Source organism: Euleptes europaea, chromosome 12, assembly GCF_029931775.1.
Source record: "Euleptes europaea isolate rEulEur1 chromosome 12, rEulEur1.hap1, whole genome shotgun sequence".
Lineage (NCBI taxonomy): Eukaryota > Metazoa > Chordata > Lepidosauria > Squamata > Sphaerodactylidae > Euleptes > Euleptes europaea.
This window is the reverse complement of record NC_079323.1, coordinates 56,521,957-56,666,135: the sequence shown is the minus strand read 5'-3', so window position 1 is coordinate 56,666,135 and position 144,179 is coordinate 56,521,957. Positions and strand designations below refer to the sequence as shown.

The 144,179-nt window shown below is 42.7% G+C and overlaps 1 pseudogene; it reads right to left on the bottom strand.

Moving 5' to 3' along the window:
- Positions 1-89,207: 89,207 nt before the first annotated feature.
- On the bottom strand, positions 89,208-139,814 carry LOC130485093 (UPF0711 protein C18orf21-like; annotated as a pseudogene).
- Positions 139,815-144,179: the final 4,365 nt, after the last annotated feature.

Sequence of the window (144,179 nt, the reverse complement as noted above, 5' to 3'; positions counted from 1 at the left end):
CAGCTTCCCTGTAGTAATGGGTATAAGGTGATGGATTTGGTGATGGATATGAATATGATATCAGATCAATTCAATCTTTATGGTTAGGTTCTAGAATTGTCCTATAGAAAGAATATATATCTGTCTTCACAGTAGGTGTGACGGAAGTGGTTTGGACAGACATTTTCTTTCCTGAAAGCAGATGTCTCGGAAAGCAATAAATGTATGCCCAAACCTCGTCCCATCACATTTGGAATATATCAGTTTCCTACTTAGATGTCAACAACAGAGAAAAATGGTGACCAAATATGGCTGGCTGCTAAAAGAGACTGTAAATAGCTGTGGAATAGATTGTTGATATTGATTGATTAACCAAGCAATATCCAGGATGTCACAGGAAGGTAAAGGGATCAGATAAGAGTGTGTGATAAAAGGGGAACTAGTGAATTAACCGCAGGATGGGAGAATAGGTGCAGGACAAGTTGGAATCCCAACCAAATAGAATCATTACCATCTTAAAGAGTTTTGACATGTTCTTAAAGAAGGCAAATATTGATTTTACGAATGAAGCTTGACGGATTGTACCGCTGATTTTCAGTGTTTGTCTGTAGTCCTCTCTCTTGTGTAGTGCAGAAATTAAAAACACACACACAGTAAATGCTGGCTCATATATTCCAAGGGGGCTTTGTTAGTTTCGGTTACTACTGCATGTCTACAAATACTTTCCAGTTAGCTTCTCCGTGTGAATTTAAAAGGATGGAGATGATCTGAGATCATATATTCTATGGGAAAAGATGTATAATTATTTTTATTTTTATTGTTCCTGTGTTTTAACACAGCAGTTACCTAGAAACAAAAACGCAACAAAACAGAATATTTTCTAGCAGTTACAAAACTGGCATGCGATTATATATATAAATACAGTTCGAGATTTTGTTCTACAAAGGCAGACAATTAACACTGGTATGGCACAGGGGTTTATTTTAATACAGTTGAACAGGAGATCCAACGAAAAACACACATAACCTCCCGTCTTTAATTGGAAAAAAACTATACTTCAGGAACTAAATGTCACCTTTTTAAATCCCTGCCAGTTTACATATACTGGTTTAAATGGATTTTAAAGAGAAAGGTGGAAAAGCTGTAGCTTGTACATGCATGTGCTTGTATGGGGATATGCAGCTGGTTGTTGATAATCAGCCCTATGTAGGGTGGGAAGGATAGAGAGAAGGTGCACTTCTGCCCAACCATCCAGTACATCAGACGTGCCTCTCATGTCCCCAGAAAGACATGTCCAAGTATGATATCAGAATAGGGCCAAAACTTACATACATATGTTCAAATTATGTAGCTGATTCCTGCTTTGCGCTAGTATTGATGAACATTGTTACGTAGCAGAGTGAGCTAGTGAACAGGTCAGGCCAGAGAGAGTGTTTTGCAATTCCTATGAGCTTGAATCCAAAGAACTATTCAACGAGTTCCATTTGTCCAAGAGGACTGAGAGCTGGTATTTCTTGAACATCCGTTCTTCAGTAGGGGCATGCGTTTGGGTGAAACCGAGCTAAAAATATACCTGAAAAACACCTTATTGGTATTTTTGGGTATAGTTGGCCTTCCCAAATATTTCTGGGATTTTTCAAAAAACTAAAAAAATAAAATAAAAAATTATCCCCCGAAATCCTGGAAACATTTGGCATTTTTGGGAAGATCGGGAGCCAGCATTTGCAGGTACCAAAAAAAAAAAGTTTTTTCCTCCCCCCTACCTTGTCTTGCCTTTGTTTTTGAATCTCGGGCGAGCTCAATGGACTGCTTCTGTCTCTCAGCTATACTGCAGATCGTACTATGCCAATAAAGGTATTTGAAATTTGAAATCTGAATCTGGACTGCTTCTGTTAGTTTCAGGTTTCTCTGTCAGTCTCAGGAACCTTTTTTTTCTTTGTAAGCGTTGCTTTGTGTTCCCTTCACTGTATTTACGCTCAGTGCTTGGATTTGTTCTTTTCTGGATGCACATTAGTCCTGTTGAGCTTGCGGTGCCACACTGGCACTGGGGTTCTGCTGAGCATTCTGTACATTGCCATTCCTTCTGCTGAGCTTGCAAAAGTGTGACCCCCACCTTCAGGTTTCACTCCAGAGAATCTGTGGTTTGACACTACTGATGTTGAGCTTGGAAGTTTTTTCTTTCTCCCCCCCCCCATAGAAAATAATGGAGGATGGCTGGGGGTACCCTGTTCAGGGGCCCATAGAATTGGACCACTTGGACCAATCTACATGAAATTTGTGGGTTATTTAAAGGACAGGAATCAGCAGCTCTGCTGCAATTTTGGTGCCTGTATCTCAAAAACAGCTCCCAACACCTGATCAATTTCTCCATAGGAAATAATGAACCCCCCCAAATCGGATTCCTGAAAGAAAAAAAAACCCGAATATGAATATCACATTGGTACTGGAATTCAGGAATACCCGGAACACCAATATTTTTTGGTCCCAATACACCTGAATCCAAAAAGAACCTTTTTGGGGGGCATACCCCTAGATGTTCATACCACATGGCAATATCCTATGGAATTAATTGCATGCTACCTTGTAGCAGGAGGTAATAAATTCAACAATGATCTTCATAGTCAATACCACAAATCATTTACAAACCATCATTATGAAGACTCATTAATGATTAAATCCCTTAACAGTAAAAATAGTGAATGTATCTTTAGTATTTATCCCACAAAATGCTGACTGATCAGACTTGAGGTCATCTAAACATGCCTTTCACATGTCTTTATTTTATATTGCCTTCAGAGGTATTTTCAGTTCTGTTGCTCTGATGTTGCAGTTGGGTCAAGTTTCTCATTCTTGTCACTGAGGGCAGGAATTGTCCAATTGTGAATTTTATTTTTCCTGTCATTAATATTCCCTAAATCCAGTGTTTTTCTTCAGAATATAACTAGGATTTGTTTTGTTAGTGAATATTTATTTTATTTTTATTGTATTAAATTTATATCCCGCCCTCCCCAGCGAAATGAAAGTTTAACAGCCCATTCCTGAGCTGAGGCACACGGGGACGGCGGGGAAGAGGCGCAGTGGCGCCTCTTCCTAAGCCACTCCCTGTACGCCGTTAAGCGGCTTTTTGTTTTGTTTAACCGGGGCCTTTCGCCCCATAGGGAATAGCGATGCTGCGCCTGCTAAAAAGCAGGTGCAGCACCGCCATTCCGGGCGCCGGTGGAAGTTGCCGAAAGTGGCCATGCCATTGCCGGAGCAACCGAGAGACCGGGACCGGCCTCACAGAGTGGGACCGGCCTCACCGGTAAGTGCATGTAAACACGCATGACCTCGCCTCCTCCACAAAACATTCAGCCCAATTCTCAGGAATGGGCTGTTAGATACAGTTAGAAGGGTTGAGCTCAATGAAAAATAAAATAATGCCCAACTCTCAAGAGCCCTTACTGTTTTCTATTGTTTGGAATTAAAATGGCTGCACTGTCTAATTGATAAGTGCTTAAATCTTAGTGCTTAAAGACTCAGCATGAGCACATTATGCAACTTAGAACATGTGATGTGGGTAGAATCTTCGATGGAACACAGAAGGTGTATTGGCATTAGTTTGAGATGAACTCATTCTTTGCTTGTGCTAATGCCAAGAGTGGCTTATGTAGGCCATTGGAAATGTGTGACTTAATAAAACACCTATATCATCCCCATTGTGTACCATGCCTTTGCCACATGTTTTATAGAAAAATAATCACAATATTCTGTAGAATTTTTTTCTTTTCAGTTTTATTGGCAGCTCCTTTTTTTTGTATCCTTCCATTTGCAAAGCCAGATGTCCTAGAACTGTGAATCCTGCCAGTAAACTCTAAATCTGCCTACAGTAATTTTTCTGTAGATAATAATGTCACAGTTTTATGGTCTGATACTTTCTCATAATGTACATGGGCCTGAAATATGTTTCTTATATAAATGCTCATAAGGTTTATGAGGCCACAGGAGCTCAGTAAGTTCTGGTCCAGAGCAAAGCGTGTTTTGTACCATATCTTTAACTAGAATGATTCTGATGAAGTAATACGATTTTGGAGAAAAAGAATTATTTGGAAGGACACAGGGGCTCATTTGAGTGTATGCAAGTGAAGCTGGAATGTGAGGTTCATTCCCAGTGGAAATAGTTAGGTGGGCAGAATGTAGGATTGGAGGTCACAGCTGGCGAATCATACAAATATTATGTGTGTTCAATAGAAACATATTTTTGTCAATTCAATCTTATTTCTACTCTTATGGAAAATAACTAACATCACTTGAAGTCATCAAGAAAGTTTCACAACAGAATTGGAATAATCAGTTGTGGAAGAACAGGTAACAAACAGCTGGGTTTCTTCAGGGTTTCTGCATTCTAACCCAGTAGATATATTGATGGCCATGAATCAGCATGTGTCCTCCTCATTTACTTTGTACTTGCGGGTCACAACTGGAATTTACATGCTCCTGGAAAGTGTTAGAGTTCTCAAAAGAAGTTTGCAGAACTTTGGTGAGGGAAGAGTGAGAGAGGATGTGCTATTTTGTAGAAGAAAAATATAAACTAGGATTTGGGGATTTTTAAAAAGCTTAGATGTTTTAAAACTACTTCTTGACTGCCTATTATTTTGCAGTGGCACACTGCAATATAGTATTATCACCATGTTGGCATCATTACATAGGATAAATATTGTTGCATTATTTATTAAAGCATTACTATTGGAGTTATGATAGACAATATACTAGAGACACTGGATAAACGAGGTATTCAAAGTACCTTGGATAGAAGCCCTGACATGAATAGCTGATGCGAGATCAATCTTGTCATATCTCAGAAGCTAAGAAGGGTTGGACCTGATTAGTATTTGGATGGGAGACCACCAAGGTAATCCAGGGGTGCTACACAGAGGCAGGCAATGGCAAACCACTTCTGAATGTCTCTTGCCTTGAAAACTCTATGAGGTCGCTGTAAGTTATTTGTGACTTGATGGCACTTTCCACCACCATCAGGATAGAATCTTCCAAAACTTTAAGATCTCCAAACATGCAGTTTCATTTCTGGCAGCACATTTCTGAAAGGAATGCCTGCGCAGGGCTTAGGAGGCAAACTAGCAGCGTTGCCTCCTAAAGAGGTTTTGGCACTGCCGAAACCTCTGCCCGGCACCAAAAACCCATGCAACCCTCATAGGGTTGGAATGTTAGCTAAAAGCTGGCGTATCTTAACAAAAATAAAAAGGGGCATTCCCGAGCCGAAAGTGCTCGGGAGGCTGACTAAAGTCGGCCCTGCCCCGCAGCCGGCACCGTTACGCCCCAGGAATGCCTCCTGGCGCACTGGAACACCTCCCGGCTCGCCACTGCAGCCTGTGCCGGCAGCTGGAGGCCGGCAGGAGGTGGCAGCAGTCGGGGAGCGGCGCCCGGCCCTGCAAGCCGGCACTGGTGCCACTCACGCCGGCTTGCGCCTTCTGGGCGCCGGTGGTATAGGCCCTTGTGCCGGAGGAGGCTGTAGTCAGCCTCCTAAGGGCTTTGGGCCCGTTTTTCAGGAATGGGCTGTGAATTCATTTTAATGCAATGCTACTTTCATTTTTAAAAAAGCATCATCTGTCTACCTCATTAACTTTATTGTAAATAAAATTATATCAACACACTATGAAAAATCTTAATGAAAGCTTTTGTTATTTAATCATTGAGCTATGATACCTTGCATAGAAATCTAGTCTTAACAATATTCTTTGACGCATATTACATAAACGTATTAATTTATTTTGCCAGGACAGAATTTTTTCAGATAATTCACACTCATTCTAGTTTAGGAGATAATAAAACACATAATGGCTTAGCTTTTTGTTTACAGCCTGGGCTTCCCACATTTCTTGATACATGTACCAAGAAAGTGAATAGAATAGAATATTAAAGCAGTAGAAAAGAGCAAGAGTCCAGTAGCATCTTAAAGACTAACAAACTATAAAGAGCCATAGCTCACTTCTTCAGTGAAAGCTCATACCCTGCCAGAAAGTTTGTTAGTCTTTAAGGTGCTACTGGACTCTTGCTCTTTTCTACTGCTACAGATAGACTAACACGGCTACCCATCACATCTATCTCCATGGAAGGATAAATACAGAACAAGCATAAAGCTGCCTTATGCTGAATCAGGCCATTGGACTATCAGGGTCAGTACTGCTGCCTGATGGTCAGGATCTTCAGGATCTCAGTTGGCATTCTTTCATATCACCTATTACCTGATCTTTTTAGACAGAGATGCCTAAGATTAAACATGGGACCTTCTGTGCACAGGGCAGATGCTCTACCACTAAGCCATGGCCCCACAACTTCTTGACATCTCTTGCTATGCAGCTGACTGCCAGAAGAGGATTGAACTGCTGAATGTTTTGATCTTTGCTATCAAGACACAATGTTTTATGAAACAGATATTTTATAGCTATTTAAAGTCAGTGAATGCCAGTTCATAGACATTTACCTATGTGTGATTTTACATATTTAGTATGTTTATAGTGCCTTCAAAACAGCATTTTGTAGACTTGCGTGGCCCTTGCACACGTGCAGCATCGGTAAGTCCCTGCTAAACTCCACCCCTCCTTTTGCATGGGTCTCCTAGATCCTTCTGCAACACTAACTACTATTCTGCAACACACGGGCTTCTTGTTCCTCTTTCTTCTTGTTCCTTGATTCTAGGGCTGTCAAAAAAAAAATTGGTACAGTTCGGATTCGGCCGAATTTGACCCTTGTGGGTTCGGTACGTGCCGAAGTCCGAACTCCCCCGCTTCGGATCCCCGGTAATTCGGGGGGATCCGGAGTTCGGGGGAAAATTCGGCCCCAGCGCGCCTTCAGAGGGATTCCCTGAAGGCGCGCGGGGGCCCTTTAAACTGATCTGAGCCTCCCAGCTGGGAGGCGCAGGTCAGTTTAAAGGGCAGCCCGCGCCTCTCCAGCGGAGCCCGCTGAAGGGGAGCGGGCTGCCCTTTAAACTCATCTGCGCCTCCCGGCCGGGAGGCACAGATGAGTTTAAACGACAGCCCGCGCCTCTCCAGCGGAGCCCGCTGAAGGGGGGCGAGCTGCCCTTTAAACTCATCTGAGCCTCCCAGAGGCGCAGATGAGTTTAAAGGGCAGCCCGCCCCCTTCAACGGGCTCCGCTGGAGAGGCTCGGGCTGCCCTTTAAACTGATCTGAGCCTCCCAGCTGGGAGGCGCAGGTCAGTTTAAAGGGCAGCCCGCGCCTCTCCAGCAGAGCCCGCTGAAGGGGGGCGGGCTGCCCTTTAAACTGACCTGCGCCTCCCAGCTGGGAGGCTCAGATCAGTTTAAAGGGCAGCCCGTGCCTTTCAGCGGGCTCCCCTGAAGGGGGGCCGAATTTGCCGAATTTATTCACGAACTCCCGAACTCGCTGAATTCGGCCCCCCCGGTTGCCCACCAGTTTTGAGTTCGGATCCGTCCGAACAGAAAATCACCGAATCAGGGGAAATTCGGTTGATTTTCAGTTCGGACCGAACCGAATTGACAGCCCTACTTGATTCTGCATCACCAACTCCTTCTTGTTCACCCATCTTTTTGTCCCTGTGCTTTTTGTTACCCATACCCTCATTTCTCTCTGCCTACTGGATAGTGAATCAACATATGCTTAATGATGCTGCCTGGAAAAAAAAAACTGTTATTTTTATATTATGTACTGGTGACTTGTTTTACAGCCTCTATTTCAACCTATCTGAGAGCCAGCATGGTATAGTGGTTAAGAGCAGTGGTTTGGAGTGGTGGACTCTGATCTGGAGAACCAGGTTTGATTCCCCACTCCTCCACATGAGCGGCAGAGGCTAATATGGGGAACTGGATTTGTTTCCTCTCTCCTACACCTGTAGCCAGCTGGGTGACCTTGGGCTAGTCACAGCTCTCTCAGCCCCACCTACCTCAAAGGATGTCTGTTATGGGGAGGGGAAGGCAAAGTGATTGTAAGCCTGTTTGATTCTCTCTTACATGGTAGAGAACGTCAGCATAGAAAACCAACTCTTTCTCTTCCTCTTCTTCTTCCAGCAAAACTCAACCTTGTCCCCAGATACCTTGCTCCTATAAAGAGGCAGATCTCCCTCTGTGTGTCCAGCCATGAGCCTGGTGCTTCTCCGTCATTTTCTTCCCTAATTAGGATTGCCAGGTCCCACCTGGCCACTGGCAAGGGGTGGGGTGGGGGGGTAGGGTTGCCAAATCCAGGTTGGGAAACTCCTGGAGATTTGGGGGTGGAGCCTGGAGAGGACAGGGACCTCAGTGGGGTACAATGTCATAAAATCTACCCTCCAAAGCATCCATTTTCTCCAGGGGAACTGATCTCTGTAGATTGGAGATGAGCTGTAATTCCGGGGAATCCCCTGGTCCCACCTGGAGGCTGGCATCCCTAACCCTCATTGCTTACATGCTTGCCTTAGGCCTTTGATTCTCACAAGCCTTGTCACTTCTTCAGTGTTCATCCTCCCACCTGTTGCTTTCTAAACTTCTTAAAAGTTCTACAAATGCATAGGTGATTTGGAATGCAATAGTTGTTTCTCCTTAATATACCAAATGTAAGCTGGGAGTAGGGCACAGAATGAAATAGAAATTGGTCATTAAGTTTTATTGTGACAGTCATGGAGGGATACATTTTCTCTTTCCGGCACAGGATGGCAGTAGACCTCTTTTGTAGTATTTACTGTGAAATGATTTGTGTAAAGGATTTCCAGTGAATCTCACTGCTGTGGAATCTTTCTTAAACTAGCTTTCAAAAGATTAAATTATCACCCACATGAAGACAAAAGGAAAAAGTTCAAAGTTTTTGTATTTCACACCATGCCGTTTTATGTTGTATAGAAAAGAAAGTGTTTAGACAATTCAGACTGTTAATAGATTTGCACAGTTGCAATTTGTTCGTTAGTCACTACTCTACTGACTTTGCTAGGGATTTCAAAACCATGTGGAATGCTTTATGGTCTACATGTTCTTCAATTGGCTATATTTTGGCTATAATCCCCAATGTGCTTCACTTATTCATAGGGTTGCCAGCTCCGGGTTGGGAAATACCTGGAGATTTTGAGGGGTGATGTTTGAGGAGGGTGGGGTTTGGGGAGGGGAGGGAACTTAGTGGGGAACAATGCCATAGAGTCCACCTTGCAAAGTGGCCATTTTCTCCAGGGGAACTGATCTCTGTCGCCTGGAGATCAGTTGTAATAGCAGGAGATCTCCAGCCACCCCCTGGAGGTTGGCAACCCTAAGTATTCAGCACATTTAACTCTCCTATTTCATACAGGAGCATACGTGTATGGGGGGAGATCCATGAAGCCTACCCCCAGGTTCATATCTGAAAAACGTTAGAGGCACAATTCCAGCAACCACTTTCAGACTAACAATGCAATCCTAAAGAGAGTTACTTCAGTCTAAGTCCATTCATTTCAATGGGCTTAGACCTGAATAACTCTGCATAGGATTGCACTGTAATTTCTGAGCAGTAGATGGACTAGATGGCCTGTATGGCCCCTTCCAACTCTGCAATTCTATAATTCTACCCAATAATTCTTGTAAGAATTGTAAACTCAGTTTTGAGGACTGGTTATAAATCCTTATTATCATGTGCATATCATATATCATTCCAAATGATACTGGAGAAAAGCCTTTCGTGACCACATAATTTATTTGAATCCTGAATCAGTTCTCTTAAGGTGTGCATCAAACTGGCTTCCTCAAAGTTTTAACTCATCCATTTAAAAATCCGATAGCATTTAACATTAGATGGCAGTGTTGCCCTTCTCAAATAGTTAATTCAGTTGAAAAAAATGGAGAAAATTGTTATTCAAGTGGTTATATAGGCTCCATATATTAACGCTGTGTGTAGTACCTTGTAATTTAGATTTATGTCAGGTATGGAGCTCATTGTAAAATAGTACGTGAAAGTTGGTGATGAAAATTTCATCTTTAAACGCTTTCTAATGGGGAATTAAAAGACAAAGGCTTTTTATGCAGGGACGTTTCCCCGCGGTTACCCCCCACTGATCGCTTCGGGGCTTCCTTTTGATTATGCGTGCCTTTTCCACCCGTCAGAGGTTGCCTTGCTCTCCCTGCATGTATTGCCTGCATTTTCCAGTTTCTGGCTAAAACACCATCTAGAAAACACGGGCAAAATGCATGGGGAGAGCGAGGCGAACTCTGACGGGGGAAAAAAGGCACGCATAGTCAAAAGGAAGCCCCGAAGCAGTCGGTGGGGGTGATCATGGGAAAACGTCCCTGCATAAAAGGTCAAAAACAAAACCAGCCTGCTGTGGTTCAACACTTTAGAACATGGAAAAGCACATGAGTAACCAGATTTCAGTAAATAACTAAAAATTATACTAATTTGATCAAGAGTTATTAATGAGTACCAAAGGTACATGTTTTCGAAACTGATCTTTCTCTGTGTGTACATATGAAAGTATGTCATGGATAAAGACATGTGTTTTGTTCTTCTAATACCCCAAACTATATATTTTCTCTTCTCAATTTCACACTGTTTGTACTTTACACCTTGCTGTTAATTTTTTTTTTTTTTAACCTGGATTGGCCCAGTTACAGTCACCATCTTTGGACAAAATGGATTTCAGATCCTGACTCTGTGTAGTATGCCATCAGAAACTAAGACTTCTGCTAAGACTGCCAGGATACAGCTCCCATTGATTGTTGTGCATCCCATGACGAACATGTAACTGCAAGTTGCTGTAAACAATGGGAAAGCACCTCTTAATATTGAAAAGAAGCTTTCATTAAGGGAGGCATCTTGTCTAAACTTGTCCAAATGGATTTTTACAAAAGAAGACCCCTCCCACCAGATGACTTTAATGATGTTTGACCCTAATGGATGTTATGAGGGGAGGAGAAGCATGGATTACTGGATGCTTGATCTTATTTTGTGTGATTATTTTAATGGCTTTGAAAAAATGTGTGGATTAAATGAAAGGCTCCCAGAAATTGGTGTGTCAACTGGAGTATTGACTTCACCAACTAAACTAAGCAGCTGCTGAGATGCCATGAGAGGACAGCATTCCCCACATAAGGGGAAACAGAAACACCCCCCCCCCCCCGCACACACACACAAACTGTTTGCATGCACAATCATGCTACACCGGGGAACTTTTTTTTTTAACACTAGCCTGAAACTCATCATTGGAAGTCCCTATATGCAGTGCTGATTGCTGAAAGTGCAAAAAAGCCCCAGAATAGAGGTAAACATCTGCAACTCTGATGAACAAGACCAATCTCATGAGCGATAAGAAGAGCCCTGACCAACATGTTGTTTGGTGATACTGGGAAGATGGTATGTGTATTGGGTTTTGCACTCAGAGGCAAAACCTTACATTTATCTCTATTAAATTGCTCTTCTTCACATCTGCCCATTTTTCCAATGTACCCAAGTCTGATTATATTTTATCTCTATATTCTACCCAACCCAATTTGGTGTCATCTGCAAATTCAACGTGTAGTCCCTTCGCACCCTGATCTAGATTGTTGATAAAAATATTTAAAAGTGTGCTGCAGTGGTGAAAAAGGCAAACTCTATATTAGGGATTATTAGGAAAGGGAAAGAAGAAGAAGAAGAAGACATATTTAGTACCCACTGATGATATTATAATGCCTTTTTGGAATACTGTGTGCAATTCTGGTGACTGTAACTCAAAAAGGACATCATGGAGCTAGTAAAAGTACAAAAGAGGGCACCCAAGATGATTAGGGGGTTGGAGCACGTTCCCTATGAGGAGAGGCTTTTCTGTTAGAAAAGAGACAACTAAGGGGTAACATGATGGAGGTTTATAAAATTACGCATGGAGTGCAGAGAGTTGGCACAGAGAACTTTTTCTCCCTCTCCCAAAACACTAGAACTTGAGGGCATTCAGTGAAGCTGATGGGCCTCACCTTACGTCCTTAAAAGATTCAGCAGATAACGGCATCAAACTATTACTAGCTGATAGGATTTCTGCTGTTTCCGTACATGTGGCGGAGTTCCTGGAGATTGTTATTAAAAACAAAAACAAGAGGGTAAGGAAATAAATAAATAATATAAAAACCAACTGAGGCAATCTACAGACACTGGGAAACAATACATAAAAGGGTGTTGGTGTTAGCTGTGCTGTGCGATAGATCCTGGTTCTCACTTGGTGTCTGGAAGAACGAATTATGGCTAAGATTAGTTATATTGTCATATGTGAGACACTTTTGAGCGAGTATGGAGCTTTATGCACTTTTGTTATTACCACTATCATGCCAATAAAGGTGACTGAAACTGAAACTGATGGGCAGTATATTCAGGACAGACAAAAGGAAATTCTTCTTTACACAGGTAGTGATTAAAATGTGGAATTTGGTGCCAAAGGATATAGTGATGGTCATAGGTGTAGAAAGGGGATTAGACAGATCCATGGAGGATAGGTCTATCAGTGACTACTAGCCATGTTGAATAAAGGGAATCTCCACATTCAGAGGCAGAAAACCTCTGAATACCAGTGCCAGGAGGCAACATCAGGAGAAGGCTTCAGCCTCTGTGCCCTGTTGTTGGACTTCCAGAGGAACTGGTTGGCCACTGTGTGAGACAGGTTGCTGGACTTGACAGACCACAGGTCTGATCCAGCAAGGCTCTTCTTATGTTCTTTATGATCCTTATGCTTTTATAATAATAATCATAATAAACCTTTAATGTCATATAAATTGTTACAATTGATACAAACAATGGTCATAAATCTTAAAACCGATAAGATAAAATCATAACCAGTAACATCAGATATCAGAGGTTGCAAGTTTTTGGACATTTATCACTTCTATTAAAAAATTGGCGACATCCACAATAACCTCTGGAGCTGAATCATTCATTAGAAATTGACATTTAACTTTATTAGACAGGTAAAACTTGGGATGTAACCAGTTTTTTCACCATTTTCTACGAGATGTTTCATATAGAGAACAATCACATAGAATATGTTCGATTGTATCCAAGGAATTTGAATTACAGGGGCAAGTCCGTTCTTGGATTGGGATTTGATGAAACCTTCCATACAGTATCCTAGATGGGAAGGCATTGCCCCTGGAAAGAGAAAAAGCTCTACGGAGAGTAGGGATATCCAAATTATAAAAATAATGAGGAATACTGTCTGTTTTATTCAAGAGGCACAACATTGCTGAGGAGCAAACAGAAGGTTGGGTAGGATGCAACCATTGGAACTCCATATCTAAAAGACGATGTTTGATTATTTTAAAAATGTGCGCCTCTGTAAATGGAACCAAGTCGTCAAGAGAAACTCCGATTGATCTTATTTTAGTATTTTATGCTTTTATTGTTACTTCACTGTCTGCATGGGGATTCTGAATTTGACTGGAGATACAACACTGAATGAGGGGCCCTTTATCCCTTGCTCAGTGTTGTTTTCATCCCACCATAGCTGCTTGTGACCTCATAAGATTTAAAAATACATACATCCCATGCTAAAGTTTCTAGTGACCGCTAGGTAGAAAACCAGTATTGGAGTGGATTACCAATCCTCAGTGCATCCAGGTATTATGACAAGGGTCGTGCAAAAAAATCTTTTGGTTAATTATGGGTTTGGGTTTTTTTGGTCCCAATTTTTTTCCAGTAAACCCAGAATAAGCCAAATACCCATACCAGTAAAGGGGTATTTGGCTATATTTCCAGGTTTACCGAAAAAATGCGGGCCAATTATAGTCTATTGGGATTTCTTTCAAAGCTCCTGAGGGGGCATTTTTGGAGATAGAGTCACCAAATTTGCAGTGTAGCTGCAAGGGACTCTCCTTAGATGGACACTGAAGTTTGGTGAAGATTGGGACAGGGGGTCCAATTTTATGGGCCCACAAAGGGGTTGCCCCATCCTCTAGGTATTTGCGAGCAAAGCTGTCAATTGGTTTTCGGGTTCAGAAGTTCAGTGTTGCCAAGGACTGGAGGAAAGAGCCGACTGGCAGGCTGGTGCCTCAAAGTCTGGGGGCTCTATTCATATCCGGGGTGCATAGCATGATGTCCATGCACATTGGCTTCCAAACTGAGAGAAATGGCTTACATGCAAGAGAAATAAACCATGGAAAACATTTATTTTGGTGGCAAATGACTTCCTGTGAACTGTCCTTTATTATAGTAATCAAAAATATGATTTCAAGAGATGGTCATGGTGAGGGGAAATGAAGCCACTATTCCAGGTGATCTTCAGTTTGAGAGCAGGTTTTCAAGCCGGGGGGGGGGTGATATTGGAGCCAGCTGAAGTCATGACCAAGGTAGCTCTTGAGAAGAAGATTGCTCATCCGTGCGGGTGAGGAGTATTCTTCAGAAGTATGGTAAGCAGCTGTTGAAGCTGGCATTTTTTCGTTGGAGGGTATATCCCTCTGGATGGGACTGAGCGAACCCTCTGCAGACTAGTCTTCTGTTGGGTGATGTACCTGGAAGTTTGGTCAGACCAAGTTGGCTCTGATTACACGACCCCTACCTCAAAAGGGCTCCAACTATGGGGCCCTAACAAAACCAGTCAGAAAAATGGGAGAAAGCACAGAGCCGTGCATCTGAGCAAAGGCGAATAGCCAAAACCTGAAGAGCCGAATATGTATTCAGCTTTTCGGGAATCACCTCTTTGGCTTTGGGTAGATTCCCAGGTTTTGGTATTCGGCCAAAACAAAACTGAATATTGCTGAAACGGCTAATTTTAGGTTTATTTTTGGTTCAGGTTTTTCAATATGCACTACCCTAATTATGACACAAGAAAACCTGCACCTATTGAATGTCTTCCTGCAACAAATCTACCCTATGTGTAAGTATGTTATGTAACCATTTAAAATGAAGTTTTACCAGTCTCAGTGATTATTGATTTCATCTGTAAACATTCACATGGCTTGGGTCCATCATGCCTGAAAGACCACCTGCACCTTTACAAATCTGCCGACCACTATGGTCATCTTTTGAGGCCCTTTTTTGGGTGCCCCCACCGTCTGAGATTAGATGAGTGTCAACCTGGGAGAGGACCTTCTCGGTCATGGCACCAAGACTCTGGAACTCTGTCCCCAAAGACATTTGCCTGGCTCTTCTGTTGCCATTTTCTGCCAGCAGCTGAAGACTTTTTTTTTGTTTTTTCCTGGCATTCCCTCAGCAATAATTGCTTCCTGACCTGTTTTTAATTGTCACTTTTATGAAAATGTGTTTTATTGTGTTGTATGTGCATTTTAACTTGGCTTAATAGTTTGAACAATGTGTTTTTGTTGGTCTGTTTTGTTCTTTAAGACGTGTTTTTATTATTTGTTTTTACTCTGTCAGCATCCTTGGTGGCCCTGACCAGATTCAGACCTGCTTAGTTTCATCTGGTTGCTGTATCCTGTGCTTCTGACCATACTGTTGTAATACACATTGAAAAGTGCCATACACCACTGACATTGCTCAAGATATCCAAAACAGAAAACGGAGATAGGTAATCTGAGTATTTTTGTCTGCAAACAACAATACTTTTTGTTTGCCCCTCAAACTCTTGTTCTCCTTCAAACATTTTTTCCATTTAAGATACAGAGCCTCTCTATCCCCCTCATACAGTTCAGAAGAATGAGCTGCAGGTGACATGTATTTATATACCAGGATCATTGCAGGTAATACGACACTTTTTTTTAAATTCTGGAAAGTCAACAAATGAAGAACTGCTAGTACCATAGGTCATTACTTAAGCCCCTAGAAGCAGCTGTGTAGCTGAGGCTGAACAAACTAAAGCTTGATCCAGAGAAGACAGAGGTGATGATGGCTAGAAAGGCAGAGTGCTTAGCTAAGGTAAATCTACCAGCCTTAGACTGTATTAACTTTTTTCTGGTAGATCAAGTTAAAAGACCAGGGGTGCTCCTGGACTTGGTCTTGCTGATGGATAACAAATTGGTGATATTGCTAGGAGCGCCTTGTTTCAATAATATCTGGCACATATGTGGATCCCTAATTTGGATTCTGAGCCCTGTGGCGCGGAGTGGTAAGTTGCAGTACTGCAGTCCAAGCTCTGCTCATGACCTGAGTTCTATCCCGACGGAAGTTGGTTTCAGGTAGCCAGCTCAAGGTTGACTCAGCCTTCCATCCTTCCGAGGTCAGTAAAATGAGGACCCAGCTTGCTGGGGATAAAGGGAAGATGACTGGGGAAGGCACTGGTGAACCACCCCATAAACAAAGTCTGCCAAGTAAACGTCAGGATGTGACGTCACCCCAAGGGTCAGAAATTACCCAGTGCTTGCACAGGGGACCTTTACCTTTACCTTTTTAAAATTTGGATTTTGCAGACCTAGCCATGCTGGTCCATGCTATTGTAACCACCAGATTGTACTACTATGACACGCTGTATGTGAAGCTGTCTTTGAAAATGTCTTGGAAGCTTCAGTTGGTGCTGAATATGGCAGCATGACTCCTGTCTGGAGTCCGCTGCTTGAAACATATAATGCCAGCACTGTACTAGTTGCACTGGTTGGCTGTTTGTTTCCAGGCCCAATTTAAAGTGCTGGTTATCATTTTTAAAGCCTTTTACAGCTAAGGGATTCTCATACATCTCAAACTGCGTCTCCCAATATACTCTTGTGTGCTACTTGTATTCCTCAGACATCCTTCTCCTGATGGTACTCTCAACAAAAATGAACTATTTGGCAAAAGTCCAGTTATGGTAGGTCTTAGTGGTAGGTCCATTCCTCTAGATAGGGCTGCCAACCTCCAGGTGGTGGCTGGAGATCTGCTATTACAACTGATCTCCAGAAGATAGAGATCAGTTCCCCTGGAGAAAATGGCCACTTTGGCCATTGGACTCTATGGCATTGAAATCCCTCTCCTCCCCAAACCCTGCCCTCCTCAGGCTCCGCCCCAAAAACCTCCTGCCAGTGGTGAAGAGGCACCTGGCAACGCTACCTCTAGAAGGTGCAGCAGCCACCTTCACTTGCTGCATTCAGGAAGGCAAGAGAGTATTTAGTGGAGGGTAAACTGTTTGAGCTGCATTAACTTTGTTCTCATTCTGCATTGCTTTTAACTTCAGCCACCTGTTATGTCAATTTCCTGCAATATCTGCTGCTTTGTTAGCCATCTTGAGTTTGCAGAGATAAGGCAGGGTATAAATATTTTAAACAAACCATCTATCAATCACATATACTCACTTGTTATTGAATTTTCTGTCATCCAACCATTTCTTTTTGCCCATTTCTTGGCAAAATAGCAAAATTAGGAATATTGAGGGGGGAACAAGAAAAACATTGAGGAATGTTCTTTTCTCCAGAGAGATTTAGCAATTAAAGCATCTCAGTGTGACCCGGGTAATCTATTTTGAGTCAGAACAGCATGCTTAAGTTTGAAATGACAAGCTGAAGCTTGCTTTTTTGGAGTATCCCAAAAAGCATTTATAGGATTGTAGTTTAGGATGCATACCTTAACGTGGTGAGGAGGTTTGTGTGTGTCAGGGAAGCTGAGAGCAATACCGTAAGGGGTCTAGACTCTATCAAGAGACTAAACTCCTAGCAGAGTCACTCAAGACGGAATGGTCACAGCTGAGACACCAGACGAAGATGAATCCACCCCCTTAAGGGATCAATGGCCACATCCGCAGCAGAGAACAGGCAGTTCCAATGGGGATGGGGGCAGAGGAATCCCTGAAGGTTAGCTACTGGGCAGCAGCAGTAGTGGAAGGTGACACTGGCGGAGGATCTTTCGTAGACAAAGGCAGTGCCACTACGGCTAACCCTGGTTAGTACTGCGCAGAAGAAGGCACTGGAAAACCACTTCTGACCAACCTTTACCTTGAAAACCCTATGATGAGACAATCCAAAATGAAAAAAAGATATGGTGCTGGAAGATGGGACCCCCAGGTCAGATGGCACTCAATCTGCTACTGGGGTAGAGCAGAGGACAAGTACAAGTAGCGCTGTTCTTAATGATGCGGTTGGACTAAAGCCAAAAGGACGTTCAGTGGTTGACATGAATAGATGCAAAAGGAAAGTCTGAAGCTGTTCAACACATATAATAGGAACATGGAATGTGAGAAGCATGAATCAGGGTAAACTTGAAATTGTTAAACAAGAAATGGAACGTATGGACATTTCAGTCCTGGGAGTAAGTGAATTAAAGTGGACTGGATTAGGACATTTTCAATCAGAAAATTACAAAGTGTTTTATTCAGGGAATGACAAAAAGAGAAGAAACGGAGTTGCTTTAATAGTGAGCCAAGATGTAGCAAAGGCAGTCAGGAGCTATAATGCAAAGTCTGACCGAATAATATCAATCAGACTTCAGGGAAAGCCTATCAACATAAGCATCATTCAAGTTTATGCCCCAACTACAGATGCTGATGAGGAAGAAATTGAAAGTTTTTATGCCAGTGTTCAGGAAGAAATTGATCACACACCTAAACAAGATATGCTGATAATCATAGGTGATTGGAATGCAAAAGTAGGAAACAAAGCAGAATCAAATGTTGTTGGCAGATTTGGGCTAGGAGCACGGAATGAAGCAGGAGAACACCTTGTAGAATTCTGTGAAGACAACAATCTGTTCATTGCAAACACATGTTTCAGGCAACCAAATAGACAATTGTATACATGGACATCACCCGACGGCCAGTATAGAATTCAAATAGATTATATAATTGGAAGCAGAAGATGGAGAAGCTCTATTCTCTCAGCCAAAACAAGACCAGGAGCCGACTGCAATACAGATCATGAATTGTTAATATCGAAAATCAAGTTTAAGCTTAAGAAAAACACCAAAACATTCATAGCACCAAAATACAATCTAAGCAATATTCCGGAAGAGTTTAAAGACCATGTAAGGAACAGATTTGCATTACTGAGTGAATGTAAACCTGAAGAACTATGGGTGGAAACTAGAGATATTATCAAGGAAGAATGTGCAAAGACTATTCCTGTAGCCAAAAGAAAAGAAAAACCTCGATGGATGTCTGAGGAAACTCTTAAAATTGCCAGAGACAGACGAGAAGGAAAGGTAGAAGGTGACAGAAATAGAATCAAAAGTCTTAAGTGCAACGTTCCAGCGACTCGCACGTAGAGACAGAGACCTATTATAATAACCAGTGTAAAGAAATAGAAGAGAACAACAAAAAAGGAAGAACAAGAGATCTGTTCCACAAGATCCAAGAAATCAAAGGGAAATTTAAAGCACGGTTAGGCATGCTAAAAGATCAGCATGGAAATACATTAACTGAACAGGACAAAATAAAGAAAAGGTGGGAACAATACACTGAAGAACTATACAGAAGAGATGAAAGGATAAAAGATTATTTCCAAGAAGAATCTTTTGAAGAAGAACCTACAGTTTTAGAAAGTGAAGTGAAAGCTGCATTGAGAGCAATCGGGAGAAACAAATCACCAGGAGCAGATGGGTTATCAATAGAGCTATTCCAAGCCACAGAAACGGAATCCATCAAAATCTTGACAAGAATATGCCAACACATATAGAAAACAAAACAATGGCCCACAGACTGGAAATGATCCATTTACATTCCAATTCCCAAGAAAGGAGACATCAAAGATTGCAGCAACTATCGGACCATCACATTAATTTCTCATGCAAGTAAAGTGATGCTCAAAATCTTACAGCAAAGGCTGTTACCATATATGGAATGAGAAATGCCTGATGTTCAAGCTGGTTTCAGAAAAGGAAGAGGCACTAGAGATCATATTGCAAATATACGCTGGTTACTGGAGCATACGAGAGAATTTCAGAAGAAAATCAGCTTGTGTTTCATAGATTACAGCAAAGCTTTTGACTGTGTGGATCATGAAAAGCTATGGCTGGTTTTAAAGGAAATGGGCGTGCCACTACATCTGATCGTTTTGATGCACAACCTGTACTCTGGACAAGAGGCCACAGTTAAAACAGAATATGGAGAAACAGAATGGTTTCCAATTGGCAAAGGTGTCAGACAAGGATGTATTTTATCTCCCTATCTCTTCAATCTAAATGTAGAACATATAATTAGGAAAGCTGGATTAGATTTAGATGAAGGTGGAGTGAAAATCAACCAAAAGGGAGACTGCAGCCAAGAAATCAGAAGGAGATTGAGACTGGGAAGGGCAGCCATGAAGGAGCTAGAAAAGATTTTGAAGTGTAAGGATGTGTCACTGGCCACCAAGACTAGATTAATTAATGCCATTGTATTCCCTATTACTATGTATGGGTGTGAAAGCTGGACAGTGACGAAAGCTGATAGGAAGAAAATAGATTCCTTTGAAATGTGGTGTTGGAGGAGAGAGTTACGGAGTCCGTGGACTGCCAAAAAAACAAATCAGTGGGTTATAGATCAAATCAAGCCTGAACTGACCCTAGAAGCTGAAATGACTAAATTGAGGCTATCATATTTTGGTCACATCATGAGACGACAGGAGTCACTGGAAAAGACAGTTATGCTAGGAAAAGTTGAGGGCAGCAGGAAAAGAGGAAGACCCAACAAGAGATGGATTGACTCAATAAAGGAAGCCACAGCCCTCAATTTGCAAGATCTGAGCAAGGCTGTCAAAGATAGGACATTTTGGAGGACTTGGATTCATAGGGTCGCCATGAGTCGGAAGCGACTTGACGGCACTTAACACACACACACAGTTTATTTCTCTTTTCCCCTCCAGTATGACCAGGCTGCATTTATCTTTTGTTGTATTTATATACTTCACTTATTCACTGCTTTTCTCCCCAGTGCGGCCAAACCTTACTTTATAGAGTCAATCCATCTCATGTTGGGTCTTCCTCTTTTCCTGCTGCCTTCAACGTTTCCTAGGATGATTGTCTTTTCCAATGAATCTTCTCTTCCCATAATGTGACCAAAGTATAATAGCCTCAATTTAGTCATTTTTAGGGACAGTTCAGGCTTGATTGGATCTATAACCCACTAATTTGTCTTTTTAGTGGTCTCCGGTATCCTTGAACTCTCCTCCAACACCACTTTGAAAAGGGATATTTTCTTTCTTTCTTCCTGTTCCTATTAGAACTGCACCAGAACTGCACTTTCTTCCTGTTAGCTTTCTTCATTGTCCAACTTTCACACCCATACACAGTAATAGGGAATACTATGGCATGAATTAACTTGATCTTGGGTGCCAGTGACACCACACTAGCGTTATGTTTTCATGCCATAGCTGAATATATCTATGTGGATCAGAGGAGAACTCTTTGTACTTTAAAAAGAAAGACGTCGTTTCTGTTGCCCGCTCCTAAGCTGGAATGTCCCTTCTAACTTAGAATTCTTCCTGCCAACAGTAGCCAACCAAATGATTCAAGGAGTACATGAGCGAGGCATGATGGTGACAGCCACCCATCTCTGGTTGTTAATCCCCAGCATCTGGCTGTCAAAAGTTGGCTGTCTCTGACATAATTAATTACTTGTCTGGTTGAGAAAGTGACTGCCATGCAGAAATATATTATCCTTTTAAAGCCATGAGCTTAAACAGATTACACAGGAGCAAGATTTACTGAAATCAACAGGATCTGTTTTCAATAATGTGGTGACGATTAAGTATTACCAGGTTAGATCTCTAATGCCTGTAGGACTTTTCTCCTCTTTAAAACTTGGTCTTTACATTTCTAGGGAGAAATTAACCTGTAATACCTCATTCCCTTTGTCACGTTTTCTTCCTCTTGTTTTGGAAGGGCTAATAGAATGGTTGCTCATTGCTATCTAACATTTGTTCTTGTGTTGACAAGGAGTTTTTTACCTGTTACTTCTGCTTTTGTGACTTCTGGCTTCCACAGCATGGTCCAAGAGTGCAGATAGGTAATTTAAGACACAATAGTTTTATGGGGTGTGTAGGAGCTCCTTAGATGGTAAAGTATATGTCAGATATGAAGCACAGAGTGAACACACATGTTATAACCTGTTTCTATTCATATTTACTCCCAATTAAGTCCCACTGTGTTCTACAGTGCTTGCAAGCTACGGTTTGTATGTGTAGCTCATGGGCCAGACTATTGTGTCTGCCTATCTGCCTTTGGACTATGTTTTGGAACATACACCTTTCAGAAAACCTTTGGACTATGTTTTGGAACATATACCTTTCAAAAAATCATAAAGAAGTTTTGCCACCTTATCTGAAACCACTATGTCAATTTTTGTCTCTTGGCCCACAGACTAGTTGCCCTGATCACACCGCTGCCATCCAGAGAAAATTAGACGCCATCAAGTTCCTTTGAAAACTACTTCGTTTCAGACAATGGGCACAATTCTCATACTGATGTCAAAGTGCAATGTTGGTGCAATGTTGTATCTATTGTGTTGAGGACTGTGGTATTTGCCAGCAGTAACTTACCTTTTGCTGTTTTTGGCTTCTAGAACTGCACCAGATATTTTGAAACGCTGTTGAGTTTTGACATGGGAGATTAAAGTGCTCTGTCATAAGATAATATCCATGTTTATTTAACAGTCTTCAAAATAGAAAGACTGAAAAGCCTGTATCAGTTTTGGAAAAATTTCTTTGAAGTTGGATAATTAAAATAAAGCTGATAAGACTGGAGGGTGATCCAAGCTGGCACTTAGTTGTAACTCTGAAAGATATCTGAAGTTTTAACCAGGAAACTTTGGAAATAAATTTCCTACTTTTCTTGAATTACTATCAAAATTAGACCTATCTTTCCTCCTTTTTTGACAGTTTTTCCCCACCCTATTTTTTTTCTGTTCACAGACCACAACACTTTGAAATATGCCTCTTTGAAACTGGTTTCTGTACAAAAGGAACTGGTGAGCTAGTCTGTTTGAAAGTCACATGAGGGAATTATGAAGTGAGTTAAAACAAGGTTTCCATCAAGAAGCAGTGATTCCATAGAAATTAGATGGGAAGTGCTTTGTTATCCTTATTCTAGCTGGCAAGGACATGTACTTACCTGCTTGAATTATGCTCCTTACACTTGGGGATAAGAAGCTGGAAGAAACCAGGATCCAGGGAAATTAGACAGTTGAAAGTGGGTGCAACCAAAGTATCAACAAGGGAGTGACGGCTGTGAAGTAGAACTTCTCTGCTTCCCTCCTCTTGCTGTAGCAATCTGAGCAGCCAACATTCTGGCACTGGAAGCCAAGGGACCCTCAGGAAAATATAGTGGCAAAACAGGGGTCTGTAAGGAGAGGGGGGAATTGCCTTTCTTTCCCCACTTAGGTGCCTTTCCACGGCATAACTACAGGGGAAAAACACTCTTAAGTAGAATGATATGATTTTGGAAATATTTATAATAATAAGACAACTATGAAGATGATGGAGGTACAAAGATGATATACAATATGAAGTTCTTGCAGCAGGTACCCCAACAATTCAACAGCACCCAACAGTGAGATGATAGTTACCTAGCATCAGTATCCATGTATATTGTCCATACTTTTATATTATACTTCTATTGATTCCATTATTGATTTTGAAAATTCCTCCTTTCTTTTTTTCTGCTATGTTCGACTTTTCTCTTTATTTGATCTGCTAATTCTAATTGGTTTAAAACAAAGCATAAAGAAGAAAAATGCATTCTGGTCATTGCAAACACTGAAAACTTAATTTTGAGACCAGTCTAATTAAGACTCTCTTATGTCTTACATTCCTGACTGTCCATGTGTTTGGTTCCTGGTCCCTTGGCTTTTGGTTTTCATTGATCATAAAATTATAGGAAAGTTTAAAGGATGAAGAGACTAGATGGAGCCAGTCAAATTCATCTTAAGCTGGTCTGTCTTCTAGTCTTGAGTTTCCCAAGAGTGTTAGGATGGAACATAAGAACATAAGAAAGGCCATGCTGGATCAGACCAAGTCCAGCAGTCCAGCAGTCCATTCACACAGTGGCCAAACAGGTGCCTCTAGGAAGCTCACAAACAAGACAACTGCAACAGCACCATCCTGCCTGTGTTCCACAGTACCTAATATAATAGGCATGCTCCTCTGATACTAGAGAGAATAGGTACGCATCATGACTAGTATACATTTTAGCTAGTAGCCATGAATACCCCTCTCCTCCATGAACATGTCCACTCCCCTCTTAAAGCCTTCCAAGTTGGCAGCCATTACCATATCCTGGGGCAGGGAGTTACACAATTTAACTATGCGTTGTGTGAAAAAATACTTCCTTTTATCCGTTTTGAATCTCTCACCCTCCAGCTTCAGCAGATGACCCCGTGTTCTAGTATTATGAGAGAGGGAGAAAAACGTCTCCCTGTCCGCTCTCTCCAAACCATGCATAATTTTATAGACCTCTATCATGTCTCCCCTTACCTGCCTTTTCCCAAGCTAAACAGCCCTAAGTGTTTTAACTGCTCCTCATAGGGCAGTTGCTCTAGTCCTCTAAGTATTTTGGAAAGGAGAATAAAGCTCTTAGGTAGGCATTTTTGCAGACATAGCTAGGAAAGAGAAATGCTACACTTGCTGTAATGCTTTCTTTTGCTCAGGAAAATAAACTTGCTTTCCTTTACATCTGGACATACTACTTTTCACATACTAACCCCTTTAATTGAGACCAGAGCATGATACATGCCTGAACACCAGACATCTCAGAGGCTTCAAAGGACTTTAGGAAGTGAACCAAACCACACATTTTTTCTTATGCCTTTTCTCCTTCCCACCCACTAGCTATCCTTCCTTTATCTCCCCCTTGGCTTCAGCTTTCCATGCTTTCCTCCCCCTAGTAGCCTCTGCATGGGAAAATGATGGCCAGGTTTCACAGTACTAGCCACTGGGCCAGACCTCGTTGCATATTGCCAGCAGCCAGGCCCAGTTTCAGGTTGGGGAACCTGTACGGACTTGTAGGAGGGCACCTCACTTTCCTGTGAATCCCTTCCCTACATGATCTCCTCTTTCCCACTTCCTGGCAACCCCATATCCTCACCTTTCCCTGCTTCTTTCTCTCCTTCCCACCCACCAACCTACCTACCTTTTACCTAACCCCCATCTTAATCTATATTTGTTATTTATTTCATTTATACTCTACCTTTCTCCACAATAGGGACACAAAGCAGCTTACATCATTATCCTCCATTTTAATAACAGTCCTGTGAAGTAGGTTAGGCTGACAATATAAGACTGGACCAAGGTCACCCAGCGAGCTGCCATGTAGGGTTGTCAACCTCCTGGACTGCTTGGGACCAGAAGTGGTCCATATTTCAGATCTTTCTGTGTTTTGGAATATTTTGGAATTTTTGCATCTACATAATGAGATATCTTGGGGATAGGACCCAAGTCTAAACACAAAATTAATTTATGTTTTATATATACTTTATAGACATAGCATGAGTGTAATTTTAAACAATATTTTTAACAATTTTGCAGACATTGAACCATCAGTGACACTGCTGAGGGCCTGTGAGTAATGTCTGCATGCTGGCTCAAAAGGTCCAGTTGTCAAATCAGTCTGGATATCAGATTAAGGTTAAGGGATACTTGGCCTGTACAACATGAAATCCCCGGATGACCACCTGAAAGGAGGGAAGGAGAGAATTCCCCACCTGACCATTGTGTGGTTGCTTGCCTGACTGCACCACAAATACATGCAGCATTACCCAAGCCCCAGCACACAAAACAGTAAGTGTGGGTGGATAAGGCAAAATGAGAAGGAAGACAGAGAAGGTGGAGTAGTCATTCTAATGGGAGAAAATGTAAACAACAGAAAAAATAATAATGAATGCAATGAAATCAAATTATATATATAATATACACACACAAATGTAAACTAAAAGAAAAAATGGCATGCCTTTCCAATGGATAATTCACAGTGGGTAGCTGTGTTAGTCTGTCTGTAGTAGTAGAAAAGGGCAAGAGTCCAGTAGCACCTTAAAGACTAACAAAAATATTTTCTGGTAGGGTATGAGCTTTCGTGAGCCACAGAAGTGAAGAAGTGATCTGTGGCTCACGAAAGCTCATACCCTACCAGAAAATATTTTTGTCAGTCTTTAAGGTGCTACTGGACTCTTGCCCTTTGCAACGGATGTTCACCCTTAAAACAGATTACATTTTTGGTTTCCATTAGGGATATAAGAACATCTTCTTTTTGTATGTTTTTGAGAGCCATTTGTTCCACCCATTTTTCATGCTTGTGTTTAGGGCTGTTGAAAAAAAAATTCGGTAAAATTCGGATTTGGCAAAATTCGGCCCGTTTTAATTTGGGAAATGCCAAAGACCAAACTCCCCCTATTCGGATCCGTGGAATTCGGCGCCAAGTTCCGAGTTTGGGAAAAATTTGGCCGAATAAAGCCATTAAAAACACATTCATGCCTTTCCGCTGCTCTGGGGGGGGCATTTTTTTGGGTAGAAGTCCCAAACTCTCAGGGTAGCTTGAGGGGACCCTTCTTGCAAGAACCCCCAAGTTTTGTGAAGATTGGATCAGAGGGTCCCGAGATATGGGGCCCGGAAGGGGTTGCCCCCCAAAAATCGCCCACAGGAATAAAGCCACTTAAAGCACATTGGCGGCATTCCGTGACTCCAGGGGGGACATTTTTGGAGGTAAACATCCCAAACTTTCAGGGTAGCTTGAGGGGACCCTTCTTGCAAGAACCCCCATGTTTTATCAAGATTGGATCAGAGGGTCCCGAGATATGGGGCCTGGAAGGGCCCCCCCCAAATTGCCCACAGGAATAAAGCCATTAAAAACACATTCGCGCCTTTCCGCGGCTCCAGGGGGCATTTTTTGGGGGTAGAGGTCCCAAGCTTTCAGGGTAGCTTGAGGGGACCCTTCTTGCAAGAACCCCAAAGTTTTGTGAAGATTGGATCAGAGGGTCCCGAGATATGGGGCCCGGAATGGGTCAACCCCCCAAAATCGCCCACAGGAATTAAGCCATTAAAAACACATTCGCGCCTTTCTGCGGTTTTGGGGGGCATTTTTTGGGGTAGAGGTCCCAAACTTTCAGGGTAGCTTGAGGGTACCCTTCTTGCAAGAACCCCCAAGATTTGTGAAGATTGGATCAGAGGGTCCCGAGATATGGGGCCAGGAAGGGGTTGCCCCACCCATCTGCCCCGCCGTGGGTCTGGATGCCTCGGCAGTTGGGCTGTACCATTACCCCGGCCCGGGGGAATAAAGCCATTAAAAGGGATGCACTAAAAGGAATGACAAGTCAGCCCATTGGAAACAATGGGAGAGGCTGCCCAGCCCATTGAAGATAATGGGAGAGGGGAATGTCGGTTGACTTACATTGACGCCATTGAAAATACATTACAGGGGATGCACTAAAATGAATGACAGGCTAACCCATTAGAAACAACAGGAGCGGCTGCACAGCCCATTGGAAACAATAGCAGCCAGCCAGAAAGAGATTCACTGACCCACAGTTAACTCCAGACGAAGTTGGCAACCGATGAAAACAGGAGAAAGCACAGTCCCACACAGAGGCAATCAAACCCACCCCACTTTGGCTCCCCCCCCCTCCACACACAGTAGAAGACAGTCCGTGGCTTCTAAGAGCCGATGTAACTACTCCAAAAGTGCATCCAACAATGCTCAAAGCGTAAGTAAACAGCGTAATTAGCATGGGATGCACTAAAACGAATGACAGGCTAGCCCATTAGAAACAACAGGAGCAGCTGCACAGCGCATTGGAAACAATAGCAGCCAGCCAGAAAGAGACTCACTGACTCACAGTTAACTCCAGACAAAGTTGGCAACTGATGAAAACTGGAGTAAACACAGTCCCACACAGAGGCAATCAAACCCACCCCACTTTGGCTTCCCCCCTCACACGCACACACAGAATCTGCTTCCCCCCCCTACACACACACAGGAAAAAAGTTATAGATAAAAGCCCAAAAACTGGGCTGTCAAAAAAAAAAAAAATTCGGTACAGTTCGGATTCGGCCGAATTTGGCCCTTGTGGGTTCGGTACGTGCCGAAGTCCGAACTCCCCCACTTCGGATCCGTTCAATTCGGCGGGAATTCAAAGTTCGGGAAAAAAATTCGGCCGAATAAAGCCATTAAAAACACAACCGCGCCTTTCCGCGGCTCTGGGGGGGCATTTTTGGGCTTAGAGGTCCCAAACTTTCAGCAGAGCTTCAAAGGACGTATATTGAAAGACTCCCCAAGTTTTGTAAAGATTGGGTCAGGGGGGGCTGAGATATGGGCCCTGAAAGGGGTCCCCCCCACCCTTAATGTGGATCTCTCCGCAGAGCTTGCCGCCCACGCACAAAGCTCCCGGCCCGACAAACAGCTGATGAGAGCAAGGGCGGGGCAGGTGCTAAGAACTTTGCAAAGCAACACAACTGCAGAGCAACCCCTTTGCAAATATGCAAAGGGCGGGGCAGGTGTGAAGAATTTTGCAAAACAATACAACTGCAAAGCAACACAAGCACGCAATGCAAAACCTTTGCAACAGTGCATAGCAACACCTGACACCTGGGAGTTTGCATACCATGGAAAGGGACAGAGGCAGCTAGCTATGCATAATGAGCAGGAGGGGGTGGAAAGTCTCCTTTTGCATTGGACTTGGGACCAGGCAGATGCATTCTTTAAGTCACCATTTGAAAACCAGTTTTGAGCAAGCATCAATAACCTAACTGATCTTATGAATGAGGAAAAACCTGAAGAATAAAAATGAAGCCCCCCCTCAAACCAGGGAGAGAGAGACTGGAGGGGGAACACACACCCCAGGCAGAACCGGCAAAAGCCCCCTTTGGCTTCCCCCCCCCCCACAGAAACTGCTCCCTCCACACACACACACACAGACTCTGCTTTCCCCCACACACACACACAGAAAAGAAAAATTATAGATTAAAGCCCCCAAAGGGGTCTTACTGTGGCTGTCTTCTGTTCCAGCAGGAGGGGCTGGGAGGCTGGGTAATCCAATATGATTCCATTTGTATCCAATATAAGATCCATATGTATGCATCTCTCGAGGGTGATCCATTCATCCCAATAGGGGAAAGGGGAAAGCCCATATCTCGGGGGGCCCTGACCCAATGTTTACAAAACTTGGGTGGTCTCTTAAAAAGCCTTGACTGAAGCTCCGCCGAAAGTCTGGGATCGGCACACCCAAAAATGCGCCCCCTGCAGCCATGGAAAGAGAAAAGGGGGGGGAGCCAATATTTCAGCCCCCACTGAACCCATCTTTACAAAACTTGGGTGGTCTCTTAAGAGGGATTCTCTGAAGCTATGACAAAAGTTTGGGGGCTGAACCCCAAAAAAAGCGCCCCCTGCAGCCACGAAAATGGAAAAGGGGGGAGAGGAAAAAGGGGTGGAGCCCATATCTCGGGGGCCCCTGACCCAATGTTTACAAAACTTGGGGGGTATCTTAAGAAGCCTAGTCTGATGCTCCGCTGAAAGTTTGGGGTCGGCACACCCAAAAATGCGCCCTCTGCAGCCATGGAAAGAAAAAAAGGGGGGAGCCCATATCTCGGGACCCCCTGACCCAATGTTTACAAAACTTGGGTGGTCTCTTAAAAAAACCTGTCTGAATATCCCCTGAAAGTTTGGGGTCGGTACCCCAAAAAATGCGCCCCCTGCAGCCACGGAAAGGAGCGAATGTGCATAAGCACCCCCTCACACACACATGAGGATTTCCCTCTCTCTCTCTCTTTCCCCGGCCGGCCGCACATCAGCTGATTCCTCCAGCACTCAATCCTGACTGATTGGCCAGAAGAAGACCCAGCTTGGCCACCGATTGGCCGGGGGAGGAGAATGCTGCTTACTGACGGTTATGCTGCTTACTGACGGCCGAATTGGCCGAATTTATTCGCCGAACTCCCGAACTCGCTGAATTCGGCCCCCCCGGTTGCCCGCCAGTTTTGAGTTTGGATCCGTCCGAACTAAAAACCGCCGAATCAAGGGAAATTCGGCTGATTTTCAGTTCGGGCCGAACCGAATTGACAGCCCTACCCAAAAATGGGTCAAACTGTGGATGTCTTCTGTTCCAGCAGAAGCAGGGCAGCAGCAGCTGCTCAGGATCTCTCATGACTCTCTGGCCATTTATGCATGGGAGGTTTTGCCTTGGATTTGCCACTCTGTAGAGATGCACATTCAGGATTGCCTGATCCCATTCATCCCAATGGGCAGTTGGGGGGGACTGCATAACTCGGGGGGGGGGGGGCTGACCCAATCTTTACAAAACTTGGGGGTTCTTGCAAGAAGGGTCCCCTCAAGCTACCCTGAAAGTTTGGGATGTCTACCTCCAAAAATGCCCCCCCCCGGAGCCGTGGAATGCCACCAATGTGCTTTAAGTGGCTTTATTCCTGTGGGTGATTTTGGGGGGCCACCCCTTCTGGGCCCCATATCTCAGGACCCTCTGATCCAATCTTAACAAACCTTGGGGGTTCTTGCAAGCAATAACAAAATGTAGATCCTCTTCCGAGGCTGCCTTTGGGGAGGCCGTGTTCTCTGCACCACTTGGCTCTCACTACCAAGCTGCATCTCCTTTGCCCTGGGGAGGAAGCTGGGTCACCCCGGCTAAGGTATGCACTAGGGTTGTGCATATTGATATACCTGAACCTAAAATAAACCCCAAATTAGCCATTTAGGCAATATTCAGGTTTTGGATTGACTAAATACCAAAACCTAGGAAACTCCCCGAAGCCAAATAGGCAATTCCCTTTGCTCAGATGCACAGCTCTGTGCTTTCTCCCATTTTTCTATCTTTTTTTTAACTGGTTTTGTTAGGGTCCCATAGTTGGGGCCCTTTTGAGGTAAGGGTAAAGGTCCCCTGTGCAAGCACCGGGTCATTCCTGACCCATGGGGTGATGTCACATCCCAACGTTTACTAGGCAGACTTTTGTTTACGGGGTAGTTTGCCAGTGCCTTCCCCAGTCATCCTCCCTTTAACCCCAGCAAGCTGGGTACTCATTTTACCGACCTCGGAAGGATGGAAGGCTGAGTCAACCTTGAGCCGGCTACCTGAAACCAACTTCCGTTGGGATCGAACTCAGGTCATGAGCAGAGCTTGGACGGCAGTACTGCAGTTTACGCCAGCTCTGCGCCACGGGGCTCCTTTTGAGGTAGGGGTCATGTAATCAGCGCCAACCTAGTCTGACCAGCCATCACCATTCAGTGGGTTAATCTGGATCAAGCATAAGGGTTATTTAAAAGATGGGGCTCACCCAGGACTGGCAGGACTGTCGCCTCCCAGGCCATCTCTTCTCTCCAAGGGGCCTGACAGGTGAGTGGAGAGTCCCAAGGAGGGTGTCTTGGTCGGCGTCTCAGGATACTGAACAACATTATTTTCAACAGTCAGGAGGAGGCACAAATGTTCCTTTATCATTACTGTCCTGGTGCCTCACTATCTGGTTTTAATATCTCGAGCAGTGGGAGGTGAATGGAGCAGTGAGGGGAATGAGTGACTCAGCAACAGCATATATGGATGTGACAGGTATGAGGATCCTCCTTTCCTATTTGAACCCTCACGAATATTTCTCTGCTGTTACCAATAACTGTGAGGGCTATTAGTATTTCTTAAACCCCACACTTTGCCACCTTTGTGTGAGGAGAAAGCTTCCCTTTCCTCCCCCCAGGTGAAATTGAAAGGTTTAGAGGCTGTAACTGATTTTATAATAATTAATATAAATTGAAGTTTATTATTTATAGAGAGGTAATTAGATTGATTGTTTTCCTTCAAGAGAGGCACAAAGCTTAGTTGGTTACCAGCAGTTCAAATCTCAAATGGTTACAGGTCCAGTACTTAGTTCTCAGTACAGTTTCTTCAGGTTATTCAGTAAAATACTCAGATGTTGGTTCTTGTAGGTTATCCGGGCTGTGTGACCGTGGTCTTGGGATTTTCTTTCCTGACGTTTCGCCAGCAGCTGTGGCAGGCATCTTCAGAGGAGGAACACTGAAGGACAGTCAAGACAGTTCCTCCTCTGAAGATGCTGGCCACAGCTGCTGGCGAAATGTCAGGAAAGAAAATACCAAGACCACTGTCACACAGCCCAGATAACCTACAAGAACCAATGAACTCTGACCATGAAAGTCTTTGACAATATTTTACTCAGATGTTGTTCAATATATTCATATACTCAATAAACTCAGCGTGGACTCAGTTTACCCTAGCACACAGAATATCAGAGAGTGGAAGTTTATCCACAGCCTTTCCCACTCCTCAGATTTGCCCACCTCCCGTGGAAAACAAATCTTTCTCCCCCAAAACACTGAATCAGGCGTCTCCCTGTTTCAGGAGCCACTTTCCACTTAGTGACTGAAGAAAGGGTTTTCTCTCTCTACCCCAATCTTCCCCTTGTCACCACTCAGGTTTGGTTTATACAAGCTAGGTAAAATATGGACACACAGCTTCTTGGAGTCGCTATACACAACCGCACAGTTCAGGAGCTCAGTGCTAAAGGATCAAGAACTTCTCTCTCCCTCCAAGAAGACCCCTGTCAGCTCACCAGACTCTGCCCACTGCCTACTGGCATTGGCTGACTGAACTCCTTAGTCTCAGTGCTTACATTTAACCCTGTTTCCATCACATCAAGATTGTTGGGAAAAGGATAATCTGAATTGGCATTTTTGTGCTCATAGCATTGCATTGTGCCATTGCCTTTGGGAAGGCATTCTGATTCTATAAAAGCATGTCTTGCTTGTTGGGAGGACTCCATTATCAGTGGTTGTATGAATACTAGACAAGCAGATAAAAAGGCTTGGTCCATACACACAGAGAAGCAAAAGCTCCCTCCAACCCTCCCACTCTGAAGTGCAGTACCATATGTACACTAATAGCCAAGTTGGCCAAATATGAGGATACTTAAATCCAGTGACTGGAACTGTGAATGGGCAAGACAGATCTTTCTACAAACCTGAAAAAGGATCCAGAGTTGCAGAAAAATGTGAAATCTTAAAAAAAAAAATAGATTGGGGAGTTTAAAAAACCCAAAATGTGGGTACGATGTGCAAAAAACGGACCCCTTCCCATTCATACAGTATGCAAAGATTGTAACAACTAAAGTTTGAGACTGATCACAACAAAAATGCACTCCAGTTTAGACATGAAACCGAAGCAAAACCTCCTCAAGGAAGCAGCCATGATTACCTATTTAGTACGAAGTAAACTAATGAGACTATGCTTTCAAAGCAGTTTAGGAGTGTTAATATAAACTGATAGGGACTATGAGTGGTTTAACAGCTTCTATAAGGCAATACATGGCAATACATACTAACATCCTGTCTTTCTAGTTCTCTGCCTATAGTGTTTACTTTTTCACAGGTCTCAGAACATTTTTTTGTTATGGCCAAAGCAATTTTTTTGGGACTTTAATGTGGTTATCTTCAAGGATTCACATGGGCACAATGGAATGTATGGGCCAAAATCCAAACAAGGGCAGAATGCAGGAGAGGGCATAACAATTAAAATAAACGGACCTTCGCTTTCACTTTTCCATACTGGCACACTCCCACCGCCACGCAAGCAATCCAGAATGACTTGCTTGAATGAAGTAAGGTGTCTCAACAAACTGGGGCGGTCACCCAGAGTTGCAGAGAAATCTGAAATCGTTGAAAACCTTTTAATAATGGATGAGGGAGTTTAAATCCACCCAAACAGAGGAGTGTTGTTTCCTCTAAACCAACCCTCAGCTGAGAGACCAAGGAACTCCAGCCTTACCAGGAGTTAAGTTCCACAAACAGTTACTTGGCAGCTGTAGCAAAATAGGCCAGGGTACTGGGTTAAGATTGAAGCCCCAAAACCCAAATAACACCACAGGAGTATAATTTATAAGGTTTATTAAAAGAAATGTGCAAAAGTATACAAATATAGAAGCAGTGCAAAGCAAGAGAGAAAATAATAAAACTAAATAAATATACTAGTATACTTATTCAGGCTTTTATCCTCTGACACCCCCCCCCCTTGACCTGGATGGCCCAGATTAGCCTGATTTCGTCAGATCTCAGAAACTAAGCAGGGTCTGCCCGGTTTAGTACTTGGATGGGAGACCACCAAGGAATACTCGGGTTGTCATGCAGAGGAAGGCAATGGCAAACCACCTCTGTTAGCCTCTTGACTTGAAAACCTACTGGGTTGCCATAAGTTGGCTGTGACTCGACTGCACTTTACACACACATCCTCTGACCCAGATGTTACCTGGTCAGACTGAACTCCAACTAGAACTCCAAGTCCCAAATCTAAGAAGCTGCCCAAGCCCCAGCCAACAGTCAAAAGGATGACAAGAAGGGATCAAACTAGAATGAATAGTCTTGCTTTATGCCAGACTGTCCACAGCTGGTCTGATCCTGTTTGGCCAATCAAGTGTGTTGCTAAGACACATGACAACATATCTCTGCAGCTGGCACACACTCACAATGAAGCAACTTACCCATACCCAGGGTTCCTTACACTAATGAGATGCATGTGAGTCTGAAACTCCCTTTGTGTTTCTGGCCTTGAAGCTCCCAGGCCCATGATTTCACTTGCACCTGCACCTGGCTCCATCTCTCTGGAAACTGCAAGTCACCGTGACATTAATTTCCCAGAGAGGAGCCTTCAGTATCATGACTAAGCCCAAAAGCCTGAACCAAAATTTGAAAGGGCAAGAAATTGCTAGACAAGGTCAGTTTCTTGACATTCCTCCCTGGGAGCACCATGGCAACTACAGAAGAAGTCACTGCTTCTGCAACACACACCCTGCCGTAAAGCTCAGGCAAACAGGGTGGGGTGGCAGCAGGAGTGAACATGGGAGGGAGGCCAGGAGCAGCTGCTGCCAACAATTCACTGGCAAGCCTGGAAGGGTTGCCAGGTCCCTCCTCACCACTGGTGGGAGGTATTTGGGGTAGAGTCTGAGGAGGGCCGGGTTTGGGGATGGGAAGGACTTCAGTGCCATAGAGTCCAATTGTCAAAGTGGTCATTTTCTCCAGGTGAACTGATCTCTATCAGCTGGAGATGAGTTGCAATAGCAGGAGATCTCCAGCCACCACCTGAAGGTTGGCAACCCTAGGAGGGGGTAAAAGGGATGGACTGGTGGGCAAGGGAGAAGCAGGAGCCAATATCACCCCCCCACTAGGGCTGTCGATTCGGTTCGGCCCGAACTGAAAAACAGCCGAATTTCCCCTGATTTGGTGGTTTTTAGTTCAGGACGAACTAAACTCAAAAATGGCGGGAAACCGGGGAGCCGAATTCAGCGAGTTCGGGAGTTCACGAATAAATCCGGCAAATTCGGGGCCGTCAGTAAGCAGCATTCTCCTCCCCCGGCCAATCGGTAGCCAAGATGGGTCTTCTTCTGGCCAATCAGTCAGGATTGAGTACTGGAGGAATCAGCTGATGCGCGGCCGGGCCGGGGAGAGAGAGAGAGTGAGAGAAATCCTCCTGTGTGTGTGTGGGGGGGGGGGTTGCTTGTGCACATTCGCTCCTTTCCGTGGCTGCAGGGGGCGCATTTTTGGGGGTAAAGACCCCAAACTTTCAGTGGAGCTTTAGACGAGTCTTGTTAAGAGACCCCCCAAGTTTTGTAGACTTTGGGTCAGGGGGTCCCGAGATATGGGCTCCACCCTTTCCCCCTCCCCCTTTTCCATTTCCGTGGCTGCAGGGGGCGCATTTTTGGGGGTGCAGCCCCCAAACCTTCAGGATATCTTCAGACGAGCCTTGTTAAGAGACCCCCCAAGGTTTGTAAACATTGGGTCAGGGCCCCCCGAGATATGGGCTTTCCCCTTTCCCCTTTTCCCTATTGGGATGAATGGGATCCTGTATGCATCTCCAGAGCAAAACGTCCTGGGCTTAAATGGAATCGTCTTGGATTACCCAGTCCTCCTCCCAGCCCCTCCTAATGGAACAGAAGACAGCCACAGTAAGACCCCTTTGGGGGCTTTAATCTATACTTTTTCTCCTGTGTGTGTGTATGGGGGGGAAAGCAGAGTCTATGTGTGTGTGGGGAGGGAGCAGTTTCTGTGGGTGGGGGGAAGCCAAAGGGGGCTTTTGCCCATTCTGCCTGGGGTGTGTGTGCCCCCTCGACTCTCTCCCTGGTTTGAGGGGGGGCTTCAGTGTGTCCTCAGGTTTTCCCTCATTCATAAGATCAGTTAGGTCTATTTTGATGCTTGCTCAAAACTGGTTTTCAAATGGTGACTTAAAGAATGCATTTGACTGGTCCCAGTCCGATGCAAAAGGAGAAATTCCACCCCCTCCTGCTCCTTATGCATAGCTAGCTGCCTCTGTCCCTTTCCATGCTTTGCACGGTTGCAAAGGTGTTGCTTTGCAGTTGTGTTGCTTTGCAGTGTTGCTTTGCAGTTGTGTTGCTTTGCAAACTTCTTAGCACCTGCCCCGCCCTTGCTCTCATCAGCTGTTTGTCGGGGCTGGGAGCTTTGTGCATGGGCTGCAAGCTCTGCTCAGAGATGCACATTAAGGGTGGGGGGCACCCCTTTCAGGGCCCATATCTCAGCCCCCCCTGACCCAATCTTTACAAAACTTGGGGGGGGGGTCTGGCAAGAGGCTCTGCTGAAAGTTTGGGACCTCTACCCCCAAAAATGCCCCCCCAGAGCCACGGAAAGGCGCGGTTGTGTTTTTAATGGCTTTATTCGGCCGAATTTTTCCCCCGAACTTTGAATATCCGCCGAATTGCACGGACCCGAAGTGGGGGAGTTCGGACTTCGGCATATCCCGAATCTAAACGGGCCGAATTCAGCCGAATCTGAACTATACTGAATTTTTTAAAATTCAACAGCCCTACCCCCCACAGCTGCTGTGTGCTACAGAGCAATGTGGCTGGGGAGGAAAAAGCTGCTAGTGCTCCCCCCCAACTGGGAGCTGGTGAGTGGGTAAGCCAGGTGGGCTGGCAGATTTAGTCAGGGAGGGGGCAGCTGCAGTGGCAGCGTTGTCAGTGGCGGACTGGTCATCAAATGGCTTGCTTAGCAGGCTAGCAGGGGGGGAGGAGGGGGTTCACCCACCTGTGAGTCTTGTGAGCCTCCACTTGTCCTATCTCATCTGATCTGTTTTTTGAGTGTTTCTTCTGTCGTTTCCATTATGTGACACAAGGCTTGCCTGCAAACTGGCAAGTCCCAAAGCATTCGCCCTTATTACTGATGGTGATGATCACAGTTCCCAATGTTGCTCAGTGGCGTTTTTGGTTTATCAACAGAACACCAAATAAATGCAGGAAATTGATTGAGCGCAGACCAGAAAGTTCTGAGCTTGATTTCAAAATCAACCTGATTCTCTTTGGGCTGAGACTTTTTCAGCAACACCTAATAGATTCAGATCCATGAGTGAGTATCCAGTATCAAAGTAAGGCCCTATGATCACTCTTTTCAAAGGCTTGCTATATGGATGCTGTACATGCATGCATGTATGCATTTACTTACTTCATTTACAATCTGCCTTTCTCACTACAAAGATTTTTTTAAAATGCAATAAAACAGAATAATACATACAAATTCATTAAAACTTGATTACAAAATTAGAGGATAACAAATTACAGTATAAAACATATACAATGTAATAGAACAAGATTACAAAATTGGAGAACCACACAAGAAAATTGTATAATGTGTGGGAAAACGATGTAATGACTTCTTGACACACTTTTTATTTTTTTAATTTCCCTAGTTTTGAAAAAGCTTGCCGACTAATCCTAGTCTGCTGACTTTTGTACAAATTGCAGCGGACCATTTCTAAATATTTCACAGTTTGCATTACATTTTTGAGGTGAATGAGCAATCGCCGACCAAATAAACCTGTTTGTCTTGTATAAACGTTGGTCAGACGCCTACTTGCTTTGGAAATAACTGAATATTTCTGGATGTGCATCCCATTTGCTAGTCTTACTTCAGGTAAGTAAACAGGTTGAACCTTACTTGCTTGCCCTTAACTTGCTGAAAATAAACTCCGTAGGCTTGGACAGCCACTCCTCCAGGAACCGCTAATATTCCAAATAAACGTTACTTTAAAAGGTATATTTGTTGTGCCAAATGTTGTGCTGCAGCTATTAAAATACGTTGTACCCTGCTAGGACAAGACCAATTGAAATACTCTACCATGTTGAAATGTTAACGGGATTGGACCACGTTGTGTGATGTCTATATAAATTCCATTATATATTTGTAATTTTAGGTATAGGTTATACATTTTGTATCTTTCTTGCTGGTCATTCACCGTATTAATGAATTTGATTTGATTTGAGGTATATTTGTTGCTTAATATTTGTTTTCCCTTCTGAAAAGGGAAAATTGTATCCGTTTCATACATTGATGGAAAGAAATAGGGTTAGCTGTCACCCAGGCTTCCTAAAATACTTAGTAACTATGCATTTCCTTACCCCCATCTTATAGTGCAGTTCTAAACAGAATTGTACCCTTCTTAAGTCAACTGAAGTCAATGTATCAATTCCCAATGGAAGCAACTCCTTCAAATGACTGGGTTTTGAGAAACTGGAAAATAGCATTTATTTTTACAAAATAATGTATGAATGTAGAAGTCTTGAGAATATGAATGACAATTGGATATCATGAAATGGCCAGTGTTTGTAGTGCCATCATGTAATGACAAAGTTAAAGGAGAGATTAAACCTTTATTAATGTTTTGTGATAATCATGAAATATTCACTTGTACAATATTTTTGTAAACATATTTTTTTTAATAAAGGATAATCAATGGATTTAGAAGGGCATAACTCTCATTAGCACTGTTCACCAGTCAGCTCGTCAATATAAGATCCTGTCAATAATAGTCAAATTCCAGTCAAGCATTTTCAAGTTCTACTGATTTCAGTGGGGAAGATTTAAATGACCCTCCCATTCCCTGCTCAATAAGTGAAAAGCCTCCTCTTGGGCATGCTTTTCCCTCCTTCATAAGTCATGGGACTAGCTTCCTTCTGCTAGCAAGGCAAATGAGTGGAAAGTATTTTTAAACTATAATCAAAAGAGGTTACAGATAAAGGATTAGCATGGCTTCAGCAAAGCAAAGCCCTTACTTTCTGATTTTTTTTGTATTCTTTGGAAGTGTCAATAAACCCAGAGATATGAATAATCTAATATACATGAATTTTCAAAAAGCTTTTGACAGAGTCCCTCATAAAAGGCTTTGAGTAAGTTTAGCAGTCATGGGATAAGAAGAAGAAGAGTTAGTTTTTATATGCCCACTTTCTCTGTCACTTAAGGAAGAATCAAATTGGCTTACTGTCACCTTCGCCTCCCCTCCCCACAACAGACACCCTGTGAGGTAGGTGGGGCTGAGAGAGTGTGACTAGTCCAAGGTCACCCAGCTAGCTTCATGTGTGGGAGTGGGGAAGCAAATACAGTTCACCAGATTAGCCACAGCCGCTCATGTGAAGGAGTGGGGGATCAAACCCAGTTCTCCAGATATATAGGGCTCTGACAATATTTCCAAATAAGGAACAGAGGGGAGATACCCAGGTGAGAAGGAAATTTATGTGGAGGCAGTCTTTGGCCATTTATGCATGGAAATTTTACCTTTGGTTCAATGTTCTCTTGATGCACAGTTTTCTCATCCGAATTCTCAAAACTCTATGCATGGGGGCTTTTTGCCCCAAAGAAATTCCAGGAGTATTTCTGCAATTACGAAATCACTGTGAAAATACAGGGCATCTGAATCCCTCGCCCCCTGAAAACACTGCTTTGTAATTGGCTGTAGTGTGTGCATGGCCCTGTGCCCCTGAGAGAATTGGGGCTCCTGCCCGCAGCTGCCCTTCGACTCCAGGCTCCCGGAGAGGGAGGGAGTGAGCAAGCAAGAATGGGAGAGCCTGGGAGCAGTGGGGGGTCACTTTGGTGTGTCTTCCTCCTTGGATCCACAATCACTGTGAAACTGATCAAATAAGCAGCCTCTAGGAGGACAGGTAGAAAAAAAGGGTGGCAATTGGAGCTGCGTAGGCATTTTACATCCACAGTTGAGAATCACACCAATGTTAAAACTTAGGACACAGTGTGAAATCCCCCCCGCCTTTTTTTTTTTTGTTTGGGCATGCAAGTTTAGCATTAAAACACCAAATTGTTCCCTTAGCTGTTCTTCTCTTCATTTATAGTTATTGATTTAGCATTTTATTGCTAAAATTGCACGTGCTCTCCAAAACGTGTGTGTGTGTGTGCGTGTGTGTTTCACACTGTGTCCTGAGTTTTCCTTTAACTCTCAGGTGTTTATGAGTCTGACAATACTTACTTAATTTTGTCACAATCATAAATCTGATGATACATTGACCCTGAAGAACTCAGGGAGTAGTATGGGAAATAAGCTTTATTAATGAAAGGAAAGAAAAGAGGAAGAGAGGGAAAGGAATGAACAGAATGTTGAATATTGATAGGGAAGCAATAGTCTTCCTTTTGATATTGTAGCCCGGTTAAAAGACCAAGTCTGTATTTTTTTAAAAAGAATGTGTTTCCATAATGTTTTTATTTTATATTTTTCAGATAACTGTTTGACATTTTAGACTGGCTCAGGTAATCTTTTTCCTATCCATTTTCTGCCAGAGAGAAAAGAAAGCATTTTTTAATTTTAAATCTTATAACAATTTTTCTGGATTAGTATGGAATAGATTCCTTTGAAACGTGGTGTTGGAGGAGAGTGTTACGGATTCCGTGGACTGCCAAAAAAACAAATCAGTGGGTTATAGATCAAATCAAGCCTGAACTGACCCTAGAAGCTAAAATGACTAAACTGAGGCTATCGTATTTTGGTCACGTCATGAAACGACAAGAGTCAGTGGAAAAGACAGTCATGCTAGGAAAGGTTAAGGGCAGCAGGAAAAGAGGAAGACCCAACAAGAGATGGATTGACTCAATAAAGGAAGCCACAGCCTTCAGTTTGCAAGATTTGAGCAAGGCTGTCAAAGACAGGACATTTTGGAGGACTTTCATTCATAGGGTCGCCATGAGTCGGAAGCGACTTGACGGCACTTAACACACACAGTATGGAATACACATGCTAAATAAACAATTTCAAATTATGAACTACCGTATATACTCGCGTATAAGCCGAGTTTTTCAGCCCAAAAAAAGTGCTGAAAAAGCCCAACTCGGCTTATACGCGGGTCAATACGGTAGGGGGAGGGAGGGGGGAGGGGGAAAACTTACCACTGCTGCCGCCAGCCTGCCCGCGTGCCTTCTCTGTGGGCCAGGACCGGCCTGCATGGCCTCCTGGGCGCAGGGAGGGGGCCGCCGCCTCCGCCTGCCCGCACGCCTTCTCTGCGGGCCAGGAGCGGCCCGCGCAGCCTCCTGGGCGCAGGGAGGGGGCCGCCGCCTCCGCCTACCCACGCGCCTTCCCTGGCGGCGGTGGCAGCCCCCTCCCTGCGCACAGGAGGCCCTGTGGGCCGCTCCTGGCTCACAGGGAAGGGGCTGCCGCCGCCATCTGCCCGCCCACTCTCCTTAAGGTAAGCCTGTGAGGGGGGAGGGGCTGCATTTCCCCCTCGGCCTATACGCAGGTGCCAAATTTTTCCCCATTTTTGGGGTGAAATTAGGCACCTCGGCTTATACTCGGGTCGGCTTATACCCGAGTATATATGGTATGTTGTGCTGTATAAATCAAAGAAATGATGGCAATCAGAGTGCCACTTTGAAAGAAACTGAATAATTTGCAAGTGGTTTAAGTCCTCCTGGTGAGGTAACAGAGCATGGTATAGTTGGATCTCATCAGATCTGAGAAGCTAAGCAGGTCCTTGGATGGGAGATCACCCAGAAGGACTCTGCAGAGGAAGACTATGGCAAAAAAAACCTGCTTCTCAGTTGCCTTGAAAGTCCCTTGCTGGGGTTGCTATAAGTTGGTTGCAATTTGATAGCACTTATATATGTCCAGTGATTCTCGGGATTGCAATCCTAAAAACACTTTTCTGAGAGTAAGCCCCATCAAATAGACCTGAGTAGTGTTTTGAGTAGATCTGCTTAGAATGGCATTTATGATTAGGTTTTGTTGAGCTCTAGTCAATTACAAGTTGTAGAAAAGTAAAAAGGTAAAGGTCCCCTGTGCAAGCACCGGGTCATTCCTGACCCATGGGGTGACGTCACATCTTGACGTTTACTAGGCAGACTTTGTTTATGGGGTGGTTTGCTAGTGCCTTCCCCAGTCATCTTCCCTTTACCCCCAGCAAGCTGGGTACTCATTTTACCAACCTCGGAATGATGGAAGGCTGAGTCAACCTTGAGCCGGCTGCCTGAAACCAACTTCTGTTGGGATCGAACTCAGGTCATGAGCAGAGCTTGGACTGCAGAACTGCAGCTTACCACTCTGCGCCACGGGGCTCTTATATTTGTAGATGTTTGGAAATCCTTCCTCTATGTAAGCATAGCTTTATTAAAGTAAGAATATCCTCTTTTATGGAATGCACTGACACAACAAGTTGCTAAGATTGCTTAAAAATTTAGACAAATTCATGGAGGATAAATTTCTGAATAGCAGATGATGAGAACACACAGCAGAGCTGCCACCACCTTCCTGTATTGCTTGTGAGCTCCGAAGAAGAAGTGGCTAGCCACAGGAAACAGAATGGTGGGTTTGATGGACCTTTGTTTACTTTAGTATTTGTACTTTCAGAATGCGGTAGGAGGTATTTGCAGCCTTGTGGTTTTGAATGTAAGTGGTCAGCTTGTTAGGAAAAAAAAACATAAAGTGCCATATTAGTCTTTGCTTATATAAACTCATTTTAGTTATCAATGTGGAATTCTGAAACCTCATTTAAATCTAGTCCTTGTGACCTATGAAGCCAACAGTAACCTAATCCATCTCCTTCCAAACGTTCCTCTGAACCAAATACATCTGTTGGCTATCCCACCACATAAGGTGGCCCATCAAACATCTGCCAGAGCTAGACCTTTTCCATTTAATGGACCCAGCTCTGTGAAATGGGGTCCTTGAAGAGGTGGGGAGGGGGGGGTCGTCTTTGGAGATGTTCAGGAGGTGCTTCAAGTCTTGCTAGTTTGTCAGGGATTTTGAAGGAGTTGTGTTGGGGATTCAATGCGAGTTCCATTTCTGTCAGGATAGTTAAAGGGTTGATGTGTTTGTATCAACAGTTTAGTTAGTCTCAAGGTGATGATGCAATGACAGATGTCAGTATTCCATTGGTCAGCAAGATCGCCATTGATTACATGCCAAAAGGCACGTACCAGCAATTGAGTCTGATTGCTGTCTTTGTTTAGAAGAGGCAGCAGTTACTCACTCCCGTTTGGATTTTACACTGACCAGATGGAAGGCCTGTCTGCTCTTAAGAGCAAAGATGGATTCTAAGCCTGTAGTTACCTGTTAGTGCAAACTAACAAGTTTGTAGGGAACTAGTCATGTAGAAAGAAAGAACTATTTGTTTTTACTCCATGTGTTCTCCATCCTGTTCGATAAGTAAAGGATTTTGTTTGATTAAGACAAAAGTCTTTGTCTCTGATTTTGTTGTGTGCTGTGATCTGACTCTTCTTTAACCACAATCACGATTCATCTTCTCTGATTAATAACAAGTTGAAACTGGCAGGCATCTTTTAAGGGGGGAAGGGGAAGAGATTTGGGGTTTTGTTTTTTTTAAAACTGGAAGCAAAGGTTCCCGTCTCGGTGGAAGCCTTCTTTGCTGGCACGGGCTGGGGAGAAAATGGAGGGAAGCACGGCTGGCTGCCTGGTGCCTCACCTCGTGCAGGCTAACCGCCTCTGGCTTGGCCAATGAGCTTCTCTCCATCATGTTTGAATGAGCCAATGGGGAGTTGCTTAGACTGGGGAGCTTGGCCAGGTCGGGTGGACCAGAGAAGAGGAGTTTTCCCTCTGGTCCTCCTGGGGAGGATAAATTGGGTGACGCCATGCCCTGGGGGCTCAGTCAGTCTCTGGCTTTGTCCTGTCCCTCCCCCCCTATTGTTATGGTTATTCTTGTTTCTGATTTAATTGTCACAACTTAGGCGGTGGAGCATGGGGCTGTAGTCAGTTTATTGGGGGAAAGCGGCCTGCGTGCCCCTTTCCTCTGGCTTGGGGGATCCTAATAAGGGGTTCTGGGGAGAGGCTTAAGGGACCCACCCAGCTGGGGGGGGGGCGTGGAAACGGCCTCTCCCCAAGTGGCGGGGGAACCACCAAGTGGCTTACGTCCTAGTAGCAATCCCAGTACTGCCATCCTTAGATACCCACAGTGGGACCGCTGTGTGTGGGTTGTGTACATCCTGTAGCATTGGGGTCGGCTGATGTACCTGATACAGCCCCATGCTGCACCAAGGCTATTGCAGCTGTTGCCAATAAAAGTTGTGGCCGCAAAAATTTCCAAATAAACGAGTTGAGTTTGTGTGTGTGTTTTTTGTACTGAGTGAACAGTTTCTCCGCAGTTGGCCCTGGGACAGCAAATGTTTTAAACTAATATTGAAAACTACCTTGAACCACAAGGAAAGGCAGGATATAAGTGTTTTAATAAAATAAAAATAATTTTCTGTATGTTACATCCAGATGTACCAGGAACATAGAAACTGCATGTATTTGGGGCTCACACTACCCATGATACTCCTGTTATATTTTGTATGTGCATACAGCAAGAACCAGAACACAGAAAAATCCAGTGGTCAGTTCGTGCGTACTGAGCCATTGATGCATGCATGGAAAATATGCACATTATCCCTGTTCAGACGACATTGTGAATGCACATTGGGAGTATCTTGGGATGATTGGGAGGCTCTTGTTGTGTGAGCATATAATGTCTAAAAAGAACTTTTAAATATGAGAAATCTGGGAATCAATAAAGTGGGTAATTGTCAAGCATCTGGCAACAGACCCCGACTAGTGACTGCAAGTCAGTTTGGTGCACCACACATTACGCAGGCCTGATTTCATCCACCAGGCTCGGGGCTAGGTCTGAACATTTATTGTACAAGAACTTCATGCTTCGGAAACATGTTATCAGCAGTGTCATACGGAAACTGCTTTCCATATTTTATGTGTATTCGTAATAAGATTAAAATATGAAGTGCAATCTATAACATTTTCTTCTATAAGCATTCTTCGGGTCAGCATTTTTTGCTACACTCTTTTTGGCCTATAGAAACAAGATATATATAATTGGACACAGTAAATATATTGCTGCTTTCTGTAATAAGGGGAAGTCCTTCCTCATTCTCCCAGCAGGTGGTCTTTCCTCAACTTGCAAGTTTTGTTCTTCATAAGGTAATTCCAGGTGTTTCCTTATAAGTGATATGGGAAAAATAGCGCCACAAACCACTTAATACTAGTATATTCAGAATATATATTTTAACAAGAAAATTCTGAAATGTTAAGTGTTTGGTTTACAAGGTGTTTTTATTGTATGCATTACATTTAAGGTTGAGTGTACAAAACATTTATTATTTTAAAAACCTTCCCCCTTTGCATAGTTAGCACATATGACATAGGAAGTTAATTCTTTTCACTGGCTGATTCTTTTCTGAGTATTTATTTATAAAGCCAGTTTTCTTCTAGAAGAAAATATAATTTCTCTGGAAAGCTGAAGCTAATAGAATGGAATATTCTGTAATAGAGTTTTGTATCTTATGCCCAAATTATAATATCTTACAAGGGTGAGTATTTATTTATAAAGCCAGTTTTCTTCTAGAAGAAAGAATATAATTTCTCTGGAAAGCTGAAGCTAATAGTATGGAATATTCTATAATAGAGTTTTGTATCTTATGCCCAAATTATAATATCTTACAAGGGTGAGTCACATATAGAAGCAGTCTTCTATGCATAGATTTTTTTCTGGATCAGAAATGGCATGATTCACATGTAATTCACTGGGGTTGTGTTTTGGTAGCACTGGAAAATCTTGAAGCTCAGACACTACTCCTCCCTTCTTGTGCAGTTTATGTGTCATGAAGAGGAAGCCATATAGAAGATACATAACCAACAGGAACTTTATTTTAACTACAAAGGTGCATCAGGAAGAAACTTGGAACTGGCTGCTAGAAAGAACTAAACTGATTTGGAGTATGAGGCTTCCAAGTATGGTCTGGTCAATATTGTATATGCAGATCACATCTCTGGATTCATACATCTGAGACCCAGACATCTCAGTGCAGTTTTTGTTAACTGAACTAAAGATTTATTTATTGCACTGAAGAGGTGGTTGGTTTTGCCAGTTTATAAGCTGCCAACCCTTCATTTACTTGTGATGAGACTAGATCTGGGCTCCAACTTTCTTACTTTAAGAGGCAATCAATTGATTGCTGGCTTCTTTGGTTAGACCTCACCTCTAGTTAGACCTCACCTAGAGTATTGCGTTCACTTTGGGGCACCGCAATTTAAGAAGGATGTGATGCAGTAGCTAAAAAGAGCTGTATCAACAGAAGTATAGTGTCCAGATCACGCAAAATGATGGTATCGCTTTACTGTGCTCTTTTTAGACCTCACTTAAAGTACTGTGTTCAGTTTTGGGCACCACAATTTAAGAAAGATGTAGACAAGCTGGAAGGTGTCCCAAGGAGGGCAACAAAGATGGTGAGGGGACTGGAGACCAAGTCCTATGAGGAAAGGTTGAAGGAGCTGGGTATGTTTAGCCTGAAGAGAAGACTGAGAGGTGACATGATAACCATCTTCAAGTACTTGAAGGGCTGTCATATAGAGGATGGTGCCGAGTTGTTTTCTGTTGCCCCAGAAGGTCAAGTTGAAATTAAATCAAAAGAGTTTCCGTCTAGACATTAGGAAGAATTTTCAAACAGTTAGAGTGGTTCCTCGGGAGGTGGTAAGCTCGCCTTCCCTGGAGGTTTTTAAGCAGAAACTAGATGGCCACCTGTCAGCAATGCTGATTCTATGACCTTAAGCAGATGATGAGAGGGAGGGCATCTTGGCTATGTTCTGGGCATGGAGTAGGGGTCACTGGGTGATTGTGGGGGAGGCAGTCGTGAATTTCCTGCATTGTGCAGGGGGTTGGATTAGATAACCGTGGTGGTCTCTTCCAACTCTATGATTCTATGGCTCTTCTTCTTTTTGGTTGTCAGTGGACAAATCCATGGGCACAGAGATACACACATTTATTTATATGGGGATTATTGTCCCATTTTCACACTTCAAGATGGGATTCTTTATTTGTGGTTGTGTAGTATACATCTAATGTATTAGTATATATTCAAAGCTGTGTTTATGTGTTTGCAATACTGATCCAGGTCCTCATGTTGCTTTTCTTCTGAATGTATCATTGGTTGCAGATAACCTTCCTCTGAGCACACAGATTTTGTGTGGACAAAATGTTTGTTATGTTTTGATGCTTGCTTTGTTGAAGATGTTTCATCCAGTTTAACCCTAATTTCTGCAGGAAAACAAAACTGAACTTCATCCTGGAAAAAAAGTACCAACATTACTCTTCTCAAAAGACTCCCCAAACGGTCCAAATATATACTGTATTTCTCAAATTAGAGTTGGATCATTATTGTTGAACTTAAACTGGAATACAGCCCAATAAAATTAGGTTACAAATCCAGAATACACTAAAGTCTGAGCATTGATCAAACTCTCGTGTTGCTACCCGTCATGATGCCATAATGTTCATGACCTTACCCCCAATTGGTTACTAGCAATCAGGTGAAAAAGTCATTTCAAGGAAATAAAAGTGACCAAAACGAAAAAGATTGGAAAAACAATGGCTGCCATCTGACATGAAATAATAAATACACAGATTTGGAAGTATTTAGAATCTTATGTGCTACCTTCCCAGTGCAACTTTGAAAATCAAATCTAACAAAAATTTCTGTGGAGAACTAGGTGCAACTGATTTAATGCTACCCAGGTTTAAGACTTATTGAACTGCCTTGTACTTTACTTCCCTCATCATTTCCAAGCTTTGCTTGGTTTCAAGCCATTTTCTTTGCCTTCTTCTGAAAGGGCTTACTGGTACCAGAAACCTCATCTTTCTCCTTCAAATAACTGTCATTTTTTTTTTTTCTATTCTGCCTCCTCTTCCGGTATCTTTTAAACATTTTTGTAATTTTTATCACCCTTAAAAATAAAAGTAGGAAGAGTAGGAAGTTAATCCCACCATGATAGTGAGCTATAGGTTTGAGATCCATCTGTCAAATTAATACAATCTTGGAGACAATCTTGGAGACTGAAAGAACAAAGACTCAGTTGGAGACGGTTATCATTTACTATCATTTCCTGGAAAGTGGTGCAATCGTCTTTAAGGATGTATACAAACAAGCCTAATTATACTACACTAAGTCGCTTTTGTGAAGAAGAGCCTTTGTCTCTATTTAACTGTCCTTTCATTTCAGTAAATAGCAGGCTTACAAAGTTTGACCTTTAGTGAAAGTTTCAGGGAGGAGAAATGCCAAGGCCCCTGGCCTGTTGTTCATAATGGCAGTTTTATCTCAGCCTGTGGCTCAGCCTGCTGCTCGGCTTTCGTCAGAGAAGCAGGAGTTGAAGCCTCTTTGGGACGCACTATCTTAGAATTGGTGAAAGGATGAAAAGAAAAGTTATCTTAATGATGGTAGTTTTTCTGTAGCTGCGCTCAGTTACCATCATAATATATCAGCACTGGAAAAATCAATCCACCCTTGCTTCATTAATTAAATCTATGAAAAGAACAGTATCAAAAGGACCCCTTGGGATAATTGAATTTGACTGTTGCCCTTTTTACTAGTTAATCTATGTACTGTTTCCAGACAAGGGTATGTGGTTAAAGCATGGAGAGCTCTGAACTATCTTGTAGTCGTGATAGACTACTCTTTTTTTCTTTGCTTCACAGTTCACAGTTATCAAAAGAGATAAGAAACAAATGCAACTTTACAAAATTTGTTGTGTGTTGCTTTGTACTGGGTTAAGATATGGAGAGATCTGAACTATGTTGCACTCATGATAGAAAACTCATGTTGTTGTTTTTCTTTTCTTTCTGGAGCTCATTGTAGTACAAAGCTGGAAAAATACCAACTTGCAGTCTGTTCTCTTTTCTGAACTCACATGGATTACTTTAAATTTCTCATCAATACTGTTTTAACCCCCAAACTCTTGAGTTTGCTTTTTTCCTTTTGTAAATTGAACCCATGAGTCTGTATTTTTTATTTTTATTTCCTAGTTCCTAACAACACATTTCAATATTGGCAGCCCATTCCTGAGCTTTGCCGTGCCCGGGGACGGCAAGGCCGGGGTGCGGCTGCGAGGCCTCCAACGAGGTTTGGAGGCTGCTGCAGGCTGGAAAATGGCCTGCTTTACCTAAAAAAATTAAAATGGGGGTGAGAAGCCCAATTGACTAAAATGATGTGCCGGCAAAAACCTGGCACAGAACTGCCAAGGTGGAGAGGGGTGTTCCCAGGCTGGAAGGGCTTTGGAAGCTGCCTACTGGCAGTTCCCCCCCCCCGGGATGCCCAGGGAATGCCTCTTGGAGGACAGCGCAAACACTCGTGCCTTCAGGATGCCAGCTGAAGGCCGAGGCAGCATCCCAGGGCTGCACTGCTGCAGCAGTCCAGGGACATTGGCGTACGCAGCCCACCACCGGTGTCCATGCCAGTCTTGCCAGCACAAGTGGCACGAGCACCGGCGCAAGTAGCATGGGTGTCGGCACGGCCACTTGTGCACCTCTTATGCTCTTTCAGCCTCAGAGCTCAGGAATGCTCTGTAAAAGAACTTTCTGAATTTTAACAGTGGAGTACAGCTGATAAAAAGGTACCGTCCCCAAAATTACTCGATCACTTAAGTCCCATGTTACAAAATGGAAGAAAGGTGTAAATTGTGAAATTAATGTTGATGTATGGAGACTCCTGAATTCAAGGTTTGTTATTTTGTATTAGTTTACAAATAAGTGACAACTGTTTTAAAATGGTATACTGACGCCATCTTGCATCATGGAAATCAGCAAAAAACTTATGCAGAGTCTTCTGGTAAATGTTGGTCCTGTCAAGAGAAGAAAATATTTTTAATCCTATGTGATGGAACTGTAGAAAAGCACAGCTGTTCTGGAAAATAGTTACAAATACATTGTCAAACTTCCTTTTTTACCAGAAACCCTTTTACTTAATTATGCTGTGACCATTCCAGGGAAATATCTGGAAGTGAAACTGAATATGTTAGACTTACTTTTGCACAATATTGGAAAATGAAGAACTCTCCTAGGAAAACGGAGTGGTTGATGGAGATATAGGATTTGTTCAAATTAAGTTAAACTGACAGCTCATGTGCTATTAAGATGTCCCTGGTATGGGAGGCGAGCAAGGGCCCATGCCAGCGTCTGTGCCACTTGTGGCAGGGCCCATGCCACTTGCGCCACCAAGACTGGCACAGATGCCAGTGTTGGGGTATTCACACCAGCATCCTTGTGTTGCCACAACAGCACATCCCTGGGACACCGGCTTGGCCTCCAGCCAGTGTCCTGATGGTACACCGTCGTCCCAGGGGGCGTTCCCAGGGTGTTCTGGGGACAGAGCTGCCTTTAGGCAGCTTCCTAACTCCCTTCAGGTCGAGAACGCCCCCTTTGCCCTTTCTTTCAGTTACGCCACCGTTTTAGGTGGCATAGCCCTCTGGAACACTATGGAGCTGTTCCATAGGGCTGGAAAGTAAGGGCAGCTTTCCGGCTTTGCTGGGGGGGGGCTGAATCCTCCTTTGTAAGCAGCGCTGCCTCCAGCCACCAGTGTAGCCCTTCCCCTCAGGAATGGGCTGATAGTGAGATATAAAGAATTAGAAGTTGAAAAACTACAAATTTGTGAATGTTGTACTTGTTGAAATGTTTAGTTGAGAGCTGACAGCATTTTTTCAAAATTCTTTTTTTGTTAAACAATTTAAATATCAACAATGCTTACAGCTCCACTGCTTTCCTTTCTGCTAGTGACATTTTTCATTGTTATTGTGTTTAAAATATGTGTAACTAAGAACAAATGCATGTTTTTATCTGATAAACATATCAACAATGAATGACGTCAAATCAGAGTGGATTGGCTTCTGATGGACTTTTCTTGGGTTAGGCTGGATTTGGATTCTCCAAGCATAATTCCTTAATTTACAAACAAAGGACATTATATGTTGGGTGGTTAGGCATGGAGTGGAAGCTTTGTCCTTTTATCATCTACATTGTCACAGAATGGAGTTTCGGTCTCATGCATTACAGTGTTCAGATAAATAAATCAGTGATGTCTTAATGGCAGTGTGGTGTATAAACATGATACGTAGTGAATGTGTGCGAAATGGTATATGAAAAACTTTTTTGCCCTTCATTCTTTCTCAGCATTAATGCAATTTCCCAAGCCTGTTTCCCCACCCTCCTTGCTTGTGGCCAGGTTGCTGCCTCCCACACCTGAGCCAAGCAGTATTGCGGTCGAGCGGGATATGGTAGAAGCCATGGGCTCCCGGCACCCCAGCTTCTTGCACACAAGGGGGATTTGTGTGGAGGGAGTGCCCCAGAAGAGCTGGTGGTGGTTGGGGGGGGGGGAACCCAAGTTTTCAGATCCACACTGGTCTGTATGCTCATTCCTTTGGTGTGCTCCCCCTCCCCAAAATGGGTGCTATGTTGGGAGTATGTGAAGGCCTTTCATTCTAGAGGGAGTAGGTTGCCACATAATCCTTGAAATACTCTCTTGCAAGAATAGAGCCCTGTGCAGCAGCTGCCACAGTGGATGGATTATTAGCAGTCGCTGAGCACTTCAAAGCAGGGCAGGTGAGTGGGGTGTGGATGATGCCAGCCCCTACCTTGTGGGGGGGGGGGAGCTTGCAGTGGAGTTCTGTCCCATGAGCCATGGAGTAGAGACCCTGGCAGTCTGTAATGGGCATGGCTGAGCCCAACAAGGCACTTGTGGCTGCTTGTTGTCGCCGCATGTGTCTCTGTTTTGTTTTTCTGCAGGTGAAGACTCAACAGGGTAAAATCTGGAGCAGGCCAGTACTTCCCCACCCTCAATCTGCTCAGACTGCTGCCTGAGCCTGCCTTCAGAAGTCAACCCTTGGACTTAGCTTGCTGCTCCAACTGTGGCTCCGCCCCACAAGGACACTTGCTGCCCCAGGAGAGGAACAGTGTGTTTCCACCAGGTGGCCTCTGGTGTTTTCAGCCCCTACCTCCATTAGTCATTCAATAATGTTTTGTTTTCCATCACAACTGTTTCTTTGTCTGTGTGAGGGTTGTGTATCTGGAACTTAGCGCTCCAGCGTTGTTTCTGAGAAACACCAGGGAGATGGTGTCCACTGTTTGCAAGTCACCCAATTATTTCCGGCACTTGTAGGGAGGTCGTTCATGTGCTCCCTTGAGAAAGGCTGAAAAATGAGGGGTCTGGAGGCAGCCTTTGGAGACTCTGCCTTCAAGGCTCCTGGAGTGCCTACGGCTGATTGGCCATTCCCTGTTTTTCTCTGCGTTCTGTGGCTGAGGCTTTCATATGTTCTGCCGAACTGAGGACTTTACGGGTGCTCTGTACAGCACACTGGCCACCAACAGAGCCCTCTCTGCTTCCCCCCTGCCCCCCTTAGAATCATAGAATCATAGAGTTGGAAGGGACCACCAGGGCCATCAAGTCCAACCCCCTGCACAATGCAGGAAATTCACAACTACCTCCCCCCTCCACACACCTAGTGACCAGAAGATTGATTGATTGGTTGATTGATTGATTGAATTGCTTATCAAGTACAACTTGCCATTTTTCCTCCAGAAAGATCCTAATGGGGACTTTCACGTCTCTAAGCAAACTTCAGTGCAGGATATAGTTTATTTTTTCATGGTAATAAAACCATACTCCTAGCTGCTTATCACTGATTACCCTTTTTTGGCATGTATACAATTGGTAGGGCATTATAGGAATCTAAACATGTGGTTTTTGGCATGTATCAACTGGCATGTATGCAATTGGTAGGGCATTATAAGAGTCTAATCACATGTTAATATATGATATTTTATTCAGCAGCTCCCAGCTATAATTCTTGACTAGAAGTCAGTATTGCCGATGTCCGGAGGTGCGTGACTGAAGTTAATTTTTTTTTTTTTGGCAAATATATAAGTAAGAGACACAGCAGACATAATGAGAAGGATCTCATTTCCCCTGTGTTCTGTTCTTCACACTATCATTGTTTTTCCTCTTTCCCTTTTCCTGGCAGCCCCCACAGCCTATCCTTTCGCTGCTTCATTTTTAATCTCTCACTTATCTATTGTTAGCTGTCTCCTTCCAACTTTAGCTTTCCTCCTTTTCATTCCCCTACAGCCTTTCTGCTTTTCTTCTATCCCGTGCACCTGCCATTTTCTTCTTGCTCCCTTCAGCTGTATCTTCTTCTTTCTGTCCCCTTCCTTGCTTATTTCCTAATTTCCCTCTTACTTTAATCCCCCCCCCCCAGTATTGCTCTCTGCCATACACATTAACATGACATGGAAACTGGTTGCCTAACAACCCAGAAAAGATACTCTAAGACCTCATCGTGTAGTCTTGTGTGATCTCAGTAGCATTCTCAGTAAGTTTGTAGGCATTGCTTCTCTGATTTTGTGGGGTTATAACCAACCCCAAATTTTTCTTTTTAATTTCAATTTTTTACAAGACTGGGACTTTTCACAAATTTGTACAAAACTCTCTTCTGTCTATCCCTGGCCCCATTGTGTGGATTTATTGATCTGTGCTCTAGTTCCAAGTTCATAATTAGCTATATAGATGGCATTTCTTAGTCATTTATTTTTAAATTAGCAGTCTCTCAGTCTTGAGGTCTGCTTTTATCCTCCTCCTTTCATTTCAAAGACATTAGTACAAATTTTAAACTTTCTTTGGGTAATATATTTCAGTGAAAATAAAATCCAATGGCATGGTAAGCAGTTTTGCATATAGTATTCAGTTGCAAAGTATTTTCTTTGGCATTAATAATATGAATATATAATATGTTTAACCAGAATTCATATGTTTAAAACAGTACTTGCAAATGTATATGTTTATATTTTCAGAAAATGAATACAAAACCAATATTTTGCAGGATGTAGTGGAAAGCTTTAAAGTATTCCAGACCTTCAGACTGTGGTTAAATGTTGGACACATATTTTCTTCCTATAACAATAGATCAATCTTGCTCAAAGTAGCAAAAAAGCAAGAAGAATTGTGGTTTGCCATTGTTCATAACATGGATAATCTCACTTATGTGAGGACATTCCGGACCTGTATAAGAAGCATTGTGACAGCAAAATCAGGGAGCAGACTTAAATATACTTTCCTAGGAATAAGCCCCATGGGGCCCCAATGGGACTTACTTCTGAGTAGACCTACTTAGTCATGCTCTCAGTGTAACTCCATTTGTCCTAACATTGGGGGAAATAACCTGAAGTTCAAGTGTATTGGTTGCTGGTCCACTTGCTGATGGACCTGTCTGTCCTCTGCTTCAAAGAACATGCCTGGAATGAAGCTCTTCCTGGTGAAGACTATGCAAGAAACTAGATCGTTTTGGTAATTCAGTGTTGTGTCATGGTGTAGCACCCATATGTTGAGCAGCCCAATCATGAAGGGGGGGAGCAGAGCCACATAGGGGCCAGCGTGCCCCTTACACTGGAATCCATGCCATTTGCACCATGCAAACTGGCACGAATGCTGGCATAGGGTGACTTATGCCGACCCCCCCTGGATGCTGGCAGCAGCGTAGAGCGCAGGCCCTGGAGCTGCCTCCTGCTGGTTTTTCCCCAGTGTATCTCCCTGCACCAGCGTCCATGGGGGCATTCCTGTGGTGTTCCCAAGGGCGGAGCTGCCTTTAGGTAGCCTCCTAAGTCCTCCTGGGCTGGGAACACACCATTTTGCAGGTGTTCAGTTATGCCTGCAAAATTGTGGCACGGCCCTGTGGAACTCTGTGGGGTGTTCCACTTGCTTGCTGTTAAATTGCACCCCCCCTTTTTTGGCTTGCTGCACTGGCAGCAAGCTGCACTCTGGGCGCTTTCAGGAATGGGCTCAAAATTGCCTCAGGGTGTTGAGCTCCTAGACGCCTACTCCAGTGCAGCAGCTACTACAGGATTTGGTGTCTGTGGTGATTGTAATAAGAACTGGTGTTCCCTGCCCCCCTCCCCAAATCCACTAAAACTCAGTTTATTGGGAATGATCTAAAGAAAGGAAAGTTTCACTTGAGATGTTGTGAGTTGGAATAATTTATTTAGATATTTATACTATGGTTTTCTCCCCAGTGGAGACCCAAAGTGGTTTACAGGTAGGGTTGCCAACTGCCAGGTAGTAGCAGGAGATCTCCTGCTGATACAACTGATCTCCAGCCGATAGAGATCAGATCACCTGGAGAAAAATGGCCGCTTTAGCAATTGGCTTCTATAGTGTTGAAGTCCCTCCCCAAACCCTGCCCTCCTTAGGCTTTGCCCCAAAAATCTCCTCCCGGTGGTGAAGAGGGACCTGGCAACCCTATTTACAGGGCCAGCCAGATCCTGAAAAGTTCATTCAGGATTAAAGTCTTAATAGAATATTAGTCATTGTGACAAGGTAACTGTTCAGTTTTAAAAGTTTTCATGAGAAACAATGAATACTCAAATTACTTCAGCTCGTCGGCTTGCTTGAGTGATCAGATCCTGAATTACACAATGCAGGAGACGGGTTTGCGGAGGAGTGTGCTGCAGGTCTTTTTGCTGAGATGAGGTCAGCTCACAGCAGTGCTTTTGTCCTATAGTCGAGCATAAAGTGACTTGTTTTAAAAGTTGTTTATGGATTACTCCACATTGTGTGCAAGTTTTGAAAATATCTGCCCATCTGTTTCTACTCTTACATTTAACCATTGCAAGCACAGAAAGATCTTTTCACCCCTTACAGCCCATTCCTGAGCTGAGGCATATGGGGACGGCGGGGAAGAGACGCAGCGGCACCTCTTCCTAAGCCGTTTCCTCGATGCCATTAAACAAATGAAAGCCGTTTCATGGCTTTTTTTTGTTTAACTGGGGCTTTTCACCCCATTGAGAACAGCGAGGCTGCGCCTGCTAAAGGGGATAGGGAGCTGACTAGCCACCGGTTCCTCCCCCCAGCCCCCCCTGTGCCTGCGTGGCCTCTCTACGCCATTGCCGGCGCCATGGAGAGGCCACGCCGGCAGAGGGGGGAGGCGCAGTCCCACGGCACTCGCCCACCGGCGGGACTGGCCTCGCTGCCAGCGTAAGTACGTGTAAACACGCAATTACATATACTTACACTGGCGGCGAGGTCACGCCGCCTCTTATTGACTTTCGGCCCAATTCTCAGGAATGGGCTGTAAAACTGATAAGAATATTTTCAATGCTGAAATAGTCTTCCTATATTCTCCATTGAGAAAGCATGTCAAGAAAAATGGATTTTGGAAAGGAAATGTATGCATTTGCTGACAGGAAGGCACAAAGGAAAAGTTTGTGATCTTGAACATTGGGTAAACCTGAAGAACTGGGAGCAACATGCATATTTATGTGAATATAGTTAAGTGCTGACACAGTGTATTTTATTCAACTAGTTTGCCATTTTATGCATGTGTATGTGTGTGTGTATTCACCTGTATGTGTGTGTTTATACCCCATTTTTCTCCAATAGTGGCCAGACCAGACTCCATGTCAGTCATAAAAACAGCAAAACCACGCTTCCCTCAGACATGGAAAGTGTCTTTATATATTCAATAGGCTCCCTTAATATGCTGGAAGAATGACTTTGCAAATTAATCAAAAGGGGAAAAAACACCTCAGTCTGGTAAAGGTTGAACATACTCCAGAAGCATGGAATTATTAGAACAGTTGAGAATCAATTAAAAGGAAAAAAGGGACAAGGGAAAATTATCCTGCTCAAAACCCAAATTGTACTGCTACTTGGAAGGGCAGATTTGAGGGTATTGGAGACAAAATTTCCAAATCCTTTCCCCTACCCATGAATCATCACCATATAAACACTGTAAACAACATAACATTACATCATAGTCTCTTACTAAACCAACAGAAATTGTAACAAAGCTATCCCACATTTATGTTACTGGCTCATTTCAGGCATAACTTGAAACCATAGTTCAATTAAAGTCATGATTAGCGAATTGCCTGAACTCAACTCTCTTAATAACCATAATTAATTTGGCTTTCTTAAACCAGGATCTGAAGCCAGAATATGAAGTTGGCTTGTTAACCACAGTTACTAACAATAATTTTGTATTACATATATACCTGGGAAATTCTGGCTTAATCCTGGCTGGATCCTTCTCACACTAACTGGGCTACAGAGATACTTGACAAGATCTGCTTAAAATCAAATTAGTTTTGACTTGTATTTTGCTAGGGGTCTCCTAAGAGATGGAAGAATATTGGCATGCTATATATTCCAGGGGTGGCTCAAGGAATTTTGCTGTATCAAGGGCCTTCCTCCTGTGTCACCCTCTCTCAACTACCTTGCCCAGGTATGATAGATTGGATACCGGGCAGTAGATGACAAGATCTTTTTGATCTAGAGATGGCTTCTTCAAGAGCGGTCTTACCACTGCCTCCTTAAGCTCCCCTGGGAAAGTCCCTGAACCAAGAGACTTGTTGATAATTTCAACCATGGGTGCCTGCACTGCATTTCGACTGGCCTTAACTAGCCATGATGGACATGGGTCAAGGAGACAGGTGATAGGCCTTACAGCTAACAGGATCCTGTCCACATCAGCTATGGAAAGCCAACTGAAATGATCTAAAAGCAGACTGGAAGACAGGCAAGCTGCCTCTAGTTCCCTTACTGTATCCAAATTGGCAGGGAGGTCACAGCGGAGCGACAAGACTTTATCTGCAAAATAGCTCACAAATGCCTTGCAGCTATGAGCCAAATTTGAACCTACACTTGAATATCCATCCAAGGACATTAATGACCAAATCACACAAAACAATAGTGCTGGACAAGAGCTAGCGGATGCAATTTCGGTTGCAAAAAACTCTTTCTTAGCAGCTTTCATTGCCAAATCATAGGCTTTCATAAATATCCTATAAGATACTCTTGAAGCCTAGTTGCGACTTCACCACCATATTCGCATAGCATGATGTCCATGCAAATTAGTTTCCAAACGGAGGGAAATGGCTTAAATGCAAGAAAAATAAGGCACAGAAAACATTTCTTTTGGTGGCAAATGACATCCTGTGAACAGTCCTTTATAATAATAATAATAATAATCAAAAAATCTGATTTCAAGATATGGTCACGGTGTGGTGAAACGAAGCCTCTATTCGGGGCGACCTTCAGTGAGAGCAGGTTTTCAGGGGTGGTGGTGGTGATATAGGAGCCAGCAGAAGTCATGACCAATGCAGCTCTTGTGAAGAAGATTGCTCACCCGCATGGGTGAGCAATCTTCTTCACAAGCACAATAAAGTAGCTGTAGAAGCAGGAGGTTTTTAGTTGGAGGGTATATCCCTCCAGATGGGATTGGGTGAGCCCTGTCTTTTAAAATGACCCTTCCAGACTAGTTTGGTCAGACCAATTTGGTTCCGATTACACAACCCCAGCCTCAAAAGGGCCCCAACTCTGTGGCCCTAAGAAAACCAGACAAAGGCAGGAAAATGGGAGAAAGCACAGAGCTGTGCATCTGGGCAAAGGCAAATAGCCAAAACCCATAGATATTCGGCTTTTTCAGGAATCGCCTATTTGGCTTTAAGCAGATTCCCAGGTTTTGGTATTCGGTCGACCCAAAATCGGAATATTGCTGAAATGGCTAATTTCCAGTTTATTTTCAGTTTGGGTATATTGATATGCTCAACCCTAATTGCAGCATGAAATTTAGGATGGAGGTTTTGGTGTGAGGGAAGTATTAATCTGAAAAGTTAGGACATTGCTGAAACCAGGATTGGTCAAAACAAACCAGGTTGAAATAACTGCCTCTGAGCAGAATTCTGATTTCACATACTACATAGATATATGCACCCAAGTTGCAAATGACTTCTGGCAACCCCAACAGGGGGCTTTCAAGGGAAGTGAGAAGCACAGGTGGTTTGCCATTGTCTTTCACTGCAGGGCTTTCTTTGGTGGTCTCCAAGTATCGACTCTGCTTAGCTTCCAAGGTCTGATGTGATCGGACTATATCATGCCACCTTCCCTCCACACTAACTACAGTTAAAATAAACCACAGATTTTTGTTATGTCTGGATGGAGTTATCATAGGTATTCCAGCAAAAATCTAAGCTATGCTTTGCATGTCTTAGAGATAGATTCCAAATGTACTGAAAAGACAAAACACCAAGTTGATGTTGGGATATGGTTGCCAAATCCAGGTTGGGAAATTCCTGGAGATTTGGGGGTGGAGCCTGGGGAGAGTGGGGTTTGGGGAGGGGCCTCTATAGAGTATAAAGCCATAGAGTCCACCCGCCAAATGAGCCATTTTCTCCAGGGGAACTGATCTCTATAGTCTCGAGATCAGTTGTAATTCTGGGCAATATCCAGGCCCCACCTTGAGGTTGGCAACTATATGTTGGGATGATGGGCACCAGTTATGTTCTTTGCCATTTCTAATTTATTTTATTTTCACATCATGACCACCAGAACTTCTGTTTTGCTAAAAATACACATCATGCACCACCAATTAACTGTTATAAAGCATTAACAGTCCCTGTGAGTATTCCCTTCCTTTGAAACATTTTCCAAAGAATATTTGTTTTAATACTCTGAGGTTAGCCTTCAGGCAATTTTCTTCTGGCTTATTGGCCCTAAGCCAGCATGTCCCATTGGTCACCGAGAGGGTATTCCCCCCCCCCATCACGGATCAGGGGGGAGTGGCCGCAGGCGGCCATGGGGGCATATAAGCAGGGCACGTTCAGTGTGTAAGTTAGTTCTGTGCTGAAATCAAATAAAGCTGTGTTGTTGAACTCCGTCTCTGATCTCGTGAATCCTTCCCACGCAGACTTAACAATATTCTTGAAGAGAAGCAATGCATGCACGCTCATACATTTATTGCCCATCTGCTTCCACCAGAGAGATCCATCAAAGTTGTTTGGTGCTGACTTGTGTACATTCATTTGTGATGCATTATATGGTTCTGTGATGTTTTGAATAGTTAAGCACATAATTTTTACGTGTTAAACACATAATTTTTACCTCCCCCCTCTTTCCCACCAGGACACAGCAATTCTCTTTGCCATCCAACACTGTCTCCCCTAATGGAAGCAAGCCCAGGGCTAAACCTCATCCTCAAATGGAAGACCTGATAAATTTGGAGGCTGTTTCAACCCCAGAGGAATCAACTGAACCCTCTGATCAGATCAATTGACCTCTCTCCTCAATGAATTCCATACCAATTTAAATTCCCAATGTCTTACCCTCAAAGGGTCTCCCTGGATAACCCTTGCCCATGGTGGCTTAGAACAAGCATTGAGCTCTCAAGTAGAAACTCAAAGAGCAAATCTTCCATCCTGCCCACCCTTTGTACTCGAGCCTCGAGTGATATGTAAAGCTCCTCAGCTGACAAATATTGAGACAGCCGCAGTACAGCGGAAAAATGAGCCACCCTCTATCATAACACATAATCAACCTGCCCTTCCTGCCATACACAGAACAGGATCAAATGGTGGCATCTTCCATGCCTTTTCCGGCGCCCTGGAGGAGATTCAGCAAATTGACTGACTCCCAGTCTACCCGACCGACTCCACACTAACCTGCCTTTCTTGGAACATGGCAGGATGGAAACGTCACACTGGCGACCATGACCTTTTAGACTTCTTATCTTCCTTTGATAAAATTTTGATACAAGAAACGTGGACAACAGAGGGAGCCTCCCTACCAGGTTTACTCTCTTTTTCTGTTCCAGCGACTAGAAGTCATACCAGGGGACTCCTCAGGGCTGGCCTTTCTATATTAATATCACAAAGTATGGGGGCAAAACCAATAGCTCTGGACCCCTGCCCCCCTTTTGCCCAGGCGCTTCTCCTCCCCTTAGCCGGTTATCAGATTATAATAACCAATGTTTATCTTCCGCCAGCGGCTGTGTTCTTCTTACTGACCACTGGACTCATTTTATTAAGTATATAACCTACCTGGAACAGCGATACCCCTCAACTCCTCACCTGATAGCCGGCGATTTAAACACAAGAATTGTAAGTGATGACGATGCTTGGTGCCATAAAGTCGGATTAATCCTCGAGGTGGTGACATCTGACACTCTATCCTTCAAAAGAATTTCAAAAGACCCATCCACGAATAAAGCAGCCGCTTTTATTATCGAACTATGTCTCCCTGCAAATCAATCCTTAACGGATCCCTCCCTAGTGACAAACCTGGAGAGTTTACGTAGATCCATAAATGGTAGCAGTGTCATTGACTACACCATTGTTTCACCAGACTTAAGAGAACACATAACTCACTTTGAAGTTGTAGCCAGGACTGAACGTGATCGTTGCTCACTGCTTACACATATAGCCTTCGAATGACCAGTAACTGCGCCTTTTGTTAACATTACCACAAGTCACCACATCTCTATCAAGGGGTCCCCTGTAATTGAGAAGAAACTCACCAGACTTCTAGTGGCAGGAACAGTGGATCAACTCCTCTCCAAAATAACAAAGGCCCAACCTCCCGACAAAGCTCTGCAGGCATATAAGGAACTAATAACTTATATTCAAGGTGAGTGCCTAGATCTTGCTTTGTCTAGGACTCCTGCCAGAAACCCCTGATCTCCTTCCTGGTTTGATGATGAATGTCTGAGCTTTAAGTTCCATCTACATTGGATCTATAAGAAATGCCAACTATGCAATGATAGCGTACAGTTCCAAGAACATCTCTCCCTAAGACAGAACTATAAGCAATTGCAATTGGACAAAAAACATTCTCAGCTGACTAACACCTGGAATAGACTTTATGAGGCAGTCCAAGAGAAAGACCCCAAAAACCTCTGGCGCATAGTCTCCAATAACAACAACTCAAGTACAGCCAATCTGCAATCCTTGATCCCAGCCTCAGCATGGGCTGATAATTTTACTACCATTTTTCATGACCCAAACATCTCGCCGGCGAATTCCACTGATCAAACACTGCATGGGAACCCTAACTGGCCACCAGTAATGATCAATGAGGTCAAATTGCTAATTGCTAAACTCAAACAGGGCAAAGCCCCGGGCCCTGATGGCCTCCCATCCGAAATTCTTTCTAGATTTCCTGACAAATGGGCACCTATGCTAGCAGCCCTCTTTACTAAAATCGATCAAAGTGGAGTCCTGCCTGACTCCTGGACTTTGGCGATAGTGACACCCATCTTCAAGAAAGGCAACCCACTATTCCAGCCAATTTTTGACTGATCAGCCTTCTTTCAGTGGTTGGCAAGCTTTATGCCAACCACTTACTTCCCAAACTACTTGATTGGGCTACACCACAAATTGGTCAAGAACAAATTGGCTTTTCCAAAGGTAGATCTACCAGGAACCACTGCCTAGTCCTAAATCATCTGGCCAGCAAATATAGCCTTGAGAGGAACTGTTTGCAGCCTTCCTAGACCTGAAGTGCGCTTTTGATTCGGTCCCTAGGGAGCGCCTTTGGTGTAAGCTAAAGATCATGGGAATTGATCCCCACCTGCTCTTCCTTATCCAGAGACTTTATACGGCCACCAGCTGCCAGATAAAATGTAATAGAGCTGGCCTACTCACCACCTGTATTATTTCCAACAAAGGAGTAAAGCAGGGTGTGTTCTAGCCCCCCATCTTTTTAACCTATATTTAGCTGACCTCGCTTCCTATTTAACACCAGTAAATGACCACTCCCCAAAACTCGGCACTCATTGAGTCCCTCTGCTCCTTTATGCGGACGATGCGGTGATTCTATCCTGTATGAGGGTTGGGTAAAACAGACTTTTGCGGGCCTTCGAGACCTTCTGTAATGAAAACGCCCTTGAGATAATATTTTTTTGATATTTTATTGGGATTATTTATATATTTTTCTCTTCTAGTTATGTATGTTAATATTTTGCTTCTATGCCAATAAAGGTTTGATGATGATGATGATAATTTTTATGACCAATTTTTAAAAACGTAATTTCATGTTAATTTTGAGCTAAGCAACATCCATGCCAATTTTAATCATTCCCTCAGTGGCAAAAGTTGGAAACATGGCATATTTCTCAATTTCACATGAAATGCCATCAATCTCTACTCTCTGTCTCAGTTACCTAGTCAGAAGACTTACTCTTGAATGGGGTCAATAACAGGTCTTGAGATTATAAATCCTAACTGAGATTTTAAATTGTGGTCTTTTGTGTGTTTTTTATAATTGTTGTTTTATTTACATTGAAAGCTGCCTTGAGTTCCACAAGGTAAAGGCAGTTGATAAATGTTTTAAATAAATAACAAAAAAAATCGGGTTCTTCATTTAAGGATCTGCTAAGTATCGCTATTGACTCAAACTTGAAACTAGCAGCTACACTTATGCTGCCCTGTGTACTGCAGCCCTACTTTGATGTCCTGTGTCCTGGCAAGTCTTCGAGAGCAATGCAGCCTTGGTCAGTGGGACGTCATGCTGATGGCCCTTGTAAACCTCTCAGTGGCTATTTTTGCATGGTAATTAGCTGCACATTCCAGGCTGAATTGTCTTGCATATTTTTTTTTTAATTTTTCATGCTGAACAGTCATTCTGGAAGTGATTGCAAAGCCGGCGCATACCTGCCTTTCATTACCCATTTAACGTGACCTTTGGTGTTTGCCACGAAGAATCCCCCTGAAGGAACCATGCAAAATAACAGAGGCGGGTTAGCTAATCACATGCTAATGGCTATGCAAAGAGGAACAAAGGAGAAGGCGAGTGGGGGTGAAATTTCTCCTTTTGCGTCAGAACCATGAATAGGCATTTTTAAAGTCGCTTTTTAAAAAAGCGCTTTGAGCGAGCATCAAAATTGACCATGCATAAATGGCCAGAATTACTGGAGGGATCAAGGAAAATGGAATGTTCAAGTAGGGTGGCCAATTCTGGCTTGGTAAATTCCTGGAGATTTGGGGGGAGTTCCTAGGAAGGGCCATGTTTGGGGAGCGGGAAGCATTTCTCCAGGGATGTGATGCCGAAGACTCTACCCTTCAAATCTGCCATTTCCTCCAGGGAAACTGATCTATGTGGTCTGGAAATCAGCTGTAAGTGCTGGAGAACTCCAGGCTCCACCTCTGTGTTTGCAATTATACATCAAAGCCAGCTGAGTAGGACCTGGGCTAAGCATTTGGACCTTATGTCTGCCGATAATTTAAAACTTGGGCATGGCTGGAAGTGTGAGCCTTTGGCCCAAACCAAAAGGCTATTGGACCTTGCCTGTTAGACTAGGGCACTATGCATATGGAACTATCAGCAACTTGGGGTGTTCTTGTAGTTCATTGCTTGACTGAAGTTTGTATTATGGAACTTAGAACACCTACCCATTCAGCTCACCTACAGTTCACAGGACACAAACAATGACCAGAATTTTCAGTGATGGCTTCAACTGTTCCACTGTAGGGCTGTTGAAAAAAAAATTCGGTAAAATTCGGATTCGGCAAAATTCGACCTGTTTTAATTCAGGAAATGTGGAAGTCTGAACTCCCCTGATTCGGATCCATGCAATTCAGCGCGAGATTCAAAGTTCAGCCAAATACAGCCATTAAAAACACATTCGCACCTTTCTGCGGCTCCGGGGAGGCATTTTGGGGGGTAGAGGTCCAAAACTTTCATTGTAACTTGAGGGGGCCCTTCTTGCAAGAACCCCCAAGTTTGGTGACGATTGGGTCAGGGGGTCCCGAGATATGAGTCTCAGAAGGGGTCCCCCCCACCTATCTGCCAATTGCAATAAAGCCATTACAAACATATTCGCAGCTTTCCACGGCTCCGGGGGGGCATTTTTGGGGGTCGAGGTCCCAAACTTTCAGCGTAGCTTGAGGGGGCCCTTCTTGCAAGAACCCCCACGTTTGGTGATGATTGGGGCAGGGGGTCTAGAAATAGACCGTTTGGACTCGGAGTTTGCAAAACCATGCAAAGCAACACGTGACGCGACCTTGGGAGTTTGCAAAAGATGGAAAGGGACAGAGGCGCGCTAGCTATGCATAAGGAGCAGGTGGGGGTGGAATTTCCAATTTTGTAAGAAGTGTTCTTACACAGTGATTAAATTCTACTATCCCCACCCCCACTGCATAACTGCTCCACTCTGCAGGCAATTGTTTAAACAGATAATTAAATAAGCCACAAATAATATAAACTGGTCATAAATAAATGCTGTGATTTAATGAAATTCTACTGTTCAGTGTTCACCTAAGTAGTCCCTAGTGATTCAAATGGCTGCCAATCCATTTGAATCAGCAGCATTTTGCAAGCCTGTTTGGCAGGCATTTTACAGCCATTCAGCATGAACTAAACAGGATGGGTGATCTCATGTCTGATCAACCCCTTCAAACATGGTGAGTTGAAGTGTCAAACACATTCATGGCAAAATTCACAGCGTTCCTAGTTTGTGTTGGGAACCTGTTGGGGTGTATGTGTTTTTGCAAACTGCATCTTTATGTTTATTTCATTTTATAAACTACTTTGAGTCCCCAATGTGGGAGTAAAGCAAAACAAAATGTTATCTAACAAAACCATGCAAAATGAGCGGACATGTGGGAGGTCCGGCCCCTGCCCTGCCCTGCCCCCAAGAGGAAAAACAGCTATTCAGTTGTTTAATCTCTGAGCCTATGGGACTGCTGCTCCAGCATCCAATCACTTTTTGGAGGGGGGAATGGAATGATGGAGGGAAGAACAGCAGCACTTAGTTCAGATCTGCCTCAGGGAGAGTGCAGTGATAGTTTGGCTCTGCCTCAGCAAGAGACCAGTTTGAAGGGTCGCTAGGGTTGCCAGATCCCCCCTTGCCACCGATGGGAGCTTCTTGGAGGTGGAGCTGAGGGTGATCCATGAGTGCAGCATGCGGGTGGTGCAATGATGACACTTCCGGGTATACCTCAGAAGCACTGGAATGATGCGGGACACTCTAGTGCTGTCCTCCAGTGCTAGAGTGTCCCTGTAACGATGCCGGCACTTCCGAGGTCAATCCGAAAGTGAGATTGCACTGCGCATGCGCACGGTGCGTGGGATTGCTTCCCCTCCTTCAGCTGGTCTGCTTCCGCCCACTAACCAGCCGAAAGCTGGTAGGCAGCCCGGTTAATTGCCCACCATAACCAGGCAAATGGGAAGCCTAAGGGTAGCCGCGGCTCATAGCATGACGGAGTGGTTTAACTCTACCTCTGGGAAATTACAGAGTACCTGGTTGTGAGGCTGGTCTCTAGAGATAAGCAGACCTTGTACCATGGGATTGCTTCCCCTCCTTCAGCTGGTCTGCTTCCGCCCACTAACCAGCCGAAAGCTGGTAGGCAGCCCGGTTAATTGCCCACCATAACCAGGCAAATGGGAAGCCTAAGGGTAGCCGCGGCTCATAGCATGACGGAGTGGTTTAACTCTACCTCTGGGAAATTACAGAGTACCTGGTTGTGAGGCTGGTCTCTAGAGATAAGCAGACCTTGTACCATTTAGTTGGACTCCTGGTTAAGCGCAGGCTGGTGTTGGTGAAGCATGTATGTGAAAAGATCCAGCCTCATCAGTGAAAGTAGGGCTGTCAATTCGGTTCGGTCCGAACTGAAAATCAACCGAATTTCCCCTGATTCGGTGATTTTCTGTTCGGACGGATCCGAACTCAAAACTGGTGGGCAACCGGAGGAGCCGAATTCAGCGAGTTCGGGAGTTCGCGAATAAATTCGGCAAATTCGGCCCTCCTTCAGGGGAGCCCGCTGAAAGGCGCGGGCTGCCCTTTAAACTGACCTGCGCCTCCCAGCTGGGAGGCGCAGGTCAGTTTAAAGGGCAGCCCGCACCTTTCAGCAGGCTCCGCTGGAGAGGCACGGGCTGCCCTTTAAACTGACATGTGCCTCCCGGCCGGGAGGCACAAATCAGTTTAAAGGGCAGCGCGCCCCCCTTCAGCGGGCTCCGCTGGAGAGGCTCGGGCTGCCCTTTAAACTGATCTGAGCCTCCCGGCCGGGAGGCGCAGATCAGTTTAAAGGACAGCCCGAGCCTCTCCAGCGGAGCCCGCTGAAGGGGGGCGGGCTGCCCTTTAAACTGATCTGCGCCTCCCAGCTGGGAGGCTCAGATCAGTTTAAAGGGCCCCCGCACGCCTTCAGGGAATCCCTCTGAAGGCGCGCTGGGGCCGAATTTTCCCCCGAACTCCGGATCCCCCCGAATTACCGGGGATCCGAAGCGGGGGAGTTCGGACTTCGGCACGTACCGAACCCACAAGGGTCAAATTCGGCCGAATCCGAACTGTACCGAATTTTTTTTTTGACAGCCCTAAGTGAAAGCCTGTTTGTGCCTGCAAGCATTAAAGACTATTCAAGCCATACTCTGAAGTCATAACTCACTTAAATGTATGTGCCTCAGCCAGATTTCTCCTTTGACTGACTGGAGATCTGTGTTGCTGATCTGTTCTTTAAAAAACAATCTCTAAATAAATAAATCTTTGTTGTTCATGTATAATTGCTGCCTCAGTGATCTTCGTGTTCCTGCTCACCACAAAATGTACGTTACGGCAGCAAACCAAAGCCTTTTACACTCGCTACCCTAAGAACATCTTGTAACTGAGGGAAAGGTTTACAGTTCAAAACAAACCTGGTTCCCAAAGTCTTATGACTGCAGGTCTCCTCAGATGGTACAAAGGGCCTGCCAGAGAACATTACTAACTACCCCCATCCCTCTGCCCCTGCCTCTCATTTCCTGCCACTGGTGAGAATTTTTAAAAGCTATTTATTTAATTTATGCCCCCCCTCTCTCCCCAACTGAGGGGCAAATGGCGTGATGTCACTTGTAGGGAAAACCATCACACCTTTCTAGGAATTACCAGAAACTCTACAGTGATTCCTAGAGAGTTTCTGGTGATTCCTAGAGAGGTGTGATTCATTTCCAGGTTTTCTCCAGAAGTGACATCATGCCATCACTGATGGCTGCCTCCCATGTCCCCACTTCCATCTGCAGTCTCCCCCTGGGTTCCAGGCTGGGCCTGGCAGCCCTACCTCATCACTTTATCCTAAACTGCTGACTTACTGAAGTTTCAAGATTACACAATACTCTGTTGTTCCTTGATCTTCTTACTCATTATGATGAGCCAGGGGAAATGTCTGAACAAATGATAACATGTAAGATTTCAACACAGAAATAGATCTAAAATAAGAAAGCAGGAAAACATTACTAGCATTTCAAAGACATGCAAGACTGTCTTGAATTTTAATAACGAAAATCCAAACAGTCACTGTAGAACACTAGTTCAAAATGTCTAGCAAAAACAATCCATATTTTTATTGCAGCAATCTATAAATGATAAATAGCAATAGTAGTGATGGATTATCTACACAGACTTTTGTCACATTATGATTAAAGGCAGAGTAGTTCAGAAATATGCTTTAGTAGAGATGTACAGGAGCCCCGTGGTGCAGAGTGGTAAGCTGAAGTACTGCAGTCCAAGCTCTGCTCACGACCTGAGTTCGATCCCAACGGAAGTTGGTTTCAGGTAGCCGCCTCAAGGTTGACTCATCCTTCCATCCTTCCGAGGTCGGTAAAATGAGTACCCAGCTTGCTGGGGGTAAAGGGAAGATGACTGGGGAAGGCACTGGCAAACCACCCCGCAAACAAAGTCTGCCTTGGAAACGTCGGGATGTGATGTCACCCCATGGGTCAGGAATGACCCGGTGCTTGCACAGGGGACCTTTACCTTTACCTACAGAACTCCTATTCTAGATGGAGAATAACCTAAAATCAAATTGGCTTAAATTACAGAATGTGGATCTCATTGTTTACATGATCAGCGCATCAAAAAAGGAATAGTTATTTGCTTTGAGTAAAAAGCTTGACTAATTTATAATGGCTTCATTTTATTTATTTACTTACGAGATTTTTTCATGCCACCTCTCAACAGATGTTCCTAAGGAAGCATACTTTGAAATATAGACTCCAGTTAAAACAATGACTAAAATCAGCCTTGTAAGAACAACTAAACCATAAAATAGCAACTAGCCGCATTAGAACAGACTAATGTAATAACAATCAGAGGATGAGAAACATTATTGCTGTTATTTCACAAGAAATGTGGGGACAATTTACATTATGCTCATATATTCCCTATGCAGATGATACTTGTATGCCTACAATCATGATGGGGTGGAAGTAGTATGGCAGCAGCTTTTTCACCCATCCATGTAAGTGCAGTACAAATTCTAAATGGAATAGACCAATGTATAAAGTGTATGTACCTAGAGAGAGCTTTTTGAATGGTGCCTGAAGGAGTAGCATATTTGCAGGTTATGTTGAGTATGCATGAGGGAATAAAGCCAGTGTACAGAATTGTAATTCCACCCATGTATTCAGAATCCATGTATGTAATGTTTGCAGAGTGATGTAGCAGCTATTCCAGCCAGTGCTGCTGCACCCATCAAATGGGATGTGGAGGCATGGCACGAGGGAAGAAAAAGCTGCATCTGTTCTTTAGCACACATTAGAATGCTCTCTTATTAGGGTTGCCGGGTCCCTTTTCGCCACTGGCAAGAGGTTTTTGAGGCAGAGCTTGAGGAGGGTGGGATTTTGGAGGGACTTCAATGCCATGGAGACCAATTGCCAAAGTGGCCATTTTCTCCAGGTGAACTGATCTCTATTGGCTGGAGATCAGTGGTAGTAGCAGGAGATCTCCAGCTAGTACCTGGAGGTTGGCAACCCTATCTCTTATGCTTCCTTATTTTGGTATTGGTTTTTGACACATTGACTGAAGGTTTGGATTCCATTGTTCTAACAATCATCATTCCTGTCCAGAACTGAAGTTTCCTTCTGTTAAAGTAAAATGGATGCATATTCTGTAATTTCCAAACACATTCCACCGTGATACTATGTATCTACTTGTACATTTTATTGAGATAGAATTGCTTAGCAGAAAGAACCTGATTGTTATATCACCATCACTATCATGGTTTCCTGCCAAATCGACACTGCAGCAGGGAAGTCTCTCTCTCTCTCTCCTTTCCATTGTAGAGGCATGCACATGTGTACACACTCTTACCCACCAACATTTGTAGTGTGTCAATGGGGACTTTGTCCCCCTAGCACAATGCTATGACCAGGACACTTCTGATTCTCTGGTAGTGCACCTAGTGTTGAGACTATGAGACAGGATTGGGATTCTGTTGGTGTACTACTACCCATGCCACTGCCTTACAGTCTGTCTGCCTGCCTGAGCTGACAGAGGTGGGCTTGTGTGAGGTGTTGAGGATCCCGAGAGTGGATGTCCTAGGTAAGGTTGCCAACCCTTCTCGGCTGTTCTGAATGTGGACTGTGCCACTCTTCTCTTCTTTGCAATACTATTGAAAAAGAAAGAAAAAAAATCATAAGATTATATCATAAGGAACAATTACAGAATCTTACCTCAATGGAAGAACCTATCCTACCTAAACCATTGGCAATTTGTACTTTGTATATATTGTACATATGTGTTGTTTGTTTATAGCTAAGTATTCACTTTCACCTGCACTTTTAATATAAGATATGTATTGCATTGATATCGTGTGCTGGTTTTTGTTCTCCTGAACCCCCAGGTAGTAGCAGGAGATCTCCTGCTATTATAACTGATCTCCAACCGATAGAGATCAGTTTGCCTGGAGAAAATAGCCACTTTGGCAATTGGACTCTATGGCATTGAAGTCCCTCCCCTCCCCAAATCCCGCCCTCCTCAGGCTCTACCCCAAAAACCTCCCGCCAGTGGCAAAGAGGGACCTGGCAAACCTAGTCCTAGGGGACATAAACATTCACGCTGAGGCTAGCTTGTGAAAAGCAGGTCAAGATTTCATGGCTTCCATGACATCCATGGGCCTCTCTCAAGTAATAACTGGTCCCACAAATTGTGCAGGTCACACCCTTGTTCTCCTATTTTGTTCTGGCAGGGAAAAGGTGGGGGAATTGATTATGGTTCCTTTGTCAAGGACAGATCATTATTTGCTTGTGTTTAGACTTATGAGGATACCAAGACTCTGCAGAGGTGGGGGGTCTATTAAATGATCTGTCCCTCGAGACAGATAGATCCAAAAGGGCTTCTGAAAGACTGTGGAACTTTCTCTCCAGGGATAATCATTTGCCCCTTCAACCACCGTCTGCTTCCCTCAAGGGAACACTTGTTTAGTCTGGCATTTCTCAATAATCCCTTCTTCCTGCCCCATATTTTAATTGATAACTCATTTTTATATACATTAGCTCTTGTTTTTACCTTGTTTTATGATGTGTTTTTATTCTACTTTTTTTTTAGCTTTTAGATACCTCGGTGGTCCTGAGTAGGCTGAAAGGTGGGATATAACTCGTTTTAAATAAATTAAATGCTATGTAGAATACATTGGCCCTGACCTGGATGGCCCAGGCTAGTCTGATCTCGTCAGATCTCAGAAGCTAAGCAGGGTCAGCCCTGGTTAGTATTGGGATGGGAGACCACCAAGGAATACCAGGGTTGCTGTGCAGAGGAAGGCACTGGCAAACCACCTCTGTTAGTCTCTTGCCATGAAAACCCCAAAAGGGGTCGCCAATTGCCATAAGTCAGCTGCGACTTGACGGCACTATATACACACAGAGAGAATACATTGAGCAGGGATCTATTTGCATATCTTTTAGTGAAAAACTACAAGGTTGTATACAAATATTGGTGCTGCAGCTCTCACCTATTGCTAATATTACTACTGTTGCTAGTTATCACTACTTCTAATCTGTTAGCTCAGATGAACAAGTTAACTCTTGTTCATCTCAAGTTTTATTCTTCAAGCAAAATGCCAGTGTAGACAGCTAACAGCTGAAAACGTTCTGTACCCAGTCAAATCAGATATTTGAATTTGATTTTTTTAAAATGGTTAGCACAAGCTCCCACCCCAGAATCTCCTTAATTGTATTTATTTTGGCATCCCTGCTGTCACAGATGTTCATCGTTATACATGCAAAAAAAAAACCCATTGTAAGCATAGTAGCTGATTTTTAAGAGAAAATAAATTGGAATAGAATTTATAAGCACATTTATGTGTGATCTAACCATGGTGAGCTAGGCATGTGTTAACCACCTGCTGAGATCTTGTTTCCTTTTGGGAACAAAACAGTGACGCAAATCCACTTAACCACAGTAGGGACTGTTGAGATTAGTGAATGGCTTAGCTAGTGAGTGGGTGAAAAGATGGGGGTCAAATTTAGGTGGGAAAAGAAAAAAAAATATTTCAAAGGGTGTTTCAGGCCTAAAGGAGATAAGATGGTTCTGTAATTCTTTTATCACTTCTTTGTGCCAGGTCACTATAGATGTGCCCATAGGAATGTGGAATTTCCTGTTTTAACAGTTCAAGTCCCATAGAATTTTAGCTGTTCTTGTCAACCCTGACAGAGGTGCCTTAGATAGTACAGAGACCTTTCAATTGTCTCTCTAGGTTTTAAGAGGTCTATAAATAAGCCAGCACTGTCAATGGTATAATAGTATCAGAGGTTTGAACTTTAATTATATTCCACTTTTAAGTGCAAGGATTGTGTGATGGCCAAGGCAACACAGGCAAATGCAGGTCACTATTCTCCAACTACTTTCTCCAGAATAACTTCATTGACATCTATGGCCTCCTCTGAAGAAAGTGGTTTATTTATAGCCTACAGTTCCTCAGCATTTTGACTCAGGCTTGTTTTAAAGGCCATCCTTTAGCATTTCGCTATCCAGCCCCTTCCTTTGATTGCAAACTGTCTTTGAGATTCATTTAACTGTTCAATCACCTTGTTAATCAAAAGGATTAACAATATGCCAGACTTAGGCAGATCATCAGAGGGAAGGCACGAAGGGTTGCATCAGTGTTTGGCTCTTGTGGCCCTTTCTTACATGCCCAGAGTAATGCTGATCACCATTTTGGGGTCAGGAAGCAATTTTCCTCCAGGTCAGATTGGCCAGGGATCCTGGAGGGTTGTTTCCCCTATCTTCTGGGCACAGAGTAGGGGTCACTGGGGAGGTAGTATGTGTGTGGGGGGAGGTAGTAGTGAAATTCCTGCATTGTGCAGGGGGTTGGTCTACATGACTCTGGTGGTCCCTTCCAACTCTATGATTCTTCAAAAGCCTTTTACACTAACAAATCAGGTTTACTGAATATGTGCAGGGGGGAGCAGGATTGCAGTGGCAGGGCATGTTCTGTTGCCTGTATAAACCAGCTATGCACATACAATTGCTATGTCTACACACTCTGTCATAGGTAGGTTTGCCAGGCCCCGTAGCTCCACCGGCGGGAGCTTTGCGGGGCCGCGGCCACGGTGCGCGATGTGCCTACATCAGGGTTTACCCAGAAGTGACGCGGACACTAGCGATCTCAGCTGAAACTCTATGGTTTCTATAGAGTTTCTATGGTTTCTATAGAGAAACTCTATGGTTTCTATAGAGTTTTAGAAAAAAAAGAAAAAAGGGGGGGGAATAAAACCCAACCTAAAAACAGAAGCTGGGTACCCAAGGTTGGGTAGAAAGAAAATATATATAAATATATATAAATACTGAAAATATAATTTATTCGAAGTAGGGCTATTGAAAAAAAAAATTGGTATAGTTCGGCTTCGGCAAAATTCGGCCCGTTTTTATTCAGGCCGTGCCGAAGTCCGAACTACCCCGCTTTGGATCCCCGGAAATTCGGGGGGATCCGGAGTTTGGTGAAAAATTCGCCCCCCCGCGCGCCTTCAGGGGGATTCCCTGAAGGCGCGCGGGGGCCCTTTAAACAGATCTGCGCCTCCCAGCTGGGAGGCGCAGATCTGTTTAAAGGGCATCCCGCGGCCCTTCAGGGGGCTTCCCTGGAGAGGCGCGGGGTGCCCTTTAAACAGATCTGCGCCTCCCAACTGGGAGGCGCAGATCTGTTTAAAGGCCCCCCGCGCGCCTTCAGGGGGATTCCCTGGAGAGGCGTGGGGTGCCCTTTAAACAGATCGGCTGCTCCCGGCCGGGAGCAGCACATCTGTTTAAAGGCACCCCGCCCCCCTTCAGGGGGATTCCCTGGAGAGGCACGGGGTGCCCTTTAAACAGATCTGCTGCTCCTGGCCGGGAGCAGCAGATCTTTTAAGGGCACCCCGCGCCTCTCCAGGGAAGCTCCCTGAAGGCGCGTGGGGTAGGGGAAAGGGGCCGAATTGGCTGAATTTATTCGGGAACACCCCGAACTCAGCCAATTCAGCTCCCCGGTTCACCCCCTTTTTGAGTTCGGTTCGTCCAAACTGAAAAACCGCCGAATTGAGAGAAATTTGGCTGTTTTTTGGTTCGGGCCGAACCGAATCAACAGCCCTAATTCGAAGCACTATGTAAAGGTTAAAAATATTTAAAAACATTAAAATAGCGCAATGGCATTTCCTAGGGTTGATATCTGTAACCACATACCAAACACGTTTCGGCCTATTGGGACTTCATCAGTGGTTAATTAAAACCCATGTTAAGCCTGCACACATTTACAGAAATAAATAAACAAATACATATACAAACAGTTCAAATCAAACCAGCCATGTGTATAGGTTGTAAAATCTATTACTCAAACATCTGGTCTGAATGGTTCTAGTTGCAATACTGGTTTGTATATGTCTCTCATAGGTTGATAACTGCACACATCGTATATGTATTTATTTATTTCTGTAAATGTGTGCCGGCTTAACATGGGTTTTAATTAACCAGTGATGAAGGCCCAATAGGCCGAAATGCATTTGGTATGTGGTTACAGATATCAACCCTAGGAAATAGCGCTTCGAATAAATTATATTTCCAGTATTTATATATATTTTTTGTTTCTACCCAACCTTGGGTACCCAGCTTCCATAGAGTTTTAGCCAAGGTTGCCAGAGCATCCGCATTGCTTCCGGGTAAACCCGAAAGTAAGGCGTGCGCGCACGCATGCATGCACTGCCCGCCGGCCCTCAGCTGGTCGGCAGTCAGCCCGGTGGATTTGTGGGATTTTACCCACCACCACTGGGCACTTGGCAACCCTCGACATAGGTATATGTGCTCATAAATTGCCCCGTCACTAGCACTGGGATTCTGGTAAGTAATGGAGGAAGTCAATTTCCTGAAAATTACAAATGTATCTTCTCACTTCTGTGTTTTTAATATTAATTTGATGTATCTTTAAAATTTAATAGAATGGTCATTCCCATAGGATTCAGCTTGGTATGAACAAAAGTGGCTTTAGGGTTTTGATAGGTCTGCTCTTGCCTCCCATATCCCACGAACCTTTCTTCACTGTGATGTTGAAATTATTCTAGATGGAACCTGAGTAACTTGCAATGGGCTTTAGCCTTCCTTTTACACATTCCTTCACACATTGTCTGAATGCGTGGAGAGGAAGAGCAGGTGGAGAAGGAGAGCAGGAAAGCAAGCCCCCCACAGAGGAATTGTGTCCACCTGTACCCATGAGTGGCAACATTAAACAACCCAGTGATTGTGTGGAGGTGGGGGTCCAGGTCAGCATGCTCATCTCTGTGCATTCCGTCAATGTGTGGAGAGGTCACACGTACTGAGGGAAAGCACTGGATTCCCTTGACTGCTCTGTTGCACATAGATGAAGAACAGGATGGATTGGGGAGAAGCAAAACTCTCTTTTGTCCTATGGGGATTCTTTCATGCACAGAGGTTGTAACTTTGTGCCCTGTAATTTTTATGTATAAGATCCTAGAGAACATAAATTTATTATATCTCTGTTAAATTAATGTCAGTAGCCCCGAAGTCCTATAATAAAAATGGATAGCATATAAATGAAGGCTTGTCATCTCTCTCTCCACATTTCTTTTTAAAAATTAATATTAAGGATTAGATTATCAACACTAAACAAATGGATATGTGTAATGTCATCAAACTGTATATTACTTACGGTGGAACCACTGAAGTCAATGGACTTAGAAGGGTGTCAGTTTAGGCTGACCCTGTTACACTTCTATGCCTGCCGAGTTGCCAAAAAAGCACAATCCGTGTAGCATTTTTTAAAAGTCTGAGATCTGTCATTTTCCCATGAAATTTTATACCACTCAGTATACAGAAATTATACTACAACAGCTGTGGTGAAAAGGAAAACCTCACTCATCATGGGAAACATGCATATTTGGAGTTTGTCATGGTTATTGAACTTGTGAAAGAGAGGAATGGGGATTGCCTTATTAAAGGGCTTTTCTTGCCTTCACTGGGAAAATCGGTGGAATTCTGTGGGATGAATTCTTAATCACATGAAAACTAGAGCCTATAAAAACAGAACATGATATAGGACAGAAGATGGCTGGTGAGTAGGAAGGAGAGAAAGAAGCAGGAAAACATGGAGAGTCTATGGCAGCTTTCAGGGAATGGAAAGAGAAAATAGCAGGGGTGGTCGATGAGAGGCCCCCTGTAAGTCCTTGCAGGCCCCTATGCTTGTACATACAGTATACATATGAGAACATCTTCTGAACAATGATTTACATGGGTAAAACAATCATTATAGAGCAAAGGTTGTTGGAAAAAGTTTAATATCAGTGGCAACACAATACAAGTCCTTGATGTTGCAGTCATCATGTTGATGAATAAACAGAGTGATGCTGTCAAATATTGGTTTAAAATAGAAGATTTTGTTAAGCATCTTATTTGTATAGGAATTGCTGAAGATGGGTAATAACTTTGGCTGTGAACTGCATGGACTGTCTTGCCTTTTGAACCAGGAACCAAATGACTTTCAATATGTTCTCGATCATCTTTCCAGTAATCATAGAATCATAGAGTTGGAAGGGACCACCAGGGCCATCATGTCCAACCCCTTGCACAATGCAGGAAATTCACAACTACCTCCCCCCCACACCCCTAGTGACCAGAAGATGGCCAAGATGCCCTCCCTCTCATCATCTGCCTAAGGTCATAGAATCAGCATTGCTGACAGATGGCCATCTAACCTCTTCTTAAAAACCTCCATGGAAGGAGAGCTTACCACCTCTTGAGGAAGCCTGTTCCACTGAGGAACCGTTCCACTGTTAGAAAATTCTTCCTAATGTCTAGACGGAAACTCTTTTGATTTAATTTCAACCCGTTGGTTCTGGTCTGACCTTCTTGGGCAACAGAAAACAACTCAGCACTACTCTCTATGTGACAGCCCCTCAAATACTTGAACATGGTTATCATATCCCCTCTCAGTCTTCTCCTCTTCAGGCTAAACATACCCAGCTCCTTCAACCTTTCCTCATAGGACTTGGCCTCCAGACCCGTCACCATCTTTGTTGCCCTCATCTGGACACATTCCAGCTTGTCTACATCTTTCTTAAATTGTGGTGCCCAAAACTGAACACAGTACTCTAGTTGAGGTCTAACCAGAGTGGAGTAAAGCGATACCATCACTTCACGTGATCTGGACACTATACTTCTGTTGATGCAGCCCAAGACTGCATTTGCCTTTTTAGCTACCGCATCACACTGCTGACTCATGTTCAGTGTTTCGTCTACTAAGACCCCAAGATCCTTTTCACACACACTACTGCTCAAACAAGTCTCCCCCATCCTATAATTATGCATTTGATTTTTCCTACCTAAATGCAGAACTTTACATTTGCCTTTGTTGAAGTGCATTTTATTAGTTCTAGCCCATTTCTCCAGCCTGTCAAGATCATCTTGCATCTTGGCTCTGTCTTCTACCATATTTGCTACCCTTCCCAATTTAGTATCATCTGCAAATTTAATAAGCATCCCCTCTATTCCTTCATCCAAATCATTTATAAAGATGTTGAACAACACAGGGCCCAGCACAGATCCCTGAGGAAATCCACTAGTCACCTCTCTCCAAGTGAATGAGGAACCATTAACTAGCACTCTTTGGGTACCATCTGTCAACCAGTTGCAGATCCACCTAACAATAACAGGATCTAACCCACATTTTCCCAATTTGTCAACTAGAATACTATGTGGAACCTTATCAAAAGCCTTATTGAAATCTAGATAAACTATGTCTGCAGCACTCCCCTGATCCAGCAAGGTAGTAACTTTCTCAAAAAAGGAGATAAGATTAGTCTGACATGACTTATTCTTGAGAAACCCGTGCTGGCTCTTAGTGATCAGATCCATCTTTTCTAAATGCTCAAGGACTGACTGTTTGATGATTTGTTCGAACACTTTTCCTGGTATAGACGTCAAGCTGATGGGTCGGTAGTTACCTGGATCCTCCTTTTTCCCCTTCTTGAAGATGGGGACAACATTTGCCTGCCTCCAATCTTCTGGCACCTCACCTGTTTGCCAAGACTTTTCAAAAATAATGGACAGAGGTTCCGAAATTACATCTGCAAGTGCTTTGAGTACCCTTGGGTGCAATTATCTGCCCCAGAGGATTTTGTTTCATTTAAAGAAACCAGGTGTTTGTGCACTACCCCATGCCAATTCTAGGCTGCAAATCCCTTCCCACATCACATGTTCTGATTATGCCATGTTGAGCACCACTTCCCTCATGAGAAAAGACTGAGGAAAAGTAGGAATTGAGAAATTCTGCGCTCTCTTCATCTCCTGTTACAATTTCACTTTCCGGTCCATGCAATGGGCTTATCTTGTCCTTGTTCTTACTATTGTTCTGTACATAGGAAAAGAACCCTTTTTTGTTGTGTTTAGCATCTCTTGCTAGCCTAAGTTCATACTGAGCTTTAGCTTTCCTAACACTCTCCCTACAAGCACTAATTATTTGTTTATATTCCTCTTTGGTTATAAGGCCCTCCTTCCACTTCCTAAATGAGTCTTTTTTATTTCTCAGCTCTTTAAAAAGCTGTTTATGGAGCCACCCTGTGTATGCAATTTTGTTTTTCTACATGAAAAATGGAGACTAGCAGGTGCAGTACATTTTAAGCAGTAGATCAAAAGAAGTTAGCCAACACTGCTTTGAATTTTAAAAGGTCATGCAACTTTAATGCCTGGAAGAGGAACAAAAGCAGTAATGCCCTTTTCATAGCCATTTTTGTGGGTCATTCTCCTAGAAACAACAGGCGTGGGCCAAGGGATAACTTTAAAATGAACGATTAAGCCCGAGTTACTGCTTGGTATTACTTACACTGTGGTTCAGTAAATTGTATACTTGGGATCCACAGTCCTACAATACCTTTTTTGTTAGGGTATCATAGCTGGCCTTTATGTAGTATGATGATTGAAGGTATAAAAATTGGGATATACAAGCATTGTGCACAAAACAAATTGCAAGAAGGTGTTAAACTGATCTAAATGCCTCTATATTTTCAATGTATACGATCTTAGTATATCTCCATTGTAATTACTCTTAACAAATATATGTTTCAAGTGAACATATTCTAAGCATATTCTAAGTTTTTAAGGGGTAAAGCATGTTATAGGAAAATGAAAAAAATACAAGTGTCATAATTCTTTTGACTGCTAAAACTCCCATGCTCTACAAACATATGGTTGTGAGATTTGCTGTCTTATTACTGTGAATGGTATCCTAGCAGCATATTAATGCCACGGATGCTGAGATCTTGGACCTAAATACAGTTGTCATTTGAACATACCTGGATCAAACTCCTTGTTCATACGTGAATTCAGCCCCCTTTGCCAGGCCAACTGAAATATGTTGTTTGATTTTAATACTTGGCTAAGCAGCTTTTCAGCTATATTCCAGGATCATGGCCTGGCTACGTGCCAGTAAGTAGCATTTGCAATTTATGTGTTTCAGGTTGCAGCCATTTTTGTGCATGTGAAGTCCATGAACTAAATCTTCTCAGTTCCCATAGAAAACGAGACATATCTTGATATGAGGAAAGGCAGAAAACACAGTGCCCATGAGACAGTGCACAAATACACATGCAAAAAAATGACGCAGGCCAAGATATCCCAATAGCCATTAGTGGCCGTCTGTGTAGCCAACATCACATCCCCACCCAAAATTCCCTCCCTCAAATTTCAGAATTCTTTCTCTGATGCATTTCTATACTGGCCCTTCAGCTCTGATTGTCATCTTAATCAAAGGGATATCCCACCTAGGGTACCATGAACTAAAATGTATTATGGCACCTTTAGCAGTGAGAAATTCTAGGGATTGGACTAGGGGGATGTTTAGTTTCCTTTGAATGAGAGATCAATGTAAACCTAAGGCATCTGTGTATTTTTTTTTAATTTATAAACATCCAAGCAGAGCATAAGTGGAGACAAACAAGCTCTCCCACAAGGCAAATCCCAAGAAAGCAACTTGGGTAGGAGGGAACACTGCAGCCCTGGTTCCATCTACTGGAATGCTGCCAGCCCACTGCTTCTGCTGCACTCTGATTTCTCTGTTAGGGCCAAAATACGCGACACACCCAACATGTGTCAGGTCATTGGTGAATGATGGACTTGCTGTGAGATGTATATCAGGGGAACTAATCTTAAACAACGCTTATTTGCTTGGGGTAGTGGTGCGGAAACAGTGGTGGGGGAAGCTTTTTGCCCCTTTCCTCTGGATCCATGTGTACTTCCTCGGGCATGGGGAGCAAGAAAAAAGGAGTGAAAAGTCCTCCCCCCATAATTGTTTCCAATGTGGGGTGGGAGGGGAAATGGAAGCTCCTTCTCTCCACTCCCTCACAGCACCGAGAGAACAAGTGCTGCTTAAGGTGAATTCCCCGACATATGTCGACTGGGAGTTAAGCAGCACACCTATGACCCACCATGTGTCAGACATATTGGGCGTTTTGGCTCATAGTTACAGGAGTGTCACCTTCTACAGGCTGTAATGAGTAACTCTTTCAAAAACACACACAAAGAGAGACACTATCAGAAGATTATCTAACTGTTGATGAACAATCAAGAGGCCATCCTACACTATTGGCTATTTTTTTTCTTTTCTGTCATTGCTATCAATTATTCTTGTATGCCATTTCCATGTGATTTATACACTATTTCTATGTACAAGCCATTGTTAAGTCAATTTACATCATTTTCCAACACTTACTTGCGATGTGCCATTGATACACCATGCACACAAAATGGACACAAAAATAACGCTGAAAATGTAGCAAGAGGAAATTGGTGCAAAAATGAAGCCTCCTGAAATAGAAAAAAAAATTGAAAACTGGTCTCACATATGAAGCTGCCTTATCATGAGTTACAACAGTGATCTATCAAAGTCAGTAGTCAACTTTAACTGGTAGTGGCTCTCTAGGGTCTCAGGCAGAGGTTTTTCTCATCACTGATGACGACCCCTTTTAACTGGAGATTTTGGGGGTCGAATATGGGACCTTCTGCAGGCACCCCAAAAGATTCCTGCTGGGCCCTATATAGCAACCAGCTAACCTCGGGCTGCCCCCAGGGAGGCTGGGCAGGTCAGCTGCAGCGAGAAGACTGAAGGTGAGAGGGAGCAGCAGGGCAAAATGGCCAGTTGCCCTCATCAGATTGGCTGCTCTGTTTTCTCTGCAGCCAGTAGAGCCTCGTGCCTCATTTGAAGCAAGTTTGGGGCTGAGGGCAGTCAACCCACAGTATAATTTGCTGTGAATCTCGCTTCTGCTTTTATTGATTAAGAGGTTAGTGTGAAAACATGATGCTGGATAATCCAAAATATGGAGGCAAACAACTGAATGCCTCATTCCAAATCTAAGCGTTTTCAAAATTGATTACTCATTATATTAAACTGTAGAGGTGCAAATGTTTTCTGTGCTGCACACACCCAAACCACATATCATTTTTAGTGTCTAGCTGCCTTAAGAACCCTATGGGTTAGTAGGTAGGGTATGTGAATGTTTTAAATAAATAAATGTATGCTTCTAATTTCCCAGTTTCTCAATGTAATATGACTATAAAACAGGACAGTTTATAATAGCTTATAAATATTTAAACAATGCCAGATTCAAATTCAAATTGAGACATTATAGTGGAAAAGCAAACTTAACTAAAACGCTGCGTCACAAAATCTAAGTTAACAGTTTTAAAGATTAAAATACTATTCCAGTGTTTATACTAGCCATTAATAAATAGCAATTAAGACATTTTCAATTTAGATGTAATGGATTGAGAAATGTTGCTTCATAGCTTGACTTGGCAGCTCATATATTACCAGTTCTTTAGATGGCTATATTGTTAAAAGTAAACAATACTTCTTAAGTCACACAGGAGAATGCTTAAATGGCCACCCTATTCATTACATGATAGATGTGTGAACAATTTCCTAACAATGTTTTTGATGGAAAGCAGATGCATGAAGCTAGCAGTTTCACTGGGGGAAAGTAGAGGTAGGGGAAATGATATGGGTAACCCTGTGGAGCAGATCTGTTTAAAGGGGCCGAATTTGCTGAATTTATTCAGGAACACCCCGAACTCGGCGAATTCGGCTCCCCGGTTTCCCCCCCTTTTTGAGTTCGGTTCGTCCGAACCGAAAAACCGCTGAATTGCGGGAAATTCGGCTGTTTTTCGGTTCGGACCAAACCGAATCAACAGCCCTAATCCACAGTCCATAGGGTTGTACCTCTGTGCTATTTGAGCTTAGATAATATGTTTCAACACTTGCCGCTGCCTGTGACAGAAGTTGGTTAAGCTTGAAATGATTACTAAGCCCTAAACTTGCATATCTCTGGAGTATCTGGAGGTGTGCCAGCAGTATAAAAACTGTAGTGGCCCTGGCATAGACTTTGGCACCATCTGAGTTGTGCTATGGATGGAGTGGACATTAGCCAGCTTCCTAAATTCTGGATACACCAACAATACTAGTGCAATATTACAGAGAAAACCTGGCATAGAACGTAGCCTTCAGTAGCTTGGTCCCCACAACAGTTGCTAGCAGTAAGTGTGTATAGCACTAGAATGGGAGGAGCTGGCACACATACTGGTATCCCAGTACTACGCTGTCAGTATGATACCATGCCAGTTTCAGCCCCACCTCTGCAGGTAAGAAACATGGGAAGTACTGGAATCTGGAGTGACCCCTGGCTCACCGTACTCTGATCCATGCTGCTGTTGAACTTTGCAAGCTGTACTAAAATACCACATAGTGACAGGTATGGGTTTCCTAATCACTGCATGCCCATGACTGGGGCAACTGTGCTGAATGAGGAAAAGTCTGAGCAGCTTGTGATGGTGCAGGAACTAGGCTGGGATAACATATTTGCCAGGGTTGCTACTGACTGTGGTCCATTATGCATTCTGTGGCTTGGCAAAAGGTATTGTTGCTAATTTTACCACTGCAGAACAGTCATAGGAATCTGACTAATGGCACCACACTATTGCCACCCCAGTGTCGGTATTGAGGTTTTAGTATGGGGCTGCAAATCTTTCTTATTTAATGACAAGTTTTTAGTGCAGCCCCTTCCCAACTATCAATCACAGTATGGCTGCAATCTCAGAATACATATGCAAAACAGAAGCTTTACACTAAAATCACACACCATGCTGAAAGAAAATATTCCGATGAGAGTCATAAATAAATATCTAAAACAGAAATTTGAAAGAAAGATGAGAGGAGGGAGAAAGACACAAAGTTAATTTTACAAGCCAGGCAGAAAACAGCCTGACAACATTACCATATAGACGGTGCCAAACCATGATTTATAAGGCTATGGAATCAGAGCCAGAGAGAAAATGACAATTGTGTAGTTTCGTCATAAGAAAGAAAAGGAGCATTTGCTTGATGCCAGAGAAACATTAAAGCTGAGATTTTGTTGGGTCATACCGAATACTGATGTAACCTGCCCTCAGCCCCACCTTGGTGGGGAAATGGCAGAAGTCTGATAAAATAAACTTTTGAGAGTTGAAGCACTTTTTTTCATTTGACAAAAGGTGCTTTGACTCTTGAAAGCCGATACCCTAAACATCTTGCTGTTCTCTAAGGTGCTACTGGACTCAAATGGAAGGGTTCTACTGCAGACCGACATGGCGACCCTTTGAAATACTTTAGAGTTTATGAATGAATAATTTGATTAATAAAATGCAATGACATAAAATACAACACAGTAACACCATCAGGCGCTGGCTATATGGTTTATAGATGAGACTGCATCTTCTTTATTTTAGCATATTTATGTATTTAGAAATTGCACATGCCCCTTCTGTAGTGATGCACCCGGTGGCTTACAACTATAACAGTAAAATAAAACCATTAAAACACAGCCGTTAGAAATAAAACAAAACTGTTTACAATAAGTCATTAAAAATAAGCCAAAGCTATTACAACAAGCCATTAAATTCCATAAACCTATGGAAATGAAAAGGACTACTCTGGACTATATAATCTCTGGTTTCAACCATTACAGTGGGCTCATGGAGTACCTAAACCTGGAAAGCTGTCCTTTCCCCATGGCACCTTTGTACATGTATAAAGGTTAGCTTTATGGGTTCTTGTAGGTTATCTGTGTGACGGGCTGTGTGACCGTGGTCTTGGTATTTTCTTTCCTGATGTTTCGCCAGCAGCTGTGGCAGGCATCTTCAGAGGAGTAACACTGAAGGACAGGGTCTCTCAGTGCCAAGTGTGTAGGAAGAGTAATATATAGTCAGAAGGGGGTTGGGTTTGAGCTGAGTCATTGTCCTGCAAAGTATTAAAGGTAATGTGCTAATCATTGTCCTGTAAGTATCAAGATACTGTGTTAATGAGGGTGTGGTATGTTAATGTGGAACCATTGTATCCTGAAGTGATACAATGCATTATGCCTGATATTAGCTTTATGCATTCACACATGTTGATTTGTGTAGAGGGAGGGAGCCTGCCTAACCCATTGGCCAAGTGCTTCTTTCCTCACCCAAAGCAGATCTTGGGCTGGCTGGGCACCTCCCTTACCTTGTACAGGGGTCAGCTGGGCTTCCCCCTGCCTTGCCTTGCTTTGCATGAAGATCAGCTGAGTAGGGTTCCACCCTCTGCCCTGCCTTGCCTTCTGCGGGACTCAGCTGGGCACTCCCCTCTGCACTGCATCATGTGGGGCTCTTCCACCCTCGCCTCACCTCACATGGGCCATAGCCAGGCATGGTGCTGCCACCTGCCTCACCTTCCATGGAACTTGACCAGGCTGGTCACTGCCTCTGACTTGACTCACCTCACCTCACGTGGGGCTTGGCTGGCCCTGGCCTGGCCATCTGCCTTGCCTTGCACAGGACTTGGACTGGCTAGATGTTTCCATCTGTGTCACCTCACCTCGCACAGGGCTGCCCTGGACACTGCTGTCTGCCTTGTGTGGAGCTCGGCTGGGCCGGGCACCACTGTCTACCTCACCTAGAATTTGGCCAGGTCAGTTGCTGCTGTCTGCTTCTCCTCAAATTTCAAAAGGCTTGGCCAAGTCAGCTGCTGCCGTCTGCCTTGCCTCACCTCCTGTGGGGTGGGGCTCAGGTGCCCTGTCTACTTCACCTTACACAGGTCTTGGCTAGGCACCCGTGTCTCCCTTGTCTTGAGCAGGGTGGGCCAGGCACCGCCACCTCTCCCATCTTGCTTCTCTCATGGGGATACGGTGGGCCAGACTCTGTTTCCCCTGCCTTGCCTCAGTATAGCTGAGTGGGATTTAACCCCCCAATGTGTTTTTTTAATGTCAGATTTTTCTGCAAACCTAGGAGGTCCCCCAAGTTTGAAGGAAAATCTGTTTACTGTCACTGTGGCCCTAATCTGCAGATTTAGATATCTGCAGATGGGGGCCACACTTGAGAAATAGTTATACAGACATGATAAAGTGAAGGGCATCTGTGATAAGGAAAATGAATGGTCTGGGGTTGTAAAAAAGTTTACATTACAGTGCTTGAAAATATTACTTACATAGAACAGTTAACTGTGATTTTGAATTCAAAATAAAGAGACTAGGGCTAATAAATTAAAGAGGTTGCAATAACATGACAGATGTTTTGCAAAGGACAGCCTATCCAAATTTTAATGAAAAATGACTGCAGAATGTGTACATTTCTGGATGCACATCATTAAACATGCATGTATCTTAAGGCATTTCATTGGTTATAATGCTTATGGAGAAGCACTGGATATTGTCAACAGAGCAGGCATAAGAAAGCCTTGTGCCTGATAACCTCTTTAGAAAAGGAAACAGCAAATATCCAATTATTACATCTAAACTAGCAGCAGAGAACAAGTGTACAGAAGCTTGCAGTAAATTATCTCCAGCCAATAATCTGAAACTTAAAGTGGATTTCTTATAAATATAGTGTTTAGTTGGAATAAAATGCCTATATATTTTCATATCTGATATAGGCTTGGATCAGTCAGTAAAATTACAGTAACACAAGGGGTGGGATTTTCATAAATTATCCCATTGTTTCAAAACTCTGTTCCACCCCTTATACTGTCCCCGGAGGATCCCTGTATTTTAGGTGACAGCGGGAGGGGGAAGGAAGTCCAGTCTACTGATAAAAAAATGCCTTTGGTCAGCAGAGAGTTCCTGTGGGATCCATGACATTGCATACATGTGTCAAGTGTTCAGCACAAACTCTTTTTTCTAAACATACTGAACTTTTGGTAGTGACTAGAACATTCTTCCCTGATTTTCCTATCCCTGTGAATGCAGCTGTGTGGACAAAGCATGACCCAGCATGACTATGCTAACAGGGTCACTTCCTGGCAACTCTTCACAGGAAAAAAATGGGCTATGGCACTCATATAAATTGCTGCTGGGAAACAACAAGTGTCAGTGTGGTTGGACAGGCAACTATTACTTTCTGCATGAGTTGCATTGATGGGGATACTTGACATGGAAGGGTCCACAGCTTGCATCTAAACTGACCACACTGGCATTCTACCACATGGCTGCTTTTGAACGCACTTTAAAGAAGCTATAGAAGTAGCTCAAGAAATGGGGAACGACTTGTTCATAACAGTAGGATGTGTGATACAGCGCTTTCTCTCTTTTGCATTGCTGTGCAAATATATGCCCAAAGGTTTTGCAGAGACATGTGTAGATCAAGGAGAAATGTTCATCCCAGTTTGAAAATTCTCTCCATCCTGTACTAAGCCTTTGTATACAGCCCACAGTTGTGGATTAAGCAGGGCTTGAGATGTTGCATAAATCTTGTGCAAGAAAGCTCTACAAAGGAGTGAGTAAGAGACAGTTGCCAATTTCCTGAATTACAAATCCAGAGTTTCCCCTTTAGCTACTCTTATATAACAATGTGATGTGTACTTTTTCCATTTTCTTCAAACACACTTTCAAGAGAACAGCATCCAATAAACTGTGAAAGCGGTTCAAGAAATTAATTAGAACCAAACATCAAGTGAAACATATTTACATGGGTTATTGCACATATGAACAATATTGAGTTCCTTTGAAAGACAGAAATGTAATATAGGTAATGTACATGAAGGCTGCATTTTACACTGCATATGCCACCTCTATTACGAATTTGTAAAAGCTCAGTTCATGGGTTATGGATCAAGGGATGGATCCATTTAAAAATTAAGTACTGATAAATCAAGCAAGCATGAAGCAAGAAACAAATATAAAACAGCATGATTCCTTTGCATAACTGATGGAGGACTAGAACTTCTTTATGTTATTTGTGTCAACCCCAACATGTCCTGAAAAGGGGGGGGGGACACTAAGTTGCTGGTGCAGTTATAAAACTTCAGTGTGTCATTTCCTCCAAACAACCATTTGTACTTTGTGTCAGCCAGACAAAACCAAAAATATTTTGAAACTCATTTGTAGCATCAAAAACTATATCATTGGCAAAGGGTCCAAAATTTAAAAGCAAATCAAAACATACCTTTGAAATTATTCCTTTCTATTAAAATAACAAGAAGTTGCACAGGAAAGAAAAATGTCTGCCAGTTTCCAATGTCCCCTAAAAACAGATAATCAAAGAAACATGGAAGTACGTTGTTCCTGCATCCAAACAAAAAAACAAAACAAAACAATACGCTAGTTTCTGAATGGTCCTCAGCACTGATTCTGGAACATGCGGTCACTGTTAGGAACAAATCTTATAACCAGATTCTATTTTCAAGATGTGCATGTGATTTTGAAAGGTCTTCCTGACATTATGTAACATTATTTTGGAATTCTTATGGTTGTTGATAGCCACGGAATATTCACATCCCTCATTTCTTCTTCTCTGACACAAATGCATTAATTCTGCTCCAAGGAAATGTTAGAGGAGTAAATATGAATGTAGCTTTAGTATATTGTTGTTGTTTTTTATCTCTGTCTTTTGGTATGCCAATAAAGGTTAATGAAATGAAATGAAATGTGGCTTTAGTAAGCCAGGGTCTTGAATGTTTAAAAAGGGGCTTCACAGTCTGAGAAGTCAACAAAACTCATGCCATGTTAAGTTTCTTTGCAAACAGAGAATCAAACAGGAAGTAACCCACAAGGTTATATCTAAATGAACAGCATGTCCTATTGTTTGCCCCTGCACTGGAACAATCAAGTAGTAGTCATAGTTGTAAATTTAAACCAAACAACACATGCCTTCACTGAAAATAGTGCATACATAATTGCACTTCTGCTTCCATAGGGTTTAATGTTGTTCAGAAAGCATAGCTAGCCAGCCAGGCAATTATAAATTCAGTACACCACTAGATTTTTCATACAGTTTGGATAATTAAGAGATGATGACAAAGGACAACCCATTGTAACAAAATAAGTCCTCTTGTATATGGAAAAGGATGTCTTTTTTTTTTTTGCTGTTATTTAGAATTATTTAATTTATCCCAGATACTTACACAGTTATGATTACAAATAAAGATCACTGCATAAACCGGCATCTACTCAATTTCAGTCGAATACAAAAACTGGATCATTTAAAAAACACTTCCTCATCACTGCAGCCCCAATCCGCATTCTCCCCCTCCCCCTCCCTGTATCTGTTTCTTTGCCGTCAATGACTTGTTGGGGGAGCTGATCCCAGGACCCGAGGCCACACAGCGTTTGCCTAAATTACAAATCTGATTCTAGACTCAGCAAGATCTTTGAAGCGATGAGGCCAGGCAAACTCTCTGGGGGAAGTGAGGACCTATCTAAACGATCAGTGCCTCCCCAAGGTTTGGCAGGAGAAGATGATCCTTGAAATGCTGCAGGCTCCAGAACCATTTAGAAACCCACAGCAATTTGGACCCCCAAAACAACCGGCAGCCAATGGAGCAGGTGTCATGCATTCTTAGAAGCCAGCCCCTGCAAGCAGTTGCGCAGCTTCACTTCATCGATAGGCCTCAAAGCCAGCTCCATGCAGAGCGCAGGATGGTATTCCCGGTTCCTCCTGCAACAGGACACTGTTTCTTGGAGTTGGTGAAGAAATTGAGACCCGTGAACATGTCTTCTTATACTGCCCTCTCCATCATGAGTTTAGATCTAAGACTATTCAAGAAACTCTAAGAAATAATACAGGGCTACCTGATAAAATCTGTATCCAACGATTACTGGAAGATAGTAACACACAAACTTCGAGATCTGTGGCCGAATTCTGTGCTGCTATCTATAAGGCCCGAAAGGATGTAATGTACAAATAGGTACAACTTGATAGATAAACGTTTTAGAAGCTAGTTTGCTTACCTTTTTAGATATGGGATTTTATTGATATATTTTATTCTGTGGACTTTTCTTCGATTGTCTGATATTGTTTTATTACAAATTTATGTTGCTGTTGATTAGATGTTCTACTTTTGGTCAAAGGACCGTAAAATAAAGATTGAAATGAATTGTTTCTTGGAGCAGGTTCAATTCTTTCACTTTTCACAGCCTAAATTATGGTACATTAAGATTTCAAAGTGATGATAAGAAGTTCTTGAGGTCCCCTTTATCAGTTTTTTTACACACATCAAGGCTAAGCAGTTTCTTCAATAGTGTGAATTTATATTTGGCATTTCTAGGAATCCCAGAAGAGAAATGAGGGGTTGATTGGCCAAGTGTAGAAGTTCAGGAACCTGGTGACAATTTCTTTCTCTGAGATCCTGAATGACTGTAGCTGAAAGGGATAGTTTTATTCAAATGTGTAGGAGTCTGAAAGGTTGATGTTTTCATACTCCAACATTCTCTACTTTTTCCATAATGTCTTGTTGTCTACCTGCACATATTGCAAGTGATTAGCAGAACATTTTTTTAAAAATTCTTTGTACCTCTTCACCACCTTTCCTTGTTTGAAACTGAGTTTGTATTTCTTTGCTTCTAGATGAAGTAATTTCTGCATCTGAGGCAGTATTCTCATTTTGGGCTTGAGACGTTCCCTGTGGTTACCTGGACGAAGAAACTGGAAACAGTAATGACACACTTGGCCTGCGTTGTTTTCATTTTTGCATGCCCTGAGCCTTGTACTACCAGCACATGGGATGCAGCCCCTCAGCACATGGGATGCAGCAGGCTTCTCTTGTGACCCACCTTCTATGTTGCTGAGAATCCATCGGAAGAACTGTGCCTAGGCCGGGGAGGGCCTACCATCCGCCACGCTGCCTCCTCCCGGAAAAGAATGTCTTTGTGAGGTGAATGATCATCTTCTATTTAAAGGTACATGTTTTGTAAATATAACTATGAGAAGATGATAAGCTGGAGGATCCCCTCTGGTGCTAAAGCATCCTCTACAGTTCTGCTCCCTTGGGGGAGGCAGCTTCAATGCAAACAGAACAAACTCGAGGGAAGAGTTTTAGTCATTCATTTACCCCCCCTTTTTTTTTTGCTTTCCTTCTGGCCAGCATCTCTTAGTTGTCAGAGACTACCCATTCACCTAGCTCTACCTTGGCTGTCTGAGCTTCCTTTCAAGGTTTCCACCCTGTAATCGCATAGGCCCAGAGTGGGCCCCTGTGCTGTGATTAGACGCTGGTGGCCGCTTCCTAATGGGATTCGGCCCACAGGCTCAGGAATGCATGGTAAATACAGTCCTAAATAATTCATGGCAGAGGTCCTGCTTAAAAGGTAAAGTAAAGGTCCCCTGTGCAAGCAGGGTCTCCTGAAGTCAAGCAAGGTGGAAACTTGACTCACCTTCCTCCAGGGGATCATTCCAAAGTAGTGGAGTAAAAAGGTAAAGGTAAAGGTCCCCTGTGCAAGCACTGGGTCATTCTTGACCCATGGAGTGGCGTCACATCACATTTCTAGGCAGACTTTATTTATGGGGTGGTTTGCCAGTGCCTCCCCCAGTCATCTTCCCTTTACCCCCAGCAAGCTGGGTACTCATTTTACCGACCTCGGAAGAATGGAAGGCTGAGTCAACTTTGAGCCTGCTACCTGAAACCAACTTTCATTGGGATCGAACTCAGGTCATGAGCAGAGCTTGGACTGCAGTCCTGCAGTCCTGTTTTTTACTGGACTTGTGGGATTTTTAGTGGGGTTCCCATTGTGGTGCCCACTGGTGCCATGGTGCCCCACAACTTATTTCCTGGCATCTGCCAAATGTTTTTAGAAAGTGGGAGGGAACAGGTGGGCTTGTTGACCATCAGGGCTTCTGACTGGTGAATGGAGACTTGATTGGCTGTGCAGATTTTAAAAAGACAAACAAAAAAGTTGATTTGGCAGCAGCTGCCACTGCAGCAAAAGGATCTTCACTGCAGAAGGATCTTCAGTGTTATGGATGACTCCCACTCAACTATCTGAGCACAACTAGGATCTTAAATAGTCCTTCTGTTGTCTCTACTGTTCTGCTCACAGATCCATCTTTCTCACAGGAAGCAGACTCAGTAGACTTCGTGTCACTACAACTATGCTATCACGCACAGACACAAAGTACTCTTATAATTGCTATAATTGTTAAAATCTATCTTGACTGTTTTACATGCATAATAACATGTTCAGATATTTCTTGTCTTTTTCAACTACCTTTCTTTTTGTAAATTTTTGTCTTCGGATTTAGCTTTTGGCCATATTCCTAATTGCTTTTGGAAGTAGTAACATCTAATTGTAAACACAATGACATCTCTTGCTGATTCTTTCTACAGCTTGAGTTTGCTGGAAATCACTCTCCTCTTACTGTTCTTTTTCTAATGAATGATAATACACGCTGATAGAAATTTGGATCTACAGTTTATTGCATCTGGAAGGGCAGCCAGTAGCTATTTCCACAGATAGGTAAGCTATGTATTATCTGGGAAGTATCTTTTTTCCTTTTGTGAAAGACAGTTTATCTGTTCTGGATGTGGATCTTATTTGATCTTATTTTCAATTAGCATCAAATCTGTTCAGGACCACAGTTCATGTTTTCCCTAGAAAACTGAATTTAAAAAAATCTAAAGGTCCTGCAACATCAGCCCTTGCCACATGGTTGAATTATAGGGTTGTATGAAGGGGAAGAAGGCTCACGTGCCGTTGAACTCCTGATCATCATACTTCAGTGAAGGAAGAGAGACTGTAAATCATCAGTACACCCATGAGCTCTTTCCATATGATCAAGAACCCTACATTTGCAGTGTAGAGGTTGGGAAGAGAGGAGTGATTCGCCATGTACAATTCTCTTCCCACTTGTTTAGCATCCTTAGATCTGGATAATGTGAACAGGGCTTCTACTTTCCTTGTAGAACCTACAATTGTGTTCTAGATCTAGTTAGAGTTGACATTTCATAACCATTTATTTATTTATTTATTTATATAATTTATAGTCCACCTATCTCACTAAGGAGTCATTCACACATGCCAAATAATGCACTTTCAGTCCACTTTCAGTCCACTTTAATTATCATTTGCAAGTGGATTTTGCCAGTTCACACAGTAAAATCCAAAATTGTTTACTCTTGCAGCACCTGATAGAAAAATATAGTTCTATGGGGCCTCCCTCTCTGTATTTATTGATCTCAAAACAGCATTTGATTCTATATCCTGCCCCAAACTGTGGGCCAAATTAGAAAAATCTTCCATTGATAGAAGGCTCTACCTGCTCATTCATGCCCTCCATGAAGGCACAACATCCCTCAGAGTTTGGTGGAACAGGAAGGGACAACTAACTGAAGCTATTAGTACATCCAGGGGAGTCAGGCAGGGCTGTTCATTAGTCCCTATGCTATTTATATTTTACATCAACAATATGGTAAACAACCTAAAGAAGCAGCATTTCCATCCGCCTAAAATTGCCCATCACCATGTTCCAGTGTTACTATATGCAGATGATTCTGTTATCCTTTCGAGAACATTGGTGGGACTTAGGAGGGCACTAGTTTGTTGCATTCAAAAGGAGGACACAAACATTCAGCTGTATTTCTGTTTCATTATTCCAGACCCAGCTTGGCATTTGTAGTTCTTAAACTCATCTCAGGACTTTCATAAAGATATATTGCCCCAGCATTCCCCATCTTAACGACAGCTTGTCTGGGTTTAGTTTCTAAACTAATGCCTTATTGATCAATGTAATATTCATTCTTTGATGTACAGCAAACAAACAAGGGCAAACCAGCCACACTACAAGTTCCACGTGAAGCAATTTCAAATTATTCAGTGGAATAGTGGACAGAGAGTATCATCTACTGAGGCAACAGGTGCCTATTAAATAATGTATATTGGAAAACATTTTCAGTTTTTTAAAAAGAAGTAGGCAATAATATGATATTTCATTCAAATAAAAACTATTCAAAACATTAAAAAGCGATATAAGGCTATATCCACAGAAGAGACACTTTAAAAAACACACCAGCATATAACAATTATTGTCAGGACCGGCCTGGCTTGAGAAGGGAGTACTGTGGCTGTTGAGGTTTAGCTAGGTGCTAACCCAAGGTCGCAACTCTTATGCTGTTATGCTATTGTTTTGAGAGTTGAATGTGTTGTCTAACTCCTGTGGGAAGGGAAGGGTTGCCCTAGCAGCCAGAGGTGGCCTGACTTTGTAGCCTTTCCTCTATATATACGATCCTCTGTAAACTGCACCCCCATTAGAGTCCTCATAGTTTTCTGGCTTCTGCAACTCGTTGTATATTTCCAAATAAACCAGCTTTCTTAGGATTTCCTGCCTATGGAGTCTGTTGATGGATTTGTCAACGAGCATAGAGCTCACAATTATGACATATTACCTGGAGATAGATCATGATGGGTAGCCATGTTAGTCTATCACAAGCAGTGTTACAGCCCATTCCTGAGAATGCAGATTACAGAGTCGAGGGGGGGAAGAGGTGCAGCGGTGCCTCTTCCGAAGCTGATTCATGCAGGCCGGGGAAACAAAAAAAGCAATTTCGCGGCTTTTTTTGTTTTCAGTGGCTCCATTGAAAACAGCGAAGCCACTGGCGCAAGTGGCCGCCTCCCCCCTGCCCGCCCCTGGAACGCCCCCCTGCGCGGCATCTCCACACTATTACCGGCGCCATGGAAATGCCGCACCAGCGGATGGCCGAGGCGCGGTCCTGCTTGCCTGACCACAGTACTGGCCTCTAGAATGCTTCTGGGGGTCCCCAGGGCTTTCAATCCTCTTGAGGGGCGGTCATCCCCACCTCAGAATGGTTTAGAAACCTTACTGGGAAGTCTATTCCACATTTTCTTTGCAACTGTTTTTGTGCTGTAATGTATTTCAATGGAGTCAATGCAAGTCAATTGACACTCTCCTCTCCCATTATCTTCAATGGGCTGACTTGTCATTCATTTTAGTACATCTCCAAACAGACTCTCTCTCTTTCGCTCCCCGGGCTGTGCAGCAGCTGGGCTCATACACTCAACCGTGACTGATTGGCCAGAAGAAGACCCAGCTTGGCCACCGATTGGCCACGGGAGTATGCTGCTAGTTGCTTACTAACTGACGGTTATGCTGCTGATTCGGAGACCCCGAATTTGCTGAATTTATTCGGCGATCGCCCTGAATTCGCCAAATTCGGCGCGTCGTTTTCCTGCCTTTTTTGAGTTTGGTACCATCCGAACTGAAAACCACCGAATCGGGGGAAATTCGGCTGTTTATTCGGTTCGGATGAACCGAATAAACAGCCCTAATGAGAAGATGGGCCTTTGATTCCCTTTTGGTTTCTACTCCTGATCCATTTCACCTTCCAACCCCAGAAGACTAACCAGATGCTGGCCTTCAGGTGTCCCTCAGTGCTTTGCATCATTTTAAAATTTCTGACTGGACTGTTTATATCGCATGAAATCAGAAAAGATTTATTGTAGGCTGAAATATTTATTTTGGGTGGATAAAATATTAACTACTGGAATAGTTTTGATAAAATCAACCTCCTCAGGACCTTATTTTGTGCTATCAAAAGGATTCTCAATAGGAAGTTGTAAAGGCCTCAGGCAAAAAGAATTACCTACACTTTTAAAGTGCTAATTTCAGTGTCACCTCATATTTTCCTCAATACTGAGTTTAATCATAATTATAGATTCTAACCTAATCCTGTGTTCATCCATCAAAAATATTTTTCTTTTCTTGACAAATTTGCTTCCTATGATGGGATACATTTAAAAACATTCTTTGAAAACTGGCAGGTTTCTTGAAGCAGAGGTTCATTTTTAAAAAATCTTGTCTCCTACATATTCTTTTAGAGATGCAATTTTATTGAGTTATTCCCAACATGATGATTCTGACAGTTTTGTCAAAAGGAAAGGAGGCATTTGGTATCATTGATATGTTCTGACACAACCTCTGTTAACAATATTTAAGTAAAAACAGGTGTTCCTGAGCAAAATTTCAGATTCTTGAACAAATGTGCATATAGCCATTATGAAGTGCTTATGTAGACATACTTCTGTAGCACACATTTTATAATGTATATCCTCTAGCAAATACATAATGGTAATATAAAAAACACCTTGTTCTGAAAACCTATTGATCACCAAACATATCTGCCTGCCTTTAGCCACCATCGTAAACACACCAAACAATCCATTGCCACAGCCAAGCTCTATACTACAGCTGCATCTGTTCTGACCCCTCAGACAAAGTTTCTCACCTAAAAGATCTACAATAGACATTTTTGGAATTACAATATGCACCTTATGTAGTAAGGACACAAATCAACAAAGCCAGAATGATACCAAAGGATAACCCTCTACAAGATAGACCCAAATGAACCAACAACAGAAGATCGCTGATGGTCACATACAGCTCTCAGCTCAAATGGCTTCAATTTATCATTAACAACCTACAACCTAAGCAGGACAAGATACTCTTCTCTCATAAACATTGGGAGGTAAATCTTTTCTTGCCCATTGATAGCCTCCTAACCTTGAACAATTTCTCACCTGCAACAATGCCCTGCCTAAAACAGACACAGACTGGGACCTGGGCCTGCAACAAACCAAGATGCCAGTTCTGTCCCCATATTCACTCTGACAACACAATCACTGAACCCATCAATACCAGCCATACCATCTCAGGCTCATTCACTTGTTTATCTTTCAATCAAATGTCAGCTGTGCCCTTCCACTCTCTACATCGGACAAACAGTCCCTATGCAAAAGAATAATTGGACATAAATCCAACATTAAAAACAACAACACTTTAAAACAAACAAACAAAAAAAACAGTAGGAGAACATCTTCCAGGTCTTTCTATTGCTGACCCAAAAGTGGCAATCCTCAAACAGAGAAGCTTCAAATAATAGAATCATAGAGTTGGAAGGTCCACCAGGGTCATTGAGTCCAACTCCCTGCACATTGCAGGAAATTCACAACTACCTCCCCCACACACTCCCAGTGACTCCTACTCCATGCCCAGAAGATGGCCAAGATGCCCTCCTTGTTGTTTGATGATTCTTGTCTGAGAGAAAATATTCAAGTTTAATTTTATTAGATTTCCCAGGGAACCTTTCCAACAATGGCTAAATAGTTTCGCTACTGATGTTATTATATAGAGCACAATAAAAAAACCATGTGCTCAATCAATCTGGGCATGCACATAGTCTCTGTTCGTATGGTATTTTCTTATATTTCCCCTCCAATACTGGAGAGGGTAAGGTGTTACTTCTGGCTAACGTAAACACCCTTCTGGCCCTATTAGATTCCAGAAAATGTAAATAGGCTGTGGGAGCTGCTATATATCTAACATTTTCAGGCAAGATAAAGCCTGGAGCAGCTGTGATGTCCAGTTGTCTCTCTACATCAGATACCCTCTGCTTAATTTCTGCTCTTGCAAGCTCCAGTCCTTGGTCCAGACGAGCTTGAAGAGAAAAGCCAAATTTTTGGAGGGAGCTTATGATGCCCCTAAGCCAACTGGATTGAAAGTTATCTTGTAAAATTAGAGGGAATAAACTCTGGGGATTTAGACTGCCAGATAACCACTTACAGATTGACAAAAGACATATTCTGGCCTCAACTCTCATCATTCCAGTTTCTAATCTGACCCAAGGATTGGATACACATTTAGGGACTTGTAAAAACATTCTTAGAAACTTTGAATGGACTCTCTCAAGAAGGTTAAATGAAGAAGATGGTGGTCCTAAATATGAACCATAAACTAATTAAGATAACATTTTAGCTTTGAACAGCATAAAGGCCAAAGCCTCTGCTTAAAAACCTCCAGGGAAGGAGAGCCCACCACCTCCCAAAAAAGCCTGTTCCACTGAGGAACAGCTCTGTCAGAAAAGTCTTCCTAATGTCTAGATGAAAACTGTTTTGATTTAATTTCAACCCATTGGTTCTGGTCCTACCTTCTGGGGCAACAGAAAAAAATTTGGCATCATCCTCTATATGACAGCACTTCAAGTACTTGAAGATGGTTATTGGAGATTACAATGTGAGACTGCTGAATTTGAGGTCATTCACAAGTTCAGAACAATGTGCCCCAGGACTGCATAGGGACATGGGATTCTTATCTCACTACTTTGAAAAATGGGTGTGAGGGTGATCTGGCTGCTTGGAAAAACAGGATTCTCTGCACACCATAAAGCAATGGCAAGTGTGCCTTGCTTCATGCCATGCAGTCTTTTTATAGTCCACACACAATTGGGAATAAAGTCATAGCATGTGACTTGGATCTCTGACCGTTACTCTGCCTATTGCTCGTATAGGTAGAGGAAAAGATATGACAGAACCTAAAACAACCAGATTGATTTTTATGTAGCCATTTCTTGAAATGTTTAACATGTGAAGCTGCCTTATACTGAATCAGTTCATCAGTTCATCAGTCCATCAAGGTCTGTATTGTTTACTCAGGCTAGCAGCGCTCTCCAGGGTCTCAGGCAGAGGTCTTTCACATCACTTACTGCCTGGTCCTTTTAACTGGAGATGCTGGGGATTGAACCTGGGACCGTCTGCATGCCAAACAGATACTCTTCTGCTGAGCCACAGACTCTCTCTATAAGAGCATGTCAGGCCCTTCTTCATTAATCAGACAGTATTACATGGTATTAGGAATGGCTTTGGTGACACCTAGAATTTCAGTAGGCTTAAGGAGATTTTTTTTCTTCTGATTCCTGTCTTCCTTGGGATATCTTGGATTCCTCCAAGCTAATCTTCCACAGGAGGGGTTATTAGGTAAAATCCCTCCCCCAAACTTTGTGCCTGCCCAAATTCTTGGTGGGATCAGCCAATACCATGCAGTTAAGAATGTGTCAATTTGGTCGGTCTGTATTGCTGACCTGACCTGATTTCCTCTCTAGCATTACAGTGAGTGTTCATACAGGGAGCCAAGAGATAAAAAAAAGCACGTACCCCATCACATCTAGTTGCATTTATAAACTTAAAACACTACAGCAAATACTGTTCACAAAAGGCTTGGAATAAGAAAAGCAATGGCTGTAAAAATATTTCTGTCACAGTTTTGAAGCAGAGAATGCCATTCCTTATGTAACTGTAGCTTGAGCAAGTTCCACAGGCATGGAACGGTTCAACAACAACAGCTGGTTGCACAAGACAGGACATTACAGTTTATGTCAATAAGGGAAAATTATGAATGTTTGATATAATTAACAACCATTGAGTCTGCGTGCTTTAGGTCATGTTTACAATCATTATTAAATCCAGGTATTGCCAAAGAAAGCCAAAATCAATATTGAATAAAAGTATAACACAGTGGCCTGGTTCTAAAAATGTAGCTTTACAACAGATGTAGCTTGTTTGTGGTTTCCTACCTTGTACTTACTAGTGGTCATAATTTAATGTTCTGTATCTTTACTTCAGGGTCACTAGTCTTTACAAGAGTGCGTGAGGTCATGAGGAAGTGTGAAAGACTGTTAATTCTCACAGGTTCAGTAAAAATTGCCCCTTAAATATTTTTTTAGATATTAGAAAAACTCATTCTCCAATAATAATGTTGACTTCTCATAATCACTACATAGTCAATCATCCTGAGGGATAAATGCAGATGGGAGTAAATTAAATATTATAATTTATTTTACTGAACTATAAAGAAGTTCAACTTACAATCTGTTATACACCTGCCTCTCTATAACATATGATTAAAAGTAATGTTGCAAGTTTATAGGTTGAGAATGGGTTAAAAAGCCAAATAAGGTCATTTTTAAACAGCTTGGGGAACATCTGGTTTTATTTTCAGAAAACAGAAGAAAGGCAAATTTGGTTGTTTTCTCAATCCAGAATTTAGAATATTAATAAAGAGAAAACTTTTAATAAAGAAAAAACTCCTTACAAATTTCCAGTCAATAAAAGGCTATTAATATATTTTCAGGGGAAATGTAGTGGGGAGGGGGCAGTTTATATGTAACAAAGTTCAATTTCATTGTTTATGAATTTTGAAATTATTTTAAATGTTGTAAAGAGACAAACGGAGAGATGTATAAATAAATATAGTCTTGCTGACTGCCATCCTAAGCAAAGTCTCACCAGGACACAACTCTTTAAAAATCATAACATTTAGTTTGGCCCTAATTTTATTGACTTCAATGGACTTAGAAGGGTAACAATGCTTAAGATGGCACTGTGACTCACTCAGAATTGTTACCGTGCTATCTTGAAGGGGGGGGGAATCTCCATAGGAACTGGCGTGACCCTGCACAGCTGTAAGTGCCTGTTTAACCTGGGATAATGGGCACTTATGCAATCCCAGGTGGCACACACACTGGTGCCTGGGGCCACTGAGATGCATGCCACATGAGTGCCGGGCCAGCCCCCGCAGTGGCATATCTCCAGTGCAGGGGCCCGTGTCAGTGTGAAAGGGGGCAGTCATGAGGGCGTGGCTGACATCAGTCAGCTTCCTGAAAGCTTTCGGGCCAGGAATACCCACTCTTCCCAATGTAACGTTATGCGAGCTAAAATCATGATGTAGCTCATAAAGCCCCATTATAGGAGTTTGACAGTCTCCCACCCTTTGGTGCAGCCATGCCCCCAGGGCCCAAGCGGCTCAGGATGTTGATCAAGTGGCCAGGCAATGGGCGGGGGGTGGAAGGGGGCCAAGTACCCACAGCGGTGCCCAATAGTGGAGAACCAAACCCCTCATAAGCACCCGTCCCACCGCAGAGACCTTCCAGAAGGGAAGGCATGCATGGTTCGGGATGCTGACCATCAGCATCTCATGATGGCAGTGGCAAGAGCACAGGGAGAGCACCGTGCACAACAGGGCTGGCACTTTGCACAAAAACCCACCTGGGAGAGCAAAGTCCACATACTCTATGGATGAATTCTCCGTTTCAGGTACAGGGCTGCCCGTGTACTTCTTGGTGATCTTGAGCTGTGAAATGTGATGCTTACACAATTCAATACATCCCCATTAATAGAAAGGACCATCCCTTCCTATACTGTCTGTGTCTGGCCTACCAGTTATGATCTTCCTCTCAAGCCTTGATCTCTGTGCCCCTGCCTTCATGAATGAGGCAGGTGGCAGATGAAGATAGGATATTTTCTGGTGTGGCACCTCACCTTTGTAAATGCCATTTCCTTTAAGGCTTACCTGGCACCCACTTCACACAGCAACTCTGTGAGATACAGTAACAATTTGTACATCTGCCATAATAACTCCCATAACAACAGCCTGAATAGGCCAATTTAGCTAGTTGGGAAGTTCAGCAGGGAAGGCCATGGTTAATATTTGGATGGGAGACCACCAAGGAAGACCAGAGTTGCCCTGATCTGCAGAGCCCAGGTTAGCTAAGTAATGGCAAACCACCTTTGAACATCTCTTGCCTTGAAAATCCAAAGGGGTTACCATAGGTCAGCTGGAACTTGATGGCAAAAATATTACTTGTATAAAACTGGAATTGTTTTACATCCGATAGTCAAAACAAGGTTACCAGATAAGAAAGAGAGATTTCATTTATGTGTGTGTATATGTATGTATGCCCTGACCTGGATGGCCCAGGCTAACCTGATCTTGTCAGATCTCAGAAGCTAAGCAGGGTTGGTCCTGGCTAGTACTTGGATGGGAGACCACCAAGGAATACCAAGGTCACTATGCAGAAGAAGGCAATGGCGAACCATGTCTGTTAGTCTCTTGCCATGAAAATCCTACTGGGTTGCCATAAGTTGGCTGCAACTTGACAGCATTTTATGTGTGTGTGTGTGTGTGTGTGTGTGTGTGATTTTATCTACATAACTTACATTACACTGCCTTATAGGAATCTAAGTTTCACATTTCAACTCATTCCAGAAATTCCAGTCACCAGATTTTTAAAGTATGCCTTGCTCACAGTGAAGTATCTAAACCAGAATATTTCTGTTTCCCCTTTGCTGGTATTGCTTGCTTGTATAAACTGATAAGAAAAACATAGTTCATTATGGCCGTACACGTGTCTGTTTCACTTAGACATAAAATCCACTCTAAAACCAGGTATATGTTAAGCACTAACTATGCAGATATATTCTTTCCCCTCGCCCCATGAGTGTAATATTCTGAATTTCTCAGTTGTCAACCAAGTTAATTTACTATCCATTTTCGTAAAATATCTTTTGTTCGCATTTAGTATTATTTGCTGCCTGGCTTCGCTGCATACATAACATTGATGTCTACCCTCTTGAGCTGCCATTTTCTCCTGGAGAACTGATTTCTGTAGCCTAAAGATCAGTTGTAATTCTTGGAGAACTCCAGTCCCTACCTGGAGATTGGCAACTCTAGGACTTTTTTGGTGGTATTTACTGAGTACTGGCACTTTTTGGGGGGCTCTCCCAGGTCCTTAGGGGGGAATTAATGGAAATTGGTACAACCTTATATATGAGTACTGGCACCTGTTTAACAAAAAATCACTGCCCAGTAGTAATCAAGAAGATATATGGCATGCACAGAACTCAGATCATTCCCATTGGTCTGGGGGAAAAAAGATCTGTGATTCACAGCTACAAGTGTTTGGTTTTGCCTGTAAGGATTTCTAGGGACAGAACAAAGTTGGCTTTTCTGAACAGAGAACTGTTGACATTTTGGCTGTAAACACTGTAATTTCTTGGAATCATTGCTTATTCATTTCACGCATTTTAATTAAATCCAGGTATGTGATTTTTGTTGTCTCCAAACTATATGGGAAAAGAATATGGCATTAATTTTTGAAACCAGGACTGCATTTCATCAAATGCATAATGTTAATGGGAAGTGGCAGTTCAGTGCAGGCCTAGATTTAAAATGACAGGCAGAAAGAAAGAGCATTTGAACAGGCCTAGATCATTCACTGAAATGGGCAGAGTTTGAATGTGGCACCAAGTACAAAGTGTCAAATTATACGTTAAATTTACCAGCAATCCATATTGAGAGCTCATCAAGATATTACAGTAATCATATGAAGGGCCACCTTTCCCCAGTATTGTTCACAGTTGGGATCTGCTTTCTTTTTCCATACCACAACCTTCACCACAGAACAATTCTGATCCCATTGACTTGAATTCTCTCATTCACAATTGCTGCAGTTGTAAAATGGCCTCCATTTTATCCCAGCATCTTGGTGCTTGAGACTTGCATTCCACCATTTTTTGGAGTAAAACACTCTGGCCAGCCCAGAAAAGAGGCAGTGATTGGAGGGAGGAAGTAAGTCACATGTGAATAAATCTTGCTAACTGTGTGAATAGGTTGCTTTGGGGAAATCCCAAGAGGAAAGTCATCATTCAGTAGTGACATTCAGATCATTAATCAAAAACCTACCCATCCCATAAGTAGGCACTTTGGGTATAACAGTCACTATTTCTATTATCATTAGGGTTGCCAACTACCAGGTAATAGCTGGAGACCTCCTGCTAATATAACTGATCTCCAGCCAATAGAGATCAGTTCACCTGGAGAAAATGGCCGCTTTGGCCATTGCACTCTATGGCATTGAAGTTTCTATGGACAAATCCCTATCCTAGGACATGATTTTAATACAATTTTCTTCTTAGGGTAAGATGTCTATCCACATCTTTGAGGAGAAATCTTGGGGAGGGGTCTACTATTCCATGTATATTTACAGTTCTAAATGTTTATATTCCCACATATCAAACCATGAAGACATGGAAACTCTGTAGGGCTGCCAACTCCAGGTTGGTAAATTCCTAGAGGTTTGGGTGTGGAGCTAGAGATGGGTGTTAATGCCATAAATCCCACCATCCAACGCATCCATTCCCCCGCCCCCCGGTGAAACTGATCTCTGTAGTCTAAAGATCAGTTATAATTCCAGGAGTCTCCAAGCCCCATCTGGAGATTGGCAACCGTAAAACTGTGTCGATCCTTTATTATTAAGAATAGAAACAGCGCCAAACTGTTAATTAGATGGCGGTATCAACAAACAGTGCTATTTGATGTAACTGTCTTTTAACTATGCCATAAAGGGCACTTTTTAATATCTCCATTCCTTTTGTACCCTATGTGTATTATGTTTTTATGCCAATAAAGGAATGATGATGATGATGATGATGATGATGATGATGATGAGTAGAAACAGCTTATGTTAAAAGATCCAAAGGCAGCATTTGTCCCTGCCTTCAAATATGGTTGAGATATCTAAAAAGTGTAGTCTTAAAACTTAATAACACTTGTCTTCTTGACCCTCCAATTTTGTATTGTAATGGGGTCACCATGAAGATTTAGTGGGCAAATATGCTTTCACATCTTGCAACTGCAAAGAAAAAAATATTTTTCACTAGCATTGTGCCAGTGTATATGACATCTGCCAATAATACTCAGTCTTTGGGAAAAATATCTCCCTTAAGCCAACTTCACCTCACAAAACTTTAACAAGAAATTTCTGAGCTCAAAATATATCAGCTCTCTCCATTAAAGGTAAGAGGTTGTCACACATGGCAAAGTTTAAGAAAAGATTGGTGATTTTTAAACTGGGAGACTATTAGCGCTAGTCCTATTTCTCATCCAGATAGGCACTGATAGTTTTACGGCCATTCAAATCCTTTTGTACCAAGAGAGGTACCTCACCCGTATATTAAGACATAGATATTTATTACTCCCCAATGTCAATGATGGGAAATATGAGCAGTTTTGCAAGGGCATTACCAGAATAAATAAGGGGGGTCATAACTTGCTCTTTACTTCATAGGTGACATGGCCAAGGACTCCTGGCAAATGTTTTTAATGTTTCCTCTATGCCTCTTGGAATTTGGGGACTACTCTAGCACCTGTGATTCTGTTTGTGTATTTTCTTGCAGAAGGTTCTTGAAGAACCTACGTTATTGCTATCAATTTCTCCACTGCAGTCTTGGTAAGCCACTGCATCTGTGGTAATCTAAAACTGCCTAGGTACAAAGATTGTACTTATTTTGCTGGTGGAGCTTCCTTAATTCCTTAACTGTGGTGTGAATGACACCACAGTTATGTAGCAACTGGAAGACTCATGATCATCAACCACACGTGAATATATTTCCGTCCTATAAAGTAAGGGGAGATTTCGTTTTTAATTCTTTAAATACTCAGTAGCCAAACTTTTCCCCATTCTACTATTCCAAAAGCATCAAAGAAAAAAACCTTCCTTGCACTGTAGAGAGATATTTGAGGGAAATCACATCAATCTGATAATAACTGTTCTCTTTTATCTCAAAGCTGAGAAATAAAATATAAGTGAAACAGCAACAACTCCTATCTTCAATATTTTGTTACCCTAACCGTAAAACTTTTTAAAATGTGTGTTTTTGTGTAAACAGAATTTTGAGTTAGGTCCAAGCAGGAGAGACACAGATGGAAATACTTATCTACAGCATCACCTGGGAGTGACATCACATATTCCCCATAATCTGCCCTCTCCAGGAACTGCCCTCAAAATACAGAGATATGGAGATATGATCAAATAGGGTATGTAGTAAGCAATACGAAACAACACTAAAAAGGAGCAAATTAGATAGTCTCTCTCTCTTTTTTTTTCTATCTCTGTCTTTTGGTATGCCAATAAAGGTTAATGAAATGAAATGAAATGAAAATGATAGTCTCTTGTGAGAAACTCCTTTATTTTGGACGGCCTTCTATATGGGACATACCCATTTAATTCTGCCCTAAAAGTACTATGGTGGTTCCAACCTACAACTTTATTGTGTTGTTCAGTCACTTCTTTTCTTCATTCAGCAGCTGACAGAATCACAAAGGATGATTCATACAATGATGGATATTGAATCATTGGCAGAATATCAGTAATTAAAAATGAACGTGCTTCGTAGATTATGTTCTGTTCCTAAATATCTGGAGAACTGGGTTTGATTCCCCACTCCTCCACATGAAACCTGCTAGGTGATCTTGGGCCAGTCACAGTTCTCTCAGAACTCTCTCAGCCCATGAAGAGGCAGGCAATGGCAAACCACCTCTGAATGTCTCTTACCTTGAGAACCTTATGGGGTTGCCATAAGTGAGCTGTGACCTGATGGCAAAATCACCTACACACACAAATATCTCTTTGATCATTAAATCATTAGGTATAGAACAGTAGAAGAAGATCATTAAAGATTTTATATGGGTATATAAACTTCCTAGAATCTCTGAGAAAACACTTTGCAAGCCCAAAAAAAATTGTGAGACTGAACTTTGCAGATGTTGACTTGTATTTCAGAGCAGCAAAACTATTAGTACTGGTGACTGATTTACAACAGGGAAATATAAGCATTCTTAGGTCACTCAGGTCACTTATTAGGTACTCTAGTTTGGTTCCAAGAAACTTTTAAGATTACCTCAGTCAGAAATACAATTATTATCTGGGAAAATATATAAATGTTTTAAGCTCAGGATCGCCACCTTAGACATCTGTTTTCTATAATGAACAGTTATTAGATGTTCCAGTTCTGGGAGAGATTTGCTTATGGCAAATTTTCCGTTAATTGCATTGGAAGCTTTCTTCAGAGATAGGGCTTTTGGCATATGAAGAGTGTGGGATCCAGAGGTGTTCCTTGCCCCTACTCTCGGTGGCTCCCATGGCCATCATGTCCTTTTCTGTCTTGTTTGGATTTCTGACATGGCATGGTGGGTGCAGCAAAAAAATGGCTGCCACAAAGTGGTTGCCACAGGAGGCAGAGCCAGCCACAAAACGATTGTCACAGCTTAACTTCAGTACCACAGTTTAGATCCTTGTGTTGTGGTGGCAGCTGCTGCCAAAGAAACATTTAAAAAATCCGCACAGCCAATCAAATCTCCAGTAGTCAACCAGAACCCTTGCTGGGCAAAAGTCCTACCTGGCCCACCCACTTCCTAAAAACACTTGATGGACACCAGAAAAGGTGTCTGTGAGTGTCATGGGCACCACGTTAGGGACTCCTACTCCAGGGTTTTCTCACCTCCTTTCTACTTAATCTTGAGATCACCTTCCAACTCTGCCCCTTTGGAACTGCCTGTTTCTTGTAACTCCTAATTAGAAAATACCGGACTTGTATATGACTATCGTTTCTCAATTTATTTCCTGTACAGAAAGTATAAATAGTGGACTGTCCAGTTCAAAACCAGACATCTGGCAACCCTGGCTGTTGGCAGTGATTGAATTGGGGGTTCAAAGGACCCATATTGTGTTTCAACATTACTCTTTGCTGCTACTGTCCTGGCAGACTTCTCTGTTGCTGGCACAGTGGTTCCCAAGTAACACCTCAGTAAGTCGTGGGGGGGCAGCTCAGTAAATGTGGTGGGGGGAGTCATGGAGGTTTTAGGAAGAGTTCTTTGGAAATGGGTTTTTGGGGAAATTAATTAAGGCATCGTTACTGTTCCTGCTAATCTCTGGCATGCATGCTGCTCATCCCCAAAGAGTGCAATGTTGGTGAAAAATTTCCCTACCATTGCGAGAGTGGTAGAAAGATTTGTCTCAGCTTGATTCTCTGGTTTAAAATTGCTTGACTCCAATAGTATAATTTCCCCCCACTAATATTGCACTCTTTGGGGAGATTTTGCGGGGTTCTGGGGGGGCTGTTTTTTGAGGTAGAGGCACCAAATTTTCAGCATAGCTGCAGGTGCCTCTCCTTACAAGAGCCCCCAAGTTTGGTTAAGTTTGGGTCAGGAGGTCCAATTTCTAGGCAACCAGTTTTCCTCCACTTGGGGGCCCATAAAATTGGACCCTGACCCAATCTTTACCAAATTCAGGGGTTCTTGTAAGGAGAGGCACCAGCAGTTGCGCTGCAAATTCGATGCCTTTAAAAGTTAAAGGGAATGGCTCCTATGTTAGTTAATGGGAACGTTTGTGGGGCTCGGGGGGGGGGCTATTTTTAAGGTAGAGGCACCAAATTTGCAGCACACCTCCTGGTACCTCTCCTTACAAGAACCCCTGAATTTGGTAAAGATTGGGTCAGGGTCCAATTTTATAGGCCCCCAAATTTTCCTCCATTGTTTCCAGTGGAGGATGGATCGGGCACCCTGCTTGGGGGCCCATGAAATTGGACTCCCTGACCCAATCTTCAACAAACTAAGGGGTTCTTGTAATGAGAGACACCTGCAGCTTCACTGCAAATGTGGTGGCTCTACCTCAAAAAGCCACCCCCACAGGGTTTAATAGACCCAAACATTTTTGGATATTCAAAAAAAACAAAACCAACAACAACAACCATATCGGTATGGGGATTCGGCTTTTTTCAGGTTTCCCTCCAAAAATTTGGCCTACTAAACCTGAATCCAAAAAATACTGAAAAAAATGGGGCACACCCCTATGACACAGTCTAACAAAGCTTAATTTTTATTCATATAGTTGGAGATGAATTTTTTGGCTCTGTCACCTGATTGGGCTGTTTTTGGAAGTGTTTCCCTTTCTGCCTAAATAGTTTGGAATTTGCAGCGGATTTTCTTCAGTTTAGCAAAAACGTGCAGCTAAGTAGGGTTGTCCAGTCTCTCCAGTCTGGCAGTTCCTGACCTCCCCAGTTCCTGGGATAAAAATGGTACAAAGTTACCTCCAGTACAACCCTGAAATTGATGTAATCACATTGGGATGACACTCTAGGGTTCCACTGAAACTCTATGGTAAAACCCTATGGTAGAAGCATAGAGTTTCAGTGGAATTATAGCCATCACCCCAATACAATAACATCACTTCCACATTCACACCAGAAGTGATGCTGAACTGTGGGAGCAATAGCCATTTACATCCCCCCCACAAGGCTGGTAACTTTATACTTTGGGTTGCCATCTTCCAGGTGGTGGCTGGAGATCTCCCTCTATTGCAACTGATCTCCAGGTGACAGGGATCAGTTCCCCTGGAGAAAATGGCCACTTTGTAAGGTGGACTTTGTGGCATTACACCCAATTGAAGTCCCTCCCCTCCCCAAGCCCTGCCCTCCTCAGGCTCCACCCCCCAAATCTACAGGTATTTTCCATCCCAGAGCTGGCAAGCCTATTTACACTTGAGTGAGGGGGTAGTAGATAAATAGTTACTGCATTGCAGGTTAAAATTGTAAATGATAACATTTATGGACATAATGAAACTTGTTTACTTTTAAAAAACTTTTTAATTATTTTTATTATGGGGATACAGAAAGAAAAAGAGGGGAAAACACATAGGGAAAAAAACATAATTTACAATTTGACTGTGCTCAAGATGTTCCTGTCAATGTCTAAATCATACCCCCATTTAACTGCCTCTCTTGGATAAAGCTCTAGCTGTACAAAAAATAAACCGTTAACAATTATTAATGAGTTTTTAAAAAATGTTGCAGAATTCTACTGCCAATTTATTAAAATAAGCCTTTTTTGTCTATTGTATCTATTATTTCATCGTTGAATAATGTCTAGTATAAACAAGCTATACCTAGCATGAACCAGGAGGTTGGCAACCCTAGTTCCCCTGGAGGAAATGGCTGCTTTATTATGTATTTACTTCATTTATACCCTGCTTTTCTGCACAATTGGAGCCAAAGCAACTTACATTATTCTTCTGTACTCCTTTTTATCTGCACAACAACCCTGTGAGGTAGGTTAGGCTGAAAAGATGTGTGGAGTCCAAAATCACCCAGTGAGCTTCCAGAGGAAGACGGGAATTTAAACCTGAGTGGTACCAAGTCACCCAGAGGTTGCTTCCAGGCCTAGCTTTGCCAATCTCCATGTGCGACCTGCCTGGAGATCCCCTGGAATTACAATTGCTCTCCAGACAACAAAGATAAGTCCTGCTGGAGAAAATGGCTGGTTTGGAGGGTGGTCTCTATGGCATTATACCCTGCTGAGGCCTCTCCTCTCCCTAAACCCTGCCCTCCTTGAGCTTTACTACAAAATCTCCAGGGATTTCCCAACCTGGAGCTCACAACCCCAGCCAGGACTGGCCCCAATGAGTCCTCCCTCAAAAGCCAAAATAGGCCTGCAAAGGGCCGTGCCCCCTGATTAGGTTTGACAACCTCCAGGTAATAGCTGGAGATTTCCTGCTATTACAACTGATCTCCAGCCAATAGAGATCAGTTCACCTGGAGAAAATGGCCACTTTGGCAACTGGATTCTATGGTATTGAAGTCCCTCCTCTCTCCTCTTCAGGCATCTGTGCTATTGAAGAGGATGCCAGATCCCAAACAGGAGATGGCTGCGTTTTTAGTGGGATGAGACATTTTACTGGATATGCCAATCTTGATTAATGGTTATTGGTTATATTCAGATATACTGGTTTCTTTAATTGCCTAAACTGTGCTTTGAATCTTTGCAACTGCTATGGATACTTTTGGGTGTCAGGCAGTTGTCTTGATTAATCAATAATAGTAGTTTTTCAAGAATAAAGACTCTGAATCTATTTGTTGTTAGTTGGGTAGTGGGCTCCCTTCATTGGAGTTTAAATTTTCTTGTCACTCCTCCCCCTGCCTTTTATTTACAGAAACTGAAGCCTGAAATGCTGTGGTTGTCTAGCAACAGCCACTGAGGGAATCCGTTGCTTAAAGCTATAGGCATTCCTTTTATCATTTGTGAGTTTTTTAAACCTCCCATTCTTTTCTTTTCTTTTACCATTTCAGATTTTTCTGCAAACCTGAGGCCCTTTCCCCGTCGCTGGATTTAAGTATAAAAAGGTTTTGCCGACTTCATTGTTAGAATATAAGATGATGATAAATTAGGGAATGAATAACCAAACTTGTCACTGTAAGACAACTTTTAGTAACTAGACTAACAACAATATGAGAAATTGAAGGGGTCAAACTACTGCTAACTAAAAAAAATATATATAATGAATCCAATTTTTAGGAATTTTCTAGCTTCCAATAAACTATTATATATTTGTAACTCTTAAAAGGTTAAAAATTATTTTCTATGTAAAATATACACTAATGAATACAACTCTATTAGATGGCAGAAGGAGAGATGGGGGAACATGAAAGAGATATCAGTGTCACTGTAGTAAAATGGACAGCAAAGAGAAGGCTTCCAACACTGAAAAGGAAAGATGGCCTTATGTGTCCTTTGTACTGGCTGAATTTTTGAACTGACTGAAGGCTCCAAGTACAGTTGGAGAAGCCTCAAAGATATTTTAAATTAGAGTCAACATTAAGAGCTCCCCTGAGGCTGATCTGGCAGTTGAGAACAGCAGAAGTGAAACGAACAGCTGGTCCAGGATCTGTTTCCTTTATATATTCGTTAAAAACCATTTCGGCTTCACTTCATCTCTTGTCATGTTTCCCTCAGGGAACAAATCAGTCTGGCTTATGGTGCTCTTGCACTACTCGGGGAATCCAAGGAGCTAAGCCAGTACAAGGAGGATGCCCTTTTACAGTGAAATCCAAAATAAAAAATTGATGGATCATAGTATTAAGAGCAATTGAGTAAATAGCCTTCATGGGCTCTCAAAGCAAGTAGAACTTGTCATGATTTTGTAGCAGGATATTTCTTGAAAGATTCACTAATGCATCATATCCATAAAACCAAAGCCCTGATTTAGAAGTCCTAAAACTAAGAGTGTCTCGCAGAAAGCACTAAATGGACTTTTAGGTACACAAAACTCACTGAGCAGCATTAGCAATGTCATATTTAGTACATGCCTCTTTTTGAGGGTGTGTGTGTGTGTCTAATGTATACAAATCTTGACTTCTTTTTCTTTGACCCCTTCAGTAGGCTGTAGGACAAAAGCTTCCAGGAGGTTTGTTCCAAGCCAAGCCAGTGCCCTGGTAAATGATACTTGGTCTTGCTGCCAGATGCACTTCCTGTTTCCTCACATCTCTACTTTCAAATGGAACGTCAGCATCTTCACCTGTGGAGTCCCACACAGTGGGAAAGATCTGGCTCATCTCTATTGAGGGGGGAAATGTGAATGTGAACACCTCCACTGTTTTCAACAGCGTCCAAAGTAACTTCCAGTTCTCCTCCACTTGCTGCACTTTCTCCTGTCCTCATCAGTTGCTGTTTGTAAGCAACTATGGGGACTATTCCTCTTTCTAGACCATTTATACTTTCATTGGATGCATGAAGTTCTTTCTCAGTTTCCAAGGGACTCTCTTAAATAACCTTAAGATTCAGTAATAACATATTTTTGCCCTAACTAATATTTAATTTGTAACAGTGGTTGTGATGGATACAGGGTTAAACTCTGAGACTTGGTAACTGTCAGCCAAAGCCAGCAAGCAGTGGGCCGAGTCGGGAGAGCTGACAGGGTTCTTCTTGGAGGGAGAGAGTAGATCTTGAGCTGTTAGCTTTTGGGAAGCAGATAGCTCTGAGCTCCTGATCTGTGTGTGTTGTGAAGAGACTCTGTGAACGGTTGTTCACACACTACCTCGCTTGTTTAAAAACCAAGCCTAAGTAGTGACAAGGGGAAGGTGGTGGCAGTGTGTGATGGGCCTTTCTTCAGTCACTTGGCGGGAGGTGGCTTCTGAAACAGGGAGACTCCCGACTCAGTGTTTTGGGGCAGAGAGATCTGTTTCCACAGGAGGTGGGCAAATCTAAGGAGTGGGAAAGGTTGTGAATGAACCTCCACTCACCGGTGTGCTAGGTTAGTTTGAGTCCACACTAAGGATTTTGAGACTAAGAACATTTGAACAACATCTAAGTATATTACTGAGTAGTCCGAAGTAACTGAACTGAGAATTTAGAACTGCGCCTTGAAACCAATTAAGATATTGAACTGCGTGTAACCATTTAAGCTCTGTGCCTCTCTGAAAGAAAAACTTTTCCTGTAAATAATAAATATCTTTTTAGTCACCTTTTGAATCCAGCCTCTAAGCCATTCTGTTTCTATTGGGGTAGAAAGAATTAAATCCTTCCCTCAGCTACCGGAGGGGAGATTTGTGAGGGTCCTAAAGGTGGGGAAAGAAAAACAGAAACCTCCTTCCTTCCTTCCTTCCTTCCTTCCTTCCTTCCTTCCTTCCTTCCTTCCTTCCTTCCTTCCTTCCTTCCTTCCTTCCTTCCTTCCTTCCTTCCTTCCTTCCTTCCTTCCCCGCTCCCTCACAGTGGCATATGTTAAAGTCTAGCTATGATCACCAGCTACAATACACACGTCGCTTTTGTCTCCCCTTTCCCCAGCTAGATTGCTTGAGAACAACAGTTGGCAACCTTCTTGAAACCAACCTGTGATCTTGGGACTTTGTGATGACCTTAAGAGCTGCTGGGACAGCTATCATCAGCACATCACTCCATCCAAGTTTTTCAGGTGTACTGAATGGATGAGAAAGAACACTACCTGATGTGAAGGGACAGAACGAAACTGTATAATTCAGAGTGCCACTGATATGCCACGGTTAGATGAGAAGGCTGGGTTCACATTTCTGCCTTAGACAAGTCACCATCTCCATCATTGCTGTAAAGGGAGCATGAGGTAAAAGGGAAATAGTTCCAAAAATAGTGCGTCTGTATTCACTGACTTCTTCACTACATGCATTCATCTTTTTAAACTCCTTGGAAGCTACTTTAGGCTATCTATTGCTATAGCAAAACAGTCTGCTATTTAAACAGAAAAAACCAAGTCCTCCATTTGATTATCTAAATCTTAGGTAGAGCATCCTATCCTTATTTGGAATATTTTTTCCTCAGCTGTATAACTGCCAAATTAATTTTATTCTCAAATGTTTTTGCAAGCCTACAGTTTTTTTTAAAAAAGGTCACCAACTAAGATGCTTGAGGTTCTAGATCACTAGGAAAGAGGCCACTACTTTTTGCTCTTAAATTAATTTGAATATGTACAATACAAATCTGTTCCATTTGCTTCAAGAAACAAGAAAACAGCACGGACAATTTAAAGATGAAAAATTATCAGAAGCTGAGGTAATTCAATGAGATCCAGCATGGTGTAGTGGTTACAGTGTTGGACTTGTCATGGAATTAGGTGAACCTGAGCCCATCACAATCTCGCAGCCTAATCTACCTCACCAAGTTGTTGTGAGGATGGAGTGGAAGAGGAGAGAATAATGTTATAAGATGCCTTTGGTCCCAATTACAGAGAAAGTGGAATATAAATAAATAAATAAAATAACTTTGTCTCTCCTGTCATTGAATATATTGCCTTTTGAGGCATTTTTACAGTGCATTCCTGAGCAGAACGCCTGCGCTGGGCTTAAGAGGCAATGCAGCGGCGCTGCCTCCTAGGGAGGTTTCGACCTGGCCTGGCACTGTGGGCCCTTGTGCCGGAAGAGGCCGTCGCCGGCCTCCAAAGGCCTTTAGGTGCAGCCGCCGGCGCTTCTCAGGAATGCACTGTTAATGAATTTCCTGCTCTTCCATTTTATTCTTAAAAGCCATTTAATCTAATGAGTGCTTCCCTGCACACAGATGACACACTGTCTCACCTGCAGCAATCAATGTTCAATTTGTGTGTGTGTGTGTGTGTGTGTTAAGTGCCGTCAAGTCGCTTCCGACTCATGGCGACCCTATGAATGAAAATCCTCCAAAATGTCCTGTCTTTGACAGCCTTGCTCAGATCTTGCAAATTGAAGGCTATGGCTTCCTTTATTGAGTCAACCCATCTCTTGTTGGGTCTTCCTCTTTTCCTGCTGCCCTCAACGTTTCCTAGCATGACTGTCTTTTCCAGTGACTCTTGTCGTCTCATGACGTGACCAAAATACGATAGCCTCAGTTTAGTCATTTTAGCTTCTAGGGTCAGTTCAGGCTTGATTTGATCTATAACCCACTGATTTGTAACCAATAGGTCATTCAAATTGTATACTATACGCAGAAATTTGCCTTCCAAATTTGGATTAAGTATTGGTACTCAAAATTGTAGTTTCTGTTCATTGTGGAATATTCAGAAGACCCATTCAGTATGTGTGTGTGTCATAATAAGCAGAGGGGAGAGGCAGTTTATCATGTGTATTTGAGGGAATTGCTACAAAAAAGGTTTCTGTTCTGTTCTTTATTGCATTTCTGTATCTCATATACAATAATAGAGAAAAGGAGCCAAAGAACATCTCTGAAGATTAATTCAACTATTTCTCTGAATTAGAAAATTTATTATAGCCTGAGCTAAAAAACAGAAACTGTATTTTCATCTGTTTTTAAATCTTATCTTCTAAAACTTGTCAGCTAATTCTAACGTCATTTGATTTATCACTGTCATTTGTATTTGATTCAGTCATGATTGAACTATACTGAAAATCATCTCCAGTATCAAATATATGATCTCTACTGCAGTCTTGCAGACTGCAAATTCTAATGAATTACCTGTTTGCATACCTGTTTGCTAACCCCCACCTCACCACCCCCCAGCTTTCTAAGCCTTTAGTGAAAACAATCTTTTCCTTTAGAACCCAAACCCCAGCATAGGGCTGTCAAAAAAAAAAATTCGGTACAGTTCGGATTCGGCCGAATTTGGCCTTTGTGGGTTCGGTACGTGCCGAAGTCCGAACTCCCCCACTTCGGATCCGTTCAATTCGGCGGGAATTCAAAGTTCGGGAAAAAATTCGGCCGAATAAAGCCATTAAAAACACAATCGCGCCTTTCCGCGGCTCTGGGCGGGCATTTTTGGGGTTAGAGGTCCCAAACTTTCGGCAGAGCTTCACAGGACGTTTATTGAAAGACTCCCCAAGTTTTGTAAAGATTGGGTCAGGGGGGGCTGAGATATGGGCCCTGAAAGGGGTCCCCCCACCCTTAATGTGCATCTCTCAGCAGAGCTTGCCGCCCACGCACAAAGCTCCCAGCCCCGACAACAGCTGAGACGTTTGCAAAGCAACTGCAAAACAACTGCAAAACAACACAACCTTGTTAAACAACACCTTTGCAACACACAACTGAAACCTCCCCCCTCAAACCAGGGAGCGAGAGACTCGAGGGGGAACACACACCCCAGGCAGAACCGACAAAGCCCCCTTTGGCTTCCCCTCCACCCACAGAAACTGCTCCCTCCCCCCACACACACAGACTCTGCTTTCCCCCCCACACACACACATACACAGGAGAAAAATTATAGATTAAAGCCCCCAAAGGGGTCTTACTGTGGCTGTCTTCTGTTCCATCAAGAGGGGCTGAAGAGGACTTGTAATCCAAGATGATTCCAATTAGGCACGGAACGTTTTGCTCTGGAGATGCACAGGATCGGCTGATCCATTCATCCCAATAGGGAAAAGGGGAAAGGGGAAAGGGGAAAGCCCATATCTCGGGACCCCCTGACCCAATGTTCACAAAACTTGGGGGGTATCTTAAGAACACTGGTCTGAAACTCCGCTCAAAGTTTGGGATCTGCACCCCCAAAAATGCGCCCCCTGCAGCCATGGAAAGAGAAAAGGGGGGAGGCTATATTTCTGCCCCCACTGAACCCATCTTTACAAAACTTGGGTAGTATCTTAAGAATAATTGACTGAAGCTATGCTAAAAGTTTGGGGGCTATATCCCCAAAAAAGTGCCCCCTGCAGCCACATAAATGAAAAAGGGGGGAGGGAAAAGGGGGAGAGCCCATATCTCGAGACCCCCTGACCCAATGTTTACAAAACATGGGGGGTATCTTAAGAACACTGGTCTGAAACTCCGCTCAAAGTTTGGGATCTGTACCCCCAAAAATGCGCCCCCTGCAGCCATGGAAAGAAAAAGGGGGGGAGCCCATATCTCGGGACCCCCTGACCCAATGTTTACAAAACTTGGGGGGTACCTTAAGAAGCTTCATCTGAAGCTCCAGTGAAAGTTTTGTGTCTGTACCCCAAAAAATACACCCCCTGCAGTCACAGAAAGGAGTGAATGTGCACAAGCACCCCCACACACACACACGAGGATTTCGCTCTCTCGCTCTCTCTCCCTGGCCGGGCCGCACATCAGCTGATTCCTCCAGTACTCAATCCTGACTGATTGGCCAGAAGAAGACCCAGCTTGCCCACCGATTGGCCGGGGGAGGAGAATGCTGCTTACTGACGGTTATGCTGCTTACTGATGGCCGAATTTGCCGAATTTATTCGCGAACTCCCGAAATCGCTGAATTCGGCCCCCCCGGTTGCCCGCCAGTTTTGAGTTCGGTTCCTCCCAAACTAAAAATCACCGAATCAGGGGAAATTCGGCTGATTTTCAGTTCGGGCCGAACCGAATTGACAGCCCTACCCCAGCACTATAATTGGAGGCAGAATTTGTCCCAAGACTCTGACTCTGATCTGTTACAAACCACCCATGTTTGGGCCATCAGATATAAAGTCACATGGACCTTACATGGATCTTGGCGTTACCCTTTGGATTATTGCCTGCACAGATGTTTCAGGCTCCTGCTTTGAATTTGCCTGAAATCAGCAAGGACAGACAGCTATTGCCCTGCTTTACCCTCTTGCATTTAAGTGATAGAGATTTCACAGTGTGTGTGTGTGATTGTTTGGAATATTTATATCTCGATGTGAGTGTTGAAGTATTATTACTGTTATGATTAGTATTATTGTGACTGAGTATGCTAATTATTTCCCTCAATAAATCTTTTCTTTTTTTCCTCATATACAAGGACTCAGTACTTTTTCTAAACTAGTGTTATGACTGTCCCTATTGCGGCTTGTGTATTATTGCCAGATAGGGTGCACTTTCGTAGCAGCAGGTAGCTTCCTTACACTTGGTACTCTCAACTGAACTGGAAAGTGACCCATGTTCAAATGGTTGTATATCTTTATTTTCTCCACTCTACCCCCACATCAACTCCATTAGGTAGATGTTGAGAAAATGTGTCGGACACATGGTCTCCCTGTGACCTTTGTGGCTGAATGGATTTCAACACTGTGAGGAGATAACCACCTGGCAAACTGTGGGGAGGTTAATAATGGGCAAGGAACATTTGGGTCCCCATTGGTGAGAAAGGTGGGGTATAAATATATAAATCATTGCTAATATCCCCTATCATTATTCTAAACTTATTTTACTGTGATGAAGCTTATAGCAATGCCATTTATATCAGATCAGGTATTCCTAACCAGCATTTTAAACAAATGGTGGGAACATAAAGAGAGAAAGAAATGTTAATTGACCAATTTGGAAGCTTTTGTAGCTCATGAATAATTTACTAGTTAGATTTTTTTTTGACCGAGTGTGTGGTTTCGGTTCATAAATAATCCAAATTAAATTTTTAAAGAAGCATTTTTGTACTTCTATATTATCCCAAGTTTTGCTTTAAAACTTTCTATTACATTGCATTCAGCTCTAAGAAACATAAGAAAACAAGGGGTAGGGGACCTGGAGATGATTAGTACAAATTAATCTACACATCCTGTTTATATTTCCTTTTTGAATAAGATCTCTTTCATTGAATAGGAAAATATTTGTTTTTGTTGTTCCACTTCTATTTTGTGTAGAACATTCAACAGTTACTGTATAAAAACAATTACTACCATTATAGCGACTCTTTCTGATGTCAGAATATGTCTCAGGAATGAATGTTAAATTTAAAATATCTATAAATGTATACCTTTTAAACCTCTGTGTAACTTGTTCTTGGGGACAATGTGTTAGATCCAAAGGGCTACTAGTGGTGTTCCAGTCATGGAATGGACCTTTCTTGTCTCCTTGCTCCTGCTACAAATCATTGTGCTTCCCAAAATGCTACCTGTGGGGATGGGTTGGGGGACTCTTAGGAACATATATGATACAATGTGGGTTATGCAGTAGGATAATCAGCAAAAAAATCACTCATTCTCTGACTTTTCCATGCCACCGACATTGGCTGTTGAAGAGCATTATATTTATTTAACAGGATAACAATATGTGTACCAGGTTCTCTGAATTCCCAGTTTCTCACTCACTCACAGAGATATAAAGGAAAAGGCAGGGACAGTGGGGAGAATCCTGCAGCAAAGACAATGGTGGCATAGTAAGTCCAGGGCCAGTTCGACACCGCCATTTTTAAAATTTAAAGGTCCAGGTCTTTCTCACCATCAGCTGTTAGTGTCTCTCTCCCAAGGTAAGAGAGATGCCATCTAACGGCTGTTTTCTGGGCTAGCTTCCTCTTTTTTCCTACCCATTCTTGTGTCTCCCCAAAACTCCAACACACTCATAAAGTTCCAGGAGATAGATTTTCATGAATCCTGGAATTTGGGATTGTTCTGCATCATTTTGAGTATTTCCAAGCCCATCTGAAACAGTTTATTTTAGTTTGGGGATATCTGAATGTGCACCCTAATCTACATGCATGTGCTGTTGTCTGAATGAGATGCCATGGGCATATAGAATCTTGGTCTGGTAACAGTTTGATGATACCTGTTCATTTGTGATCAGTTAAGATGAGATGCTTTTGAAATCAGCAAAACAACAGACTGCCTTGGACAATGTATTCATTGGTAGGAGATAGGGCATTTGCCAGATATCTCTTGCAACAGCAAAAGAAAAAAAAGTTGAGAAATGAATGTCATGGTCTGCTTTCTCTTTCGTGAATTCAGACATTCTGTTCTTTTGTTGTAAAGAACTAGCTGTTCACTTGTACCAGTGATAGATGTGCTAACTGAGTCATCACAAAATATAAAAACTTTTTGAAAAATCCTTAGCTAAACATGGTTAAATTCAATAAAAACACCAAATTATTGCTTCAGAAATAAGTTGTGTTGGCAACATGTGATTGCGACATATAAAAAAGGAACAGGTCCATTGTCTGGGGGTACCCTTGGACCCAGGACTACTGTTGGATAAGCAGTTGGCAGCTGTGGCCAAGAATGCCTTTCACTAGCTTTGATGGGTTAGCCAGCTGCAGCCTTCCCTGGACAGAAAAAAGATCTGGCCACTGTGGTACATGCCCTGGTTACATCCAGGTTAGATTACTGCAATGTGCCCTATAAGAGGCTACTCTCAAAAATTGTTTGGAAATTTCAATTTGTACTGAACGTTGCAGCCTTGTTGTTGACTGGAGTGGATTATAGGGACCATATCACTTGAATCTTGGCCCACCTTCTGATTTCTATCCGGGCACAATTCAATGACCTTCAAAGCTGTATATGGTTTGGGACCAATATAACTGAAGGGACTAAGCCATCTAATCCCTTATGAATCCACCCAACTGTTATGGTCATCTTTGGAGGCCCTGCTTCTAGTACCCCATCCTTCTGAGATTATGCAGGTGGCAACCTGGGAGAGGGCCTGCTGCCCCCTTCTGTTGCCATCTTCCACCAGTGGGTGAAGACTCTCTCTCTCTCTCTCTCTCTCTCTCTCTCTCCCTCTCTCTCCCCCCCCCGCCCCCTTAACTTCTAAACGTATTGGTTTTAAGCAGGTTACTAAAATATAAAAAACTGGACCACATCTGAATGGCTGCAAAAATCAATCACAAGGGCATAAAATTTTGCAATTGAAAGAGTCATAGGTCTACTATTATCTTCTAATAAAAGAAGTAATGTGTATTTTACTTGTTTTGTATGTGTTTTAATTCTGTTTTTAACTCTTTTTAAAGTTGTTTGAATGATGTATGCCTTATATGTTTTTACTATAATGCTTTTATAATGTAATTGTCAGATCTGAGAAGCTAAGCAGTGTTGGCACTGGTTAGTATTTGAATGGGAAAACACCAAGGAATACCAAGGTTGCTGTGCAGAGGAAGGCAAACCATCTCTGTTAGTCTCCTGCCTTGAAAACCCTACTGGGTTGTCGTAACTTAGTTGGCTGTGACTTGACAGCACTTTACACACACACAATGTAATTTTATCATGTTATCATAAGAGCAGGAAGGTGGTATATAAATTTTGTAAACAGCAACAACTCAAAAAGAATTAACATAATCATATTGTCAAGAAGTTGAGGTCCCTCAATTTCTTGGATTGTGTGGTTTCTTTTGGTTCAGGCCTAGAGGGACAAATATTCATTCTCCAATCCCTAGGAAGATATCTGTTAAATTCTGTTCCATTAACTATCCATTAACACGGAATAAGGTGGCACCTATGTTGGCGTGGGGGCAAAAACACCAGCATCCAAGCACCGCCGGTGCAGCCATGCCAGCCGGGCTTTCCCTGAGCCCACACCAGTGTGGGGGGCCATTTCTAAGGCGTTTCTGGGGGAGGAGCTGCCATTACATTAGGGGTGTTCCTAGGGGAGGAGCTGCCCTTTCTGTCCCAGGAATGCCCTCTCACACTGCAGCAGTGCTACACCATCTTTTTTGGTGGCAAACCCCCATTGGAAGCAATGGGGGATTTTCCCCATTTCCTCTATTTTTATTTTTTAAACCCTTTTTTTTGCCTTCACAGCAGCCAGGAAGCCTCTGAGGAGGAGCAGTGGCTGTGCCGCTCGCGGCTGGCTTGGATCTGCCTCCCCTTCAGGATTGGGCTGCCTGTCCCTTATTATATGAATAACTTATTAACAAGAATGTCCTGTGTATTTTGGCAAACATTTCTTAAAGGAAATAGTCTCATCGATTCTTCTCTAGTGTCAATGTGATCACTCTTAATTTCAGTTTTCAAGGTTAATTCACATTTCCTTTCACTTCCTTTGTTTACCCACTGCTTTATTTCATTCATTCATTTGTTTCATATATAGGCAACTTTTTGATCTCCTGGTCTTCCAACACCAATTAAAACAATACACAAAAAAAAGAGAGATAGCAATTTAGAATATAAACTAGCAGCATCAGACTCAAAAGCTCTGGTAATGCAAACATCTTTAATTGCCTCTTTAAAAAAAGATAGGGTAGCACTAAAAATCTTCCTTTATAAGGGAATTCCAAAAAACAAGGCCCATCTGTTTTAGAAAATACAGTTTTAATGGGACCACCTTCTCAGTTATGAACCTACCTGGGATGCTGACAGGGCCTTCCGCCAGTGTCCCACCAGTGTATAAGGCTGAGCTGGCGTCCCGGGAGGCGTCAGAGTCCCAGAAGGTGTTCCTGGGCTGGCTGGGCGGAGGAGCTGCCATTAGGCAGCTTCCTGTCCCCTTTCAGCCCGTGAATGCCAGCACAGAGAAGAGCAAGGCTTTCCTCTATGGGGCGAAAAGGCCCTGTTTTACCCCCCCCAAATAAGCCGCTTAAAAGCTTTTTTTTTGTTTTTCGGCATGCAGGGAATGGCTTTAGGAGGCGGTGTGGCAGTGCCTCCTCTTCGTCATTCCTCCACGCCGAATCTCAGGAATGCGCTGTTAGTAGTGATAGCATCTGACAGGATCATTTTGGCTCTCTCACCAAAACTATGAAATTAGTGATGTAGCGAATTTCACCACAAATGTGTTTGGCTGTTGGAATTATTATATTCAAAGGTGTTGATCAGATGTGAGCCAGTCACCCAGCCTGTTTGGTTCATGCTGAACAGCTACAAATGCCTTACAAACAGATTTGCACCAGGTTTTTGCAAAGCTGCATATGCACATGCTGCCAATTCATACTGATCAGCAGCCATTAGCGTCACTAAGGACTACTGAGATGAAAATTAAACAGTAGGGTTTTCTTAAACCAGCATTTATTTATGGCTGATTTATATGATTTATGACTGATCCAATTGTCTATTTAAACAATTACCTGCAGTTACGGAGCCAAGACAGGGCTCTAGTTGGGCTGTGTGAGAATATGCGTGCATGAAAAGCCATATACTGCATGGTCATGAAAGAATATGATGAAGCAACATGCCAAACAGCCCCAAACCGGTCAAGAAACAGTTGAACTCATCATCAAAAAATCACCTCACTGTTTGCAACTGGTCAACAGGATGTGAGACAAACCAGGGGTTGTTTCAGCATCCATATCCATGGATACAGTTTGTACCCACCTTTACTTTTTGAAGAAGGCTACTAAACACATTTGTTTCATCAAGCGTTGGGTTTAGCTTTGGGGTGTCTGTGTGCTGCTTCCTGTCCAAGCATTACTGTGATGTTTATGATTTAATTCTACTTATATACTGCATGTGAATATTTCATATGTGGCTTTTATTTTGTTGAGAACCACTCTGGTGGGCGCTGTGTAATGAAAGCAGGGATATAATTGCTTTAATAAAAACAAATAATTAGAGTTAATGAAGGTGAATTTCACATTAGGTTGCAGCGTTTATTCCTGACCAGAAGAAAAGCAAAGGCTATACAGTTGCCAAACAATCTTGCGTTCCATGAGGAAAAAACACATTCTGTTTGTTTTGAGCATGGACCCTCATCTTCAGTACTATCTGACAGTAAATTGTACTGAAGGCTTTTTGATTTTTTTTTAATAACGTGTCTGGGCATCCTTTCCATTGACGTCATTGACTTGTGTGTCCTGAACAAACCTCTAATTTTTATCATTGAACTTGCTTATCAGTGCTATTTTCAAATGCTGATAGCTCTCTATAACAGTGGCACTTGGACACATCTGCAAAGCATTTAGCAGCAGGCATGATTCTAACACAAACATACATTTATTAGAAGCAGGTTTTCTCTTATGGATTAGTTATTTCAAAGTGCATCCTATCCCAGCTTGAAGGTAAGTAATAGCCAACTGAAAACAAATAGAAAATGTCTACTTCCAATAATACAGCTAAAAGAGTGAAAACACCCATGCTAGCATACCATAGCCTTTAGCTTAATCTAGCTCCTCCCAACACCAGTCCTTAATCATAATGGAAAATCTCCTTATGCTAGAACTCAAAGAGGTACCTAGGCACACCCAGTGGGATTTTTTCCCCTGTGGAACACCGGGTTCTTGTGCCTGTCCTTTCAAAATCAGCTTTTGAAACTCAGTAAGATGAAATACATGTAAAAGCAGTATGAAACTCAGCAATATGAAAGCAAGCAGACCTCTATGGACAATTAATCCTCTAGCTTTGTATTTATGGAATATTTGGGGATTTTTTGTAGGTTGAAATTGTTCTTTGAGTGCCTGAAATGGCCCATAATATGATCTCATCAAGGAACTGTCATTAACTCAGTGAAAAATGTACTGATTCTTTCAGCTGAAGGGTGTGTGTGTAAACCTCAATATCCAGAGTTTTTCAAAGCTAATCCAATATTAAAGTTAAAAAGTCACCTGAAAAGTTTTCCAGGCAACACATATGCTCACCACTATTCTGTGACTCTCCTATCCCCAGCCCTTCCTACAGCTTACAGCCTGAGCAGGACACTAGCAACTATTAAGAAGTAAGTGGTATTTTTATTTTTATAATTAATAAACAAATGGCTCATATTTATCGAACAGGTTTATTTATTTTATTCTATATCATACATAGCTAGGAGGAAAACTAGTTCCTTATCTTGAATATGGTATTGGAAAGTGCCATCAAGTCACAGCTGAATTATGGCACCCCCTCATGGGGTTTTCAATAGGATTGTGCACCTTTTTTTGGTACTTTTGGGGTTCGGGTTTAATAAACCTGGAAATTTTTGAAAAGCCAAAAAAGCCAAATATAAGCAATTCAGCTTTTTTTGAACATAGTCTTCTAGGTGCCCCCAGAAGTCCATGGACTTTGCAGAAGGCAGGCGGTGGGGATCTAAGTCAACAGTTGAATAAGGGGGAGGGAAGATGGGAGGGAGGGGGAAAATGGCAGTGGGGCCAAAGTGGCCCTGAATAATGCCAGGTTTTTTTTGGCATTATTTGGGATCCACTTTTTTGGCTCCCTTTTATTGCCACCCTTTTTTACCGGTACACCCTTTCCCCCCCACCCCCAGTAAAATACTGAAAAGGTATTTTTTGGTTTTTTTTCCAGTTCGGCTTTTGCCAAATGCACACCTCTAGTTTTTAAGGCAAGAGATATACAGAAGTGGTTTGCCATTGCCTGCCTCTGTGTGTAGTGACCCTGGGTTTCCTTGGTGGTCTCCCATCCAAATACTAACCAGAACTGACCTTACTTAACTGAGATCTAATAAGATCAAACTAGTCTGGCCATTCAGGTCAGTGTACCTCAAGTATATCATCCCTATATTCTTTTTCTATCAAGATCTCTCTGTGTTTCATTACATTACTCTTAATTTCACAGAAGATAAAAGAAGACACATTGGAACATAGAAAAATGCTTTTTTCAGTTACTCAAAAAAAGTTGTTCCTTACACATGCTGACATCAGGAATGCTTTACTGCCTGTGATAGAGCACTTGTGGCTGTGTTTCTATAGCCAGGTTTGTGGTTCTGGCAAAGTGCAGAGAATCTGGAATACCATCAATAAAATAAATATTATTGTATCATATTAATAAAGTAATACAATTGCTTGCTAGTGGGAAACAGATGCAAGGAAAACACTTATCAGAATGGCATAGCAATTAGATCTGTCAAAAAGTAACTTTGAAATATAATTTATGTCAGGTCACTTCTCAATGTACTTGTAAATAATGTTATATCAACATTGTATATTAATATTATAATGTACATTGAGAAAATGAATAAGACAAATAAGAAAGAGAAACAACTCAGCGAGGGCCTATGTACTACTGTGTGTCTATGTATTGGTAGAACATGATCAAAGATTCAAACATTTTACTCCTGGCTTACAACATGGGGGCTGAAGCATACCACTGTAGCACAAGCTTACTCAAACTACCCACTTAGTAAGAAACTGCTTGTGTTGGGGCAGCTGCTCTAATTGTGTCATTAGTTGTTGCCAAATTTTTCAGTTTGAAAAGGAAAAAAATCTTAAAAGGGCATACAAAGGGTAAATTGAGGCAAGGAGGAATTGCTGGCCATTGTATGGTCCAACATAGGCTACCGCTTATTTTATTTTATTCTATTTTATGTCTCTGCTAAAGGAGATGTAACTATTAAAATCTGAGGGAACGTAACCAAAAATTGATAGTTCACTTCTTAGCCTGATTTTTTTTTTACAGTTCAAGGTTCCCTGTAGTAGAGTTTTGTTCACAGTTTGCTCCTAAGTAGAACTTTTTTGTAAAAATCACTGAGCCTTCCTATTCCCTGTACAAAGCTAAACTGCTAAATGAACAGTGTGATAACCAGCTTTAACTGAAGTTTTTACCCATAAATTATCCTAAACTCAACCCCAAACTAGAGCTCCTCATAATGGCTGCACCAAAACTACCCTGATTCTTCTGATTTCCCTGGAAGCAACATTTCTTCCTTCCAACTGGATCTTTGCAAGGGATCAGCAGAGCAATCCAAGGCAATCACTACTGGAAACATGCCCTCCCTCCCGTTCCTTCTTTCTGTTGGATTGTGAGGGCTTTGTTATGCCCAAATCCCTGTTAAATTAGCAGAGTGCACAAAGGCTGTTGTGCGCAGAGAAGCCCATCCAAACCTGTGTGTGTGCCAGGAACAAAATTGCTAGGAGCCTTTTGTCTATTTAACTAATATACTTCATTTATTGTAGGAAATCCATTTCTGGATAGGATAAAGTATAGCTGCCTATCTATTCTAACTAACTAGGATGGAGGGAGATCCAGGACATGCGTCCTTCCCTCATGGTGGCAAGATGGAGAAGAGTGCCGGTGTGTGTGTGAGGAGGTGGGGAAGAAACAGGAAGGAAGTTTTGTTGGGTATTAGAGAGCGAGCTTTGTTACATGTCAGACAGTTAAAGGGTTAATATTGTAACTGACCATTTGGTCAGTGTAGTGACCATTGCAGTCGTGCCCGAGGGTCACGTATACAACTACTTTGCATGTTCAACTGCTTTCGATTTCTTTGTTAGAAGAGAAAGTAGTTGATCACTTTCTCCTTGCTTGACTGCTGAACAGGCAGGATGGAGAGAGGCTCTCCTTTTGCTAAGGGTGCCTACTCGTAAGTAAGCTTAGTGCCTTGCCAAAGGCTTTTGGCAAGTATAGGAAACATAGAATGTAGACAGATATTATTTGTTTTGTATCCCAGTGACTTTTTCCTTACCCTGAGTTAGAGTAAAGATTGTTTTACTTCAAGACAAATGCGTCTTGCCTCTTTTGTGCGTGTGTGTGATCTCAATTCTCATAGTTCAAGAGGAACGATCCATTCCCTCTGATTTGGTAGCAGATAAATTAAATATCGGGGTTCCCTTTACAGGAACTGGGGCCCCGATCCCCCAATAAGTGGTAGCAGAGTACGGTTGGTTTTTATTTTGGCTATTGAGATAGGATCACACCGCACCTCTTTTTTTTTGCTTTTGGGATCTTCACTGGAGACGAAAGGATTTACAAACCCCCAGAGGGAATTTTTCCTGTGACGGAGCCAGCAGCCTGGTCTGCAAAGGACGGCAGGAAACTTAACCCCGCGCGCCGCGCTTGAATCCTGTGAGGAGGAAAGCAGCCCTGAGCCGCTGGAATGAGCAACGATAAGGAAAGTATGAATTCAAAACAACCCCAATCCGTTTCTGTCCCCCATATCACCCAAGCCTCCTTTCCAGTATGGAAGAGAATGGTGGAAAATGCTTTAACAGCAATTGGGGTGAATCACGTTTTGAATGAAGACCCGCCAGCTGACACAGATAGAGAAGCCCTTAAGAAATTTAAGATTGCAGATGCCCAGGCAATGAATTTGATTGCCAATGCAATTAATCCGGAAGAAACTGCGATAATTTTGAATAATGATAGCGCCAGGAAAATGCTAAATGCACTCAATGAGAAATTTGGAACTGTGTCAAAAACCCAGAAAATGATTTTAAAAACTAGACTGTATGCAAATAAAATGTCTGGAGATATGACCCTCTTGCAACACCTTAAGAAAATGCAAGATATGGAATCAGAGTTGAAGGCTGTAGGAGGGGAAATCGGTGAAGAAGAGTTTCTTGTACTATTTCTGGGAAGTTTGCATTTTAAATATAACGCTGAAAAAAGGAATCTTTTGGGTAGAGAGGACTTAACCCTTACTAAGCTGGTGACTGCACTTAAACAGTTTGAAGCAGGCAGGAGCCAAGAGAGGGAATTGTCTCGTGGAGTGTCTGTACTGCGTGTAAATGACAAATCCACAATCAGATGCTTCTTGTGTGGAAGGCATGGTCACCGGTCGTTTCAATGTGAGAGACGTGAAACAAAGGGAGAAATTCCCCCCCCCCTCTCGCCGGGAAGAAAAGCCCGCCAAATCCTCACAAAGGGAGAGGGATGGAAATGGGAGGCAACAGCCCCAATCGTCCACAAGAGGGAGCCCAAGTACAAGCCAAGGGAAGCCCAGATGGCACAGTCACCCAAAGGCTTATCTAGTCTCGAATACAGCTTCAACCAAAGATTATTTAAAGCATGTAAATACATTTGTTCTGGACAGTGGTGCAGATGTACATGTGTCTGGCTTGAGATCAGCTTTTGACTTTCTAGAGCCTTGTGATGAAACATTAGTTATGGCTTGTGGAGAAAGATTTCTATGCACTCAGAAAGGAGAAGTTTCTATTGCAATTCAAAGCTATTGTGGAAATGTAATGCATTTAACCTTACAAGACGTATTCCTAATGCCTAATTCAGATGAAAATTTATTGTCCGTGAATAAACTAGTGGATGCAGACTTTGAAGTGTCTATAACAAAAGACAAATGTCGCTTATTTGATTCTGATGGGAGAGAATACCCAGTGCTATCAGTAGGCTCACACTATTGCCTGGAGAATGTTGCAAGTCAATTGGAGGAATATACTTGTAGTGATTTTGAGAGCAATGTTGATTCTGATGAAAGTGATTTTGATGGAAATGAGGATAATGTTGAGGAAGAATCAAAGTGCCTAGTTGCTTTTAATAAAGGATTGGCAGAGCAGAAGGCTGCAGATTGTAACCACAAGGACTGTTTGTACCAATGGCACGTGAAACTAGCTCATAAAAACTTTAAGTCAGTGAAGCAACTGCTGATTGATTGTGGAATGCCAGTTAAGGAATGCTTTAAGGACAAAGAACGTTGTGAAGTGTGTCTCAGAGGAAAGGGAACAGCGCCTAAGCACGTGCAGAGGCCAAGCAGTGTTAAGGCAGAAATTTTGGAAGAAGTGCACTCAGACTTGATTGGCCCACTCAAGGCTTCAGCAGGAGGGGCAAAATATGTTCTGCATTTCATAGACAGCGCTTCAAGATTTGCATATGTGTATTTGTTGAAATCAAAGACTGAAGTAGCTGAAAAGTTTAAAGCTTATGTTGCCCTGATGAAGAATAAACATGACAGAGGTATACAGTTATTGTTCACTGACAATGGAAGTGAGTACATTAATAAAGAAATGAAAGAAATTCTTGAATCTGAAGGAATAGAGCATGCAACCTCAGTTGCATATACCCCTAGGAACAATGGGTTGTCAGAAAGGTTTAACAGAACTCTGATGGAAAGTGCAAGATGTTTAATGCTACAGGCAGGCTTGCCTTACCCCTGCTGGGGAGAATGTGTAAATACAGCAGCTTACCTTTACAACAGGACAATTTCAAGTGCTATCAACATGACTCCATATGAAAGATGGAATGGCAGGAAGCCTAGTCTGAAACACTTGAAAGCATTTGGATCTCGTGTGTTTGCATACATCCCAAAGGAGAAAAGGGGAAAAATGGATCCTACTACAGAACTTGGAATTCTTGTGGGATACCATCCTTTCTCAAAAGGGTACAGGATAATGGACATTAAGACTTACAATTTACAAATATTGAATGCAGTATATATAGATGAAAGAAATGTTATTAATAATCAACAAATTAATAACTTTGATGATCCAGAGGTTTGTGAAGAGGAAACCATAGAGATTCCATTTACAGCATGGGATTGCAATCCACCTGCTCCTGCGGAACAGCAAGAGACTGCAGATTCAAAAGGGGTTGATCCCGGTGCTGATGGAACAGCGGAACCCTCTCAGACCTTAAGGAGATCTACAAGGACTACAAAAGGAATACCAGCAGAGAAACTGAGTCTTTTCACTAGAATTGACAGCCACGTGGAACCCTCAAGTTGGGACGAACTGCAAAAGTTGCCCGATGGGGAGCGGTCGAGATGGCTGAAGGCAATTCAAGAAGAATTAGACTCACTGCAGAAGAATAATACCTGGAAACTAACCAAACTCCCACCAAACAAAAGGACTGTGGGATGTAGATGGGTGTTCAAGGTCAAGAAAAATTCGGATGGAACTGTTGACAAATACAAAGCAAGACTAGTTGCAAAAGGATTTACCCAGAAGTATGGAACTGACTACACAGAAACCTACGCACCTGTGATTAGTCACACGGCTATAAGGACTTTGCTGAGTATAGCCGCCTCCAGGAATAAAGTGGTACTGCAACTCGACGTCAAAACAGCTTTCCTGAATGGAGACTTATCAGAAGAAATATACATGGAACTTCCACCAGGATTAAAGGACTGTGATACTAAAAATCAAGTTTGTAAACTTGAAAAGACTTTATATGGGCTCAAACAGTCAGCTAGAGCATGGAACCACAAACTAACCTCATTATTGAAAGCTCAAGGCTTTGAACAAGGAAATATAGAGAAATGCTTATTCAGAAGGAAGAAAGATGATGGATGGGACTTTGTTTTGGCCTTTGTAGATGATCTTCTGATTTGTTCTGACACTGAAGAAGCTGCAAAAGAAATTGCAAACAAACTGAATGAATCAGTAGAAGTGAAACTACTTGGAGAAGTAAAGAACTATCTTGGAATGGAGATTGAAAGAAACCAAGACAATGGATTTTCAATCAATCAAAGGAACAAGATACTGGAATTTCTACAATTCATGAATATGAAGGAGTGCAAGACCAAGAACACTCCACTTGACCCTTCATATATGGATCTAGACGGAGGTGAACTATTGCCTAACAATCACAAGTACAGAGAAGCTATTGGAAAACTTCTATACTTGAGCAACGTTAGTAGACCGGATATAAGTGCAGCAGTTGGAATCCTAAGTAGAAGGACCAGCACACCTGCAGAACATGATTGGAATGCAATCAAACACCTCACACAATACTTAAAGAAAACTATTGATTTGAAGTTGAAGATAACTCCAAATACTGAGCTGAAACTGATAGGATACATGGACGCTAGTCTGGGTGGTACTAGAACAGACAGCAAATCTACAAGTGGATATCTGTTCTACTTTGGAGAAAACCTGATCTCCTGGACCAGCCAGAAACAGCAAGTTGTGTCAACATCTTCAACTGAAGCAGAATGCATAGCAGCCAAGTGCGCATGTACAGAGCTGGAAGAGATAATTGAACTGCTACGCGACTTTGGACTAGATGAACTGACACCTGCTACAATGTTTGAGGACAATCAATCGTGTATAGCACTACTGAATGGCGAGAACTCTAAGAAAGGGAAGAGACTTCTTCGACTCAAAATGGACTCAGTAAAGGACAAACAAGAAAGAGGTCTCGTAGTAGTGAAGTACTGTGAAAGTAAAGAGATGGTGGCCGACATCCTGACGAAGCCACTGCCTAGACAACAGTTTGAATACTTACGTGATGCATTGTGTTTATATGTCTGAATGTAACTAAACCTCGAAAAGGGGATTGTTGGGTATTAGAGAGCGAGCTTTGTTACATGTCAGACAGTTAAAGGGTTAATATTGTAACTGACCATTTGGTCAGTGTAGTGACCATTGCAGTCGTGCCCGAGGGTCACGTATACAACTACTTTGCATGTTCAACTGCTTTCGATTTCTTTGTTAGAAGAGAAAGTAGTTGATCACTTTCTCCTTGCTTGACTGCTGAACAGGCAGGATGGAGAGAGGCTCTCCTTTTGCTAAGGGTGCCTACTCGTAAGTAAGCTTAGTGCCTTGCCAAAGGCTTTTGGCAAGTATAGGAAACATAGAATGTAGACAGATATTATTTGTTTTGTATCCCAGTGACTTTTTCCTTACCCTGAGTTAGAGTAAAGATTGTTTTACTTCAAGACAAATGCGTCTTGCCTCTTTTGTGCGTGTGTGTGATCTCAATTCTCATAGTTCAAGAGGAACGATCCATTCCCTCTGATTTGGTAGCAGATAAATTAAATATCGGGGTTCCCTTTACAGGAACTGGGGCCCCGATCCCCCAATAAGTTTCCCTAAGAGTATCCATCTACATATCAAAGGGATAGGTCAGAGCAGTAGAGAAAGGATGCCCCAGTGTCTTGTCCCCTCTATCTCTCTGACTCACTAGTCTTGTCCCCCTCTGGAGTCTGAGGTTAAGAGAAAGCGCAAAGTCCTTCACTTCCAACACTTTCCTTCCTTCTTTCCCCCTTTCTTTCCTTTCCCTTCTTCCCTCCCTTTCCTTCTTTCCTACCTTCTTTTCCTCCCTCCCTCCATTTCCTTCTTTCCTTCCTTCTTTCCCTCTCTCTCTCCCTCCCCTTCTTTCTTCCTCTGTATTTCTCTTTCTCCTCTCTCTCTTTCTCTCTGTCTTTCTGGACTGGGAGAAAGCTGCAGGCTCACCAGTCAAGGTTGCCAGTCCTCCCCTAGTCCAGATCTGGGCTGATGAGTCTGCTGTGGGCTTGCCAGCCAAGGCAGCCAAGCCACCCCCCCCACCTCCCCAGTCCAGATATGGGCTGGTGAGCCCACTGCAGGTTCACCAGCCAAGTCAGCCATCCTACTGGTTTAAAATTTGTAACAAAATTAATGGAAAAATGAATGGCAGGGACTAGAGATACACACTTCATAGAAAACACTTTCAAAGCAAATTAATGATATAATTTTTTACTTTTTTTACTTAAAATACTTTACAATACTTAAGACATACTTTACAAAATAACAATAAGACTGTTAAATAAAAGAAAATACTGTAAGAATGACATTATTGTAAACTTGTTTGTGTTTTAAGCAGAAAACAATATTATTAATTGACTTTGCCTGTGTCTTTTGTAAAGTTTGTATCTCCAGTATCTGGCATTACATTTTATGGTATGTATGTATGTATGTATGTATGTATGTATGTATGTATGTATGTATGTATGTATTTATTTATTTATTTATTTATTGGCCCAGCCCAACCAAGTGACATTTATGTCATACCTGGCCCTCCTGACAAATGAGTTCAACACCCCTGCTCTACACCCTCTCTCTGAATGAGACAGGTTTTGGTTTTTTAAACTTCATATGAAAGGATCAGTCTGAAGCTGCCGTTTGAGAGGGACAAATGTTGCCTAAGCAAGAAGAGGTCAATGAGGATCTAATGCCATTCCTCCTTGAGCAGCTGTTACCAAATCCTTAAAGAAGGTCATTGTTGACTTTGAAAACTGTGATCTTAGAGAAATATCACCTATCCCACTCTTGTGGGCCATTTATTAACCTGAAACCTGGGAGCTCAAAATTCAGTACTGCCAAAAATTCTTCTGAATGAAAAAGGAAACACAGGTAAAATAATGACCTTAACAGTATTTACATCTGAACACTGAACAATTTCTGAAAAGTGTGGTAGAAACTAGTTATTGCAAGGACTATTATTTAGTTTGATTGATTCCAGCTGGGTTTGGAAGATATTCTGGACCAAACCATGTGAGCATTTGCCAGTAGTCTGTCATATTTGATTGCTCACACTGCTATGAAATTGGCGAGGAGAGATCAGTCACATAGCAAAAACTAAACCCTCCTATGTATCCAAGCTTGCTTAAAAATGCAGATATACTGCCAGTTGACTAGTGAGCTATTCTCTTTTCAACTTTGTTTTAAGAGGCCCCTGGTTTCTTGGAAGTGGGGGAGTGATGTGCTGCTAAGCAGTGAGATGTTCCACATGTGGAGCTACGGGCAGACAGAGCTGCCCTACAAACTGTTTTCATTAAACTTTTCGTTTTATGATTTAGGCCTAGCAAGGAGAGTCTGCATGTGCTTGTTGATAAAGGTGCACTCTGGGAAGATATGCAACATCTTTTACTTTATCAGCACTGCTTTATCAGGGCTTCACTTAAAATATCTTGAGTGTGCTTATTTTAATTAAAGGCATTCCAAGGGAGCTCTTAGGGCTAAGGGCAGAGCTGCTTTGAGCTTATTGTCTTATGCCTGAGAAGGCATTCTCCTCGATAAATGTTGCACAACTCTTTGAAAGGCCCTAGGTAACTAGTCCACCCCCCACCCCCACAAATGATCATACAGTATTGTTATGCTTATTAGGAGTCCGCAGGGTCAAGAAAAATGATATCATGTCAGGAAACTAGATATTTGTGAACTGTAATTTCTGACTTTAGTTAAAATTAAAAGTGCTTCTGAAAAAGTCATGACCTTTTTTGCTTAAGAAAAAAACCCAAGAAATATGGATGTTGAAGAATCTGAAAATCAGATGGCCAACACTTTGAGCACTCTGAATGCCAGCTTCTCACACAGCAACCAATAGAATTCAAGCTACAGCTTTCAGCATGTAACTATTGATACTGACATATGTTCATAACCATACAGGTTTTTCAGAATAGGACTTATAGGAGATAAAGCAAGGTACACACAAAATAGCATGCCACTATTAGGGGTACACTACAGCTGTATATCATATTTTGAGATTAGCTATTGTCCTTGTTTTCTCCAGTGAGTCCTTGGGATTGTAGTTTGGTAAGGTTGCTAGGAATTCTCTGTTAGAGCTATCTAGCCCCCATTTACACAGCTACAGCTCCTGAAAAGAGGGAATCAAAGTTTCACCAGTCGATGTCTGTAGTGTGGTCATGCCCTTGGAGAACAGACACACAATAATCATAGTACATACCTCACCAAATGATGCATGCAGGAGAGTTAACTTTCGTGATGTAGAGAAGCTTCCCCTGATCTGAGTCCTTCAACAAATTTGACCTGAGAAATATTTCTTTCCAAGGCAAGGTATTGTGATCAGTTAGAAACAAAACTAAATTATGAGAAAATGTTATTAGCTACAACCTCATACTTTTAAATATCCTGTCTCTAGCTGATGCCTCAGAGGAAAAAGAACAAAACTTGTATTAAACCCTTTTAAGACACAACTGAAGCAACAGAATAGAAATCACATGATATCCTTTGCAATTTGGTAATGCTTTCTTTTTAAGTTGTTGAGACCCTTTGTTCCAACAAAGTGCCACTAGGAATCCTATGGGCATTATTTCTTTAAAACAGTATCTCACAATTTACAACCTTGCCAGCAGTGTAGTTGTGCCAGTCTTATTGCAGCAAATAATAAATCTGAGTCTTGTGGTAACTTAAATATGAACAAGATCTGTTGAAATATAAGCTGTTGTGAGCTTATATTGTCTGGCATAAATGTCCTTCCCATCATGGAAGGGGTTTCTGTAGATATTGTACTTAAGGATTGGTGATATATTGAAAAATCAATAGATATTGTACTTAAGGATTGGTGATGTATTGAAAAATCATTTAAGGAACATGATCTCAAAGAGAAATAGTCTTGGAGTTTATTTTATCCTGCCTTTCTGAATTCATTAAGGATTGTGTTGTTTCCTTTAATTTATCTTCCTAAACATGGGTTCATTAAAAGAAGAATGTGGTTTTAAATCACATAATGTTGGCTGTAGAACAACAGCTTCAAACTGTAAACTCTAAAATTTGGACACACAAATGGAGACCTGCAAGAAACTTGCAGGGAGGGTATATCCCCCTTTGCTTCCTGCTCTCTCCTCCTTCTCTAACAACCTTCCCCTCTCTTTCTCACCCCTCCCCTTCTCTGTCAACCTTTCCCCTCTCTATTTTTATTTCTCCCCCTCTCCTTTTTTGACAACCTACCCCCTCTTTCTCCCCCTCCCCTTGTCTGTCAACCTAACCCCTCTCTCTTTTGCCCAGCCCTTCTCCTTCAATTTCCCACTCCCCTAGTATTTTTATACTAATTTTATACAGTGAAAGAAAATACATTATATTTAAATCAAAGGGCGTAGGGCCACAGTACATTAAAAATATTAATTAAATACATACCTTTTATAAAACACATAAAAAACAGCAAGCACGAGGTGACGAGCTGATGAAACACACTCAAACTGAGGCCGACACAATGAATAATATTTGCTGTCTTTGCAATGTATGCAGTAGCTCGATACGAAGTTGACTCCAGCTGCATGTCACGATCCCAGGCTGGGATTCCCAGCTAAGCTTCATTGCGCAGTTGCAATAGTAAAGATCCGAGCCTATGTAACGTATGCTTTGACCTCACATAACCCAAATCAGAATTATTTTTTCAGAGTTATTATATTCTTAAATATAAAGTATCCTCAAAAAATGATTTTATTAATTTTTTAATTAAAATAGTAATACAATGTAAATTTTAGTTGCATACAGTAATATTGGAACGTCTATTATATTTTCAAGTTACTAAAAGGTCATTAACATTTTTAACATATTGTTTAATGTTTAAGGGGGCCCACTGACGCACGCAGCTGTATACTGGCATTCAGGAGTCTATCTGGTAGCAACTTCACTCCACACAGGTTTAACTATGTACAGTTTATTTACAATATCTACAGAGTCTATTTGCAGTTAGCATTCACTGTTCAGAATATCAAACTGCTTTGCCAAGCAACAGCTTTTCCTAACAGACAACTGTTAATGCATGAACTTATATACAAATACATTTCCATCCAATCACACTTCTATAGCTGAGTCATTCTGGAAAACCCCATTGCTTGCTGCATAAACCAGTTTATGCCAGCACAGTCACATGACCCAGCTGTCAGTTTGATCAGAATGATCTGTCCAACAAACTGCAGACTAGACAAGCATATGCACATACTGACACCCACTTCATCAGGGGCCCACAGGGCCCACTTGCCATTGAGCAAGCTGACATCCTGGCCAGTCCGCCACTGGCAGAAAGGTCCAGAGTGGCTCCTGGACACCCTTGCCATTGATTCTGCAAAAGGAAGGTAAGTATTTATTTGGGGGGGGGGGACCCCAGTTTGCTTTTTAAGATTTCAGATTTTTCTGAAAAACTGAGGGATCCCCCAGAGTTGCAGAAAAATCCCTATGGGATTGGATCTAGTCATGCATGAGAGGAAAGCAATAGCACAAGGGCTGAAGCAACACATAGCACTTCAATATAATTTTATAAAAACACAAGGAGCATATGGAAGAATTGAGTTTGCAAAACAGTTTGTATAATTTTATCTAATTGGTTTTTGAACCTGAACCAAAAGAAATACATGGCGCTAGGTGTTGCGCATATGAAAAAAAAGATAGTTGTGATACAATCAGTTTCACTTAGCACATGCAAACAGCAAGGAGTAATTTTAGCTCTTCTGCTTGTGTAAAAATTATTGCACACAGAAGTCTTCTATGGATCAACCAATTCCCTCGAGTTTTATGGTAAGGTGGGATATACATATTTTATAGAAATCTATATCTTGCAAACGTAACAGTACCATGGCTCATTATTATTCTTTAAGTTGTTTACTCTGTACAAGTATTTTATTTCAAACATGTGGATTTATCAAACGGTTCATTTTATGTGGTTTTTAAACAAAGAGGAGAGTACTGTAGGGTTAATATTTTGGAGGATGGGATCATTGTGGGAGCCTGTAGTGCTGGCAAGTGACATGATTTATTGTCGTGGAAGATTTGGGTTGAACAGAACCTGAAAAATTCCTGGATATTTTTAGGATGCCGAATATACCCGACAAATACCAATAAGGTATATTTCGGGAATATTTTCAGTTTTGAGTGTATCTGAATGCACACTCCTACTTTGGACCAATTGTCGTTTCCTAGTTGATTTTGAGGGGAGATCAATGTGTAGGGCATTACAGTACTCCAGCCTTGATGTTACTGTGGTGTGGATCCAGCATTGTGACATTCACAATGCTTTTCTATGGAGAAGGATGCGACCCTTTCGGGGATCCATAAAATCAGATTCCTGACCCAAACTTTACCAAATTTTTAGGGTTCATGCAAGGAGAATCCCTTGTAGCTACCCTGAAAATTTGGAAACTCTACCTCTAAAAATGCCCCCTGAGCTCCTAAAAAAAATTCCCATAGAGAAAAGCCTTGGGAAAGGCAAAGGCTGAATAAGCTGAATACCCATTTGGCTGATTTGGCGATTGGCCATCCGGCTTAGGCTTTATTCTCTATTTCAATATCCAGCCTCAAATAAACCCTGAAAAAGCCAAAATGCCTTTTTAAAGGTTTGTTTTCTGGTCAGTATGCCTGTTATGCACAGCCCTAGTTTATACCTGTAAAAATTGCCGCCTATTTCCCAAACTGATTTTACAGTATACAGGATTCAGTTTGAGGGGAACCCCATTGTCTGAAAATTGTCTAAAAATCACCTATTCTTTTGCATATGCTATCCAGTTGATATTTGAATAGCAATTGCTTCCAAACCATCTGTTACCCATGATGGCAATTTTCATATGGAAAAGAGCTTTAAAAATGAAAGAAACAACAACAATACTTATAGTTTGTAATGCATTGCGGCAAGGTCACTTTGGATAAATCAATGTTTCTTTATTACATTATTGTAACTCTGGATGAACCAAATTCTTATAAGGTATTGTTGAGGTGATTCAAAGGAATTTTCAAATATCAGTTCACTGTTCTTTTGATAAAGGCATTTAAAAAGGTTTCTCTGTCAAATGGCGAGGCAAAAGAAGGCATGAAGATCCTGCAGATATAAAGCCAAATTCTACTGTCAACTGAATCATTTCTAACTTCTTGGATGAAAGTTCCATCTATCTAGTAAACTTATCTAAGAAGAATTTTGCAATTGTTTCAACATGTGTTCATTATGACTCCAGGTCACTATGAACCTAGAAATCTTTTCCTGTTCGTAGTACTAGTACCATATTCTGATCTTCCATTTTGCTTTTCTAAGGAGGTTGTGCTATGATACAAATTAAAACAGAGGAAATACATACATTCTAATGCTAAAATATGCAGCCAGATAAATAGGCTTTGTTGCCAGGACTGAAGATTTTTGAAAAATAAATGATTGTTTCATATTTCACCTATTGTCAGACTTCTCGTTGACCCGGCAATATTCCAATAACCACAGGCATTCAGTAGTTGTGTAGCAGTAACCAGTGGTTTATTGTAATTCTAAGGAGCAATCAAAAAATCTCATCGCTCTGGTACAAGCACAAAAACTGTAATGACCAATACCTTCCCTAGGCTCCTGTTATAGCGGGCACAGGATCCCATCCCCCTCATGGCCAGGTGGTTTCTCTTTCCCCCAAGGCCTCTAGTGTTATCTGCGCCTCTCAAGGTCACTCTTCTGCAGTGCTGTGCAAATTCTTGGAAACCTCTCCCCCCCACGGATCCACGTTCTCAACTCCCACCCAAGATTCAGACTACAGGGATTCAGATTTTGACCTGGTTACCATTACAAATAAATCCCTATATACATCATGGCAGGAATTGACACCAAACAATCCTGATACCTATCCTTTCAGCGATTTATTGATAAAAATGTATTTAAACCTCTTTCTGAGTTAGATTTTACTGCTTACCACTTAAAAGCCAAATGTTTAAAAAGAACTGGGTCAGAAAGTATCCTTTTTGAAAGATACCACACTAGCAGGAAATGTCCTGAAATTTAAGAGACAATCATTTGTTAGCAATTGGAAAATAAAACTCTTGAGGAAGAAGTCAACGTTTGCCCAAGTGGATGACTCTGAACCATTTGTTAGTCTTCACACAGTAGAGTGCAATCCTCTCAGTGATCCTCAACTGTAATCAATTATTTTGCCCTAATTATTTAATGTTTACTTTATCTAGAAATGCTAATTGCATTGGTGTTGTAAAAATAACATTTACTTGCTGTTATCTTACATAAGATGACAAAGCATTTCATACATGCTTTCTTGAAAAAACCATTGGCATCAATGGAACTATCACTACTCTATTGGTAGTTTAACAGCGCATTCCTCAAATGCATGGTGGATGCAGCGAAAGGCCTTAGGAGGCCGACGAAGGCCTCCGCCAGTGCAGGGGCCCACGCCGACGGCGCCAGGACGGTGTACGCCGGCATGAATGGCCCCAGAGCCAGTGTGCAGGCCTGGACGCCTGGACGCCCTATGAGGGTTGCATGGGTTTTTGGTGCTGGGTAGAGGTTTCGGCAGTGTTGAAACCTCCTTAGGAGGCAATGCCGCTAGGTGGCCTCCTAAGCCCGGCACGGGCATTCCTTTCAGGAATGCGCTGTAAGCCTTATTGAAATCAAAAATACTTCCACAGCTGCCACCTAAGGACCAGGGAGTAAAAATGCCAAGGATTAGAAAATGTGCAAACTTCTAATTAGCTCTGTTAAGAGGAATTCTCTAAATTCCTTAATAACAATAACAACACAATGTATTACAATAAATGAAAGATTAAAACATACAGTTTTGAACCAATTATCCAGTTTAGATTAACAAAATAGCGTCCTAACTTCATAACTGCTTCTTAGAAATAACAATAATATCCTCGATGGTGAGGATGGTCTAAGGTGATACTCAGGAGACCAACATCAACCCAGAAAGCCCCAGTTTCTCCAAGGAACATGGACATGAAAAGGGAACAAGGAATAAGGGAAAAGGACAAAGAAGGGAAGGGAAAAGAGGAAAGGAAAAGGAAGGGAAGAACAAAGAGAGAAGCGAAGGCAAATGATTATCCTTATCATTGGTATTATCCAGGCACAGCAGAATGGGCAAATAAAGTAGCAGAATATGCAACTAAGGCTAAACTAACATCTTTAGTGCGCAATAGACCAACCTCTAAGTTTTATGATAAATGGAAAATAGTATTTGATTATATAGCTGTTAATTAATTAAAAAAAAAGAATTTAAAATTTAAGTTAAAAATCTATTGTAAAATATGAAAACATAATAATCCAAAGAATGAATAACTGAATTGAAACTATAGAGTAAGTTCCAGTATAATGTAACAATCTGATGTGTATATTTGTATGTTTGTATATTTTGTTTATCTGTTTGAAGAAAAAAAAAAGAATCCAATGGTGCCATGACAAAGAGCCAGAACACTAGAGGTCTAAGCAAGGCTTCTTATGGCCTGCAGTTGAATGCTTAGTTGGAGCATGCCGTATACTGCTGTCCTGACTTACACTGCTCTGTCCTGCTGTAGTGGTGCACATACCTTCATCTGTGGGCTTGTTCCTAAAATAACCTGCTTGGACATTGTCTTGAGTTGGGACTCCGTTCTGCCTCGACAGCATTACTTCAGCTTTGGTTTTGAGAGCACTGACAGCAGACAGCATAACATCCATGTTCTTGTCCATGGTATCCTGGAATACCTTCAGCATCCTGTTGTACCAGTGGTCATATACTACAATCCTCTCTTCATGTCATTGTTTGCCTTCTGCCATCATGTCTTCACGGCATCTTTTCTCTTCCGCAATAATGTCACCGTGGTGTTTTGCCGCATTTCCTTCATCGCTGGGGCACTGCCAGAGGATCAGCTGGGCTACATCGTGCAGCAAAGAAACACATCTCTTTAGGTTCCTGGCTAAGGCTATTCATTTAGTTGGTGACAACTCCACCAGAGGCTGTTCCTGCTATGCATCTGACGGCTGTCCTATAAAATGCAGTGTTAAGAGTTTATTTGGGGGGAGGAAACTGAAGGGAACACAATTACCTCCTTCCCCCCCCCCATTCAATGTCAATGCTGATTTATCTCAAAACAAAAAAAAGACACATAAAATGCACAACCTTTACAATGTAGTGGTGCACACTATTTTATAGTTAGGTGCAGGGAGGGTATTAGAAGAAACACTGGTGGCCTGAAAGGTAGAACTCACCCCCCATCATAAATCAACACTCAATGTCACTAAATGTGTACATAGTGGAGCAGTTCATCAGCTTTTTCAACGCCCACACGCTGCAAATCCGCAGGTGTCCAGAAAAGTAAGCTCCAAACTACTGTTATTAACTCACACTGAAAATACGGAAACACCTACACAGATGGATTACTGTGAAACAGTATGTCAGTGTGGAAAAATAATCTGCAATTAGACCTGAGCTGGGGGCGGGTGTGTGTGGATGGACACCGACTTTCATCAATGAGCAATGCTCCCTGGTCTCCTGAAGCAGCACTGTCACCCAAAAAGACATAAACATTGGGGTATTCTTCACGGTGGATTTTGCTTCGGTTTCGAATCGGAGCAAATAATAAACTGATTTAAATAGCTTTTTCATGGCAGTGCAGATTCACCCCCCATCCCAATTTTTCACGAGAGAAACAGCGCACTTCTCTGCGCTGCTTACATCTGCTGCCGCTCATGACTCACCGCTCCAAATCCGCCTAATCCCGCCCACTCTTCCCATGATCCTGCGTGTGTGTGTTTGGGGGGGGCATCCCGAGAGCAGCAAATCCAAGCCAAAACTCCCGTCACCCTTCTGAAAGCCAGTCTGCTCTGGGTCTCCCTCCAGCCGGTGTGATCCTATGTGTGTGTGTGTGTGTGGGGGGGGATCATGAGAGCAGCAAATCAAAGCCAAAACTCCCGTCACCCTTCTGAAAGCCAGTCTGCTCTGGGTCTCCCTCCAGCCGGTGCGATCCTATGTGTGTGTGTGTTGGGGAGGGGCATCCTGACAGCGGCAAATCCAAGCCAAAACTCCCATCACCCTTCTCAAGAGGGGCAGCCAGTCTGCTTTGGGTCTCCCTCCTGCCGGTGCGATCCTATGTGTGTGTGTGTTGGGGAGGGGCATCCTGAGAGCGGCAAATCCAAGCCAAAACCCCCATCACCCTTCTGAAGAGGGGCAGCCAGTCTGCTTTGGGTCTCCCTCCTGCCGGTGCGATGCTGTTAGAGTGGCAACTCCCCCAGCCAATCACCGTTCTTGGGGGAGGAGAAAGGAGACGTCCCAGGGAGCGAAGCAAACATTTCTTCATGGGCATCCGAGCAACAAAATGCTCTTTTACTGGAAAGTACGGCTCAGAAGTGGTTTGGATTGCCTCTCTTTTAAACCGGCTTATTTTGCTCAGTGGGGGAAAACACGGCTCTGCAGTGAATAACCAAAATTTGCCTCCGACGCAAAACAGCGTCGAAACAGCAGCAAATATCCATGAAGAATACCCCATTGATTGGAAGAAGGGACTCTTTCCCTTTTCTGCTATTCAGTTGCTGTGTATTTCTGCAGCTGTCTCTTTGTGGATTGTAAAGGGCTTTAAAAAAATTTTTTGGCTTTGTTGGAACAGTAGTCTATGGCTCCTATCTTGGCTATTGCTAATGTTGCTATTGCTAAAGTTGCTATTGCTAAAGTTGTCAAAAAAAAAACAGTGGCGATTCTGCTCTTGAGTCAAGGGGGACGGGCGTGCATGGGCAATTGAAGGCAAGAAAGCATGCTCATTCAATGACACTTTTGACTACTGCTACCTCTTCAAAGGGACACAAGGAAGACGAAAAGACTGAAAGAAAAACCAGAAATGGAAAACAGCTAAGTGAAGGCACATGTGTATAGCAGTGCCATTTGTATACACACCAGATACATTAGCAAGCACCATTTTGAGATGCTAGATGTGTTATGCAGCACTACTTTGATTAACCAGATGCCATCTCCAGCAGATGTAAAAGAAAATCAATTGTGTGTGTGTGCAGGGGTGGGGGGAGAAAAAAGATTCACCATGAAAGCTACAAATATATCACATGGATAGCATCAGTATTAATGCTGCATCACTACTCTTAAGAATGGTTTTTAAAAAAATTTCCATCTACCCTAAAGAGCTGCATGGAAAAAGCAGCCTCAGACCTGCCCGCTGCTTGCTTGATGGGCTACTTTGTCACCACCTCTCCCTGTTGCACCAGGCTCGCCTCCCCCCCATACACACACACACCAGGCTCATCTCCCCCCCACACACATCAGTCTCACCTCCCCTCACATACACGCCAGGCTCACCTCCTTGCGATCTGACCAGCAGTGGCTACTCACTGCCCGGGAGGAAGAAGAGAGAGAAGCAAGGGAGGCGGCAGGGCCTGGCAACACGCTGGTTTGCTACTGGGTGCGCTGGGGCCTGGCTGGGGCCCATGAGACTGTCTGGGCGGCCCGGCTGTTGGGAGTGCACAAGCACGGGCCGCCTTGTCTGCTCGTCGTGCAATCCCACCTCGCATGCTCAAGCAGAGCGGCACGCGCAGCGGACAGGCAGGCAGCCCCATCTCTGAGCAGGCAACTGCAGCCTCTGACTAGTGGTTGCTTCCATGCCACCCCCTCTCTGCTATCACCCCCTTGCTTCTGTGCCTAGGGCACCTGCCCCACTCACCCCTCCAGATCTGGCCCTGGGCAGCTCTATAATCTTTTGTTTCTTCAGTGTACTTATATAATGTTCAGACAGAGGTAGATTCTAAAATTTATTTCCATTATCTGAATTTTGTAAGAACACTCCAGGAGGTAAATGTTATGGCCTATAGCAACACACACAAATGCTCACTGGGATCCATCATTTTCTTGTATTTTTATTTTCTCAAGATGGTACTTTCCACACTATTTCTTTCTTTTACAGACACTTATTCATCTGTCATGATACAAACGCCTTTTATAACTTTTGAAATTTTTATCTGTGTGTATTATCTAATTAACACACACGCACAGTCGGGCAGGCTCATGTTGACCACCCAAATCTTTGATCTGCTGTGTTACGAAGTGCCGTGCCAGCATGTAGGACAGCCCCATCCTATCTGTCGTGACCTGAGAGCAAAGCACAATCTTCTGCCTCTATTACCAATCCTGGTGTTTTTTTTAATGGCAAGATACAGGACACAGTTGTAGCTTTGCCTGAAAACTAATATTTGTACTCTGGTGTCTGAAAAGGATGCATAAAACAGCTGTTACTCCAGCATGAATACTTCAGAAAATTCAAAATCTGATGAGCTAATTTCACATGCATTTTTATTAATTGGAATTTCCCATCTGCGGAAAAGTCACTTTGAATCTCTTTCCAACCGAAAGCATGCAGATGAACGTGTAAGGAAGCTCTGCAGCTCCAAAACGATAGTGAAAGCGGATACTGAAGAAACATGCTCATCTTCATCTGTGCTCCAAATATCTGATGGTGTAACAGAATCACCCATGACAGATTTTGCCTCATCAGATTCCGGAAGAGGTACAGTGGGATGTTATAAGCTTTACAGTTGTTCATATACCTCCCTTTCCAAGCATGTAATTGTGAAGACAGAATGGCTGGGAATGTACCCAACAAAACTCTAGTCCAAAAACATCACACCAGTGACAGTTCAGGTAAACAGGACATCTCATCTTTCCCATGCAATTTCACAAAAGCTGTCGCCTTAGAGCACCTGTTCATGTTCGGGCTTTCATTCAGCCCCAGGTTCTCTCAGCAGCTACTAATAAGAAAAAACACACACCAAGTAAAGCCATCATGTGCGAGAGCCATAGGGAAGACCAGTGAAAATAATATGAGCGTGCAGGCCTGTTCACAGCCCATTTTCACTTTAGTCAGACAATACAGCAAACCAGCGATCAGTAAAGAAAGATAACACTGATCATACATTAGAGCTGAAGAGAAATCTTAACATACAGCAGTGTGTGTGAGGAATTCTGGATTTGAGACATTTATGCTTGTCTGATCCCATTACGTGGGGAATTCTAGCCTACGGTTAGGCTAAATGTGTTGGAAGACTCCCTCACCCCCACAT